Source organism: Barbus barbus, assembly GCF_936440315.1.
Source record: "Barbus barbus genome assembly, chromosome: 35".
Lineage (NCBI taxonomy): Eukaryota > Metazoa > Chordata > Actinopteri > Cypriniformes > Cyprinidae > Barbus > Barbus barbus.
Window position 1 is genome coordinate 26,692,292 of NC_136763.1, and position 144,179 is coordinate 26,836,470.

The window sequence follows — 144,179 nt, forward strand, 5'->3', positions numbered from 1 at the left end:
AAAACTGCATATTGTGTTTACTTGTTATCTTTGATTCATATTTAAATTAGTTTGATGATCTGAAACATTAAAGTGTGACAAACATGCAAAAAAATAAAAAATCAGGAAGGGGGCCAACACTTTTTCACACCACTGTATAGATATATTGATTTTTCAAAACCTGCTCAGTTCAAAATCCACCAAACTGTAGAAGTGACTCATTGACATACAGGCTCTATAATAATTAGGCACAGGGGGTGTCAATAAAGTTAGATGCGGTGGTACTGCTGAAACGCACATGTGCTCAGTGAAATCACTGTTGCAGTGCAGAGATCCTGAGAATTGGCTTTGATTCCTGCACTGACGCAGCGTAAACACAAGCTTAGACAAACGTCAGGAGCGCGGGTCTCAAACACTGCTAGGAAGGCTATTCCAAAGGTTAATGCGAAAAAGTCCTTCTGTGGATTTTGATACTCTCGGTTCAGCCAGCTGGGCTTTTTGTGACCTTAATGGACAGAATCTAGTGTGACAAAAGACTGATCAAGAGTGTTCATATTATATTATATGCATGCAAATGTGAATTTAAATGCAAAAGGAAGAATAAAAACCCTAGTGAACCCAGACAGTTCCAAACATAACATCTGTCTTCCCTTCCTTCCACAGCAGGAGGTGAGCTTTCATCATTGCTGACACTATAGACTAGGCTTTGCCTTCAGGAATGTGCTATATCCACACAGCTGAGCTGCTAAAGGCTTGCATACAGTGATACAAGAGCAAAAGACGCAATAAAGATCAGACTGATGTCACTCCTGTGCCACAGAACACCATGAAAACACTTGAACAGGTCAAACTAGAGCCTTTGCTTTCTATGTATAGGAATGAGGTGACAGGTGAAGTTATTTTGAGGGAAGGGCAAAGGTTGAACCAAGAAAACAGCATTCTGAATATCCGGTGAACCCCCCTGAAGAACACGGGTTCGATTTGTTTCTTCTTTCTCAGGTTGCGCAGCCACTGTCTGCAGAGTTTTTGATTCTGATTAATTTAACAGTAGAGAAGGGAAATAAAATACCTTCAAAGGCAACATGCAATTAATGTAATGAACTTTCTAGCTACAAAAGCAGACAATGCATGTGCAAAAGTTTAATGGCATCAATATTTCTTCAATTAAAAAATAACTAGAAAGTGCATTCAAAAATATCTATGGTAACAATATACTGTATCCGAAAGATGTCAAGAATGAATCTACGGTGACGCATTGCTGCCACCCACATGATTTTTTCCACTCAACTATGTCATAATAATACGGAAGCGTATTGCATTCACTTGAGGAAAAAAAATCTACTCTGTTTTTCTGAATTAACGAGTTAATTATCTCAGAATTACGAGATAATTTTTCATGAAAAAAAATCTACTCTGTTTTTCTGAATTAATGAGTTAATTATCTCAGAATTATGAGATACTTTTTCATGAAAAAAAGTTTTTGCTCTGCTTTTCTGAATTAACGAGTTAATTATCTCAGAATTACGAGATAATTTTTCATGAAAAAAAAGTTTTTGCTCTGTTTTTCTGAATTAACGAGTTAATTATCTCAGAATTACGAGATAATTTTTCATGAAAAAAAAGTTTTTGCTCTGTTTTTCTGAATTAACGAGTTAATTATCTCAGAATTACGAGATAATTTTTAATGAAAAAAAGTTTTTGCTCTGTTTTTCTGAATTAACGAGTTAATTATCTCAGAATTACGAGATAATTTTTCATGAAAAAAAAGTTTTTGCTCTGTTTTTCTGAATTAACGAGTTAATTATCTCAGAATTACGAGATAATTTTTCATGAAAAAAAAGTTTTTGCTCTGTTTTTCTGAATTAACGAGTTAATTATCTCAGAATTACGAGATAATTTTTCATGAAAAAAAAGTGTTTGCTCTGTTTTTCTGAATTAACGAGTTAATTATCTCAGAATTACGAGATAATTTTTCATGAAAAAAAAGTTTTTGCTCTTTTTCTGAATTAACGAGTTAATTATCTCAGAATTACGAGATAATTTTTCATGAAAAAAAAGTTTTTGCTCTTTTTCTGAATTAACGAGTTAATTATCTCAGAATTACGAGATAATTTTTCATGAAAAAAACGTTTTTGCTCTGTTTTTCTGAATTAACGAGTTAATTATCTCAGAATTACGAGATAATTTTTCATGAAAAAAAAGTGTTTGCTCTGTTTTTCTGAATTAACGAGTTAATTATCTCAGAATTACGAGATAATTTTTCTTGAAAAAAAGTTTTTGCTCTGTTTTTCTGAATTAACGAGTTAATTATCTCAGAATTACGAGATAATTTTTCCTGAAAAAAAAGTTTTTGCTCTGTTTTTCTGAATTAATGAGTTAATTATCTCAGAATTATGAGATACTTTTTCATGAAAAAAAGTTTTTGCTCTGCTTTTCTGAATTAACGAGTTAATTATCTCAGAATTACGAGATCATTTTTCATGATAAAAAGTTTTTGCTCTGTTTTTCTGAATTAACGAGTTAATTATCTCAGAATTACGAGATAATTTTTCATGAAAAAAAAGTTTTTGCTCTGTTTTTCTGAATTAACGAGTTAATTATCTCAGAATTACGAGATAATTTTTCATGAAAAAAAAGTGTTTGCTCTGTTTTTCTGAATTAACGAGTTAATTATCTCAGAATTACGAGATAATTTTTCATGAAAAAAAAGATTTTGCTCTGTTTTTCTGAATTAACGAGTTAATTATCTCAGAATTACGATGGTTTCATATGAGGTGTGCATATAGTATGGGACTTCCTCTATAAGAACTGACCATTCATTTCTTGTAATTATTAGAAATTGGGTCTTTATCCCCCTCAAAATGTAATAATGTCCCATATCTCGAAAACGCTGCAGTAAAATGGTTTCATGAGGTGTACATATAGTGTAGGACGTCCTGTTTAAGAACTGGCCATTAATTTCTTGTACTTATTAGAAACGGGGTCGTAATACCCCTCTAAATCGATTAATGTCACATATCTCCTTTTCTACGAATCTTGCAATGAAATGCAGGTAGAAGAATATAGTAGGCCTAATACAGATACAAAGACAGCAATAAATAACACGAATATTAAGCAGATGTACATAAAACAAACAGAAAAAATAACGGAAAAAGTCATTATATCTCAATTCTGGGCGTCTAGAATGAAAAGCGCTTTGAATGCGTGTTCCCTCTTTGTTGGACCTGCAATTACCGTAAGTATAGTAATACGCGCACACCATAATGTCAATCACGGCTGGCTTGACCGTGTTTTTCTGAACTGCGGCTGAATCTTGGAGAAACACAGCAATGTCAAGCAGATCAGAATGTTCTTTTCGTCTGAACAGGCGCAAAGTCTTGAGGTGTCTGCGCAAAGTTGACGCACTAATAACAATATCATTTATATTACTTAAAGACAGCAGTATCTCCCAATGCCTCAAACCCAAAGTAAAATAAAACCGGATTAAACTTGAAAGGCGGGACATGTTTACTTCCATGCAATCCAGCTAAAATAGAGCTCCTGGCAGGATTTTGAGGGATCTCATTAATTCAGAAAAACAGAACAAAATATTTTTTTTTATGAAAAATTATTTCATAATTCTGAGATAATTAACTCAATAATTCAGAAAAACAGAGCAAATACATTTTATTTCAAGAAAAATTATCTCATAATTTTGAGATAATTAAGTCATTAATTCAGAAAAACAGCAAAAACGTTTTTTCATGAAAAATTATCTTGTAATTCTGAGATAATTAACTCGTTAATTCAGAAAAACAGAGTAGATTTTTTTTCCTCAAGTGAATGCAATACGCTTCCGTATAATAAAGAGGTCATGTCATTTTAATGAAATTTTTTCTCGTAATAACGAGATGTTATGTTGTTAAAATGACAACTTTTTCTCGTTAAAATTACATCTTTTCTCATAATAACGACATTACGTTGTTAAAATTACATCTTTTTCTTATTAAATCAACATCTTTTCTTGTAATAAAACGAGATATGTCGTTAAAATGAAATCTTTTTCTTGTTTAAACGACATCTTTTCTCGTAATAACGAGATGTTACGTCATTAAAACAACATCTTTTCTCGTAATAACGACATCTTGTCTTGTAATAACGAGATGTTACGATGTTAAAATGACATCTTTTCTTGTAATAACGAGATGTTACGATGTTAAAATGACATCTTTTCTTGTAATAACGAGATGTTACGATGTTAAAATGACATCTTTTTCTTGTAATAACGAGATGTTACGATGTTAAAATGACATCTTTTCTTGTAATAACGAGATGTTACGATGTTAAAATGACATCTTTTCTTGTAATAACGAGATGTTACGATGTTAAAATGACATCTTTTTCTTGTAATAACGAGATGTTACGATGTTAAAATGACATCTTTTCTTGTAATAACGTGATGTTACGATGTTAAAATGACATCTTTTCTTGTAATAACGAGATGTTACGATGTTAAAATGACATCTTTTCTTGTAATAACGAGATGTTACGATGTTAAAATGACATCTTTTCTTGTAATAACGAGATGTTACGATGTTAAAATGACATCTTTTTCTTGTAATAACGAGATGTTACGATGTTAAAATGACATTTTTTCTCGTAATAACGAGATGTTACGATGTTAAAATGACATCTTTTTCTTGTTAAAACGGCATCTTTTCTCATATTAAAACGAGATGTTATGTCATTAAAATTACATATTTTACTTAAAACGTCATCTTTTCTCGTAATAATGAGACGTTATGTCATTAAAACAATATATTTTTTTCTCTCTTTTAAAAAACAACATATTGTTCTCGTAGTAAAAAATGTTTAGCGATTGTCTGCACTGCTGTCAGCACAGTCCTGAGATAAACAAGGATCTGCACGCTGCTGAAGTTTCTGCAGGAAGGATAATAGCAATACACTGTTTTAAATGTATTTTAATGTCACTGTTTTTATTGTAGCAGCATGTTTATTAGGATTGATCTACAATTTAATGCTATCCAGTAATTGCATTTAGACCCAGAGGATATAACTCATTTAAGATGATCAGAACAAACCAGTAATTGATCCTGGGCTTGGAATATTTCTTGATTTGAATTACTTATGTTTGATTTAACCCCAAATAGAAATAAGAGCAAAAAGAAATAAAGAGAAATGACAAACGGTTTATTATCCTTATTATTAGCCTATTACTATTATTCTTTCATTCTGTTTGAGAAACGGAAAAATGAAAATGAAGCTGGATTTTTCATATTTTTTGTTTGTAGGTGAAAGAAAGAGCTTTAATATTTGTTTCACATGTATTAAAAATGTTTTAACGAGAATTGTTTTTGTTTTTTTAGGAGATCATTATGTAGTTTTAACGGCATATCTCGTTATGACCAGAAAAGAAAAGGATGCTGTTTTAACAATATAACATCTCGTTATTATGAGAAAAGATGCTGTTTTAATGAGAAAAGGGTCATTAAAATGTCAATATCTTATTACGATTATCCAGAACATTTAAACGTTCACTCATGAGGCTGTCACTTTGGTAGAATGATTTTGGAACATACATTTTTCTGGAGTGAAACTTGCTTTGCATTTGGTTATATAACATTTTTCAGATTTACTTTTTTCATAATCTAACTTGTTTTGTGCTGCTGCACTGTAAAAACTAAACGTTCCTGGAGGCACCTTTTGGGTTTCTTCACATTGCCACACCAGCGGAACCCTGTGGAACCTCTAAGCACCCTTTCAAAAGGGGCGGTTCTCTGAGGAACCTTAAAGGTTCCTGGAGGATCCCTTTTATTAAGAATGGTGGTGATATGAAAATTCTATTTTTTTTTATTCAAGACACAGGCTTCCATAGGAAATTGCTCAAGACATCCCAGATCATGCCAATAAGTCAAGGATTTGTGATGTTGCTCATTTATTCGACATACAAAATGCAAATGACTCTCTTGAATTATTATGTGTATGTAGGAGTCACTCCTGAACATGCAATGCAGCTCAAAGCAAGAAACAAGACACATGACAGATTACACTACTTTTCAGTTGTAGAATGCAGTTATCACTCCTGTAAATAACTGCAATCTGTGCACAAATGAAATTGAGTGCCAGGCTGATTGAGCTGTCTGATGTGATTCATGATCTGCTGCAGTATTTCAGTGCCTGCAGTCAGCCTGAGAGATGATTGACCGTCAAACATGTCAAGGATCCTGCGGTCTGAACGCATGTGTGTTTGATCTCAAGAGCAGTCGCATGTGCAAACATTTACTCTGTAAATTGTACTCAGGTGCATGTGATCATACAAACATGCGTGTGCTGCAGCACGTGTCTGGAAACAACAATCTCAGTCACTTTGGATTTGGATTTTGCCAATGCTCTTTAAAGAATAGTTCGCCCAAAAATGAAAATTAGCTGAAAATGTGCTCACCCTCAGGCCATCAAGATCAGGAGGAGTTTGTTTCTTCATCAGGTTTGTAGAAACGTGTCTCTGCATCAGTGTCTCATCAATGGATGTGAATGGGTGCCGTCAGAATGAGAGTCCAAACAGCTGATAAAAACATCACAATAATCCACACCACTCCAGTCCATCAGTTAACATTCACTGCTTATGTAGGTTTGTTTATGTTTAAACTCACTTGTAGGACAACACCACAGAAGCTTCCTAATGAAGCTCTCAGTACTGACTTGATGTGTTCAGCAATCGCAAAACGATCAAAGTATGTGTTTATGTGCATCCATATGAAAACAAACAGTTCAGACACAAGAAACAGAGAGAGGCACTTAATATAAAAAACATTTAATACAAAGAAAATGCCAAGAACAGTGTTTATTCACATTCATAAATAACATTTTGCTTGCTGATGATCAAATCGTCTGAAATGGAAACAATTATAGTGCGGAGGCTTCATTCGAGGAGCGTCGCGTTTGAGGATCTTCCACTCTGAGGAAAACTGCTAAGAAATTCTTGCCTCCGTTTCTCTGAACCTTCTTTCCCTCCTCCGTACATGTTCCCAGATGGCTAATGATGATGTCATCAGCCTGCGACGCAATCAGCCCAAACATCACGTTAACCAACCCGACACAGATAAAATCACAGCCATAATCTGGTGCTTTAATATGATTACCGTGTTCAGGAATTCAGGCCAAATAAACAAGGTCTTGGGTCTTAAGTTGTTAAAAGACAAACGTTCAGAGGTAAACGTACCAGTTGTTCATCAGACACTCTGCAGAAGAGAGGATGATCGCTGAAATGCTTGACGATCCAGTCGTGAACCTCCTCAACATCTGTGTTTGTGTACACTAAACCCTGCACAGAAACACCAAGATGAACAGAAAACACATTGAATGACTCACCACACGTTCATTCACTGAATGTTTAAATGAGAAGTGATTTGCGTGCAGTGCAACAGAGCCGGTTCAGGACGTGCACACACGACACACACCTCCGCATCGCTTCATCTCAACTATTGATTCGACTCTTGCCCAACACATTTTACGTGAAAATCAATGGGCTTGCCTTAAATACTTTGAACCGTAACAGATTTCCCTGACAGAGGGGGTCAAAATAGCAACACAGCAAACATGGGATCTTATCGGCCATGCCATTGGCATTTACTCTGTAGACAGCGCAGACAGAATAATTGCAAGATAAGATTCTGGGAAGTGACACAGGTTTTCAGCAGCCCATTCGTTCTAACCAGCAGTGGAAAACTTTCTAATCTCTTTATTTGACGTTAATTGAGCCTCCATTCACTCAGCATACCTCATTTTACCTTTGTCCTCACTGCGGCCAAATCTCCATATACATTGCTAAAGCGGCTCGTCTGTCTTTCACTGGCCTCTCCAGACGTCTGCTCACCCCCAGCGGGGCACAGCACTCAGACTGCTGAATGTGCAGTCAAGTCTGTATTAATAACCCACCTTCACAAACACAAGCCTGGCATTGTTCTGTTCTCATCGACCTCCCCCAGCGCCGTCTCTCTCTCTCACACACACACACACCCTCAGACAGATGTGCACACACTAGAGGCCATATAGAGATAATATGACAAGACTGACATGTTTCCTCTCATTCCATATGAATAACACTAAGGTAAACCAAATAAATAAAAATGGATGCTCTGCACGGCCTCACAAAGAGCATTTACACATTAAAGGACTGAAAGCTATACAGCATGATATAAAGCGCTGCTCTGACTGCAGGAGGGAGGTGCTTTCAGGCCAATGCTGCGGGTTAATTAAGGATCTAAACCGATGCAAAATGTGCTGGCAATTAAAGCCTTGCGCTCAACATCATGCATTCATTTGTTTTAAATGGCTCATTAAAGAGGAAAGTGTTCTTACCCCGACTCTGAGCGTGTACGCATACTCCGCCAGTAACGTAGGGCTGATAATGCGCCACTTGTGCTTGGTTTTCTTAAAGTGTGGATCCGGAAAGAGAAAGAACATCTTGCTGAGCTGCAAACGACAGAAGATTTATTGGTGGTTTGTGGAACTGTATAGCTCTTTGTGTCACAGCATAAACCATTGTTAGGGAAGACAGTTGCTCAATTCAGAACTGCTTACTATTCTAACCATATCTTGGTAGCACTTTATTTTACAATCCTGTTCATATGTACTAAATAATTATTATAGACATTACAATAACTACTAAACCTGAACCTACACCCAAACCTAACCTAACCTGTTATCTTATGTTACCCGGTACTTTCTTAGATAAGCACACTGTTACAAGTAAGTGCACATACTATAAAATAGAGCACAACCCATTACTTTCTAATGGCAGGAATAGTAAGAGTACACAAAAAAAAAAAAACTTTGAAAGTTTACTACCAATTTCAGAGTGAAAGTTTTACAAATACTTACAGAGGAGTCACATTGACTGATTGATTTATTGATTGATTTTTTTTTAATACAGTCACTTATTGCTTTGGCACAAAATGCATTCAATAAAAACATCTTTCAAAACACATGAACTGTTTTCTCACTTAGACACATAGGCGTAATTTACGGGTGGGATGGGTGGGACATGTCCCCACCACTTTTTACCAGGCTCGATATTGTCCCCACCACTTTTAAAAAGTAACTGAAAAATAGATTGCGTAAGGTATGTATTAAAGGAAAAGCACCATCTACAAATCGTCACTCTTCATAATCTAATTCATTCATTTAACACATTTTTCCGCCGGTCAGACGCTTTTCAATGTCCTCAAAGATTAATATTAAGTCTCGTTGTGAAACTATCGCGAGATATGCGTCATGGGATATGTAGTTTCCTTTCCCTATAATTAGTCTACAGATCCTGTACCTTTCTTTTTACGATGTTCGTATTGTTTGGATACTGTTTCAAGGTTGAAATATTTTATTTGAGATTTTTGAGAAGATTAATTGGACAATATCTCTGGTCCACAAGTCAAATCATCACTCACTGTAGTCATCATTGAAGGCTGAATAATAGTTAAAGCACTTTTAGGCAACAGGACAATTTTATGTTATAAACAATGTTATGACTTTAGTTCATAGTCCTTTAATTCAGTTTTGTATTAAATCACAGCGCGCTCCAGTGGCCGCTAAAAAACATGATTAGCGACAGTATGTCTATATTCACGTAAGTTAAATATAATATGTTTTCGTGTTAAGCAAAGTAACTTACTGTGCGTGGCTGCTTCACTAAAAAGCTTCTTATATCACTTACACACTTTCTTTTGGACATTTTGTTGATGTTTTAACATTTATGCTATAGGTAGCAACATTTACCGTTAACTAGCCTTTACATGTGGGGTGGGGGAGGAAAAAATAGAGCTTTTATAAAAACGTCATAAAAAAAAGATTCGTCAAAAAATTTCATTTATTTAATTATTTAATTAATAAAGGTAGTTTAACCATTTTAAACACAAATTAACTCTCATTCATGTTTTACACAAGGTTTTGCGTAGTTCAGGATTGGTTAAATTATTTGATTGGATGAGGAGAATTTTGTGGGCTTGTCTTGACTCTTGACGTAATGTTGATTAGAAAATATGCAAGTAATTCAAAGTAGAATGAATCGTAATACACACATACACACAATTGTGCAATTAATGAATACGCTGCAGCTGAGCTGACCATGAAATGGTAAGTTCACCATATTTATCTTGCGTATTTTGATTGATATTAGCTACCCTGGATGTGTTGTGATAAGCAAAACGTAACATTCACATTGTGAATGTTACGTTTTGCTTATTCGGATGTTTATGGACATATTTGTGAATGTGATGCATGTGTACATCAAAGTGAAAATTAAGTGCATTTCCAACTCTGAACTCAGTCCCCAAGTAAATTCGGTTATTAAATAAACAAATAGCAAAACGAGTTGTGCGGTGTCCCCACCACTTTTCAAAGCAAAGTTACGCCACTGCTTAGACATAACGCCAAATCTCAATGTACCAACAGGCCTTTTCAAAACTGTTCAACTGAAGTTCAAATCTAAAATAAATGAAATACTATCAAAACAACTGCATGTAACTTAACACCTACACTCGTGTGGTTACTTCGAACAAAATCAGGCTAAAACAAAAGTTTGTTTGATGCTTGTTTCAGGAGTTCGAAAACAGCTTGCCAAAGTAAACTTTCCGGAAAAGTTTGCTTCAGTTGGTAAACACCTTCAAACTATCATAGGTCCGTAGTGATTACATAAATGGAGGGTGTGGCTCTGGGGCTCCGCCCGCTTTGACTTGGAAACCTAATATTGTTTTTCATATTTAATACTGTTCAGTTATTTAATTTAAAGCCATCTATCGTATGAAGTGTTGTATAAATAAACATGACGTTAATTTACTGGAGTGCTGGATTGCTATAGTGCTATGCACTATGATCAGATGCTTTCTCTGAATCATATGGTCACTGTCATTTTTGTTGTGTTTATTTTGTTATTGTGAGGAAAGCGTATTTACATATTCATCTAAATGCCACTCTCAGAAGCACAGACAGCATCTGGATGTTCATTAACAGTATATCCCTGCACAAGTATTTCCAGCTTCTTTTTACTTCTATAACCAAAGAATGAAAAGCTTTATATTGGGGACTATAATGTAAACATGGATCATGTAACATTTGGTGGCAAAGTGTTGATTAGTTGTACCTCTTGAAATCCTTCAGTGGCCAGTTTTGAGCACCTTGGTTTGAAACAACTGCTCATATGGTGGCCATGATTGTTCCCACTAGTGTTGTCAAAAGTACCAACTTCAGTACTAGGTACCGCTGTTCACTAAACAGTGCTCAAATGTTAGCGGGAAATGGACATTTTTAAAATTGCAGTACTGACTGGTACTTTTGACAACACTAGTTCCCACCCTTCTGAGGTGCATGTATCCTGTCTGGAACGCATCAAGTCTGCACAAACGCAGGCACGCTAGAAAGATTCATCCTTAGCTTCTTCTTTCCAAACATTAAGAGCGATAAAAATGTCTTTGTACTCGTATAAACTAGAGTTGCAGTTATTTCCCCACACAAGTACTCGTCAATGCGGGTGTCTACTGTTTTGCTGTCTTCAGTAGTTTGTTGTGCTTGTTTTGTGATATTCCAACTGTAAAACAACCCAGGTTAGTGTTGCCACCTTATGGAAAAACTTAGTAGTGGAAGAAAGTTCAAAGCACATGTGTAAGTTGACCAAGATGGCGGCGCGAACACGTCGCGAGGCTCAGCGTCTCACCAGTTTTTGCAATTTTGCAGTATTTTTCCTGCTCATCTCGGGTCTGTTCTCACTGAACAGCTTTGCCTTAACATCATACATCCGACAGGAGCTTTTGGATATCGGTCTGCTCTTTTCCAACAATCTTATAACCAATCATCGACTCATCCCGGAGATCTCCAGAACACCCGAGGCAACGCACTCTGCTCGGCCGGGCGGAAGTGCTCACAGGCGGCGCCGAGATCGTAAACAAAGGCGGGGGAAGCGCGGAGGACTAAGAGCTAAGCTAAAGCTAACACCGCACCGGCTCTCTTTACCCAGCATTTTCCTCGCTAATGTGCGGTCATTGGTGAACAAAATGGATGAGATACGACTTCACATCACCCATAGTAAGAAACTTTTGGACTGCAATGTCATGGTTTTCACTGAAACATGGCTACATAGCGACATACCCAATAATGCTATTGATCTAACCGGACGCTACACGCTCCGAGCAGATAGAACGGCAGATGACTCCGGCAAGACCAGAGGCGGAGGATTGTGCATTTATGTGAACAAAGCTTGGTGTACGAACTCTGACATTGTTGGAAAACACTGCTCACCTAACCTAGAGTTTCTCATGGTTAAGTGTAGACCTTTCTATCTGCCGCGGGAGTTCACTTCCACCATCATAACTGCAGCCTATATTCCCCCGGATGCTAATGCCAAGCTTGCTATGAACGAACTGCATGCGGCCATTAGTAAACAACAGACTGTACACCCGGAAGCTGCATTTATTGTTGCGGGTGATTTTAATCACTCCAACTTAAAGACAGTGCTCCCCAAATTCCATCAGCATGTCTCCTGCCACACTAGAGGAGAAAAAATTTTGGATCATGTTTACACAAACATCGCAGGAGCTTACATCGCGACTCCCCTCCCCCACCTCGGACAGTCTGATCACCTTTCTTTGTTTCTCACCCCCAAGTATTCACCCCTCATCAACCGTGTGAAGCCATCAGTGAAGACCATCAAAGTGTGGCCAATGGGAGCAGAGTCTGTACTTCAGGACAAGTTTCAACACACGGATTGGAGTATGTTTGCTTCTCAGGCTGCCAGTGGCTCTCACACGGACATTGACATCTATACCACCTCTGTACTGGACTACATCAATACCTCCATTGACAGTGTCACAACAGAGAAACAGATCACAACGTACCCTAATCAGAAGCCATGGATGAACAAGGAAGTGCGGCTCTTGCTGAAAGCCCGCAACACTGCTTTCAGATCAGATGACGCTCAGGCCTACAGCATATCCAGGGCTAACCTGAAGAGGGGCATCAAGAAGGCCAAGCACTGCTACAAGCTAAAGGTAGAGGAGCATTTTTCCAACTCTGACCCCCGGCGCATGTGGCAGGGCATCCAGGTCATCAGTGACTACAAGCCATGCAACTCCACTCCAATGGTCACAGACGTCTCCTTCCTTAACGAGCTAAATGACTTTTATGCTCGCTTTGACAACAACAACAAGGAGACAGCCACCAAGATCACACTCTCAGGAGACCATCAGACCCTCAAACTCACCTCCACAGATGTCTGCACAGCATTGAGCCGGATCAACGCATACAAGGCTGCTGGCCCCGACGGCATTCCTGGACGTGTGCTCAGGACATGTGCAGAGCAGCTCGCAGGGGTCTTCACAGACATTTTCAACCTGTCACTCACCCAAGCAATGGTGCCAACATGCTTTAAGTCGACATCCATTGTGCCAGTGCCGAAACACTCCTCCCCAACGTGCCTGAATGACTACCGCCCCGTAGCACTCACACCCATTGTTATGAAGTGCTTTGAGCGACTGGTCCTGGCACACCTCAAGAACTGCCTCCCACCCACACTGGGCCCACACCAATTTGCCTATAGAAGCAATAGAAGCACTGAGGATGCAGTAGGCACAGTACTGCACTCGGTACTCACACACCTGGAAAACAACAACACATATGCACGGATATTATTTGTTGATTTCAACTCAGCATTCAACACCGTCATTCCCTCCAAGCTGACCACTAAACTTGGAGACTTGGGTGTTAACACCTCCCTTTGCAGCTGGATTATGGACTTTCTGACCAACACACCTCAGCATGTTAGGTCAGGCCTCACCTGCTCTACCACCATCACACTCAACACCAGCGTACCACAGGGCTGTGTGCTGAGCCCATTTCTCTACTCCCTCTACACCCATGACTGCAGGCCTGTGCATGGATCCAACTCCATCATCAAGTTTGCTGATGACACCACAGTGATTGGCCTCATCAGAGACAACGATGAGACTGCCTACAGGGAGGAGGTACAGCACCTGGCTGCATGGTGTGCTGACAATAGCCTGCTCCTCAACACCAGCAAGACAAAGGAACTTATTGTGGACTTCAGGAAGAAGAAAAGTGGAACGCATGACCCCATCCACATTAACGGGATGGTTGTTGAACGTGTCTCCAGCTTCAAGTTCCTGGGAACCCACATCTCGGAGGACCTGACCTGGACCACCAACACATCCAGCCTAGTCAAGAAGGCTCACCAACGCCTCTTCTTCCTTAGGACACTGAAGAAGAACCACCTGTCTCCAATCATCCAGCGGAACTTCTACCGGTGTGCAATTGAAAGCATCCTGACCAACTGCATCACAGTCTGGTATGGGAACTGCTCAGCTGCTGACCGCAAGGCACTACAGAGGGTGGTGAAAACCGCCCAACGCATCACAGGGACACCACTCCCTGCCATTGAGGACGTCCAGAGAAAACGCTGTTTACGTCGAGCTCGCGGCATTCTTAAGGACTCCTCTCACCCTGACCATAGACTGTTTAACTTACTGCCCTCTGGGAGGCGCTTCAGGAGCCTCCGAACAAGGACAAGCAGACTCAGGAACAGCTTTTTCCCTACAGCTGTTTCCCTACTAAACTCTGCCCAATGATACCCCCCTCACACACCACTACAAACTCTTCACCCCTCCCCATCATTAAATCGATTAAAAAAACAAAAAAAACAACCAATCTACACTGAGTACTATGTACTGTAAATTTTTATTTCTATGCACTTTCAATGTTCATTGCACTAGTGTTTATATATCTTAATTTATAGCTTATTCATATCCATTTGTAATTATTTTCATAGTTTTTGCTCATAGTGTACATACATTTACTGCACAACCCATCTGTATAGTATGTTCATATCACCCATCTGTATATCATACTGATAGTATTTAAAAACTTGTAAATTATGTCCATAGTACTACTGCCTTATCTGTATATTTCTGTATATATGTAACATATTGTAGGCACTGTATATCCTGTACCTCTGCTTATTGCACTTCTGGTTAGATGCTAACTGCATTTTGTTGCCCTGTACCTTACATGTGCAATGACAATAAAGTTGAATCTAATCTAATCTAATCTAATCTGCGTGTATACTGCATGCATGGTTAGAAAAATCAGGCTACGCACATACCTAGCATACGTGTAAAAGCCAAAGTATATTTTGTGATGGAACAGCCATCTCTCCATATTATCATCACCACCCCGTCCCTTAGATTGCCCGCCACCCTTCAGCAGGTTCCTGGTGGGAGCAGGTGTGAAAGACAAGGGGCTTGATTAGAAACAGGACTGGCGCCATGTGATGAGGTGCACCTGAAGTGAATGAAGCCTCGTCACCACGTTAAAGAACGCGACACACACATCTCCCAGAAATCCTGAATAATTCAACCAATCCGATGATAAAATTCTTGAAGTCGAAACTCCTGAAATGTTTCCAATTTTGTGTACAATATGCATCAGATGTTCAGCCAACGGTCTGTGGGTGTGATGTCTGAGGCGGAGACTATCCTGCCACTGAAGTGGCGTGGTTCCTGGGAAGGAGAGCTGCCATAAAGAATCTGCTGTCCCTCGCTACCCGGACTGAATAGGAGAATCCGAATCCCATCGGAAAGCCTTCACAACTCCTAATCACAGTAGGGACACCAGATACCCTTGTCTATTTAGACACTTGTGTTCCCCATGGACACTTCATTCTTCTTATTGGACATTTTATGTTTTGTTATATAAAGGTCTCTAAAAGGCCTGATGCCTTACCCACTGTCTTGCATTGCTCCATTTCACAGCGCAGCTGCCCACCAGCTGATAACATCGTCCTTTCTTGTTTGAAAATGTTTGTGAAAGCCCAGACTTGGACGGAGAATCAATAAAGATGTTTCTCCGACATGAGCTGGAGAGGTATCCCTGGTCTGCCCACTCCACATGGAGCCTGGTTGAGGAGGTAGCACTCCCAGGTGGGCGGTACAAGGAAAAGTCTGAGGCCTTATGATGGGGATGATGCTTGGGGGGTGAGGGGGGTTGTATGTGACTAAACAGCCACCTCCCCATGTCATCATCCCCACCCCTGTCCCTTAGATCGCCTCCTTTACCAGGTTCCCAAAGGGAATAAGTGGGAGAGAGGAGGGGCACAGTTGCAAACAGGACTGGTGGCATGTGATAAGGTGCACCTGAAGTGAATGAAGTCTATTCTCTAAAGCTGTTAAATTCCGGATTTACCTCTCCTCTTCCCCAGTGCATGCATGCTGGTGTCCTCATAGGCCCAGGAGAAGGCAGAACTTAGACCTGTAGCCCTGTGCAGAAGGCATGCACTGCCGCCATGGTTGTGCTGAAATTGTCAAGCTACTCTGCCCCTCAACTGCCCCTCTACTTCTATGTGCTTCCATAGAAGTAGAGCAGCTATAAAGAAGCTGCTGTCCCTCGTGACCCAGACTAAAGAGTGGAGCAGACATTTTTGATGTTTCATTTATGTTAATTAAAAGCCATTGCTCCTCCTGTCATGCCACTTGTAGTGACAGCTTGTGCACTGGAATAGGAAATGGTCAAACTTTGAAATATTTTGCCCATTGATCACCAAATGAGTCCTAGCTGTCTGTCATTATGTGAAGACTGCCAAGTGTGAATCACTGATCAAAATCAATGGATGCCACATGCAGCACGATTACCCAATCCACTGCGTGATCTGCACACTACCGTCAGCATTTCTGCTCACTGAAGCCCATGCAGACGTGAGGGGGTTGTCGACTAACCTGCTGCTCGCCTGGAATTCCCCCCTTTGTGAGCTTTTATTACACTCAAGACCACCTTGCGCTCCTGCCGTGGCCCGCAGTGGGGGAATACAGCCGTTCCCCTTCACATCAGCTGCTAATATTAGAATAAAGCTGCACACTAGGTTTTATTAGGCAAATAAATAAAGACAGACAAACTGTAGGATAATTACTGGGAGCAGCAGGGCCTCTGGCTGTCTTTTTAGGCCCCATTTCACAAGGTGGAAAACACACTGTGTTTTAATTAAGGCTTTACTAAAAGAAAGCAGTAAGAAGGGTGCTGTAAATAGAACTGTGTGTTTACTTTGGGGTTGTGCATGTACTATTCATGCCAAAAGCCCTCCGGCTCTGAAGGATCATTTCAGTCTCATTCATTTCATCCTCTTGTCATGTTCAGGTGTGGTGATGGTATTATTTACATCCCTGAGACACTGACATGTTTTGGTTTCGGTGGTGTTACTGATGCTATGAAAGACTTTAACTTTGTGCATCTCATCACACAGTTATTGCAATTTAATGATGCATGATTGAAGTCAAGTGATGCTATAGACTCGCTAGTGAAAAAGTTAACTATACAACGCTGTGAAATGTAAAAAAAAAAAGGCCTTTTTAACTACTGTTATTAATCTTATTCAGGATATAAGCCTGGCATTTTCTACAAAATAAATATGGCACAAAGCATTTTAAAGGGGTGGTTGATTGTGATTTCACTTTTTAAAGTTTAGTGTGTAATGTTGCTGTTTGAGCATAAACACTATCTGTTACGACGCTGAAAGTTCAATGCAAACTTGTCTTTTAAAGTTATGTCAGTTTAATATCTACAGTTACGGCTCGTAGGGACTACACCGAGCTTCTTCCCAGGCTGGTGACATCACAAACCCTCAAATTTACATAAACCCCACCCCTGGGAACATGAAATAAAGGGGGCGGAGCCATGCTGCGCTACTATAAGGCCGGGACACACCAAGCCGACTTCAAAGAACTAGCGGCGACGAAAGCTGACGGTGTTGTCGCCTCGCGTCGGCAGCTTCGGACCAAAAAGCTGCACTCGAACACACCACATAGACTACAGCCGAGGGCAAACAAACATGTGCGTTCTGCGCATGCGTGAGAGGAATTAACTATCTATTTCAGCAGCTATCAATAGTATATATTCGTCATTCAAAAGGAGAAACCGAAACAAAGATATACAAGATAAACGTAGATATAAAACGTAAACAAAGCAGCGCTTGCTTACCATTTTAGGTACAACAGTCGAGTCAAATGTGTATGTTGGAAGAAGGTTTGATTGGCATGGTCAAATAAGAGCGTGGCAACCTGCACCAGATGCTAGACAGGGTCAAAAAGCACTGGACTGTCTAAAAAGAAGAGATGCTTTCTTAAAGTCGCTGATTTAATCACTACTGGGTGTAAGGGTACACAAACATGAAGGTTCAGTATGTACCGTACGTCTCAGTTTTGATGTCACGGTTCGGTGTTATTTCAGTACAGCAGGGGGAAAAAACTAAACATTGTTGTTGCTGTTTAATTAAACAGTGGTTTACTGAATAAATTGCTCTTTCTTTACATAAACTCAATTGTAATTTACATTTTCCTAGGAATAAAAATCTAGCTCAGCTTATGCTCTAAACTATTATGGCAAGCCGTTTTGACTTTTATTCATTCTCATAATCAACAATTCAATTTTTACTAGTTAAAATATTAATTCTTGGTATCAGGAATTAGATTTCCACTAGTAAAAATTGCTATTTTTGATATCAACAATAACATTTCAACTAGTAAAAACTCTAATTATTGATATCTGTAATTATATTTTCACTAGTTAAATGTCACCATAGGCTGCCATTCAAAATGTAATTGTTGATATCAAGAATTAATTTCTTACTAGTAACCCCTTTATTTTTGATATCAGTAATCACGTGGTTACTAGTACAGACGTCTATTCTTGATATCAACAATTTAATTGTCACTAGTGACAATGTTCATTTCTGATATCTGAAAATATATTTCTGATGTCAACAATTGGGAGGGTAATCTAAAATGACTTTTGTTACTGGTAACAATCACATTCATTATATCAGAAATTAACATTGTCACTAGCGACAATTAAACTGTTGATCTCAAGAATTCATATCCTGAGAATGAATAAAAGTCAAAACGGCTTGCCATAAAACTATAGCCCTTTTACATTACTGTAAGCATACAATTAACAACAGAGCCCAAACTTAATATCAATTATTTATTTTTTAAATAATATTTTTTAACTTAAAAAAAATGCAAACATGTACATTTTTAAATTAATTATAAATGATAAAATTTATATTTGTTGTTGAAATGCATTCATTTACACAGTGGCTGTCATAACCTGTTTCATAACAGATTTATTTAAACATACATTAAATAATTAAGACATCACTAACAGGTGAAATGAGTCTAATATTTCACAAAATGCTCTTCTGTAGACTTCATTTCTCTCGTGAACTAACGAGCTGTGGACATTGACGACTTGCCTGATGTAAATGAAATGCTACATGACATTTTGTTTACAAGCTTATTTATTCAGGTCTATCCGAGGTTGAAACGCTGATTGAGCGATTACATGAGGTAAGATGTTCATTCATGTTTATTTCACGTTAAAACTAGCAGTAAAGAGGAAGCGATGATCATGCTGTTTGAACGGAGGCGTTTATACAGCAATCTGTCTCGCCACATCAAAGAGTGCCAAAACAGCATATACTGCTTATATTTCCTGAATAAATGAACGGATATCATTTGAAAGATGAGACTTTGTTTCTTATCAAGTAACAATATATAAAACTGGACGTTTCCAGTGAAGTTCCACTCGTGCAGTAGTTAAAACAATGCTGTATTAGTGCACATGCATACCGAAACCAAAAGACTCATTCCGAACATTTTTGGTACGAATGTGTACCATTACACCCCTATTACTGACACCACCTATGCTTTTTGTGTTCATGGTTAAGTGCTGGTCTAATTTCAACATGCAGTTTCTAGGAGATGTTTACTAGCCTAGGTCTTTAATTAACATTAACATTAATTTGTGTGCACCCCACATTCCAAATTGTCCTGGTTGAAGTGTAGCCTAAATGCAGTTGGTCAAATCGGTGTTGTTTTGAGCAAATAAATTGCATTCCCGCTGAAAAACAAGCAGTCTAGAGTGAAAATGCTTGGGAACTAATGTGGTCGGAACCAAAGTTTACAGGACTGCGTTCTCTGGAATCCTCTCAAGCGGAGGACTTCTACATTCCGATTGGTCATAGCTCATTACCATAAAGTTGACCTGACTTCAACTCTCCTCGACGCCCACACCGTCCAAGACTACTCGCCGGAGCTCGCCGCCGGCTCACATGAATGACTTCCGGCCACTTTGACGCTCTCGCCGGCAGCAGTGTGAACGCACGGTTACAGTTTATAAAGTTTTAAGAATCTACAATTTTCTTAAACTAACGCATTGTTTCGCTTCAGAAGGCTTTTATTAACACCCCGGAGACGTGTGGAGTAATTTTATGATGGATGGATACTTTTTTTGCGGATTCAGAAACAGGGGCACCATTCACTGCAATTATACAGATTGGAACAGACAGGACAATGTGGAATATAACTCCAAATGTGTTCGTCTGTGTCAGACATGCCTAGGATGCCCTGAGGGTGAGTAAATCTTGGAATACTTGTCATTTTTGGGTGAACTCTTCGTTTAAACTGGATTTGCCCAGATCTGCTGCACACCTACAGATGTGCTATCAGGCTTTTGAGAATCTGATCCATCAATGACACCAGGACAGAAAGAGCTTATGGCTAAATAAGAACACCATTCAAAATAAACGAAAGAATCGTCATAAAAGGTCAAATTATCTGATAATTGAAGAGACGCACTGATCTTGATGGTCTTCAGAGGTCTATGGAAGCTTGTTTCCATCATGGGACAAAAAGGGAATTGCAACTCACAATTATGACTTTTTTTTCTCAGAATTACACGAAAAAGTCTGAATTGTGAGATATAAACTCAGAACTATGGGATACAAAGGTTGCAAATGCCTTAATTTTATTCCCTCATGGAAACAGGCTTCCATAGAGGCCTTCCCTATGACATAATTGCTGTTTCAGTTTTGTGCACGTTTCTACATGTTGATGATGACTTTGATTTGCTAAACTTCAGTTTCTTTTCTTCCAGGAATAATGATTCCGAGGGGATCAGTTGATGGGTTAGTGATGTGAGGACTGAACCCTCTCTAGGGGTCTGTCAGTGGCTGTTGTTGACTCTTCGGAGTCTCTTTTGACTGATCCTAGACGTTATACGCAGCTGTCCTCTGACCCTGGTTTTTTAAGCTGCAGGTACATGATGGATCTTCCCCACAAGGCACAACCTTCTCTGCTGGGCCATGAATTTATACAGGGCTTGTTTTATTTCCCTCATCTGCAAGTCTAGACAATCTTCTTTGCACTAGACATTATACATAAAACATTTCTTTGCTTCAGTATTGCGTCCTTGAAGTGTACGAGTCTATGGCTTAGAGAGTGTGCTGCTGGATTGGACAAATCCCAGGTTTATTAGTGTTCAGTAGATCAGTGGGTTGCTACTGATAAAACAGACCACCATATACAGCTGCTAGAGAGAAGACCTGAAGACAAGTCGAGGCAGAGTTGTAGTGAAATGTTTAGGCATTTATTCTGGTGTGGAAATTAAAGCATGTGGATTCTGGTGTTGGTGTGTCCTGAGGCTTGATGATATTTGCTACAACAAGACAAAGAATTGGTGAAATACATGCCAGCGTTTCAGTGGATTCAGCACAGTACGCTAGTGATAACAAGCACTTGATAAGATTGGCTACATTACTTCAGGATCTTTTTATTATGTGTTTGAATTGTGCTGCTAGATTAACTCAACTTTACATCTTGGTGTGTGTTTTTTTTTCTGACAGTTGTCTACCAAGGAATGGTAATCTGACAAAAATCACTCATATTTATGATGCATATATTTCAGGTGGTCACGCAGAAACCCCAAGGTAACATTTGCGAAACTGAATGCATTTTGAACCAAAGCAATGGATACTTTAGTCAACAAAAAAACAAGAGCACTGGACTGAATGTGTGAAGGTTTTGAAAATGTGTATTACAGTGTATTAAAATGTATGTAACCAACTGTGTAGAGTTCAGATAATTTTGTAGGTCTAGTCATCAGTGTGATTTCTGCAGGTCGACAGAATTATAAATCGCACTAGTCTGCAGTTACTCTTGTGGCTATAAATATTTTACTCAAGGTAACTGCAATAATTTGTACATTAATTTCAATCTGATGATGAGCACGAGCAGAGTGACAGATTTTTGATTTCAATGATACTTGGGAAATCTCTCATGCGTGGTCATTGAAACACTATGGAGCAGGGATCTTACAAACATCACACAGTAGCTAATAAATATGGGATGAATTAAGACTCAAAAGGATTAATAGATGCACGCACAATTATCCATGTACTGAATATATTTTATGCATGTATATTACTAACCACAAACATATGCCTTTCAATTTGAAGTGTGTGGAATTCGGGATTAAATGACTGTGCAACGATTTGTAGAAATACAGACATGTTTGCAAATAAAAATGTTCTGTTCTGCATTAATATATCATAAATTTCTCATGCCAAAAGGAATCGGTCTTGTTTGAGCTGATCTTGTCCGGACATTGTTGAAAAGCATTTGTTTCAGTGCACATTCGCAAATTTTTTAAATCGTGCACACGTTAATGAATTGCACTGGGCCTTGTTCAAACGAACAAGATCGACTCAAACAAGACGTTAATAAATGCACGGATTCCCTTTTGCATGAGAAATTAATCAGGGTTCGAACAGAAACTGCAAGATGAAATTCAAGGACTTTTCAAGAGCTACTTTTTTTTTTTTTTACGGATTAAAATCAGAGATCACAATATTGTAATTATCTTTCAAATTCTAATAAATAAGCGAATAAAACAAAATGGTACAAATAAAGTGCAGCACATGCAAAGCATGCAATGGCTGTGGCAACCTGAAAGGATACTATGGCAAAGTTATCGCTTTCCTTTTTCAAAGTGATTTCTTTTTTTTTTTGAATATGTGATTGACCTGAAGTTAAAGCTTCATCATGCACTTGGAAGGTTATGAGCTATATCATGCTCGTAGACACTAGGGGTGTGACAATAAACTTAGATGAGACAAAATACAGATATTTGCTTTACTAGAACGAGACAATATTTTTTACATTTATTTGTGCAACACAAAATGCTTCAGACTTTATATGCGTTCCCAAATGAAACAGCACATGCAATAAAAGAGCGAACAATATAATGCAAGCACTATCAAAGGTTTAACCACAAAGTCAACGTTTTACTTATATGGTGAGACCACTTTTCACCTCGAGGAGTAACGTCACGAGATCTCATGCGCTGCTAAAAGCCAGGCAAAACGGCTCTGTATTTATATCAGACGCGCTGCATCGTTAATTTTGCAAGAAAAGATCATTTTTATTTTCTATAAAAACAAACACTAATTTCATATACACTGCCTTTTAAACATTCAAGTACCTTTTCATAAATATGTCTGTTTTCAAGGGTTTTCCAGGACTTCAATTTCAAAAAGTACACTTCAAGCACCTTGTACGAACCCTGATTAATGCAGAATATAACTTTTTTATTTGCAAACATGTAAGTCATTTAATCCTGAATTCCACACTCTCAAATTGAAAGGCATATGTTTGTGGTTAGTAATATACATGCATAAAATATATACAGTACATGGATAATTGTGCATGCATCTATTAATCCTTTTGAGTCTAAAATCATCCCATAAATAAACACTAAAGCCAATGAAACGCCATCACCGACCTGTCCCTTGGTGAAGAAGTTGGGCAGGTACTTCATGGCGTTGCTGCGCAGGCAGGCGATGTTCTGGTAGCTGCTGGGCTCAGCCGCTCGCAGAGAGCGAATGCGGTCCTGGACATAGTCTGAGACCTTCACCCGGATCTCCAGACCCAGAATCAGCTGCTCGGGGAACAGCTTCGATAACTCAACTATGAGACGGAGAGAGAGATTCAGTAGCACTTTACTTTAGGGAGCACTATTCACTATTAGCTCATCAGAATGCGTATTACTAGCGTATCGGCTGTGTATTAGTTCTTACAAAACACATATCAATGCCTTATTCTGCATGAGCATATTTTAATCTAAACTGAACAACTACAACTACCTACTTTCAATAAGCATATTAGGAGTTTATTGAGGGAAAACTCTTCTCTGATCTAATCTAAAGTGTTACCAAATATTCACTTAAAATCAAACCTTTAATACAACCACAACTTTACAATTAGGCTAGCGCTGTCTCACAAGCAGTTTTTTCTCTTCCATCTTTATTTGACCCTCTTACTAACTAACTCTAGCACTCTCTATCACACAAAACCGCTTGTTTCAACATCAGTAGCAGAAGGACACAACTGTCCCGGCACTGGAGAGAAAAGCTGAGAGAGGCAGCAGCTGTGGACATGAAGGAGCCCATGATAACTCAGCTCTCTGATATGGGTAATAACGTCATGTGATCAGACCATGTGACGCACTCCTCCAATGCATTATTAAGCACAGTGACCGATCACAGACATGCCTGTTAAGATCATGACTGCATCAAAGGTGTGTAAATGTGTTTTGTGCTTCACTGTTTGTATGAAAGGCTTTGATGAGTGAGGGCCTGATACCGGCACAGATCGATGAAGCACTCGTCTCAACACGAGGAGGATGTGTTTGTTCTGCAGCGGTGCTTAAAACATATCGTGTCCTCGTCTCCAGCTACATTAACACATGTGATACATGTTGAGATACAGCTGTGGGTCATTCCTTGCAAACTGAAAACAAATTTTAATAAATCTGTTTTGTAGAGGAGCATCAAGATTCAGAGCCAGATTACAGGAGGGTAAAACTTCAGAAAGATTTATGTTATTTTCACATTGAACAAAATCTGTTGCTTTTAGCAATCTTTGTTGCATTGCGTGCCAGTGGTGACCCTTCAAAAAAAGTGAAAATGCCTCTCAGACAGGTATTTTGTATGCCACTCTTTGATAGAGGGAAACAAGATACATTTCTAGTTTCTACATTATTCTTTCTTCAGATTTTCCTCTTTAAATACAGTACAATAAGCATCAGCTGTATGCAAAGTGACCAACATTTGGTTTTTGACCACTGAAAACGAGTACAATTTAACAGTTTAGTCCTGAAGCCATATTGATATCTCAAAAATTAACCATATAGGGCCTTAAAAATGAAGATGCCAAAAGATGCAAAAAAAAAAAACGTTAAAGTGCTTTTTCCCTTAATTCAAGTCAATCCAGTGCTTGTTGGAGGGAGTATGGAGAACAAGTAGCACCGCATACACACATCTTTTGGGAATGCCCCTTTTTATTTCCTTACTGGACAAATGTATTTGGTTTCATTAAGAAAACTGTACAAGTTAATTTACCCAGAGACCCTTTAATAGCTATCTTGGGAGTCAAGACAGATTTAATAAAAAGTGAATATTAAAATGAAATGGCTTCAGAAAAGGCCACTGACTTTTGAGGAATGCTTACAGAGAGTGAGAGAAATCTATGTGATGGAAAAAATAACGCACAGTTTAATACTATATGTGTTGAGCAATGGAAACCCTTAATGAAAGAGCTGGGTGAGATAGGGTCGTTTTTAAACTTGATTTTTTAATTGTAAAAGCTGGTGATTTGGCTGGTTAACTCTGTGTCGTTCTTGAAGATTTTGATCCCATCCAAGGCTGACGTTCTGTGTTCATTGGTTTTGTGGGTTTCATTACAGTGGTGTATTTTTATTATTATTAATATTATTATTTTTATTTTTCCCCCCACCTTTCGTGTCTCTTCTCTTTATTTTTCTGATCATGCTGTAAAATGTAGATATGCTACAAACACTTTTTTTATGTACAAATCAAGACACTGTATCTTGCATGTTTTGAAAGAAGAAATTGTTTAATAATAAAAAAAAGTGCTTTTTCCCATTTTTGAACGTTCACCACTGGCACATAATGCAACAGAGATTGCTAGTCAACAGATTTTACTATAGACCAACCAGTCTCTGTGTAAACAGCCTATATCATAATGATGCTGCACTCTGAAATCATTGTATCCTCCTATAATCTGGCTCTGAATCTCATCGGAAAATTCTCATTTTGACAAAATCAAACATTTGAGCCAGGAGCGTTTCTGAAATGTGGTTGATTTGACACAGAATGACTCTTACATCCCTTCAGAACGTCGCCAGGATTGAAGGTTTTACAGTTTGATTTGACACGACCAGCCTTAGAGACTTTCCACAAACATCCACTTCTAGTTTACTATACAAAACTATGAGTTAACATTTGAAGACTGAGGTTTAGGCAAGCTTTCCTTTTAAATAAAATATCAGGTGTGAAACTCGTTGATCCTGACTGGAACTCTATGGGGTCAGCTGTGGGGCTGTATGTAAGGGCAGTGCTGGTAAATGTCGCCCTCTTGCAGCTCTGGGATGTAACTGACCAATAACATTCAGTCATTACCACAAACATAACACAAGACTAAAATGATCATGCGCTTCATAAAACATAACGTATTATAACAGCGGATATGTAAATACAGGCACAGATCATGTTCATACTCCTGAACTATCTCCCTTTACTCAGAAAACTGTCTACTCTGAACACATTTGTAAAGATTAGACAACAAAACTACGCATGTAGAATGCATATTAAATGCAAGTATCTACATTAATGTTTCATATAGCTTTTGTAAAGATTCAAATGTAAAGAAATATATATATATATATATATATATATGGGTGAAATATCAGTGTTACAGATATGTTTATGAAACAACACAGTTATTCTGACCTGTACTTATTCAAATATAAAAAGTGAATTATAATTCTGAAAACCTTTTTGCTGATAAATGGGTAAAACCTAGTGGTTTGAAAGACAGTGTCAAAGATTAGTAAAGACTTATAATTACAATTAATTAGTATTTTACTGCTGCAGAGGTTTTTAATGTCAGCTAATGATTCTTGTTCTAAATATGCCTGACAAGATTTAACCTATTATAAACCTATTATAAACCTATTATAAACCTATTATAAACCTATTATAAACCTATTATAATGCTGAATGACATTGTTCTCCTGTAAATCACAGTAACAATGTCTTCTTTTTCCTCTACTAATTGTTGGTTACTGTTGTCCGTATTATTAATATTTCTCGTGTCATTATGAATATACAGTAGTCAACATTTGAAGTGGATTAAAGCAGTTGTCCCAAGACAAGAACGCATTTTAGGTTTTTGGACAACTTTAATGAAAGGTTTTGATCCACTTCAGATGTTGACTACAGGTGCATCTCAATAAATTTGAATATCATGAAAAAGTTCATTTTTTTCTTGTAACTTTTTATATTTGAGTTTCAATTAATGACCGTCTCTACAGTATAAATTCAGGGTATCTCTTGTTCTTTGAAACCACAATAATGGAGAAGACTGCTGACTTGGTAATGATCCAGAAGATGAACATTGACGTCCTCCACAAAGAGGGTAAGTCACAGAGGGTCATTACTGAAAGCTGTGGCTGTTCACAGAGTGCTGTATCAAAGCATATTAAATGCAAAGTTGACCGGAAGGAAGAATTTGGGTAGGAAAAGGTGCACAAGCAACAGGGATGACCGCAAGCTTGAGAATACTGTCAAGCAAAGCTGATTCAAACACTTGTGAGAGCTTCACAAGGAGTGGACTGAAGCTGGAGTCAGTGCATCAAGAGTCTCCACGCTCAGACGTCTTCAGGAAAAGAGCTACCAAGCCACTTCTGAACCAGAGACAACGTCAGAAGCATCTTACCTGGGCTGTGGAGAAAAAGAACTGGACTGTTGCTCAGTGGTCCAAAGTCCTCTTTTCAGATGAAAGTAAATTTTGCATTTCATTTGGAAATCAAGGTCCCAGAGTCTGGAGGAAGAGTGGAGAGACACAGAATGCATGTTGCTTGAAGTCCAGTGTGAAGTTTCCACAGTCAGTGATGATTTGGGCTGCCATGTCATCTGCTGGTGTTGGTCCACTGTGTTTTCTGAAGTCCACAGTCAACGCAGCCATCTACCAGGAGATTTTAGAGCACTTCATGCTTCCTTCTGCTGACAAGCTTTATGGAGATGCTGATTTCATTTTCCAGCAGGACTTGGCACCTGCCCACACTGCCAAAGCTACCAAAAGCTTGAATGACCATGGTGTTACTGTGCTTGATTGGCCAGCAAACTCGCCTGACCTGAACCCCATAGAGAATCTATGGGTTATTGTCAAGAGAGACACCAGATGCAGATGACCTGAAGGCCGCTATCAAAGCAACCTGGGCTTCCATAACACCTCAGCAGTGCCACAAACTGATCACCTCCATGCCACGCCGCATTGATGCAGTAATTAAAGCAAAAGTGTCTCCGAGTAAGAGCGGTGTTTCGTCAATGATTCAGTAACCCATTCATAAATACAGCCGTCACTTGCCTCGTTTCTGAATGAATCATCTGTTAGAATGAATCCATTGAATGAATCATCTGTTTGAATGAATCATCTGTTAGAATGAATCTGTTGAATGAATCATCTGTTTGAATGAATCATCTGTTAGAATGAATCATCTGTTAGAATTAATCTGTTGAATGAATCATCTGTTTGAATGAATCATCTGTTAGAATTAATCTGTTGAATGAATCATCTGTTTGAATGAATCATCTGTTAGAATTAATCTGTTGAATGAATCATCTGTTTGAATGAATCATCTGTTAGAATTAATCTGTTGAATGAATCATCTGTTTGAATGAATCATCTGTTAGAATTAATCTGTTGAATGAATCATCTGTTTGAATGAATCATCTGTTAGAATGAATGTTGAATGAATCATCTGTTAGAATGAATCATCTGTTAGAATGAATCATCTGTTTGAATGAATCATCTGTTTGAATGAATCATCTGTTTGAATGAATCTGTTGAATGAATCATCTGTTGAATGAATCATCTGTTTAAATGAATCATCTGTTAGAATGAATCTGTTGAATGAATCTGTTGAATGAATCATCTGTTTGAATGAATCATCTGTTAGAATGAATCTGTTGAATGAATCATCTGTTTGAATGAATCATCTGTTAGAATGAATCATCTGTTAGAATTAATCATCTGTTAGAATTAATCTGTTGAATGAATCATCTGTTTGAATGAATCATCTGTTAGAATTAATCTGTTGAATGAATCATCTGTTTGAATGAATCATCTGTTAGAATGAATCTGTTGAATGAATCATCTGTTTGAATGAATCATCTGTTTGAATGAATCATCTGTTTGAATGAATCATCTGTTTGAATGAATCATCTGTTTGAATGAATCATCTGTTTGAATGAATCATCTGTTAGAATGAATCTGTTGAATGAATCATCTGTTAGAATGAATCTGTTGAATGAATCATCTGTTAGAATGAATCTGTTGAATGAATCATCTGTTAGAATGAATCTGTTGAATGAATCATCTGTTAGAATGAATCATCTGTTAGAATGAATCATCTGTTTGAATGAATCATCTGTTTGAATGAATCATCTGTTTGAATGAATCATCTGTTTGAATGAATCATCTGTTTGAATGAATCATCTGTTTGAATGAATCATCATTTTTATTATGTAAATATTTTTTTTTGCATTGAAAGAAGTATAGATTTTTGTTTGCATATGCTGTCAATTACAGTTTTTAGAAAGAAATCAGAATCTGCATAAATCGGTATTGGCAGGTCACACTTTAAAATTTTTGTTTTTAAAAATCGGCCAAAAAATGGCAATCGGTGTATCTCTGGTTTTATACAAGACAAATATTTAGATATTTTCTCCAATAAGTTAAATAAGCACATATTACCCAGAAGTCCTCCGTATCCGCAGCCGATGTCAGCGAACTCCACCTGCGCCTTGTGTTTGTCCGGTTTCCCGCTTCCGCCCAGCGACCGGAAATACTCCGGGTACAGCTGAGACCAGTCCATCTGCTCAGGGCACACCGGGCTACCGACACACACACATCATCATCATCATCACACACACACACACAGAGAGAGAGAGCACATGTGAGAGACGCTTACTACTGGAAGCTGTGGTCGGCCATGGGGTTGGAGTGCGCTCTCTGCCGGTAATAGCGCTTCTGCGGCATGGACACACTCATCCTGCTGCTCCGCGGGGAGATACTCACTGTGTGCCGGGTTCACTCTAAATAAAGCCTGCTGTCTTCACTCTAAACTTCACATGCGATGTTTCTTCTTCGTCTGACAGACAAAGCTGGAGCACGAGCGCGTTCTCCCTCTGCTGGACATGCGCAGAACGTCATGAGCATATGACCCTGGACTCGAATTAGATTTATACATCTTCTGAATAAATAATCTTTCCATTGATGTATGGTTTGTTATGATCGGACAACATTTGTCTGAGATACAACTATTTGAAAATCTGGAATCTGAGGGTGCAAAAAAATCTAAATATTGAGAAAATCTCCTTTAAAGTTGTTCAAATGAAGTTCTTAGCAATGCATATTACTAATCAAAAATGAAGTTTTGATATATTTACAGTAGGAAATTTACTAAATATCTTCATGGAACATGATCTTAATATCCTAATGATTTTTGTCATGAAAGAGAAATGTATAATTTTGATCCATACAATGTATTGTTGGCTATTGTTACAGATATACCTGTGCTACTGATGACTGCTTCTGTGCTGCAGGGTCACATAAAAGGTTAAGGAGTCAGTGTATATTTAGTGTATAACTTTGTAAAAGATCTGTAAAATCTCAATTCTTTTGACAATTTGTTGTCATGTGGGATGTGAGAGTTTCAAGCCAAATGGCATATGAGGAGTTCAGAAAAGTAGTTGGTGAAAGAGGACTCCAGAGGGTCCCAAATTAGATTCAACTTTATTGTCATTTATGCAGAGTACAAGTACAGAGCTAATGAAATGCAGTTAGCATCTAACCAGAAGTGCAAGAATATAGTGTTTTATATACATATAAGTGCAGAGTAAATGAAGATATGATTTACAGAATATACAGTGGAATTGCTATATACAGTATTGAGCAGAGTATATACAGAATATAAAATAGGAATGCAATGTAGGGATTGTATGTACATTATGAACAGAGCAATGTAGATTATATAGATTACAGATTATATATACACATTATGAACAGCAGAAACGTGAGAACAGTGGTAATAAATAAATACAGCTGGATGAGTGTGCAAAGTATTGATAGAACAATGTATTCTATGCAAAATAGCAGTAGTGCAATATTTTATAGAAATAGTTTACTGTGCTTGTACAGTAACAACTTTAAACAGTTTATAGTGTAATAACTTTAACAATGTGCAGTCTGTGCAAAATATGAGTAGTGCAAATGCATGTGTGTAAAGTACTGTGACCAGTGCAGTAATAAGCAGGTGCAGGTTAGATTGGTGGTGTGGCGTTCAGAAGTGTCACAGCCTCGGGGAAGAAGCTCTTCCTGAGCCTACTAGTGCGAGAGCGTAGGCACCTGTAACGCCTGCCGGATGGAAGGAGGGTGAAAAGTCCATGGTTAGGGTGAGAGGCATCCTTGATGATGTTTCTTGCCCTGCCCAGACAGCGCTTATAATAAATGTTCTCAATGGAAGTTAACTGGGTGCCGGTGATCCGTTGAGCAGTTTTCACCACCCGCTGGAGTGCTTTGCGGTCAGATGCGGAGCAATTGCTGTACCATACTGAGATGCAGTTCGTGAGTATGCTCTCAATGGTACAGCGGTAGAATTCCACAAGGATCCTGGGATTCAGGTGAACTTTCTTAAGGCTCCTTAAGAAGTAAAGGCGCTGCTGTGCCTTTTTGACCAGAGTGGAGGTGTTATGGGACCAGGTGAGGTCATCAGAGATGTGGATGCCAAGGAACTTGAAACTCGACACACGCTCCACTACAGCTCCGTTGATGTAGATGGGTGTGTGTGCATGACTCCTAGTCCGCCTGAAGTCCACAATGATCTCCTTTGTCTTCTGGGTGTTTAGCTGTAGATTATTGGTGGCACACCACACAGCCAGGTGCTGCACCTCATCCCTGTAGGCTGATTCATCGTCATCCTTGATCAGACCTACCACCGTGGTGTCATCTGCAAATTTGATGATGGTGTTGGAGCCATAAACAGGAACACAGTCATGGGTGAAGAGGGAGTACAGGAGAGGGCTCAGTACGCAGCCCTGTGGCACGCCGGTGTTCAGGGTGATGATGGAGGAGGAGAGGTTATCTAACTTGACGGACTGAGGTCTGTTAGTCAGAAAATCTAGAATCCAATTGCAGATGGGTGTGCTGATTCCAAGCTGGCTGAGCTTGGCGATCAGCTTGGAGGGGATTACTGTGTTAAATGCAGAACTGAAGTCTATGAACAGCATTCTCACATGTGTGTTTTGACTGTCCAGGTGGGTGAGGGCAGAGTGAAGCGCTGTTGAGATGGCGTCCTCTGTTGACCTATTGTGGCGATAGGCAAATTGGAATGGGTCTAGTGTAGCAGGGAGACAGGATTTTAAGTGGGATGCAACCAGTTTCTCAAAACACTTGGCAATGATGGGGGTGAGTGCAACAGGACGGAAGTCGTTAGGGACCGAGGCAGTGGAGTGTTTCGGTACTGGTACGATGGTGGAGGTTTTGAAGATAGTGGGGACAGATGTTTGGGCCAGGGACAGATTGAAAATGTCCGTGAAGACCTCAGCTAGCTGCTCCGCACAGGCTTTAAGCACACGACCAGGTATTCCGTCAGGGCCAGCTGCCTTCCGTGCATTCACCTTACGCAGAGTGGAGTAGACATCTGATGTGGAGAGTGTGAGAGGCAGTTCACTGGGTTGATGCTCAGCTTTGAGTGAGATCTCCTTATTATTTTGATCAAAACGAGCATAAAAGTGGTTGAGCTCGTCTGGGAGGGAGGCAGAGCTGGAGGGGGGCACAGAGTTAGGTGGTTTGTAATCTGGCACACACTTCATGTCCACTTATGCACTGTGTTCTCAAGTATGTGGTGTATATGAATTATGTGGTTATCTTTTATAACCAGAGTCTGATACATAATTAAAGCTGCGACAGTTGAGTGCATGAAGTGTCCAACATTACACACTTCGTTTTTCGGTTATTTAAGTGCATCATCCGGGTAAAGTGCACTTTTTTTGGTATTTTCAGTGTGAACACGCTAATTGCATTATTTCTAATTCCTATTAGTGTTGGGAAGGTTACTTTGGAAATCTGACATGTTACAGATTACAAGTTATCCTATCTAAAATGTCAATTTTCAATTACTTTATTGAATTAATGTAACTTGATTACATTTGATTATACTTTTTGATTGCTTTTGTAAATTTCTAATGAATGTTTTGAACTGTTAATCATTTTGAAACATTTAAAGCAGGTCAAGTTAATATGTGCTCTCAGACTTTCAAAATCAATAGCACAACCATTACACTTATGGAGAGTCCCCATAAACCACAAAAACCAACGTGTTTGTGTGAAAAAAAAAAAAAAAAAAAAAATTCCGATGCGACCATCTTTGTAATCTTTAAACTTTTCATAAATGATTCTAGCTGTCATCGTTCCAGAGTTATGAACTAAAAAGCAAATAATTTCTGCAAATGTATTTCTGACACATGATCTAAAACTCAAATGCACTGATTATAGTGTCTGACAGGTTAGTGTGGGGGTCTGTGAGTAGTGCTTTGAGTTTGAGATCTCTACGATTAACAGTCTCTGACACTGAAACGCTCTTAGGGCAGAAGAAGAACTGAAAAGCGCTCGGACCCCCAGTTATTGATTCATATAAAACAGAGACAAAATGCACTTGAAGAGCTTGATTGAGTAGAAATTCCTGCTACTCACTACTTTATTCCCATATACTATACTCTGAGCATCATCTTCACATCAGTGACTCTCTGTCATCAGATCTTCCTTTAACTTGGGCGACTGTGCTTGTCCTGGAGTAACGATAGTCTCCTACACTCCTCTCTCGCTGTCAGATCAGCTAATGTCTTGACTATCTCTTGCTCTCTTAACGTTAGTTCACCCAAAAATGAGCATTTGCTGTAAATGTCCTAACCCTCAGGCAGTGTCAAGTCCAAGCTTTTCCTGCGGTTTTCCTTTTTAAATCAAAGCCCCCGCCCCCCCCAGAATGTGGAGACTTTTAATAAACATTTTCCCCCAGATTGGCCCAAATTGGCTATTTGGTTTTGGCCGTGATTGGGTTAGTTTTGAATACCAGTTGAGCTAGTTTTGTTATGCAGGCCTGGCAACCCTGTCCTCCATCCATCCAAGATGTAGATGAGCTTATTTCTTCATGGGAACAGATTTGGATAATTACAAGGAGAGGAAAATATCAGACACTGGAGAGTCCACAAGCATTTGACCATTGCAATTATGTTGATTTTACATTTTTTATGATTTAATTAATTATTAGCTTTTCATCAATTTACAAACTCGCTGCACTAATGAGTTAGGTCAAAAATAATATGAACATATAACCAAAGTAGTCTGAATAACCTGAGTCTAACATAACAGATTGTCATGTAATGTGTAATAAGTAACCGACTACAATTCCTGCTGTCAGGACTCTTATTATGAAACGCGTCGCAGCTGATTGAGCGTCAGACTGACTCGTGACTCTCCTGCTGTCAGGACTCTTATTATGAAACACACCGCTGCTGATTGAGCGTCAGACTGACTCGTGACTCTCCTGCTGTCAGGACTCTTATTATGAAACGCGTCGCTGCTGATTGAGCGTCAGACTGACTCGTGACTCTCCTGCTGTCAGGACTCTTATTATGAAACGCGTCGCAGCTGATTGAGCGTCAGACTGACTCGTGACTCTCCTGCTGTCAGGACTCTTATTATGAAACACACCGCTGCTGATTGAGCGTCAGACTGACTCGTGACTCTCCTGCTGTCAGGACTCTTATTATGAAACGCGTCGCTGCTGATTGAGCGTCAGACTGACTCGTGACTCTCCTGCTGTCAGGACTCTTATTATGAAACGCGTCGCTGCTGATTGAGCGTCAGACTGACTCGTGACTCCCCAGCTCTCAGGACTCTTATTATGAAACGCGTCGCTGCTGATTGAGCGTCAGACTGACTCGTGACTCTCCTGCTGTCAGGACTCTTATTATGAAACGCGTCGCTGCTGATTGAGCGTCAGACTGACTCGTGACTCTCCTGCTGTCAGGACTCTTATTATGAAACGCGTCGCTGCTGATTGAGCGTCAGACTGACTCGTGACTCTCCAGCTCTCAGGACTCTTATTATGAAACGCGTCGCTGCTGATTGAGCGTCAGACTGACTCGTGACTCTCCAGCTCTCAGGACTCTTATTATGAAACGCGTCGCAGCTGATTGAGCGTCAGACTGACTCGTGACTCTCCTGCTGTCAGGACTCTTATTATGAAACGCGTCGCTGCTGATTGAGCGTCAGACTGACTCGTGACTCTCCTGCTCTCAGGACTCTTATTATGAAACGCGTCGCAGCTGATTGAGCGTCAGACTGACTCGTGACTCTCCTGCTGTCAGGACTCTTATTATGAAACGCGTCGCTGCTGATTGATCGTCAGACTGACTCGTGACTCTCCTGCTCTCAGGACTCTTATTATGAAACGCGTCGCAGCTGATTGAGCGTCAGACTGACTCGTGACTCTCCAGCTCTCAGGACTCTTATTATGAAACGCTGTCACCTTCGCTGTCCTCATGGCTGGAGATTACAGCAGATCTTCGGTTCTCTGACAGAAGACACTCATCATCCTCCGAGGATCTTCATCATCCTCCGGTGACTGTGAGTGAATGTTTATTCAGTGCTCGGCAGCGGTGTTTATTGGTCAGGGTCGAGAGTGAGGTATAAAGCGCTGAAGTGGTTTGATCTGGAGGACAGGTTAAATCTGTGAGAAACTCGAGATAAAGACAGAAACAGCGCGGCTTCTGCTGACTCTGGGAAGATATGATCTCGCAGAAATAGAAATAAACAAACGTCTATGAAGCAAGAAAAACGGGTTATGTTGAGATTCAGTATATGACCTTCTGGACAGAGTTTAGCCTGATATACTGTCGGAAGAGTCTGGTGTTGCTCAATACTCAGATCTTCCTCATCTTCCTCTTCAGGAGCACTATAACAGATTCAAGTCAAGTCTCTTACTCTGCTTTAAAAGTGTCTAGTTTATCAGTGTTTTCCTTTAACTTTACTACATTTAACTGCACTTTTTCATATTAAATATCATTTAATACTTAATTACATTAGAAATCTAGTACTTTCTTAAGATTTACTTCAGAACAAGAAAGTACTACATTTTTAATGTTCTTACATATTAAAGGAAAAACACACAACAACTTTTATTTATGAAATGTAGTGCAGTAAAAATATGAAATTAAGCTTTGTGGAGTTTTCCAAAGAAAAACACTGATGAAGTATTACATTTCCTGGAGTATAGTCAAAATACTTCTCTTCTGTGTTCAGAAATGCTCTGATTTTAGTTCTGGTTCTGGTTCTGTGGAGGAAGCATCATGTGTGCACGTTTAAAGTCAAGCATTTCTTCCTATCTTAATAACAAATGAGAACTATGGAAGCCCGTAAACTAAATTAAAAAGCTAATTGCCACTTTTTATCTCAGAATTGCGTGATATAGCCTAAACTCGCCATTTCAATTTAAAAAGTCATAATTGCAAGACATAAAGTCACAATTCTGAGAAAAAAAGTCATAATTGCGAGATATAAACTCGAGAACATATCAGCCCCCCCCCACCCAAAAAAAAAACCTACACTTTAACACACAACTAAAGTAGCAGTTCATAATAATACTTCTTTAGGAGATGGTCTTTTTCACTGGAGGAAGCGTTATTATGGATTCATATTTGAGTTAGAGACATCTTAATGCTGGATGTGTTTCATCTTTTGTCCAGATGTTGACTGATGGACTGGAGTGGTGTGGATTATTGTGATGTTTTTATTACTACACACTCCCTGACTCTTTCCTGAGATGTTCATTTATAGGATCATGTGGAAGAATAATGTTCCTGTTCTTGTAAAACTGAATGATAAAGTCATAGTTTATTAGATCAAGTTGTTCTCAGACTGAAGGCCGTATGAAGCGGGGGGTGTGTGTGTGTGTGTGTGTGTGTGAATCTGGGTGTGTGTTGTGCCGTTGGATTTATCAGAGATGTTTCTTGCTGCTTTCCACAGATTAAAGCGGCAAGGTCACAAGCACTTCCTCCGTTTCCCACAATCCTTTGCTGCAGATCAGTTGAATGAAAGCGCACGCTGTGAAGTGCAGTGCTGGTCTTCATCTCACTTTGGATTACTGATCTTCTCTTGAGTCTGTCTGTAAGTAGACATGGCTTGCTCACACACACACACACACACACTCACACTCACACACACTCACACACTCTCACACACACACACACACACACATGCATGTATATATTTATGAAAAATATGTTAAGTTTATGCGTTTAAAATATTTATATATATAATATAAATTATATGAATATAAATATATACATGGAAATATGTTCTAAATATATACTGTATGTGTGTGTATTTATATGTACATAAGTATACACACATATTGTAAACACAAACTTTTATTTTGAATGCAATTGATTAATCGTTTGACAGCACTAATTAAAATCAGGGAATATGAGGGGCAGCTGTCACTCTAAAGGACCCCCTCGTCTCATTCCTCCTCTGCAGAGTACATCAGTGTCAGACAGGCTCTGGTCAGTTTATAGTTTTACAATATTTTAAATCCTAATGTTAATATTTCCTGGTCACAACCATGATATGACAACACCATCTTCCAATTTCTGAGGAAATTATTTTGTTTATATTCATGTGTTCTGATCATTTTTGGATAATTTAAGATGTTTAAATCTGAATATTAAGATCCTGGTGAATGGATAGAGGTAACAGCTAATTGTTTTATTTGTTCATATAACTGTTTTTAAACGTTACCTTGTTACCATAGAAGCACAGTTCTGAGATCAGAGAAAACAGATCATTACAGTACAGTAACTGATTGATTTACTGTATTTGATAGTTAAAATGACTACAAATTCAGGTTTTCGTCGCCACCGTCAGATACAAATAAGAGAAAATAGAGAAAAGTTGGGAGGTTGCATCAAAGCATAGCTCAGTAGCTTAGAACATATAAGACACATAAATGTAGTTTCATTTGTCTGAGTACAAGGTTTAGTTTTTTCAGTATTGCACTAGGGCTGCTCCGATCAGGATTTTTGAGGCCGATCACAGACAGCAGTATCTGCCGATACCGATCACCGATACCGATCTTTTTAAAGCCTTCTTTTTATTATGTAGAATTATTTATAGTCATACTCCAATCAGGACTTGTAGACATTCATTCAGGGCCTGAATTTAATTTTTGAGAATGAATTCCCCTCTTAGGTGACTCTTGTGAGAGGGGATTGTTTAATTTGAGGGGTGGAGGTGGTCTGTCCATGAAACCAGGCCTTGAACTACTTTTCTTAAATTATCACAAACTTACCATTGACAGAAACAGTCAGCTCTACTGCCTTTCCTTTTGCATTTAAATCTTTATTACAAGCAATCCTGCGGTTCATAAAGAACTTAGTTTTTCTACCTCCACAAGTACCATTTGTACCAAGTGCCTTGTTTATCTAAAAGTGCTCTTTCCCTTTAAAACTAGCCAAAAAGCCGAATGTGTTGACTGTGAAACACAGTAGACTTTAATTATATGCATTTATGGTGTTATTACTACAATCCGTATTTACTGCTAACAACGTGCTGTTACTTTAATTCAGCGCGTGCAGTGGAAACTATCTCTGCACTGCTGGACCGCAGACGTGTGCAGTGTGCACGCTCTGATCCGTTATGATGAACGCGGGAAAAAATACGCACCGCATACGGATGTGAACCTGGCGTTATGTGTGTGTGTGTGTGTGTGTGCGCTCGCTGAATGGTTTAAACACTGGCAAGAATTAAAAAGAAATGCAATATTTAAATGACCCTGCCTTGATTGTGCAAGTGACCATTCCTGTTAACTGTTCAGCGTGCAGCTCGCTTATAGTAACTTTTTTTGGAGACCGCTGATCAAACATCCCCAAGCGATTATCGGCCGATAACGATCGGTAGCCGATCAATCGGAGCACCCCTATATTGCACCCACTTCTCAAGAATCGGTGAGCAGTGTGTGTGGTCTGATCGTGTGGGGTTTGCTCTGAACAGCCGTATTTGTCAAATGTCTTTCAGTTAATACTCTAATTAGGGGAAAACCCCGAGGTGCACCTAAAACACACGTCTGCATGTTTGCCATTGAGGTCTCATTAGTTTACAAGGGGACAAATAGTATAGAATGAAAGATTAAACTCTCTTTTTATTTAGTTTTATGTGTACATTTTACTGTACTTGTTAGTTAACATGAAGTACAGTGGAAATATTTCTACAGACTTTATTCATCTTAATGCTAATTTCAACATCTACTAATACAGTGTGAACTAATATAAACATTGAACAGTTGTTTATATGAACTAAGAACGCTTCATAAATTGTTAAAACATATATTGATCATTGTTAGTGCATTAACAAATGAGACTTTTATCATAAAATATATTGTGCAGTGAAGTGTATATCTGACTGTGCATTAATTCATAAAGGATCAACATGGAAATAATAATGGAAGCACAAGTAAATCTGCAGCAGTGCAAATACTGTATGTCTGTATACAGTAAACCCAAGGCAGCAATAAGTATTCACATGCACAGAGAATCTGCAGACATATGTACTGTAAGTACATTTGTTAGTGGACTAAATTGGTGCATATTTATGGCGTGTCTGGTTTATTTGTGTAGAGAATGAGTGTGGTCCAGTTCTGTAGCGTGTTCTCCATCAGTCACCTCTGCCGTCTCTGTGTTTTCTGTCTCTCAGACTCTCCGAGGCACTCGTGGAGCTCATGAAGACTGAACGGGATGGGGACGACGCGCTGGAAGGTGAGACGAGCGTCACGTCATGCGAGTCTCTAGGGTTCCCGTCCAGAATGACTGGAGGTTCAGTGCTTTATACCAACATCAGGAAAACTCGATGATTCTCAATAATTGCTGCCTCAGTACTTCATTAAAGAAACTTCAAGGAAATGCAGTTATTGAAGTTGTTTTAACATTTAACTTGGACACTGGCTCTTCAGTAATACTGGTAACAGACCAGACATTTAGAGAAGTTGATGAGTAGTGAGTTTAGTATGTTAGCAGTGGTGCATCTAAAAGTCAGAGGCATCTGTTGAATGTCAAGAATCCACCCGTGACTCTTTACTACAGATTAGCCCATATGGCTTTTTAATGGCTGGTATTTTTGAGAGCAGGTGGCCAATGGTTGATATAAAGCCAAAATGTGACCCTGCAGCACAGAAGCAGTCATCAGTAACACAGGTACATTTGTAGCAATAGCCAATACATTGTATGGCTCAAAATTATACATTTCTCTTTTATGACAAAAATCATTAGGATATTAAGTAAAGATCATGTTCCGTGAAGATTTTTTGTACATTTCCTACCGTAAATATATCAACTTAATTTTTGATTAGTAATATGCATAGCTAAGAACTTCATTTGAACAACTTTAAAGACTTTAAATGAGTGAAAGCGCGTGTGTAAAAGTGTTTCGTAATTAGCTGTCATAAGACTCAGAGGAAGTGATCTGGTAGTTTACTGGCGTCGTTTCCTCGTGTTTTCCCATGTTCATGATGTGCTATCCGTGTTTATGATGTGTCATATTCTCTGCTGAACTCACTGACTCGCTCTGGCTCTGAAGGAAACGAGCAGATCCTGGGCGCTCTGGGGTTTGATGGATGTCAATGTTGGCTGTTGTTATATTACAGGAGACAATAAAGGAGTGTGACGGATTGTTAATGATGTTTCAGTCATAGTTCGGTGGCTCATGTGACTGAAGCGTGTTTCTCCATCACATGCTCTGTCGCTCTGAACACTCTTGTGAAACTCTCCAGCTCCCGTCTCTGTCTGATGTGTGTCGTAACGCTGTGTTTCAGAGAGCAGCTCGCAGGAGCCTGACCTCTACAGCCCTGCGTCTCCAGGCCTGCAGCAGGAGCCCATCTCCACATACTTCGAGGAGAAGGTTCCCATCCCTGAGGATGAAGTAACTAAGGTAGCTTCAACTGAAAAATCATTCTGTTCAACAATACAACCAGCATTTGCTCCGTTTATATTTTTGACTTCTTTCATCATTTGTTTCTCATCAAATACACTAGTAAACCAAACTAATGTTATTATAATAAGCCAAGAGTACATCAGTCCAGATGTTTCCATGTTGGAGTAGTTCGCCCAAAAATAGGGAGCTATAAATGTCCTCACCCTCAGGTCATCAGAGATCAGGATGAGTGTGTTTCTTCATCAGGTTTGTATAAATGTGTCTCTGCATCAGTGTCTCAGCAATGGATGCTCTGCAGTGAATGGGTGCCGTCAGAATGAGTCCAAACAGCTGATAAAAACATCACAATAATCCACAGCACTCCAGTCCATCAGTTAACATCTGGAGAAGACTAAAGATGAATCCAGCATTAAATCTGAGTCCATAACACTTCCTCCAGTGAAAAAGTGCATCTCCTGTTGTCTCTCACATCAAAATCCCACCACATATTTGTTAAGGACTGTTTTGTTTGGATCTGTGCAGATTTCTCCCCTGATTCAGACCAGACCACTTCACTGGAGGAAGCGTTATTATGAATTATGGACTCAGATTTAATGCTGGATTAGTTTCAGCTGTAGTCTTCTCCAGATGTTAACTGATGGACTGGAGTGGTGTGGATTATTGTGATGTTTTTATCAGCTGTTTGGACTCTCATTCTGACGGCACCCATTCACTGCAGAGCATCCATTGCTGAGCAAGTGATACAATGCTACATTTCTCCAAACCTGATTGTGAGGACCGGGCTGAAGTAAAACGAAAGGCATAAAAAAAGAATAAGTTTCCCAAAAATTAGATCACTTTAATAAGTCCAAAACCAGTTCACATTTGGAAAGAAAACACAAAAAAACTCTAAATTCACAAATAATCAAATCAAATAACTAAGCCTATTAACAGAATGGTCAAAACAAAACTAAACTTAAATAACCAAACATGTGCTAACCAAACGAACTGACTCCAAATAACACAACAGATCCACATTTATACAATTGGACTAGTCCATATTACACACAGAAGGGGGAAACAAAACCAACAATTTACAGAATACAACATTCAAACCATCCAACTACTTAAAAGCTTTACCGACAGATCAAATATACATTTTAACTAGATCCAAAATCAAATACCATTAAAGTAGTAAAGAATTAAACCCAATCTTAAACTAAACCATATCAGTTCTCCCTCTGCCCATTGGTGCCTACAAGCAGAATTAAAAAGAGCGGCGGAACCAATGCAATGGTCCTTTAGATTCCCGGAACACCCAATGGAAGCTTGAGGACCTCCGCAGAGCCCACTGTCCGGTAACCTCAACTCAAGGAAAACAGTATTAACAAAAATACACAGAACAGCGAACTAAATGGTGTGCACTCCCAATTAGACGCGAAGCACTGTGATTATAATAAAGTGTGAAAATGACATCAAAATTTGTGTCCTATTTGAAGAACAAAATTAAAGTGATATAAAAGAAACATGTGTATAGGTCCATGTATGTGCATGAGAGAGAGACATTACCGCTTACTGATGTGTGGCCACACCATGGGCCATCACACTGATGAACAAACACACTCATACTAATCTCGGATGGACTGAGGGTGAGCACATTTTCAGCTAATTTAAATTTTTGGGTGAACTATTTCAGACTGTAACAGTAATGAGAGTGTGTTTGGGCATCAACCAGATTCACTGTGAGACAAGTCCCTGATTTAATTATCAGACGCATTCTTTAGGCATATGTTGCCATATTAAATTACCTTTCATAATCAGGATATGTGACAAACGTGATAGGCTGTAAGGTGCAGCAGGTTATGGCACTGCAGTATTATGAGCGTGACGGAGCCGTTATCAGGCGTGTGTGTGTGTGTGTGTGAGAGAAAGCTGATGGGTAAGAAAAGTGTTTTATCAGATAGTGATGTTTATAATCATTAACTCATGAATTAGTCCAACAAGAAGACAAATCTTGATTTCCTCAAACAAGAGGAAGAAAAACAAGTGGAAAAATAAACGAATGCAAAGTGTTACGAAAACGGCTCTGGCATCCCGCTCTGTGGACACTCATCATGTGATCTTCAGAGGACACAAGCGCAGGGATCTGACAGAGATAAGCATGTTCTCAAGCAATAACCACCCTGAACTCTCTGGTTAACATGTGGACGCTTCCTCTCTCCAGCTGTTTAGCTTTCGTAAACTATGGGCCTTCACTGGACCGGGCTTCCTGATGAGCATCGCCTATCTGGACCCGGGGAACATAGAGTCTGATCTCCAGTCTGGGGCTAGAGCGGGCTTCAAGGTGAGTCATGTCCAGTATCTGCTCTCAGCTGGACAACGCTGTGGTCAGTCCTAATGCTGCTGACTGCATGTACACAGTTTCTTCACTGGATGGAAATCATAAAGAATCGAATGATTCTGCCGCCAGCTCTGATTCCCTTTAATGAATCTGCTCCTGAATGACTCCATTAACAATGCTTTTAGCACTTTATATTGTGAAATATTAAAAAGGCAGTCTGTTGCCAAATTATGAAATTCCCCTTCTTCCTCTGTCAACACCAAGGTCACGGCTTCAATTCAGGAAAATGTCAAACTTATGAATAAGTTTTGTAAACATGACTCACTTCACATTTCAACTGAACAGACATAAATCAGAAATGCAGATACACTATATTGCCAAAAGTATCGGCACCCCCTTCTAATGAACATGTTTGACTACTTTAGTAATTTCCATGAGAACAAATCTTAATGTTTAAGCATATAATGATATTCTAGGGAATTGTGTGCTTCTAATTTTATAGCAACAGTTTGGACAGGACCCTTTTCTATTCTAACAACAATGCCTCTGTGTATAAGACACGGTTCAAAAAGACATGATTGATTGAGTCGGTGTGGAAGAACTTGACTGGTCTGCAGAAAGACAAGTCCTGATCCCAGCTGAACTCCTCTGGTGTGACTTTAAATGCAAAGCTTGAGCCGAAAACTCATCACCAAACACCAATGACTTGTACAGACACTATATGGACTAAAGTATTGGGACACCCCCTTCTTTAGAATAGGCACTTCCAAAACTGTGGCATTAAAGATGGAAACATAATTAATGTATTTAAAATTGTATTTCCACCTCTGTTGCAACAGTTTTGGAAGTGTCCAAAATGACTGAACCCATATGTTCAAGACAAATCGTTGGTGTTTGAGTTTTTGGCTCAAGGTCTGCATTTAAAGTTTCTGCAGACCAGTCAAGTTCTTCCACACCGACTCAATCAATCATGTCTTTTTGAACCGTGTCTTATACACAGAGGCACTGTCATGTTAGAATAGAAAAGGGTTCTGTCCAAACTGTTGCTATAAAATCAGAAGCACACAATTCCCTAGAATATCATTATATGCTTAAACATTAAGATTTATACTCATGGAAATTACTAAAGTAGTCAAACATGTTCATTAGAAGGGGGGTGCCGATACTTTTGGTAATATAGTGTATCTGCATTTCTGATTTATGTCTGTTCAGTTGAAATGTGAAGTGATTCATGTTTACAAAACGTATTCATAAGTTTGACATTTTCCTGAATTGAAGCTGTGACCTTGGTGTTGACAGAGGAAGAAGGGGAATTTCATCATTTGGCAACAGACTGCCTTTTAAATATTTCACAATATAAAGTGCTAAAAGCATTGTTAATGGAGTCATTCAGGAGCAGATTCATTAAAGGGAATCAGAGCTGGCGGCAGAATCATTCGATTCTTTATGATTTCCATCCAAACTGTACATGCAGGCAGCAGCATTAATTTTGGCAATATAGTGTAGTTTTTCAGAATGAGTTTATACTGACTTTTGCTGACACATGCAGTCAAATAATTGCTTCTAAATATGAGCACCTATAATTCAATAATGTGCATGTCTTATTAATGGCTTTGTTAATTTTCCGAATGACTCTGACTCTGTGTGTGTGTCCTGCAGCTGCTGTGGGTTCTGCTGGGTGCCACCATCATCGGGCTGCTGCTGCAGCGTCTGGCCGCTCGTCTCGGCGTCGTGACCGGGATGCATCTGGCCGAGGTCTGCAACCGCCATTACCCTACGGTGAGCTCCGGAGCCACACGACACGCCGGAGGAATACTGCACCTTCTGCTGCTTGGCCACTGGACTGTTTAATAACCAGTTCAGCAACCTTTATTTATATAACACTAATAACGTTTCCATTCGTTTTACACTCATTACTATTTAAAAGTTTGAAATCAAGATTTTTCAAATGTTTTCCTTTAGTCTTGGTTAGCAGAAGTCTCTTCTACTCATCTAGACTGCATTTATTTGAACACAAATCCAGTAAAATAGTAATATTGTGAAATATTTCAATTTAAAACAGCTGTGAATATGTGTTAAAGTGTAATGTATTTCTGTGATCTGCAGCTGTATTTTCAGCATCATTACTGCAGTCTTCAGTGTCACACGATCTTGAATGAATGAATGAATGATGCATTTATATAGCGCTTTATCTTTTATCTTCAGAAATCATTCTAATATACTGATTTACTGATCAACAAACATTTCTGATTATTATCAATGTTGAACACAGTTGTGCTGCACAATATTTCTGTGGAAACCATTAAATTTTATTTTCAGGATTCACATATAATAGAGTTTAAAAGAACAGCATTTATTTAAAATAGAAATCTTTTGTAACATTATAAATGTCTTTACTGTCACTTTTGATCATTTTAACACATCCTTGCTTAATAAAAGTATGAAAGAATGATTTCTGAAGGATCATGTGACACTGAAGACTGGAGTAATGATGCTGAAAATATAGCTGCGCATCACAGAAATAAATTACAGTTTAACACATATTCACATAGAAAACATCTGTTTTACATTGTAATAGCATTTCACTATTTTACTGTATTTTTGATCAAATAAATGCAGTCTTGGTGAGAAGAAAAAAACGACAAAAAAACGTAATTACTCCAAACGTTTGACTGGTAGTGCACGAACACAAATGAACGCAACTGTAAAGAACAGTAATAAATAATCAGAACATTTTCAGAAATCTTATCTGGCATGTTTTAGTGCAGCTTAAAATGCAAAAGTGTATACAAATGTTTGAAAACAAATATTAAGTCTAAATAAGTGCTGTCTAATAAACACCAACATTGATGCAAAGTTCTATAAGGCTGTTTGAAAACATGTAAATGCTGCACTCTGAGCAGAAACAGAAAGCAGTGTTTGCAGGTGTAATCGGAGTCTTTCTCGAAGCATCATTTCCTGTCAGAGAGTGAATTTGTGTTTTCATTCAGCCGAAGTCTCGTGATGTTTAGGTTGTTTACATCAGTGTGTGCCTCCTGTACACAGCACTCATGCAGCGCTGGTCAGTCAAAAAAATCATAAGATTTAAGATCTATTTATAAGATCATGAGATCATATAATTTAAGTTCCCACAGCAATTTTGTGCAAGTTCATTACCAGAGTACATCATATGTGTCCCTGCAGCACAAGCAGTCATGAGTAACACAGGTATATTTGTAGCAATAGACAACAATACATTGTATGGTTCAAAATTATACATTTCTCTTTTATGACAAAAATTATTAGGATATTAAGATCATGTTCCATGAAGATATTTTGTACATTTCCTACCATAAATACAGTGGTGTGAAAAAGTGTTGGCCCCCTTCCTGATTTTTAATTTTTTTTGCATGTTTGTCTCACTTTAATGCTTCAGATCATCAAACTAATTTAAATATGAATCAAAGATAACACAAGTAAACACAACATGCAGTTTTTGAATGAAGGTTTTTATTATGAAGGGAAAACAAAATCCAAACGCACATGGCCCTGTGTGAAAAAGTGCTTGCCCCTAAACCTAATAACTGGTTGGGCCACCCTTAGCAGCAACAACTGCAATCAAGCGTTTGTGATAACTTACAATGAGTCTGTTACAGCGCTGTGGAGGAATGGTCCACTCATCTTGGCAGAATTGTTGCAATTCAGCCACATTGGAGGGTTTTCGAGCATGAACCGCCTTTTTAAGGTCATGCCACAGCATCTCAATAGGATTCAGGTCAGGACTTTGACTAGGCCACTCCAAAGTCTTCATTTTTTTTTCTTCAGCCATTCAGAGGTGGATTTGCTGGTGTGTTTTGGATCATTTTCCTGCTGCAGAACCCAAGTTCTCTTCAGCTTGAGGTCATGAACAGATGGCCGGACATTGTCCTTCAGGATTGTTTGGTAGACAGCTGAATTCATGGTTCATTTATCACAGCAAGTCTTCCAGGTCCTGAAGCAGCAAAACAGTCCCAGACCATCACACTACCACCACCATATTTTACTGTTGCTATGATGTTCTTTTTCTGAAATGCTGTGTTACTTTTACGCCAGATGTAATGGGACACACACCTTCCAAAAAGTTCAACTTTTGTCTCGTCAGTCCACAGAGTATTTTCCCAAAAGTCTTTGGGATCATCAAGATGTTTTCTGGCAAAACTGAGACGAGCCTTTATGTTCTTTTGCTCAGCAGCAGTTTTCGTCACACTTTTTCACACGGGGCCATGTGGGTTTGGATTTAGTTTTCCCTTCATAATAAAAAACTTCAAAAACTGCATGTTGTGTTTACTTGTGTTATCTTTGATTAATATTTAAATTTGTTTGATGATCTGAAACATTAAAGTGTGACAAACATGCAAAAAAAAAAAAAAATCAGGAAGGGGGCCAACACTTCACACCACTGTATATCAAAACTTCATTTTTGATTAGTAATATGCATTGCTAAGAACTTCATTTGGATAACTTTATAGGAGATTTTCTCAATATTTAGATTTTTTTGCTCCCTCAGATTCCAGATTTTCAAATAGTTGTATCTCAGCCAAATATTGTCCTATCATAACAAACCATACATCAATGGAAAGATTATTTATTCAGATTTCAGATGATGTATTTCAATAAATTGACCCTTATGACTGGTTTTGCGGTCCAGGGTCACATATTACCAAGTACCATCACGTCTACTGTTTTTTGGAGACTGAGATCAGCGTTGGAGAGGTTGGTGTGTGTGTTTGTAACTGTGTTACTGTGGCGTGTCTACAGGTGCCGCGGATCATCCTGTGGCTGATGGTGGAGCTGGCCATCATCGGCTCTGACATGCAGGAGGTCATCGGCTGTGCCATCGCCCTCAATCTGCTGTCGGTCGGCAGGTACGTCATCATCATCATCAGTGTGTTTCTTCGTCAGGTTTGGAGAAATGTGTCTCTGCATCAGTGTCTCAGCAATGGATGCTCTGCAGTGAATGGGTGCCGTCAGAATGAGTCCAAACAGCTGATAAGAACATCACAATAATCCACACCACTCCAGTCCATCCTTGTGAGGAGAGAAGCTGCATGGCCAAAATAATCAATAATAACGCTTCCTCCAGTGAAAAGTCCATCTCCGGTTGTGTCCCACATCAAAATCCAGCCACATATTTGTTTAGAGCTGTTTTGTCTTGTAAACGGTGCTTGATCTGTGCAGATTTCTCTCCTGATTCAGACCAGAACACCTTTCACTGGAGGAAGAGTTATTATGGATTATGGACTCTATGTATTTGAGTTAAAAGCTGGATTTGTTTGAGCTTTTGTGTTCTCCAGATGTTAACTGATGGACTGGAGTGCTGTGGATTGTGATGTTTTTATCAGCTGTTTGGACTCTCATTCTGACGGCACCCATTCACTGCAGAGCATCCATTGCTGAGACATTCCTCCAAACCTGATGAAGAAACACACTCATCCTGATCCTGGATGGCCTGATGGGGGAGCACATTTACAGCTGCTTTTTAGTTTTGAACTATTCTTTTAACAAACTGACATGTTAGTTTAACCTGTTATTTGTTCAGAGTGATTTAAGGACATGTTGTTCCTCTGAAAACAGCTGTTACTGTCTGTTTGAAAAGTAATAATGAGCTCTTTCAGTATGTTTGCTGCTGTCAGTGATTGAGGGGTTGAATGTTTGAATTGACTGAGCATGTGTAGAAATGGAGCTCATTCATCTTGTTGATGGTCGATGTTCTTCTGCAGGATTCCTCTTTGGGCTGGAGTGTTGATAACCATCGTTGACACTTTCGTCTTCCTGTTTTTGGACAAGTACGGTATGTCTGCACTGAAGTAGCGTGAGAGATCGCACCGGCTCGTGTCGTGGCTCTAATGTGAGTGTCTGGTCTGTCTTCAGGTCTGAGGAAGCTGGAGGCGTTCTTTGGGTTCCTCATCACCATCATGGCTGTCAGCTTTGGTTACGAGGTTCAGTGCAGCTGCAGCATGTTGTCAGCAGGTGGTTGTGTAAGCGCTCTGTGTGTGACGTCTCTCTCTGCTCTCTGGTTGTTTGCAGTATGTGCGTGTGGCTCCAGACCAAGGCGAGGTGCTGAAGGGCATGTTTGTGCCGTACTGCAGCGGCTGTGGACCCACGCAGATGGAGCAGGCCGTCGGGATCGTGGGAGCCGTCATAATGCCTCATAACATCTACCTACATTCTGCTCTTGTGAAGGTCAGTGAATGGTTCACATCGCAAACATTTGTGACCCTGCAGCACAGAAGCAGTCATCAGTAACACAGGTATATCTGTAGCAATAGACAACAATACATTGTATGGATCAAAATTATACATTTCTCTTTTATGACAAAAATCATTAGGATATTAAGATCATGTTCCATGAAGATATTTAGTACATTTCCTACCGTAAATATATCAAAACTTCATTTTTGATTAGTAATATGCATTGCTAAGAACTTCATTTGAACAACTTTAAAGGAGATTTTCTCAATATTTAGATTTTTTTGCTCCCTCAGATTCCAGATTTTCAAATAGTTGTATCTCAGACAAATATTGTCCTATCATAACAAACCATACATCAATGGAAATGAATGTACCATACATCAATTTTTGAATGTTTATGACTGGTTTTGTGGTCCAGGGTCACTTATGTGTTTGAAGCCGTAGTTCAATGTAAATAAATCATTGTAGGATCACTGAGATGCACTAGATCTCCAGCACATGTGTGAACCAGTTAAACAAATGAATAGGGCGGTCAAGAGATTAATATTTTAAATCTAGTTAGGCTAATTAACTATTCAACTGCAAGATGTGCTGATACATTCATTTAATTAATTGCACATCAGTTTGGCTGAGAAATTACCCCCAAAATATCATTTAAAGTCATTATTGTTTTAAATGAGAAAAGCATTGAATAGACATTACAAAAAATAGCTTTAGAAAGAAATATTTTGATTCAGCATATAATTTATTATACACAAACTTTTAAGACTACAATGTGGTCAAAACATTGTTTTCAGAAGCTGCATCATTAATGATCATTAGGTTAATTAATGCATTTACCCTGCAATTAGAATTGCACAAGTTATGCTATCAGATTAATGGGTTTAAAACATGTATATTGAAATATTAAATGATTTAAACCATTATTATTAAAAATGAAATTAAACTCTAAATATGAAATTAAAATTGGCAGTAGGTGATGGCAAGTGTTAATGAGTGAGTCACTGAATTATTAATTGAACTGATTCCTTCAGTGAATTGATTCACTGAATCACTGACGAACTCGATCTAGAACTGTTTTAGCTAGCGAACACATTATTACTTTCTTGTTAATTGAAACGTTTTCTAAATCATTATCACTTTTGTCCTCGTATTTTGAGTTTGAGGCTCATATAACTGCATTCTAACAGACTCCTGCATCATATTATCAGAAACTGAACCATCAATGTAAGAGACAGCTGCGTTAGATGCCTTAATCATAGGAACACGTTATTTTCCTCATAATTAATCGCACCCACTTAATGCATCAAACCGACAGCCCTACAAGAATGCGATGGATGGAAAGTGTTTCATACTTCATCATTTTGGTAAAATAAGTAATTGAATGAGTGAACTGTATTATATTTTCTTTTCTTTTTTTGTCTGATTGCCATGAAGTCCATCTGATGTGTTTAATCAGTTTTTTCTTCGCTTCAGTCACGAGACATAAATCGAGAAAACAAGAAGGAGGTGAAGGAGGCCAACAAGTACTACTTCATCGAGTCCACCATCGCTCTCTTCATCTCGTTCCTCATCAATGTGTTTGTGGTGGCCGTCTTTGCCCAGGCCTTTTATGGCAAGACCAACATGGAAGTGGTGAGCACTTTCATTTCTACTTCCTGTTAGAGATGTTTGCAGTGAGTGTTTCACATTTGAGCTCATGGATAAACTGCGCTCCATTGGTGTTTCCTCTTCAGGGTCAGCAGTGTAATGACACAGGAAGTGCACACAGTGAGCTTTTCCCAGCCAACAATGAAACACTGGAGGTGGACATCTACAAAGGGGTATGTCGCAAACTAATGCCTCATGAATATATAATTACTAAATATGATAACCACACTGACATTCACAAATATAAATGTATACCTTGAACACGGTGCAAGTTGTTTTGGTTAAAAGCATCTGCCAAATGCATAAATGTAAAGGCTGTATGTATCCCATGACCGGAGGAGTTTGAAACCTGTGATTTCCAGAATCGCCGAATCCAGTCATAAAAACTGAATTTACTGTTAAACACGAAATGTGACGGAATTTGCCAAATTTTGGATGAATAAATCAAAAGTAGGTCAGTACAGTGAAATCAAACAAACATAATCTGTAGAACTGGTCACTTCATGAGCATTTTACCGTTTCTTTTCAAACTAATCCTCATACCACATACAAACAGCATCCGGTCGAAATGAAAGTTCGGTTTAACTTGAAGAAATCCTGGCAGAAATATTACTTAAAGGGATACTCCACCCCAAAATGAAAATTATCAATATTCACTTACTCCCATGTCGTTCTAAACCCGTAAAAGCTTCGTTCGTCCTCGGAACAAATTTAAGATATTTTGGATGAAAACCGGGAGGCTTGTGACCGTCCCATTGACTGCATAGTAAATTGCACTGTCAAGGTCCAGAAAAGTATAAAAAACATTGTCAGAATAGTCCCATGTGCCATCAGTGGTTCAATCTGAGTTTTATGAAGCGACGAGAATAGTTTTTTTGTACGCAAAGCAAATAAAAATAACGGGTTTGGAACGATTAATGTCATTTTCTTTTTGGGGTGGAGTATCCCTTTAATGTAATGATAGTACTACTACTAATAAAATTATTATTAAAACATTATTTGTTTACCAGAAAATATATATATCACAATTTATTTAGCTGAAAAACTACACAACACAGTATTTCTTAAAAAAAAGAAAAATCAATAAAAATATTTTTTTATAAAATCGATTAATTAGAGATGCTTTTATCACAATTTAATGAAATCATTAAAATGGAATTCAAGTATTTGGTAAAAAATTTCAACTAAATTTGAGAAAATAAAATAAAACATTTCAAAGGGCATTAAAATTTGAATAAATTGGTGTTTAAAACTTTAATGATTTAGTGAATCAATTAATTAGATATGCTTTTTGATTAATAACAATTTTACTTAACCATTAAAACGGAGTCAATCAAAAAAAACAGAATCAATCAATAAAATTAAAGAGTAAAGAGTAAAGAGTAAAATCTAACGTATTTCATAGGTCTCCAAGCGCCACTTGTTGGTTAAAGTGTCATATTTAATGATTCTATTGTTAGATGCTATATTGAGTGAAATATTCATGCATTATATGATCTTTGTGTGCTTGTGAATGATGTGTTTGAAGGGTGTGGTTCTGGGCTGTTTTTTCGGCCCGGCTGCGCTGTATATTTGGGCCATCGGGATCCTCGCCGCTGGACAGAGTTCAACCATGACCGGAACCTACTCGGGTCAGTTTGTGATGGAGGTATGTGGGTCTCCAGAGCGTTCGGTTCATTGAATGGCATGATGTTTGGGCACGTGTGTGACATCTGTCTGGCGTCCGCTCCTGCAGGGCTTCCTGAACCTGCACTGGTCCCGCTTCGCTCGCGTGCTGCTGACGCGCTCCATCGCCATCTTCCCCACGCTCCTGGTGGCCGTCTTCGAGGACGTGCAGCATCTCACCGGCATGAACGACTTCCTGAACGTGCTGCAGAGCATGCAGGTACACACATGACACTGAGCTCCAGCAGCTCTCCAGGGGGCGGAGAAATACTGTAGCAACTTATAGTAAATACTATAGTGTTTTTGAACCATAGTAGTAAAGTGTATTATACTGTATACAGTGCTGCTGGAAAGTTTGTGAACCCTTTAGAATTTTCTATATGTCTGCATAAATATGACCCAAAACATCAACAGATTTACGCACAAGTCCTGAAAGTAGACACAGAGAACCCAATCAAACAAATGAGACAAATATTTTATTTGTCATTTATTTATTCAGGAAAATGATCCAGTGTTACATATCTGTGAGTGGTAAAAGCATGTGAATCTCCTGGATTAGCAGTTAATTTAAAAGGGAGATTAGAGTCCATCTGTGCAGAGGTGTTTTCAGTCAGTGCAATGACTATCAAATATCAGTACATGACCCGTTTTATTGACCCAAAGAACAGGGATCTATCAAAGTCTGATCATGTTTGTGGAAGTGAATCATGTCACGAACAAAGGAGATTACTGAGGATCTCAGAAAAAGAGTTGCTGTTGCTCATCAGGCTTGAAAAGGTTATAAAACCATCTCTAAAGAGTTTAGACTCCACAAATCCACAGTCAGACAGATTGTGTACAAATGAAGGAAATTCAAGACCACTGTTACCTTCCCGAGAAGTGGTCGACCAACAAAGATCACTCCAAAGCTGAACGTGTAATAGTCTGCGAGGTTACAAAAGTTCCCAGGGCAACTTCTAAGCACCTAAAGGCCTTTCTCACATTGGCTAATGATAATGTTCATGATTTATAATCTAACTAGAGATAAGATACGATTTTGTAAGACAGGATAAGAATCCCGAATCAAGTGCTTCTGTAATATGAATTTGCGGAAAATCCTACTTTAACGTCAGTGGTGTGCGGTACACTTCATGTTGTCACATTTTCCTGGGTAAATAAATATTACATAAGAACAAATATAATTATATTGTATTTTATTAATATAATATTTTATTTTATTTAATAATTTTAATACTAATTATACATTTCATAGTGTTTTTATGGATTTTCATATTTATTTCAAAATAATAACTAAAGGCAGTAACAATTTGAACAATATTCTGGAAACAATAAGGTTTCATTAGTTAACATGAACTAAGATTAAACAATAGCCTACTTCTACAGCATTTATTAATCTTAGTTGATATGAATTTCAGCATTTACTAGTGCATTATTAAAATCAAAACATTGTTAACATTAGTTTATGCACTCAACTAACAATGAACTGTATTTATATTAATTAATGTAAACAAAGATTAATAGACTAAATACTGCAATAAATGTTCATGTTAGATTAAATGACACCTTATTGTAAAATGTTACCAACATTATTTATGAACTGATGTTCAGCTGTTCTTTTTAATAGTCAATCTCATCATGGTCATAAAAGCAATGTAAACACTGCCACAGACACGAAGATGTATCTTTCATTTCATCACACTGGATGCTCACTCAGTCATCACCTTTTCAGACCATTTCAAGTTTCATTTTGACGTGACACAAAGCAGTTGTTTACTTACTTTATAATTAGTCAATAACTAAAATAACGACTTTATTCATCAATTCGTCTCCGCGTCACACTATACTCTCCAAAATGGCGCTATAGTGTGACACGGAGGAGACGAATTGTTGAATAAAGTCGTTATTTTTTTTCTTTGAGCACAAAATTATTCTCATAGCTTCGTACAATTATGGTTGTACCACTGATGTCATATGGATTATTGTAACGATGTCCTTGCTATGTTTCTGAGCCTTGATCGTGTTAGGATCCTTGCTGTCTGTGGAGGGTCAGAGAGCTCTCAGAATTCATCTAAAATATCTTAATTTGTGTTCTGAAGATGAACAAAGGTCTTACAGGTTTGGAAAGACATGCAGGTGAGTAATTAAAGGTGGGGTAAGTGATTTCTGGTAGCCAATGTTGATGTCTCGCCCCTATTTTGATATCTCCGCCCCACACATACGCAATCCAGGCAACGATTAGTTCTGTGAAACAAAGCAAAACCAATGTGACTCACCTATCGAGAAGAAACAAAGCAACCTCGGCGTCCTATTGAGTTCTCTCCAGCGCTGGAAAGCTGATCCGATATTTACATGGGATCTACTTCTTGCCTTATCGTAACACCATGTCTACACCGGACGCGAGCGGCGCACCCAACAAAATACTAAAGAGCTCATTATAACTACTAATAATGCTGTCTGAACTGGATCCCAACAGTAAACTGCTGCCACGTTCTATTTATGTCGTATTGACACAAATTTCAAATGATTTTCAACAGCCGCTTTGTTGCGTCCGGTGTAGACGGACTTTAGCTGTTGCGGCGCGGCGTCCGGTGTAGACGGACTTTAGCTGTTGCGGCGCGGCGTCCGGTGTAGACGGACTTTAGCTGTTGCGGCGCGGCGTCCGGTGTAGACGGACTTTAGCTGTTGCGGCGTCCGGTGTAGACGGACTTTAGCTGTTGCGGCGTCCGGTGTAGACGGACTTTTGCTGTTGCGGCGTCCGGTGTAGACGGACTTTAGCTGTTGCGGCGTCCGGTGTAGACGGACTTTTGCTGTTGCGGCGCGGCGTCTGGTGTAGACGGACTTTAGCTGTTGCGGCGTCCGGTGTAGACGGACTTTAGCTGTTGCGGCGTGGCGTCCGGTGTAGACGGACTTTTGCTGTTGCGGCGCGGCGTCCGGTGTAGACTGACTTTAGCTGTTGCGGCGCGGCGTCCGGTGTAGACGGACTTTAGCTGTTGCGGCGCGGCGTCCGGTGTAGACGGACTTTAGCTGTTGCGGCGCGGCGTCTGGTGTAGACGGACTTTAGCTGTTGCGGCGTCCGGTGTAGACGGACTTTAGCTGTTGCGGCGTGGCGTCCGGTGTAGACGGACTTTTGCTGTTGCGGCGCGGCGTCCGGTGTAGACGGACTTTAGCTGTTGCGGCGCGGCGTCCGGTGTAGACGGACTTTAGCTGTTGCGGCGCGGCGTCCGGTGTAGACGGACTTTAGCTGTTGCGGCGCGGCGTCTGGTGTAGACGGACTTTAGCTGTTGCGGCGTCCGGTGTAGACGGACTTTAGCTGTTGCGGCGTGGCGTCCGGTGTAGACGGACTTTTGCTGTTGCGGCGCGGCGTCCGGTGTAGACGGACTTTTGCTGTTGCGGCGCGGCGTCCGGTGTAGACGGACTTTAGCTGTTGCGGCGCGGCGTCCGGTGTAGACGGACTTTAGCTGTTGCGGCGCGGCGTCCGGTGTAGACGGACTTTAGCTGTTGCGGCGTCCGGTGTAGACGGACTTTAGCTGTTGCGGCGTCCGGTGTAGACGGACTTTTGCTGTTGCGGCGTCCGGTGTAGACGGACTTTAGCTGTTGCGGCGTCCGGTGTAGACGGACTTTTGCTGTTGCGGCGCGGCGTCCGGTGTAGACGGACTTTAGCTGTTGCGGCGTCCGGTGTAGACGGACTTTAGCTGTTGCGGCGTCCGGTGTAGACGGACTTTAGCTGTTGCGGCGTGGCGTCCGGTGTAGACTGACTTTAGCTGTTGCGGCGCGGCGTCCGGTGTAGACGGACTTTAGCTGTTGCGGCGCGGCGTCCGGTGTAGACGGACTTTAGCTGTTGCGGCGCGGCGTCTGGTGTAGACGGACTTTAGCTGTTGCGGCGTCCGGTGTAGACGGACTTTAGCTGTTGCGGCGTGGCGTCCGGTGTAGACGGACTTTTGCTGTTGCGGCGCGGCGTCCGGTGTAGACGGACTTTAGCTGTTGCGGCGCGGCGTCCGGTGTAGACGGACTTTAGCTGTTGCGGCGCGGCGTCCGGTGTAGACGGACTTTAGCTGTTGCGGCGCGGCGTCTGGTGTAGACGGACTTTAGCTGTTGCGGCGTCCGGTGTAGACGGACTTTAGCTGTTGCGGCGTGGCGTCCGGTGTAGACGGACTTTTGCTGTTGCGGCGCGGCGTCCGGTGTAGACGGACTTTAGCTGTTGCGGCGCGGCGTCCGGTGTAGACGGACTTTAGCTGTTGCGGCGTGGCGTCCGGTGTAGACGGACTTTAGCTGTTGCGGCGCAGCGTCCGGTGTAGACGGACTTTAGCTGTTGCGGCGTGGCGTCCGGTGTAGACGGACTTTAGCTGTTGCGGCGCGGCGTCCGGTGTAGACGGACTTTAGCTGTTGCGGCGCGGCGTCCGGTGTAGACGGACTTTAGCTGTTGCGGCGCGGCGTCCGGTGTAGACGGACTTTAGCTGTTGCGGCGCGGCGTCTGGTGTAGACGGACTTTAGCTGTTGCGGCGTCCGGTGTAGACGGACTTTAGCTGTTGCGGCGTGGCGTCCGGTGTAGACGGACTTTTGCTGTTGCGGCGCGGCGTCCGGTGTAGACGGACTTTAGCTGTTGCGGCGTGGCGTCCGGTGTAGACGGACTTTAGCTGTTGCGGCGCAGCGTCCGGTGTAGACGGACTTTAGCTGTTGCGGCGTGGCGTCCGGTGTAGACGGACTTTAGCTGTTGCGGCGCGGCGTCCGGTGTAGACGGACTTTAGCTGTTGCGGCGCGGCGTCCGGTGTAGACGGACTTTAGCTGTTGCGGCATGGCGTCCGGTGTAGACGGACTTTAGCTGTTGCGGCGCGGCGTCCGGTGTAGACGGACTTTAGCTGTTGCGGCGCGGCGTCCGGTGTAGACGGACTTTAGCTGTTGCGGCGCGGCGTCCGGTGTAGACACGGTGTAAGCCTTCTTTTGTTCCACAGATGTTTTCCTCTTTTGTTTTTTATCCACCATCTCCATCTTTCTGTCGTCGCTCGGCTCATGTCCGTCCTGTGCACTGATGAGCGCTCTCTCCTCGCATCATGAGTAGACACGCCCCTTACTGCTGATTGGCTACAAGTTTGTTTTGGTACTCAGCCCCGACTCAGTTTCTAAAGCGTTTTTGAAAAAATACACCCCACCTTTAATGACAGAATTTTATTTTTTGGGTGAACTATCCCTTTAAGTTAAGGCCTAAGATAAGAAACATTCTGTGATGCGCCCCTGATCTGGTGCTCTTTGTGTTGAACAGCTGCCGTTCGCTCTGATCCCCATCCTGACCTTCACCAGCCTGACCTCACTGATGAATGACTTCGCCAACGGACTGTGAGTATCTGAGCTGTGCTTCACTCCGCAGGTAAACAGAGAACATGTCGTGAAGCTCAGCTTTGGTAGGAAAGGGAAGCAGATGAGGGACAGGGTTTTTCATGTGCGAGATGTTCTGATGAACTTCTTTTCCCTCTCATGAACACTACTGTATCAGCTCAACCAGAGGCCATGGCTCAAGTTTTTTGTTAATATAATTTTTTTCTGGTGAAAGAAATATATAAATTAAGAAGAAAGCCAAAATATTAAAAGTCATGGATGCATGTACTAATCCACTGGTTTGTAGAGATCAAAATGAACATTTTCACAAATTTAGAGTCAAACTACAGGAGGGTAAAAATGCCCTCAGAAAGATGGAAGCATCATGTTAATTTTCATCCGAGCATGTGGATATTATTGTTTTTCTAAATATTAACCTGTGAAACAATATAAACACGATACACACAGGCCGACTCGAGTGTATGTACGTTCTGTACGGTAATTGGTAGGGTCTGCTTTATTTTTGACAGCTTGATTATTAAAAAGTCTTTTTTTAGTTAAATGTCATTTAAATAAACAAATTAGTTTTTTTATGAGCCCAAATATTCGAATACAGTATTTTTGAACATCCCTAATTATTATAAATTAATATTATACTTTTGTTATTTGTGAACTAAATTCAAGTCTAAGTAAAGCCAAGTCAAGTGTATTTGTATTTATTTTCTCTTGTGATTCTGCCACTGTTTGCAGTGCTCTGGATACTTTACTTAAGGCCATATGATTTCTGTGATGCAGACCGAATCATGGAATCCTGTTGCAGAAATGGTACTGTTACTGAATAACGCAGAACATTTTGGAATTTAGCTCATTTTGAAGGAGTAAGTCAGTAATGGAGAAAACTTATCGTCTACACATAAAAACCTCAAGGTCTTTACAGAAACCCGCCATAATAAACCCTCGCTCCCGCTAAATGATTTGACTGAGAGTGCCATTGGACGGCAACATGCCCAGTGCATTATGGATTTATTATAAATATCTTCATGTCTTATAGTCATATTTAACAGATTAGTTGCTCGATAATATAATTTTTTTTTAATGTTTTGATGATGTAAATAATCAATTGGGATTTTGTATATCATTATGTGAGTGTACTGTATGTAAGCGGTAAAGTAGGACATCTATCCAATGTTAAATATATTTCTGTTGCATTTTGCATCAAAGTCTGAAATGAGGAACTGTCTGTTTGGTGTAGGCTGCTTTTAATAAAATCTAAATTAATGTTAAAATAACCCAAATAAATGCTCATGCGTTTCTCATGAAGTGAGATAATGATGAAAAACCCGAATTCTGTTTGCATCCTAATGCATCATACCGGACCAGAGAGGAAAGCGATGAATGTGAGCCTGCAATGATCTTCTTCTGCACATTATGGACTTATCAGAAATCTTTGTGGTATTACTCAGCACTGCTGACAGTGGGCAGTCTTCATAAATCACTGCGCTTTGCTTGATTAGGTCAGTGTGTTAAACATAATGAATCTCACTAGCTTCCATGACATCAGACAGTCTGAGCTTATAAGGTGAAATCAGTCTGGGGTTTTTTTTTATACTATATTTTTTGACAAATATTCTGTGTTATTAGACACCAACAGAGAATGTAAACCAAAATATCTACAAGACATTCACAGAGAAAAAAAAGATTGCAGTAATAAAACTTGACAATAATTTGCTTGAGGTCTTAATATGATCAATCAGGAACCACTTTGGAAGTCTAGCCATTGCTTGTTTGAAGTATATAACAATCCCATTTCCTCCAATCATTTTCCCGTGTTCTTCTGTAACCGGAGGGAGAAGATCATTTTTTTCCATAGAGCATATTTGACTGACAGAAGGGCTTCTCTTGAGCCAACATTTAGTAACTGCTTTCTTACATGCAACTAAAAAATAAGTCTGTAGTTGAAGGATAGGCGTCCAGTAGCTGGTGCTGCGGTGTGGATCTGTGACTGCGGTCAGTCTGTGCCGTACTCACTGATTCTGTTGAGCACTCCTGAGCTGTGATCACAGGTGGATGACGGTTGGTGTTGTGTTTGCAGTGTGTGGAAGATCGGCGGAGGTCTGGTCATCCTCGTGGTGTGCGCCATCAACATGTACTTTGTGGTGGTGTATGTGACGGCCCTCAACAGCACCGTCCTCTACGTCTTCTCTGCCCTACTCTCCATCGCCTATCTCAGCTTCGTCTGCTACCTGGTGAGCCATCTCTCCATTTCAGACAAAGATGACTGTTCAAGTCCAGTCATAGTGTGTGTGTGTGTGTGTGTGTGTCTGTCTGTCTGTCTGTCTGTCTGTGTCTCTGTCTGTCTGTGTCTCTGTCTGTCTGTGTGCATGTTTATGTGGTTTATGAGGACACAAATGTGTATAATGACATGGGTATGACAGAGGTATTACAATATGAAGGTGGTTTATGAGGACACTGCCTATGTCCCCGTAATTCAAAAGGCTTAAAAAACATACTAAATGGTGTTTTTTGAAAATCTAAAAATGCACAAAGTCTCCTGTGAGGGCTAAGTTTAGGTGTAGGGTTGGTGTAGGGCAATAGCACACACAGTTTGTTCAGTATAAAAACCCTTACGCCTATGGAGAGTCCCCATAAACCACAAAAACCAACGTGTGTGTGTGTGTGAGTGCGCGTGTGTGAGAGTGAGTCAGAGCGAGTGTGTGCGTGCATGCGAGTGAAAATGTCCCCTCAAGGATAGTAAAACCTGAATTCTTTGACATTATGGGTACTGGCCTGCGGTCCCCACGAGGGCAAAAATGATTACAAATAATAAATGATGTTTATCTGAAAGTGTAAGAATGCAAACAGGTTTTCTGTAAGGGGTAGGTTTAGGGGCAGGGGTGTCAAACTCAGTTCCTGGAGGGCCACAGCCCTGCAGAGTTTAGCTCCAACCCTAATTAAACACCTGATCCAGCTAATCAAGTCCTTCAGGCTCCGTTGAAAACTACATGGTTTGAGTGTTGGAGTAGGGATGGAACTAAACTCTGCAGGGCTGCGGCCCTCCAGGAACTGAGTTTGACACCCCTGGATTAGGGGATAGAAATTATAGTTTGGTCCGTATAAAACTAATAGTCTATGGAATGTCCCCACAATTCACAAATGTGTGTGTGTGTGTGTCCCCTCAGGTGTGGCACTGTCTGATCGCTCTGGGCGTCTCTCGTCTGGATTTCAGAGGTTCAGTTCAGTATCCGCCAGCCGTTCTCGTGGATGAACAGCCAGAGTTTGATTCCTGAAGCAGTATGAACATTTGTTTGTTCTTCCAGTGTGAGGAATGTCCTTACTGTAACCAACAGTACAATCCAAATATTAGTCTTTTCCTTGGTTTTCCTGCATCAGTTCCTGGCTCTGCCACTTTGTATAGATCTACTATTGTAGGTCTAGCAGAACTGATAGATGTACTGTGCTCCTCAGATAACTTATTTACTACAACAGCTGCAGCAATATGGGCTTAAAATGATTCCTTACAGAAAGTACACAGTCTGTGTAAGGTCAAGATAATTTAACAGTGCAAATTAAACATAGTTAATAACTCGCTAACTAATGACTCATTTGCTGATGAACAGCAGACTAGATGGTTTGAACCGTTATTTAAAGGTTCTGCTTTTCTTAACATGAATAAGCCGATGAAGTGATTTTATGACCCGCAGGAATATTAGCCTGCCTTCACCATAAAACACGTGTTTTTTAAAAGAGAAATGAGTATTTATTTTATTGAAGGAACAGTACAGACGGCTCACACTCACGCACAGAAGACTGACACACAAACCTTCTGGTCAAAAACTGAAAATAAATTACCTCATTTGTCAATAATTCATCTATCGTCATTTTCATTAATCTTTTTTTTTTTTCATTTCAAAGATTCTGTTATTATTGGCTGTTTATTTAGTTTAGATGCATCACTACTTGAAACTTGTTTCCTGAACATATTTGCCATCCTTTGACTTCTAACAAGAGTTTCTGAACAAAATAAAAAGCATTAGTTTATGCAGCTTTCCTTACCAAAAGAAAAGAAAACAGAAACAACAAAAGTGCCTTTAAATTCTTCATTTTGTCATATTGTACGTTCTGATGTGTCTTCATTAGATGTGACTGTCATCGAACGTTTCCCTTCATGCCAGATCATTTCATTCATGTTTTGAAATGCCATTGAAATGATTTTGATGTACTGTTTCTCTGTTTTTATGTAAGTGTAAATGTGAGTTGTGTTGGCGTATGAGGCAGATACTTATGATCTATGTTTGAAACACATTCCATGCTGTCAGTAATTCAGCTGAGAGAGAGAACGGCTGACATATATTTTGAATCTTATGTACTCTGATGAACCAGAGTCTGTACACACTGTACATGTGCAGCTGACAAATTAATAAAAGCCCAAAATGTCATCTTCATGAAGTATGCTGTGAAATGTGTTCGTGCCGCAGAAACAAACCGCATTTAAGGATTGAGTGCAAACAAACCAGAGTGAGCCGTCTGTCAAAGATGAATAAAATGAGTGCCTATACATCTGAAATACAGAGCAAGTGCACTTTAAGTCAACTATTTGTCTCTTGGGTGTCAGTTTAATTTCAGGTCCGATCTACCTTAAGCAGGTGAGTATGCAGATTTGAATGAGATGTTAATGCACAGATGATATATTGTATTTTGTGTGCTACGCTACCTTATTTGTATACGTCACAGATCTTAAACAAGGCGAAAGACTGAATTTTGCGGTTTGACTGATTCACTTATAAGGGAAGAATCATACGTGGCGTTAAAAAGACAAAGTTCACGCCAGACTGTTGCATGAGGCAGAGCTCACATTGGAAAAAGCGATCGACACCTGCAGGGCCAATGAGATAACGTCAAATCAAATAAAAATGCTAGTTGAATTACTTGATGTGAACAAGATAAGCAGTGTCAAATACACAAAGAAAAGAGGAGGCTGGATGGATGGCCTGAAGAAAGAAGTGAGGTTCCGAAACAGATTCAGGCATACTGGACTTTCAAAGAAGAAATAAGCAAATTGAGACATGGACTGTTGATGAAAATGCATGATTCACATCGTGGAGGTGTGAAATGTAAAGAAAGAGCCAGGGATGTTCTGTATTGGCCGAATAGAAGAATTTGTCTCCCAATGTCTTGTGTGTAATACAGTCAAGAATAGCAATACAAGGATACCACATCCAATACCAGGAAGACCTTGGTCAAAAATTGGCTCAGATCTGTTCCATTTCAATGGTTCAGATTACTTACTGTCTGTTGATTATTACTCCAAATTCCCAGAAATCAGCAAACTGTCTGACACAACTGCTAGAGTGTAATTGGTCATGAAGTCCATGTTCACGAGGCATGCAATACCAGATAATGGTCCACAGTACACCGGCACAGAGTTCACGGACTTTGCATAAGCATGGGAATTTGAACATATGACGCACAGTCGAACAGACAAGCTGAACGAGCAGTCCAAACCATTAAAAACCTGTTAAAGAAAGCTCAGAGTGGCAAAAGTGACCCTTACATGCTTTACTGGGATACTGAAACAGACATTGGAAAGTATCAGGGTTCGTACACATTTCTGTTAATACATTTCCATGACTTTTGAGACCATATTTATGATCTAATGTTCCATTATTTTACAAAAATCTATTCAGATTTTTAAAGCGTATATGTTAGCTTGTGTTAAACTTACAATAAACACGTCTTTTCACAGGCGTACACGTAAGTGATGGGACTATATAGCCTTTGTCTCTTTGAGATCAGCTGTAGAGATTTCTGAGTCAATAAACGTTCAGCAGCTAAGTGATCATTTCTGGTGAGCTATTAAGGGTCCAGTCTAGTGTAAAGCTTCATCAGCCGGCAGTAAATCTGTTCTAAAACACAAGCACTCTCCTGAGAGACTCCGCTTCAGTGTGATGATGTGTGCAGTGGCTTCAGAGACCAACATGTTCCAGCTCACAGGAAGATGCATTCATCTAGAGTCTCTCGCTTACAGCACATTTGACTTGCACTGAAAAACATTTGAAATCTTAGAAATATGAAGCAGAACAACTGAAATAGTATTGTCTGGTAAAACTTTATTTTAAAGACCAATTATTAACTACAATTGTTGTTAATTAGCATGCATATTAGTACTTATCAAGCAGATATTAATGCTTTATTCTGCACGATCATATTCTAGATAGATACCTTAATCCACCCTATACCTAAACTTAACAACTACCTTACTAACTATTAATAAACAGCACATTAAGAGTTTACTGAGCCAAAAGTCAAAGTTATTAGTGAGTCCCCAAACTAAAGTGTGACCCTGTTTTCTTGTAAAACACTCCAACAATCCCAATTTACATCATTAATTTTCTACAGTGTGTATATGTGTTCTGTGGAATCGAACCCATGACCTTGTGTTGCTATGCTAGTATATTTTAGACCCCACTGTGTAGTTAACGCTTTTTTTCCTGTTTTATTTACATAGTTTTAGTCATTTTGTTGTTATGAACAAATTCATCTTTGCAAATGAGGCTTTATTAAGACAGAAACTTCATCTGATACACCTCAAACACACATCAGCTCTTCAGTCTGTAATCCGATTAGTAGTCATGGTGGTTAATGGAAGTGTTGCGTAGATTCGTCCCTGATGACATGAGCAGTACTTTAATGGCTGATCCCAGTGTGTGTGTGTGTCAGGCTTTAGTTAGCAAACACTGTAACAACCTCATCATGAGGGCAAAAGGATATTTTTTCCATTGATGACCATTCAAGAGTTGTTGTTTATTCTACCATTGCTGTAAACTCCTGCGGACCAAGCATCAGTCGCCAAGATGAACGTTAACGGATACATCTCCAGGACTTCAGTCACATCAGATATCCTCTGTTTCTGACCATGTCATCAGAGTATCATTTTTCCTGACTGATACAAGGAAAGCAGGAGCTGGCCAGTGTATTGGGAGTGTATTTGCTGAGCTGTTAATGAGATTGAATGAGCATGTTGATCTCCTGTGGGATCCATCATACAGACCATCACCAATCCCAGCATCACAGATGGACCCTCTTCTGTCTCTGGGGTCAAACGCTCTCTGTATTTAAGGCCAGTCTCCAGTTCTGCTCCACACACACCCCACTAAACCTGTAGTAGTGCTGTAGTGATGGAAGCGGGCGTGTGGTTCATGCTGCTGGGTGTGCTGCTGGTCATGACCGATATGGGCCAGTCCATCCCCAAAGATGATATGCTGGAGCAGAGCAAACTCCTGCTGGAGTCACGCGAGGACGCAGACAGCGACAACATGCTGGAGAGTCGAGGGGTGAGACGCACACTTTCTATTCTATGTTTGACGATATAAGTTCAGAAGTGCATGGCGGCAGGTAGATGCCTTTGGCTATGAAATTTCTCATACATTTAAAGAAAGTTCACTACAGCTTCCTTACTCAGTCGTAGCATATCAGACTAGAGACTTTCAAGTAAAAGAGCAGCTTGAATGTTTGTGAAGGAAGGAGATTCTGACTGTCCCTGATGTGTAACAGGCCACTGAAGAGCAGATGGATCATCTTCTGGAGGATCGTCTTCTGGTGGAAATGTTGCGCTCTTTACTCCATGGCTCTCAGAGATATGAACGCAACCCTTCAGTGCTGCACCAGCCACAGCGGTGTGTATAGTTTTAAGAAACATCATAAAAGTAATGAACGTGTCTCTCTTTAAGTCACTTAAGTGTCCTTTCATATCATTAATATTATATTATCTGCAACTACATTTTTTTTTTTTTTTCTAAGATTCACTACAATTAAGCACACTTTTTACTAGGGCATAATGAGCATGACATCATAACCACATCTTTAAAGTTATCATCTTAAACAATACTGTCAACAAGGTAAGAACTCTGCATACAACTGTACATACACTTGACTAGTGTAGATTCAGCTGCTGTTCTGCATGCAAGCACAAGTCCTTGCACTGAAAACCTATATTTGTGAGTTTTGATTGCACATCGAAGAAGGGTCTCAGGAGGAGCATTGTAATAGTCCAGTGGAGATCATGAGACTGGTGTGACAGGTAGAGATGTGTGTAGCAGTGGTGGGAAATATTTCAGTAATGTTAGAAGTGGAAGGGGCCCAAGACCGAACCCTGAGGTTCCCCAGTGGTTAGTTGATGTGGCATATGTAAACATAGTACATATGCATATGTGGCATAGTATGGAAGATTGTGGGTGGTCTGTAAGATATTCTCTACCATAAAGATGACAGAAATGTCCACAGGATTTACTTTGGTGTTATTCTTTTGCACTCCAGGTTTGGTCGGGGGACTCGGAGCAGCTTGTCCACAGAGGAAAGGATACAGTCTCGCGACTGGGAGACTGTTCCCGGACAGATATGGAGCATGGCTGTGCCACAAAGATTCGGCAAAAAATAACACCACCCAGTGAGTGAGGTCTTTAGAGTTTTGTAATTAGTAAATCTGAAACATCTATAAGAATCTCATTCTCCCAACCAATCCAAGGCAATCAGTAACTCTTCTGTGCATTTCATCAAACCCTGTGATAGTAACTATAACACACCAAATCAATAATATTTAAATGTAGTAAATATATTTCATAAGTTGTGAATTAGTGGAAGGAAATAGTCATGTGAGGGCATGTTGCGATTACTCATCCACTGTAAATCATATGTGTTGTGTATTGTATTTTCTGTGTATAAATAAAAGATAAGCTGCTTGTTCAGAGACATTTCTGGTCGTTCTTATTCTTGACATTTTGTCAACATTGTTGGCTGAGCCTTCTTTCTTTCTTGCTTATTTTTAGCAAACTTACTAAACATGTTTTGCAAGAGAAATGTCATGGGTTATTCAAGCTTTTTTTTTTTAAGTGATAAAATTAGATTTTTAATGTATATTTTTTCATTTCTGTGATAATTTCTATGCAGCATTTAAAAGTTACTTAGTAGTGATAACTACTAGTAAATACATATTTACTTGCAATGTCTATGGCAATTACAGTCCTGCTTTGTTTGGCACACTGAATTAATTTGTTCTTTGAGCCAAAGAAAAATGTTTTTATTAATATTCCAAAGCACTGAGAGTGATACGTTTTTTTTGTTTGTTTTTTTATACATATAGCTATTATTTTGGGGCCCCATACCTTACAATTTCTTAAAGGTGCTGTATGTAAGTTTTTGGCTCTTCTAAAGCCAAAAAATAACATAATATGTTTGTAGATATTTAAGAAACATGTTATGTTTACATAGCCGTTTCTCTGAAAAATAATGCTATAGCCAGTAATTCTACTATCAGAGTGAGACATCATCCACCACAGAATCAGAGTGAGACATCATCCCCAAAGAATAAGAGGGTGAGACATCATCCACCAAAGAATCAGAGTGAGACATCATCCCCCACAGAATAAGAGGGTGAGACATCATCCACCACAGAATCAGAGTGAGACATCATCCACCACAAAATAAGAGGCTGAGACATCATCCACCACAGAATCAGAGTGAGACATCATCCCCCACAGAATAAGAGGGTGAGACATCATCCACCACAAAATCAGAGGCTGAGACATCATCCACCACAGAATCAGAGTGAGACATCATCCCCCACAGAATAAGAGGGTGAGAAATCATCCACCACAGAATCAGAATGAGACATCATCCACCACAAAATCAGAGGCTGAGACATCATCCACCACAAAATCAGAGGCTGAGACATCATCCACCACAGAATCAGAGGGTGAGAAATCATCCACCACAGAATCAGAATGAGACATCATCCACCACAGAATCAGAATGAGACATCATCCACCACAAAATCAGAGGCTGAGACATCATCCACCACTAAATCAGAGGCTGAGACATCATCCCCCACAGAATAAGAGGGTGAGAAATCATCCACCACAGAATCAGAATGAGACATCATCCACCACAAAATCAGAGGCTGAGACATCATCCACCACAAAATCAGAGGCTGAGACATCATCCACCACAAAATCAGAGGCTGAGACATCATCCACCACAGAATCAGAGTGAGACATCATCCCCCACAGAATACGAGGGTGAGACATCATCCACCAAAGAATCAGAGTGAGACAACATCCACCACAAAATCAGAGTGAGACATCATCCACCACAAAATCAGTGAATGAGACATAATCTACCACAGAATCGGAGAGTGAGACATCATCCACCACAGAATCAGAGCGAGATATCATCCCCCACAGAATAAGAGGGTGAGACATCATCCATCAAAGAATCAGAGTGAGACATCATCTACCACAAAATCAGAGGCTGAGACATCATCCCCCACAGAATAAGAGGGTGAGACATCATCCACCACAGAATCAGAGTGAGACATCATCCCCCACAGAATAAGAGGGTGAGACATCATCCACCACAAAATCAGTGAGTGAGACATAATCTACCGCAGAATCGGAGAGTGAGACATCATTCATCAAAAAATCAGAGGGTGAGACAGCATCTACCACAAAATCAGAGGGTGACAGCATGTACCACAGAATCAGAATCAGAGAGTGAGACATCATCCACCACAGAATCGGAGAGTAAGACATCATCCACCACAAAATCAGAGAGTGAGACATAATCTACCACAGAATCGGAGAGTGAGACATCATCCACCACAAAATCAGAGGGTGACAGCATCTACCACAGAATCAGAGAGTGAGACATCATCCACCACAGAATCAGAGAGTGAGACAACATCTACATCAGAATCAGAGAGAGAGACATCATGCACCACAGAATCAGAATGAGACATCATCCACCACAGAATCAGAATGAGACATCATCCACCACAAAATCAGAGGCTGAGACATCATCCACCACAAAATCAGAGGCTGAGACATCATCCACCACAGAATCAGAGTGAGACATCAGCCCCCACAGAATAAGAGGGTGAGACATCATCCTCCACAGAATCAGAGTGAGACAACATCCACCACAAAATCAGAGTGAGACATCATCCACCACAAAATCAGTGAATGAGACATAATCTACCACAGAATCGGAGAGTGAGACATCATCCACCACAGAATCAGAGGGTGACAGCATCTACCACAGAATCAGAGAGTGAGACATCATCCACCACAGAATCAGAGAGTGAGACAACATCTACATCAGAATCAGAGAGAGAGACATCATGCACCACAGAATCAGAATGAGACATCATCCACCACAGAATCAGAATGAGACATCATCCACCACAAAATCAGAGGCTGAGACATCATCCACCACAAAATCAGAGGCTGAGACATCATCCACCACAGAATCAGAGTGAGACATCAGCCCCCACAGAATAAGAGGGTGAGACATCATCCTCCACAGAATCAGAGTGAGACAACATCCACCACAAAATCAGAGTGAGACATCATCCACCACAAAATCAGTGAATGAGACATAATCTACCACAGAATCGGAGAGTGAGACATCATCCACCACAGAATCAGAGCGAGATATCATCCCCCACAGAATAAGAGGGTGAGACATCATCCATCAAAGAATCAGAGTGAGACATCATCTACCACAAAATCAGAGGCTGAGACATCATCCCCCACAGAATAAGAGGGTGAGACATCATCCACCACAGAATCAGAGTGAGACATCATCCCCCACAGAATAAGAGGGTGAGACATCATCCACCACAAAATCAGTGAGTGAGACATAATCTACCACAGAATCGGAGAGTGAGACATCATTCACCAAAAAATCAGAGGGTGAGACAGCATCTACCACAAAATCAGAGGGTGACAGCATGTACCACAGAATCAGAATCAGAGAGTGAGACATCATCCACCACAGAATCGGAGAGTAAGACATCATCCACCACAAAATCAGAGAGTGAGACATAATCTACCACAGAATCGGAGAGTGAGACATCATCCACCACAAAATCAGAGGGTGACAGCATCTACCACAGAATCAGAGAGTGAGACATCATCCACCACAGAATCAGAGAGTGAGACAACATCTACATCAGAATCAGAGAGGGAGACATCATGCACCACAGAATCAGAATGAGACATCATCCACCACAGAATCAGAATGAGACATCATCCACCACAAAATCAGAGGCTGAGACATCATCCACCACAGAATAAGAGGGTGAGACATCATCCACCACAGAATCAGAGTGAGACATCATCCCCCACAGAATAAGAGGGTGAGACATCATCGACCACAGAATCAGAATGAGACATCATCCACCACAAAATCAGAGTGAGACATCATCCACCACAAAATCAGTGAATGAGACATAATCTACCACAGAATCGGAGAGTGAGACATCATCCACCACAGAATCAGAGCGAGACATCATCCCCCACAGAATAAGAGGCTGAGACATCATCCACCACAAAATCAGTGAGTGAGACATCATCCACCACAAAATTAGAGTGAGACATCATCCACCACAAAATCAGTGAGTGAGACATAATCTACTACAGAATCGGAGAGTGAGACATCATCCACCACAAAATCAGAGGGTGAGACAGCATCTACCACAAAATCAGAGGGTGACAGCATCTACCACATAATCAGAATCAGAGAGTGAGACATCATCCACCACAGAATCAGAATCAGAGAGTGAGACATCATCCACCACAGAATCAGAGAATGAGACATCATCCACCACAGAATCGGAGAGTGAGACATCATCCACCACAAAATCAGAGAGTGAGACATAATCTACCACAGAATCAGAGAGTGATCATCCACCACAGAATCAGAGAGTGAGACATCATCCACCACAGAATAAGAGGGTGAGATAGCATCTACCACAGAATCAGAGGGTGAGACATCATCCACCACAGAATCAGAGTGAGACATCATCCACCACAAAATCAGAGGGTGAGACAGCATCTACCACAAAATCAGAGAGGTGACAGCATCTACCACAGAATCAGAGAGTGAGACATCATCCCCCACAGAATAAGAGGGTGAGATAGCATCTACCACAGAATCAGAGGCTGAGACATCATCCACCACAGAATCGGAGAGTCAGATAGAGGGTGAGATAGCGGAGAGTCAATGAGAGTGAGACATCATCCACCACAAAATCAGAGTGTGAGACAGCATCTACCACAAAATCAGAGGGTGACAGCATCTACCACAGAATCAGAGAGTGAGACATCATCCCCCACAGAATAAGAGGGTGAGATAGCATCTACCACAGAATCAGAGGGTGAGACATCATCCACCACAGAATCAGAGTGAGACATCATCCACCACAAAATCAGAGGGTGAGACAGCATCTACCACAAAATCAGAGGGTGACAGCATCTACCACAGAATCAGAGAGTGAGACATCATCCCCCACAGAATAAGAGGGTGAGATAGCATCTACCACAGAATCAGAGGGTGAGACAGCATCTACCACAGAATCAAAGGGTGAGACATCATTCACCACAGAATAAGAGGGTGAGATAGCATCTACCACAGAATCAGAGGGTGAGACAGCATCTACCACAGAATCAGAGGGTGAGACAGCATCTACCACAGAATCAAAGGGTGAGACATCATCCACCACAGAATAAGAGGGTGAGACATCATCCACCACAGAAACAAAGGGCAAGACAGCATTGAAATGGCAACTAGCAAACAACAACAATCTCAGAATCGCAGAATTTCATAGAATTGGTCATTTATCAATGAACACGTCACACTACTATCATAGACCACCAATTTTGGCCAGAAAAAGCAACAAAATTGTGGCCCAAATGTGGGTGTGTTTCTCATCCCTTGTCCTGGACCACTTGTTTTGAACACGTCCCGTTTCAGCTACTGGAGTCTCCAACAAAGAACGTCTGAGACCTGTGACATCTGGTTTGCTCCTCAGCAAACACTGAGAACCTCTGATCTAGGGTGTCAGATGGAGTACGGCAATCACTGTAAATGACACGATCACTCGACTGTTTATAACCATGTAACCATGATCTTCAGCTGTGTCTTCGTACCTGTTGGTTGTAGTACTCGAGACCACAGAATCTACCACAGAATCGGAGAGTGAGACATCATCCACCACAGAATCAGAGCGAGACATCATCCCCACAGAATAAGAGGGTGAGACATCATCCACCAAAGAATCAGAGTGAGACATCATCCACCACAAAATCAGAGGCTGAGACATCATCCACCACAAAATCAGTGAGTGAGACATAACCTACCACAGAATCAGAGAGTGAGACATCATCCACCACAAAATCAGAGGGTGAGACAGCATCTACCACAAAATCAGAGGGTGACAGCATCTACCACATAATCAGAATCAGAGAGTGAGACATCATCCACCACAGAATCGGAGAGTGAGACATCATCCACCACAGAATCAGAATCAGAGAATGAGACATCATCCACCACAGAATCGGAGAGTGAGACATCATCCACCACAAAATCAGAGAGTGAGACATAATCTACCACAGAATCGGAGAGTGAGACATCATCCACCACAAAATCAGAGGGTGAGACAGCATCTACCACAAAATCAGAGGGTGACAGCATCTAACCACAGAATCAGAGAGTGAGACATCATCCACCACAGAATAAGAGTGAGACATCATCCCCCACAGAATAAGAGGGTGAGATAGCATCTACCACAGAATCAGAGGGTGAGACAGCATCTACCACAGAATCAAAGGGTGAGACATCATTCACCACAGAATAAGAGGGTGAGATAGCATCTACCACAGAATCAGAGGGTGAGACATCATCCACCACAGAATAAGAGGGTGAGATAGCATCTACCACAGAATCAGAGTGAGACATCATCCACCACAGAATAAGAGGGTGAGACAGCATCTACCACAGAATCAAAGGGTGAGACATCATCCACCACAGAATAAGAGGGTGAGACATCATCCACCACAGAAACAAAGGGCAAGACAGCATTGAAATGGCAACTAGCAAACAACAACAATCTCAGAATTGCAGAATTTCATCGAATTGGTCATTTATCAATGAACACATCACACTACTATCATAGACCACCAATTTTGGCCAGAAAAAGCAACAAAATCGTGGCCCAAATGTGGGTGTGTTTCTCATCCCTTGTCCTGGACCACTTGTTTTGAACACGCCCCGTTTCAGCTACTGGAGTCTCCACCAAAGAACGTCTGAGACCTGTGACATCTGGTTTGCTCCTCAGCAAACACTGAGAACCTCTGATCTAGGGTGTCAGATGGAGTACGGCAATCACTGTAAATGACACGATCACTCGACTGTTTATAACCATGTAACCATTATCTTCAGCTGTGTCTTCGTACCTGTTGGTTGTAGTACTCGAGACCAGTCTTGGTCTTGAGGCTGGTCTTAAGACCATTTTTTGAAGGTCTCGGTCTTGTCTCGGTCTCAACCTCATTTGAACTCGCTTGGTCTCAGACTAAAAGGGTTCGGGATTTTATTTCAAGACCAGTCAAGACCACAACTGCAGGATATCACTAAATTGTCAGTGCATTGTCTGATTTATTTGTTAACATCATGAATGTGGTGATAAATCTTCCTGCTTCAAATGTCATCAATATTACATAATATACATTAATATTAATAATATTTCTAATATGATTTTATTTGATAGTGCTGAGCTGGTCAGAATTCACTGTAAAAAAAAAAAATCACCAAAATTATTACAAATGCTCAAAAGATTCAAGGTATGATTTCAGAAAAGTACTTACTGTATATTAGATCTTGTTTTTATATTTTAAACAATAAGAGCAAGAGAGCTGTTTTCATGAATATGAGCACGATTGCAAAACGTGATATTGATTTTATACAAATGTTCAACAAAAAAGAAGTTAATATTAAGTGAATTACATTTTAGACACAATTTGATTATATATATATATATATATATATACATTTATTTATTTGTTTGCCTATTTCTGCAAGGAAAGTAGTTCCAAGCAAATCCATAGCAGAACTGTTGTGTATCTCAACAATATTTCTGCAGGTGTGATTGTACAAATTCAGATACCTCTGCAGCGCAAAGATGAATTCTGTTGTTAGTGATTTCATTGAATTGGTCCCAGCTCTATATAGTGTCTTATTATTCTAATGTACAGTATTTATTAATTAAATAATGGATTTTTTTACTACTTTAAGAGATTATTCTACTCTGTTAATTAAAAGGCTGTTTATATGCATATTCACTAATTGATTATGAAAAGCACACATGTAAGAGGCTGACAATAAGCTGAACATATACTTGCTTAATTAGTGACTCTTATCCTGCATTTTAAAATCTTTGCTTGAATGTGGCAATTAACATTTTTATTTTTAAACCTTTATTTGATCATGGCAACATGATATTGCGCTCTACAATATTTTCATGAATAAATCTCTGACAGAGACTATCAGCCAATCACTGTGTGCTCCCGGCTTCACAAAGGAGGCATAAGTCTAGTCCTAGACTAAATCTGAGCTGTTTCAACTGAAATAAACTTGCACTGATTGATCTTAAAATATATCAGTGCCTTTGTTTTGTCTCAAGATGCACCCCAGTGATGTTTTGTTCTTAGCATGTTTATAAAAATTACTTAAATGTCCTAATTGAACTATGGCCTAATCCTGGTTTAGTCTAAACCCTGTCTGTGAAACCGAGCCATACTGTCTTGTGATTACAGGCCCAGGTTTCCAGTCCAGCAGATGGGAGTGTGTCACACACTAACACAAGCTGCTCTGTGTCAGTAGAGGACGCTCTCACTCCACTGAACCAGACTGAGTGGATATCTGGATAAATGAGCTCGGGTCGGCGTCTCATCCCTGCAGCAAACATCAAGAAAATGCTACACACAATTATTGCATTAAAGATCATTAACTCAAATCATCAGGCGTGCCATTAACATTGTATTCTCTCCTGCTCAGGAGGTACATCTACATTTACACTTCATTACATTCAAGCATTTTGTGCATTTTTGGTTTATGCATTTCCTAGGAATCAAACCCAGGATCTTGGTGTTGCGAGTGCTGTGAACAAATGGGCATAATTTGTGACATTTTGCCATTTAAAAAAGGTTTGCTACTCAATATTTACAAGTGTCAAAGTAGACAGCATGCCAGATGAGGTCAGGCTCATTTTCCTATTATATCTGCTCAGCTTACAGATCTACAGGCTCATAGTAGTCTAATAATAATGCATAATACAGACATGCATACATTCATTTTACTATATGAAAAGGGTAATAAAAAAGTGCTTTGTTCAGTGGAGTTTTGATATTGACTTTTGTTTCTTCATTCTGATGTACAATTACTATTTTATTCATTAATTCATTTTATTAATTAATTTATTTTACTTTGTTCTCTTGTAGCTCTTCAGTATTTATGAACAATAATTATAGTGATGTTTGCCTAAGTAAAGGTTAAGATAATACAAAAATAGTAGTCCAAGGCACTCAAAGTATAGATTCAATTTAACGTCAGTGGAGTTTTAGCCCACAGACAGGGTTTAATAGGGCTAGTTATATAACATCTGTCTTTCAGTGGCAGTATTTTTGCATTAAATATAATATTCCTCATCCAAATAGCACCAATATTGCTTCCTTCCAGTCTCTGTTTATATGAGATATCACTCTCTGCGGTTTCTCTGAAGATCAAACCACTTTTATAATGATTAAGTGTCACACTTTTCTGTATATTTTCTAAGCGTGTCCTTAATTCAATTAAGCCTTATTTATATATATATATATTATTATTTTTTTTTCTTCAAAAATGAACATAACTCTGTACTGAGCTTTATATCATTCCAAACACGACAAGAAAACAAGATTTAGGCAGATTTATGTTCAGGAAGATTAACATTCACATGTGTTGCTTCTTTTATTTACTTTATGATATATAGTCATCTATATAGCAAATCTCAGACGCACGAGTTTTTTAAATGATTAATGTCGTGTTTTTTTATGCTAACTGTTCCGGTAAGAGAGCGCAACGCCAAACTTCCTTAAATCTCTGGTATCGTTTATTAATAACATAAACAGATAAGAAGAAATAATAAAGTAGTGAGTTTCCCACCACAAACAATCAGAATGTTTTTAGTCAGTAAAGGGTTTATGAGCTGAAGGTTTCCAGGAAGGAAATGGGCGTGTCTGCGGCGCTGGAGCACAGTTACGCAAGTCTCGCGATATTTGGTGGCGCTGGCGCACAGTTACGCAAGTCTCGCGATAGCTGGGCTTTGATATAATCCCGGCGCGTCCGTGTGTCCTCTCGTTCGTCCTCAGTGCAGGATAACGATAAAACTCGCTCACCGCGACACAGAACCAGGCCAAAGACCGCAAATACTGCTCACTGACAGCCCAAGTGTGAGACAACAAGCATCCCAGACACACATTCGTGAGGTGAGTAACGTTAGTTTGTTCATGAAGAAACGGCGCGGCACGTTTAGTTAGGGACGCGTCTCGGGTCGCGTCGCGTCGCCATCCTCATACGATTTCTGTAACCTGTCTTCACTTTACTGATAAATTATCTTTAAATCCAGATCCTGAGTGAGAAAATATCCATTCAATAGTTATATTCCGTACCCTTGCGAAAATTAACCACGATTTTACCACAAATTAACCATGATTTTACTACACCAACCATAGTTTAAACATGTTATTTGTTGTAAAACTGTGTTTATACAAATGGTAAATTAATCAATACGTCAAAAAAACCATGGTTACTACAGTAAAAGGTTTATTTTGGTAAAGTTAGTGCCAGTTTTAGCTGTTGTACTGTGAGCCTGTAGTGAAGATGAACGTGTTTGTTCACAGATACAGTAAGTTAATCATCACGAGTCATGGTCTGAAGGAGGACAGCAGGGTTGTAGTGATGCTGTAGGAGGATGTTGATGTTCACCTCTGCTTTAGTGTTGTCTGAAAGGGGCTTAATGGTGTTTGGAGGCTCATATTGCTGTAAGGGGTTGAGCATTGCTGTCACACATACTGTAACTTTACTCAGTGTAGTGTGCTTTGATCCCTGTAAGACCGAACCATGTGTCTGCGTTTATCCCTGAGCCATTGTCCCTGTAATACAGTCACGGCTCGGTGCCAAGTATGAGAGTTACAGAAGCAGACCGCTCCAGCCAGTGCTGCTGACCTTTAGAGCCATTCCTGTATGGAATGCTGTGTAAAAAAAGTATTGGGACACACCCTTCTTTGGAACAGAAAACTTCCAAAACTGTTGCAACAGAGGTGGAAATAAAATTTTTAAATACATAATTATGTTTCCATCTTTGTTGCCACAGTTTTGGGAGTGTCTAAAATGACTGAACCCATACGTACAAGCCATTAGTGTATGGTGATGAGTTTTTGGCTCAAGTTCTTCCACACCGACTCGTTTTGAACCGTGTCTTATACACAGAGGCACTGTTGTTAGAATAGAAAAGGGTTCTGTCCAAACTGTTGCTATAAAATTAGAAGCACACAATTCCCTAGAATATCATTATATGCTTAAACATTAAGATTTGTTCTCATGGAAATTACTAAAGTAGTCAAACCTGTTCATTAGAAGCGGGTGCCAATACTTTTGGCAATATAGTGTAGGCGACTGTTTGAAATACCCTCTGCTGTGTTTCTTTCCAGACTCTCTGGACAATCAGTCATGGACGCCATCATCCGCTGCCCATTCCTGTCTCGCGTCCCCCAGACCTTCCTGCAGCAGGCTAGAAAGTCCTTGGTGGCGTATGCCGTGAAGTGTCCCGTCATGATGGACCTTGCATCGAGGCCGCTGGTGCGCTCGCTCTGCTCCTCGTCCTCCAGCTTCCAGAAGAGTGAGAGCACTCCTCCAGCCGGCGAGGGTCAGTCTCTGCTGCCGTTTGTGCTTGAGTTCAGTGCGTTTGTGTGCCTTGCTGAAGGATGTCCCCTCTTCTCTTTGCATTAGAAGCCAAAGAGGCATCCAAAGTGCCTGCGGGTCACCCCGTGCCGCCCACCGGTCAAGCGTCCGCCTCCAGATGCCCGTTCCTGGCAGCCGAGATGGGGCAGGGGAACAGTGGCGTGGTGCGGCAGGCCAGCATGGCGCTTCAGGAGGACGTCTCTGAAGTCCGCACCATGTGCAAAGGTTTGTGGGGAAGTGGGGAAGTGTGTTTGGCTCTGCTGTGGTTTACTGTATGTTCGGGGTGGTGAAGTAACACGTTTACAAAACTGTTTGGTCAGAGGCCTGATGATATGATGATTAAATTGAAAAATTGCAATTTAAAAAAATCCATTCTTCTATTATTATTATTGTTATTATGAAAAGCGGAAAAAAATGCCATTGTAATATTTCACTGTAAAAAAAAATTAAGAAAAATAATAAAATGTTAATTTAATAATAATTATAATACCTGCAAAATTCCAATACACATAATTATGGCTGTCCGAATTTCTTAATTTTTATGCATTGAACCGTTAAACCATGACCGATCCGCAGGGAGCCCCTAAAGCTTCTCTTTTGTTGATAAATGCTTCTCATCACGAGTTTGGAGAGATGTTTGGCGTATGGTTTCCCAAATGCACAGATGGTTTTGAGATGCAGTTTGTTTTTGTTTAATCACGCAGCCCTTCCAGATGTGTTTTATTTGACTTCCTTCAGTAATTGTTGTTAAATTGGTTAACAACTGCAACTTTTCCACCTCTTTTGTTAAGATGCTTTGAAAACTACTCGATCTCTCTAATCCAACCACTGAACTGTCCGTCTCTGTTTTCCAGACGTCTCTCCATCTGAGCTGAATCCTTTGGTGAAGGACACCATGACTGGAGGAAACCTGATGAAGAAGCTGATGAAGCAGCGGCCCACCAGGGTCTCTCACTTGCTGCAGGAGAACATGCCCAAAAGTATGTGTTCTGTTAAAGTGAAGAAACTCCTACAGCAAACCACTTCCTATTTTGAAACGCAGTTTCACACTCGTTGTTCTCTTCCAGCTGTGTCCAACTTTCGCTATGATGAGTTCTTCGAGAAGAAGATCGAAGAGAAGAAGGATGATCACACGTACCGCGTGTTTAAAACCGTGAACCGCAGGGCGACGGAGTTCCCGATGGCGGACGATTACACCGAGTCGCTGTCCTTCAAGAGAAACGTTTCTGTGTGGTGCAGCAACGACTATCTCGGCATGAGCCGCCACCCGCGGGTGGTGCAGACCATAATGTGAGTGACCTAATGACCATGGTTTGGGTCTTGATCTTTGCGCTGACATCTTCAGTAAATGGCTCATGAAAAAGTCCTAAAATAGACCCTTTTTTAATCCTAATATAATGCTTTTGGGCTGAAATGAACGTCTCTGTGATGTCTTTTGACAGGGACACTTTAGAGAAACACGGTTCAGGAGCCGGAGGGACTCGAAATATATCGGGGACGAGTAAGTTTCACGTGGCTCTGGAGCACGAGCTGGCTGATCTTCACGGGAAGGACGCGGCCTTGCTCTTCACCTCGTGTTTCGTGGCCAATGACTCCACGCTCTTCATGCTGGCTAAGATGCTGCCTGGTGATTATTCCCCTTTCATGTTTTGCATGAAGAATGCGAAGCACATTCTGCCAAAATTAGGGCTCTGTTTTCCGTGATGCGGAAAATGCGGAATCCAGTCGTAATAAAAACTAAATTTACTGTGTAGTGCAGAATGTCACGGAAACTTTGGATGAATAAATCAAAAGTAAGTCATTACACTTATATCAAATCGCGATATGGACTAGTATCATGTAAATATTAAGCTGCAAAGACCATTTAAATAGGAATCCTGCGTGTCTCTGTGTGAATGAATGTTTTTTTTTTTTAAGGAATAATCAAACTATATTTCTTCTATGTTTTGAGTTTAATAGTAAATCCCTTTTGGTTGCCAAAAATAGTTTGTTTAATTTTCAATAATTAAAGGATAAATTAAAGTGATGTTTTATGCATTCATTGATAACCAGATTTAAATACACAACACAGAGAAAATTCATAAGGCTAATGAAAGAATAAATTTGAATAAATTAAATAGTTTTTATGCATTCAAATAATCAGACAAATAATTCAAATAATTTTGTGAAAATAAAACATTAGGTGAGAAAAAAATTAAACTCTTCATAGGGCCCTAAACGTGTCATTTTTGTTAAACATTTAAGAAATGTAAAATTGTATAAGGTTTGTCATTTTAAATTAATTAGACATGTTTTTTTTTGATTAATACAATTATTTAACCACTAAAAATGAATCTGAAAAAACGTAATTTGGGAAAAAATAAAACTGATTTCATAGGGCCTACAAAACCTCACTGCTGTGATGCAGAGAAATAAATAAAAACATAAAAAACCTCACAGTGAGATTGATTTATTTATTCTCATGAAGAAAATGACCATGTAAATCTGAAAACAGGTTTTATTTCCATTTCTGTTCCTTTTGTGTTTGTTTGTGCTGCTTTGTAAGATTTCTGAGAGCGGCGCTTCTGTGGCTTCTCCTCAGGTTGCGAGATCTATTCAGATGCGGGCAATCACGCCTCAATGATTCAGGGCATCAGGAACAGCGGCGCCAAGAAGTTTATCTTCCGTCACAATGACGCCAAGCACTTGCGCGAGCTGCTGGAGAAATCAGATCCCTCCACTCCCAAGATCGTGGCCTTCGAGACGGTGCACTCAATGGACGGTGAGTCACAGGCCCTCTGTAAGCTGAGCTGAGCTGAGGTTGTGCTCCGGTGCTCACGCAGACTCTGGTTTGTGCCGCAGGTGCCGTGTGTCCGCTGGAGCAGATGTGTGACGTGGCTCACGAGTTCGGCGCCATCACCTTCGTGGATGAGGTGCATGCGGTGGGGCTCTACGGCCCTCGAGGAGGCGGCATCGGAGACCGGGACGGAGTCATGCACAAGATGGATATCATCTCCGGCACTCTGGGTGAGTCAGCCTTATCTGCTGTTGCTTAGAGACCGGAGACCTCGTTTGGCTCTCATTGAATTACACTGATGGCCACTGAATGGCTGTCTGTCAGCTGGGTGTAGACGAGCCACTACACGTACAGCTACATAACACCCACCAAACCAACCAATCCTGTTTGTCATGTCGTCCGTTGGGCGATCACTCCACACCAGGGCTGCAAGGGTGTGGGGGATGGAGTGTGATTTTACTGATAAAAATCATGATTGCTTTTTTTTTTTTTTTTTTTTCTGAATCCAGGTTTGTTGGGTGCCGCAATTTAGCCAAAATTTTGTTTTGTTTATAAAATACAGCTATAAAAAGAACAATATTATTAATACTATTATTATTATTATTATTATTATTATTATTATTATTAAATATAGAAAATTAGTAAAAGCAAAAAAAGATATTGCCTTTTGTAATTTACTACAAAATAAAAAAATGAGTGACTATCATTTTACAGTGAAATTATAGTAATTTATATTTTGCCTATTATTGCTCAAATAAGAAATACTGTTATGATTTCACTGTAAGAATGAAGAATTGAAGAATGTATTTTGTATTTTAAACACTTATACAGTGAAATAATCTTGTCTTTTTAGTAGTTTACACATTTTTAATACTAACATTAATAGCTTTACCGCTTCACTCTAAAGCATGTGGTGAACAGGATTATTTAATGAAATCCTGGTCTTTGTGATTTGATCACCTCACTAAGCCATATAGTGATTTTGACTGTATTTGGATGAATTGTGTGTCCGTATTTTGTTATTCACGATACTGTGATTCGTGTGTTTTAGCTTGTGCTCTGTGATGATGACCCGAGTGACCGTCAGTTCTCAGTGTTATTTCTCTGCTGTAGTGTGTATCTGCATCTGACCTCTGCCCTCTGGTGTGTGTTTGTGCAGGGAAGGCGTTCGGCTGCGTCGGAGGCTACATCGCCAGCACTAACGCTCTGGTGGACACGGTGCGCTCGTACGCTGCCGGCTTCATCTTCACCACGTCTCTGCCGCCCATGCTGCTGTCCGGCGCACGCCAGTCCGTCCAGATCCTGAAGAGCGAGGAGGGCCGCGCGCTGCGCCGCAAACACCAGCGCAACGTCAAGCTGCTGCGGCAGATGCTGCTGGACACAGGCCTGCCGGTGGTGCACTGCCCCAGCCACATCATCCCCGTCAGGGTGCGTACACTACCCCTGCTCATTCACACTCACTGTTTCCGTACACCTCTTATCAGCATTTTGGAACAGCACATAAAAAAACGCATTAATGCTTTATTTTAAGGTGTCCTTGTTCCACATGTTACATGCACTTACTATTATAATAACAAGAAATTATGCACAATTACATGCACATAACCCTAAACCAAACCCTAATCCTGACCCTCACCATATAGTGAGTACAAAGAGGCACAAAATCACTTTCACTAAATGAAATGTTGATTGATTGCTTCTATCCCCATTTGTAAGTCGCTTTGGTTAAAAGCGTCTACTAAATGTAATGTAATATTACTCAGTACTTAAATGTATAGTTGCACTGTAACAAGACACCTTAAAATAAAGTGTAACCAAAAACACAGGATGGAAATGTCAAGATATGACGATGGGGGTGGTGATGGCGCAGTGGATAAGACACATGCCTTTGGTGTGAGAGACCCGGGTTCGAATCCACTGTGAGACACCAATGTGTCCCTGAGCAAGACACTTAACCCCTAGTTGCTCCAGAGGCGTGCGACCTCTGACATATATAGCAATTGTAAGTCGCTTTGGATAAAAGCGTCAGCTAAATGAATAAATGTAAATGACGAAAAATCTAAAAATGCTCATTACAACAACTTATGCACACAATTGAGTAGTATAAACTTTTTATCTGATATGAGAAAATGTGCATAAACTACGATGGAAACGCATTTAACGAATAAATTCCACCATGTGCATCAAGAGTCATGTGACTTTGCGCAAAGGGACGTGATAACTTGACTAACCAGCAGAACGATCTCATTGAAGCTTCTCCTTAGTCTCTCAGTTTTGTTTGTGATTTTGTTCTCTTTGACTCGTTGGATGGAAACGGTGCTTTATTCACAGATGTTTTATGTGCTATTCTAGTTTTGTGCATGCGTTAAGTTTGAATCTCCTGACTGACACTGACGTGTGTCCTCAGGTGTCAGATGCTGAGAAGAACACGCAGGTGTGCGACATCATGATGAGCCGCTATAACATCTATGTCCAGGCCATTAACTACCCCACGGTGGCTCGTGGAGATGAGCTGCTGCGTATCGCTCCCACGCCGCACCACACGCCGCAGATGATGAGCTACTTCGTCGGTGAGTCTGTCTGCAAACTAAACTCAGATCACGACAGCCACGTTTCAGGAGTGACAACCCCATTTAAATGCGGGAGTGAGTCCAGTAAATTATAATTCCCTGTGTGTATAGAACAGCAGTCACTCCTGCATTTGTAACCATAGCAACATTTTGGCGTCTTGAGGGAGTGAAGAAGAATTTATCCATTTGGTATCTGCCATTGTTTTTGGCTAAAGACTCTTTTGTCCATCAATTTGAACTAAAACTACCGCTGATAGACGTGCTGTGTTTTGTTTCTGCTCGGGAGGCTGCTTTAGAGAGCACTGTCTTGCAGTGTTGCCATGTCCTCATATTTACAAGCGCTTTTAGGCACACATAGGCACATCACATAGGCACTTTATGGAGTTAATAAAGTGGTCTGTTGCAGATATGAGAGAATTTTTTTTATTTTTTTGTTCTAAAACATTTGGGTGTTTTAGTGTTTTTTTTTTTTTTTTTTTTTTTGTGCTTGTTCTTGTTTGGGGTTTTTTCTATGAAGATCTGGCAACACTAGCACAGGGCTCGTGAGCACAACTAGCCCCGTGTCAAAACCTGCTAAATTAAGACTTCTTTCACTGTTATTTTCTTGCATCTCACATACAGATGAAGACATTTCTGATGCACGTTTAAATACATAATTAACAACTAGTAGTTCAGTTCTGTACACACTGCGTAGAATGTCTCTAAATACGGTTGTCACTCCTGTATTTTAGTGAATGGTGTGTGTACAGAACGCAATTGAGTAAAAGGCGAACTGACGACAGGCTGTGATTTCCTTGAGTTAATATATGCAGTGAAGTGCAGGACTGTGCTCATCATCAGAATCAGAAAGAGCTTTTATTGCCAAGTGTGTTTGCACATACAAGGAATTTGGTTTAGTGTCATAAGCTTCCAGTTCACAGAGACAACAACGGCACACAGTAGAACTCCGAATAAATTGTAATTATCATTGTTATATCAGTAAGTCTCGAGTGATATGTCAGTAAATATAATAATAGATTTGAACTACTTGGTATGAAATAAATAATTTTTAAATGTGTGACTTTATTAGGGTTGCTATATAATCGCACCGGTTTGGCCAGATTGTGCCTCTCTCCACAAGCATGACAAACCTGCATTGAGTCTCAGTTTGTAGCGTGTGCTGAGTGTTGTGTGTGTTTGTGCCTCACAGAGAAGCTGACGCAGGCCTGGAAGGAGGTGGGTCTGGAGCTGAAGCCGCACTCCTCCGCCGAGTGTAACTTCTGCCACCAGCCGCTGCACTTCGAGCTGATGAGCGAGAGAGAGAAATCCTACTTCAGCGGCCTGAGCCAGCCCATATCCGCCTGCGGCTGACCCCCCGCAGCTCCATGTGCATCACATCCAGAGAATAAATATTTAGACCTTTTGATCGGTGTATGTATTTTGTTAAGAGTAAATCTGAAGTATTTTATATTTAAAGATGTTTGGCAGATGTAGGCCGGTCGTATTTGATCAATCAAGCATTATGGATGGATTTTAATAAACTGATGACACACACACACTGGCTGTGTTTATTGTTTGTGCCTGAGAAGCGTCTGTTAAATCAGCGCTGGATGATTGTGACGGTTGACCTGTTTCTCACTGCTGTTTGGGTTCATGAGAGTGACCGCTGTGAATTGCCTCCGTAACTGGCACACTAACCTGGATCTGCGCTGGTCAGATAACGAACGGGTCGTGTGTAAAACAACACTGCGCTGGAAACAGGTGTGTGTGACTGCTGTGATCGTCACATGAGTCTGGAGAGACTGAGCACTGCTTCTCAGAAAGAGGAACAATCTGTGGCCACCATCACAACACAATGATTACCGCCCCTCAGACGTCAGCCGGCTTTACAAAAGTCACTTCCTAATTTGGTGAAGTGTGTCACATAGTACACAATTTTCTGAGAAAGTCAGTGTGGGAATCCATTAAATAAAATGACTTTGAGTCTAGCTAGGAAACGGCCTGCGCAAAATAACTTGCTCATTTCCTCAAATAATATTTGGAGTTAAACAAGTTAAAATCCTCTATAAATCCTGCATTAAAAATGTCGGTACTAAATGGTTCAGCCACTGAAGATCATGTAATTGACGGGTTGTTTCTGTCAGATCAGGCTGGTTTTGTTGTGTTTGTAGAGCAGAAGCTCTTGGGAGCACTAGTGTCTCATACAAACCTGTCTGAGAATAGCATTTATTTGCTCAAATAAGGCAAACACACACTGCCATTCAAAAGTTCAGGGTCAGTAAGATTGTTTTTTTTTTTTTTTTTTATATATAAATAATGAATACTATTATTCAGTAAGGACATTTATAATGTTGCAAAAGATTTCTATTTCAAATAAATGCTGTTCTTTTAAGCTTTCTATTCATCTGTGAATCCTGAAAAACAAAATATATCACAGTTTTCACAAAAATATTGTGCAGCAGAACTGTGTTCAACATTGATAATAATCAGAAATGTTTCTTGAGCAGTAAATCAGTATATTATTATGATTTCTGAAGATCATGTGACACTGAAGACTGCAGTAATGATGCTGAAAATACAGCTGCAGATCACAGAAATAAATTAGTTTAACACAAATGTTTTAAATTGAAATATCTCACAAAATTAGTATTCCTGACTTTCTCATCAAATAAATGCAGCTTTGGTGAGCAGAAGAGACTTCTTTTAAAAACATGAACAAATCTTACAGACCCCAGAGTATGCTATACTTCCATAATTTAAATAGTAAACCAGTTCAATTTTTTGCATTACAATAAAATATATTTTCATTATTTATTTGGGCCCACTTTATATTAGGTGGATTTTCCTACTATTTACTTACATTTAAATTAATAATTACAATGCACTTATTGTATACATACGCATTTTTAGACTGCAACTTATGTTTTAAAAAAATACCTGCATGCAATTACATCTGTAATTACATTATAGTTACACTGTTGACACATCCCTTACACCTTAAACATTTACATTTAGTCATTTAGCAGACACTTTTATCCAAAGTATCTAACAAATAAGGGCAATGGAAGCAATCAAAATCAAGAAACAATTTGATAAAAAGGCTAGCATGAATAGCCTTTTCCCCACATTCTCTTTGCTCCACGTGAAGTGTGTTGTGCACATGTTTTGGACAGGTTCTCTGCCAAACACTTATTAAAGCTTCATCTCATGCTGACGCCTGCATTCATCACACACCGAATGAATCTCTCTGCCTCCTTCAGCAGCCCTCAATGAGCAGCATGACAGGAAACACTTGCCGCTTCACTTCCTCCTTCATCTACAGGTGTCAAATACACATGATGTGCAGACCTCTGGCGCTCAGAGCTCGGGCTCGTTTACATCAAAGTCAGTCGGTCCTCTAATCCTCCGCTGGCAAACACACACCTGAGGCAGGGAACAATGCTGCTTTCACTGAGGAAATTCCCACATACTTCCACACAGATTCATATGAGCGCTGGAATTTGTGCATTATATCTGTGTGAAAGCAGGCAGAGCTCATTAAGGCGTGTTTGTCAGGGGTCCAGCCCCATCTGTTATGTGGTCATGTGACTCAGCACACTCCACTTGTCACGTAGGTTTCCCTCCAAACCCCTCCAGCAGAAAGAGTGACCTGCAAACACACACATACTGTATTTACAAAGCCATTATAGTTTGCGTTTTATGTAACATGAAAGTAATTCATCGTCACAGTGAAACTAATGTCATTATCTGTCACAACTGCAGAAAATCCAAGTGTGGTCAGACACGTCTACGGTTCGTTTGAGATGATTATGAAGGGAAATGTCAAGCACATGATAATCAGTCAAGTGATTCTTCATGGAGCTGCTCTTTAGAGGCCTCGACACTCAAGAGAGCTGTCATGATGAACCGTCAGAAAACACAGCTAGGTCAGACTGTGAGAACACAGGCCTGCATTAATGAAGAAATTAAACTGATATCAGCAGATTAACTTTTATAACTGAATAAATCTCTGGGTTTATCACATAGCTGCTGCCATGAGTTTAAGCAGTAAGCCACTCAAGTTGTTAGCAGTGTTTATAGGCGAACAATGTGAGCAAACTCTGGTAAAATCACCTTGAGTCACTTAGTGCGTCACTTTAAACATTTCCTTTATTCCAAGATGAAATGTGTTTTTTTAAGCTCTTAAGCATGTTACAACATACTACAAAAATGAAGACTCACTCATCTTAAACCAGACAGGCTGCAAAAGGGCACGTCACAGGTGAATAGTGCAAACATTTTAACTAACAGATGTCACCATAATATTAATTAATTACTGAACTTTAACGGTGTAGTGGGCAGGAGAGGGTAGACAGAGTAACTTGCAGCAGCATTTTATTTACAAACACAAATAACACTCATTCAAACACAGACGGGAAAACTAACCGTAGAAACAAACTACAACATAATAAAAATCCAAGGCAATTAAGGAAACAAAAACTAAACACAGGAAAGTAGAACTCAAAAACAACTGGATGAAATAAACAAAACAAGAGTCCTTGAATGTCACAGTAGCTCCTTGCCTCATTCTGCACCTCCCTGCACCACAAACAGAAACAACGAGAAAGAGGAGGGAGGTGATGGACCTCTCGGAAGGAGTACTACAGAGGAGCAAGCAAGAGAAGAGACCATGATAAGCTGGTGTAAGATAAGACCACGGAGGAATATGTATGTCTGTCCCAGTGCTCCATTCGGAAGGGCTCATCCCAATGCCTTATTAAAAGAGTTTACCCTCCGGAGAGAGAGCTTTGAAGGGTTGAGGGGTGTAGGGGACCAAACAACTGTTCCTTGAAGTGCCCTTCTGCGTCATCATCCCGTGCCCATATGGAGTCGCCGTTATCATGGAAAGAGTCAGCGCAAAGAATCATGGGGGGCCGAAGTGTCCATTAGTTGTACCCTTCGAAATCCTTCATTCCAAAGGGCCCTCTGAAGTGGCCAGTTTTGAGCACTTCGGTTTGGAACGACCCTTCAGTATGGCGGCCATGATTGTTTTCACTCCGATGTGCCCTTCGGAGGGTGATATATCCCATTTTGAATGCACCGCAAAAGTTTGTATGTCTTTCTTATTTAACGTACCTGATTCAGATCATCAGCTTGTTAGGAGGGAGATCCATGAACTGAACCGAGGGCGTCCAATAAAAGAGACATACAAAATGTGCAGAGCAGTGGATCCCCAGGAATAGGATTGAGAACCACCGGAGGAGATCCTTGAATGGATGTAGCCAAATGGCGGAGCAGTCCAGGGCAGAGCCGGGGAGACAGAAGGCCGAGGTGGAGTCAGGGCATCTGGAGACCAAGGTAGAGATGGAGGCCTGGAGAACCGGGTTGACACTGCTGGAACAGTGACCGATGCGAAGCCGAGGGATCAGAGGGCCAAGGTGGAACTGGTGGCTAGGAAGACTGAAGACTGAGCCATGGGAATGAAGATAACAGTGGAGCTGAAGGGATGGAGGAGCCTGGTGGAAATGAAGGAGTGGAGGGACCAGATGTAGCAACAAGTCTGGAAGTCTGAAGGAAGCCAGGAGAAAGATGGACCAAGGTGGAGATGGTAGGGTAGGATAAGGGACCCCAGCGAAGCTGGAGGAACCATGGTTGAAACAATGGGTTGATGGACCTAGGTGGAGTCCTGGGCTCGGAGGGTCGAAGTGAAGCTGAGGGAAAGAGAACGGAAACAGTGGAGGTGGAGGAGCCTGGGAATCGAATGGAGCCAGCAGAGAGGATAGAACTAGGAGAATGGGTAGGAGGAGGAATGGTCAAGCAACTGGTCAGGACCAGAGATTCCATTAAGCTGGATGGGTCCTGGCAAAGCAGGAAGCAGGAGTGCAAGGGACAAGGGTGCAGACTGGTTCTGTAGAAAACAGGTCAATCAGTGATTTGTCCATTGCCAGTTCTGGGATGTACACAGTGGCAGGCTGGGAAGGGATGGAGAATTCAGCAGGCTCTGGCTTCAGCTCATGGTCCGCAGCGGTTTCATGGCAGCTGGTGTTTGACACAGGGGCTGGGGTGTCCTCTGAATGATACAGGGCTGGAATAGGCATGGAAGGGGTGAAGCAGGCATCCTCCTGAATCTCTGCAAGGGAGGAACCAGTCAGCCACAATGCACAATGAGCACTGGTATCTCCCGCTGGCATCGACTGCAGGAGATGGCCATCTAACACGCTCCAGAAGCACATCTTCAGTGTATACCCTCATTGTAGGGAACCTGATGGCACAGTTCTAAAAACTCCACAAAATCCTCTGGAGAATGACCCCCTTGATACAGAGACAAGAGTTGGTCCTTCGGGTGGTCCTCTGTTGTTATTCTGTAACGATGCAGCAGGTAGGGAAAGTGTAGAGCCTTGGATCAACTTCCATCAGAATTTTCTTTTTGTTTTTTACAACAAGAAACCGCAAGATATGCAGAACACCATAAACAATGACAATAACCAAACAATTTATAATACAATACAGGGGAAAACTAAAGACAAAACAAGACACAGGTGAAGAGCATAGGCAATAACCAGAGAAACTAAACAAGACATGATCAAAAATCAAGGCAAATTAGCAAAAACAGGAACTAAACAGGAAAATAGAACTCAGAAACAACTGCATGAAATAAACAAAATAAGAAAATGACAAGTACATTAAGACAAATGTTTTGTATTAAAAGTTTTCTGAAATGTTATATTTAGATATGCAAAATGAGAATCTTATTAACTATGCATTATGAACGCAACATAAAGTCAGAATTCTTGTTTGATTTTGTTGACATTAGAATGAAAGGTTTTACAGATGGGATTTTGGATTTCTCTTTTTATCACTCTGTAAATCAGAAAATACTGTCAACAGACATCATAAATTCACCATGTTTTTATGAATAGAATGTTCTATAAATCATGGTGAATGATAAACAAACCTCTCTTTTATACCCTACAGAATATAAGTAAGGCTACCTTGCTCATCTGAGTTTGAGAAAGCACCCATTAATTTACCTCTTACTCGCTAATAGTCATTATAAGTCTGATTCATTTCCATGAAAATGTTCTCTCGGTGAAATCATTTTAATGAACCAAGGCAAGGCAAGGCAAGGCGAGTTTATTTATATAGCACATTTCATACACAGTGGTAATTCAAAGTGCTTTTACATAAAAGAAAGTGAAATAGACATTAAAATCAATAAAAACATGGAAATAAAAATAATAAAAACAAGGAATTTTAAAATGATATAGAAAATGATTTAAAATAAATTTAAAGAAAATGATTAAACCTAAAATTTATTGCAGTCAGTTCGGACATATAGCACAGTGCTCATTCAACAAATGCACAGTTAAACAGATGAGTTTTGAGTCTTGATTTAAATGTGGCTAATGTTTTAGCACATCTGATCTCTTCTGGAAGCTGGTTCCAGCTGCGGGCCGCATAATAGCTAAAAGCAGACTCCCCTTTTGTGTGAACCCTTGGTATTTCTAACTGACTCGATCCTAATGATCTGATTGGTCTGTTCGGTTTATATTCAGTGAGCATATCAGCAATATATTTAGGTCCTAGGCCATTGAGTGACTTATAAACGAGTAAAAGTACTTTAAAATCAATCCTAAATGTAACTGGAAGCCAGTGTATGGACCTGAGGACTGGTGTGATATGCTCAGATTTTCTGGTTCTAGTCAGAATCCTGGCAGCAGCGTTCTGGATGAGCTGCAGCTGTCTAATGGTCTTCTTGGGAAGGCCGGTGAGGAGACCATTACAGTAATCCACCCTGCTGGTGATAAAGGCATGAACAAGTTTCTCCAAGTCTTGACTGGAAACAAAACATCTAATTCTTGCAATATTTTTGAGATGATAGTATGCTGATTTAGTTACTGCTTTGACATGACTACTGAAACTAAGGTCTGTCTCCAGAATCACCCCAAGATTTCTGACTTGATTTTTAGTTGTTTGACCCCTAGAGTCAAGGTATGCATTCACCTTGAGAACTTCATCTTTGTTTCCAAATGCAATGACTTCAGTTTTCTCCTTGTTTAACTGAAGAAAGTTCTGGCACATCCAACTGTTAATTTCATCAATGCATTGGCAGAGGGAGTCAATGGGGCTGTAGTCATTTGGAGATAAGGCTAGGTAAATCTGGCTATCATCAGCATAGCTAAACCAGTTAAATTTTTTTTTTCTTATGGTGAACTAGCTTATGTTGTCCACAATTTTGAGCGCTGCACAACAGAATAGATCATGATTCAATCGATGGTCTTGATCTTACTTCCATCTTAAATAAAATGCTATTGTTTACATCAGCCATTGATAATTCTTAAAGAAAACGTCGAGAGCACAGATCAGTGGCCGAGTCGAGAGTGCATCTGACTGACAGAAATACCATGAATTTTGTTAATGTTCTGGTTATTTTTGTTTCAGTGTACAGTTTGTTAATTTTGTGCAAAGCATACATTTAAAATACATGTGCGCATGTATTTTAGACGCTTGATGCCTTGTTTCATGCAATATATACACGTATCCACTGCTGAGCTGTGGGCTATGTTTAATTTCATGCAGCCAAAATTACTATTTATTATTAGAGCTATAGAAACATCTAGTCATTTTTACACATACAGCTGCATATCATGAGAAGGCTAGTGTCTATGACCTTTATATATCCTGGAGTCATGGCGAGATTGGTTCCTCCAATCTAAAAAACAAGAATCAAAAAAGAATCGAAAACAACAGTGTTTTCAGGAAACCGGACTGAGGGTGTTTTCTTCTCTTCCCTCTCTTGCCTCTGTCTCTCCTCTTCTTTCTCTCACCTCATCTATCCTTTACACCAGGTATACGCTGTCACGCCTGCCTCAGCGTACCTGGAGTAAAAGATAGATAAGGACAAATTGTTAAGGGTGTATGCTACAGGAGCGCACGATGAAGGCAGGTTTACAAATAATAGTCTTTTAATAGTATCTCACAGGAGGAACAGGAAATCCAGGAACATCAAGTAGCAAAACACAGACGTAAACGCATAATAGCGGACAAGGGAACAGGGGAGAACACAGGCTTTAAAGGCTGAACAAAATCAAGGAAGAACAGAAACAGGTGTGGTTATTAATTAACTAATAACCAAGGAAACAAACTAGGAAGGCTGAACAAAGACATAACTAAATAAAAACAGATCATGACTGTGACACAGATGAGCACAGTCTCAAGGGTCGCCCCGGCCTGCGAAGGGGGTAAATGTGATGATTGGGATGGGGCCGAGAGCCGTGGGAGCTGAGTGTTAATGAGAAATACCTGCACCACATCGGTCTCAAGCCCCACAGAGGATACAAGGAGGAGTAACGATCAGGACATTTTAGTTGTTGTTTCATGTATGTTTGTGCTGCAGTCATCCGTGAGGGGCTGCTGCTTACTTTCTTTCTGGTTGTTTGTTTATTTTGTTGCTAAAGTTTTAGGTTTACTGTCTGCCGGTTCATGCCTCCTTCTTACCTGAACTATTACAAACTCAAACCTTTAAATATATGCGTTGGAATTATAATATACAGAAGCAAGTAGATATAAAATGAAATAAACACTTAAATGTGTCTTTTGGGTGTTTTTAGTGCTATCAAACGATTAATCGCATCCAAAATAAAAGTTTTTGTTTACATAATATATGTGTGTGTGCTGTATATATTTATTTTGTACGTATATATACACACACATACAGTATATATTTTGAAAATATTTACGTGCACATTTATATTCATATAGTTTTTATTACACACACACACATATAAATATATTAGGGCTGTCAAGCGATTTAAATATTTAATCGCGATTAATCGCATAATTGTCATGAGTTGACTCTTGGTTAATCAAGCACATTTTTATTTACTTTTACTTACTTTACTTTTGTCATTTAGCAGACGCTTTTGTCTAAAGCGACTTACAAATAAGAAAAAGTTACAACTCTATAAATACTATATACCCACATATTTAAGAAAATAAAGAAATTAAATAAAATTGACACATGCATATAACAACATTTCAATAATAAACATATAAATGAAAAAACTCAAATAAAAAGCGATACTTCTATCCCTTGGTGGAGTCGCACGGTAGAGTTGATGGTCTTCACACTAAGAGGGCTTCACACGATGACTGCCGCGACCGCTGCCGCGGTATAATAACCTATATAATATATAATATATTTGTTCTAAATGTTCCTTAAATTAACACTTTTCAAGTTTTTAATACTCTAATCAACACGGGCATGGACAAATATGGATGCTTTATGCAAATATATGTTTATTATTAGTGAAACCATAGTTAACAGAGCATGAAGACTAGACATGTTTCAAAGGTCATAGATGTTTTTCAAAGAACTTGTTCATGTCTATTAGACACATGAGAAAAGAAATACCAGATTCCCATTACTTCTCTAGCACTTTACTTACACAAACCTGTCTACATTTTTGCAGGACAGAGCAGCTCTTCTTCTGAACATGCAAAATGTACATTTATTATTTATAATTACATTTGTCTCTCTGACATTGTATTTTGATGCAGCTAAATTCTCAATAAAACTGTTTTCATTGGTATATTTGACTGTTTCTGTAGTCAGACAACGGAATGAATATGAAATAGTGACTGAAACGCGACCCATTAAGACTACATAACCAGCTCTCCTTTCCAAGATGTTAATCTGCACAAAAATCCTGATAATCGAGCCGTCGTCTGATGAACTCAAATACACATAAGATAAAGACAATAGCTGCTGTGATTTCTGCTATACTTGCATGTAAAACTAGACTGCTGGGACAGCAAGACCTCACGCGGCAGTACCAGCGAGTCTCAGAAACTAAATAAGGTTTGGGCTGCTGGGAAAACCCTAAAGATTTGTTGCTAAGCGCTTTTCTGAAGAGGGGGAAAAAAGTCGCTAAAGGGTCTGCAAAGTCGCTAAGTTGGCAACACTGTGTATCTCCATTTCTCCAACTACGGGCACTGATCCAGCTCTGCTCTCAGAGGTCAGAGTGGGCGGCACTGATCTCCTCACTCGGGACTTTGTAAACAGCGTTTTGTCACGCGAACATAGGAAACCCTTTTCCTTTCTTGAAGAAGCAAACAAAAGAAAGCAGTGTTCACAGACAGGAGCGAGCTCATTCTGTGATGCTTATATAAAGGCTGCAACGTTTAAGATGAACAGACCTTGCTCTCATGATCACACAAGTTTTTAATATAAAATGAAGATGCACTGCTATAATCATCATGAGTCCAGTAGTCAGTGCTGTCAGAATGAGAGTCCAAACAGCTGATAAAAACATCACAATAATCCACACCACTCCAGTCCATCAGTTAACATCTGGAGAAGACAAAAGATCAAACTTTTAAAGTTTTGGATATTCTAATTATTTGAGATGCACCACCTGTATATATATATATATATAGCTTTCGGCTAACATACTTGTTAATGATGGATTTACTATTTCAACTTGCTAGTCATTATGAAATTAGCCAAGGAAGCTGGAATGGCATTAACAAGCAAAGCAAGCAAGTTTTCATGAAGTAAAGAAAGAGGCTGAAGTGACCAGATTACCATGAATCCCATCATCATCAGTTGATTTAGCTGCATTATGAGAGATGTTAAAGCGTGATCAGATTTTGACCGGTATGTTTAGTGAATTATTTGTAGGATTAACACTTTATTATGTCCTTCATTTCCACACACTGCTTTATTTTGACTTCAGCTTCAGTGCTTGTTTTGCACAAAAGTCCAATGCCACATGCAAGATTCACTAATTAGTGATGTTTGTGTAGGTATATGTCACATGTCACAAGATGCACCATTGATTTTGACCAGACTGTCTCATTTTGGGGTGGAGGGTATTTTGGCACTGATGCAGGAGAAGATGTGAAACAATGGACAGAGATAACACTCTCCTGTCACGCTAACGAGAGTGAGACGATCCCGAGCGGAAGCCGTTCTCTCACTGATGGCTCATGCAGACTCATCTTTTTACACGCTGCTAAAGCACTCAGAACAGTGCTTTGATTATTCTGTATGCTACTTTTCACATTTTTACTGTTTCATGATTTTTTGTTTCATTAATGATCATTTTACCATAACATTTTCTTGTAAAAGCTGTGATAGGGCATTTAATGGTGTGCTCCCTGTGTGACAATTTACCCCATATCATCTGCGAGTGGGAAGCTCATAATGACACTATAGGCTTCTTGCAAGGGTTTTCATAATTTCTTCAGTGTGTTTAGCTACTGAGTGTATATTGCAAAGCAATAGGGTTTCTAAGATTATATAAATAATACAATAAAGACGTATAATTTCTCGAATATTCTCAAGGCAATGTCTAACCTTTCCCCTTATGAGGTTTATCGCTGAGATATCAGTCAACTAAACAACATGAAATGCCAAACAGGTGAAAAGTTAAACAGGTGTAATATTAACCCTGTCAAAATGCCCTTTTCAGAGAGAATTCAAGACCAGAAGGAGTCGAAGTCCATCTGAATCTACAGCAATGTTGAGAGTTCAGTGTTCACACAGAAGCTCATTTGTGACTGTATGCAAAGCTAAATAAAACACACCGATGTTTCCTGATTGAATCTCTCGCTGTCGGTAACAGGAACTTAAGTTACAGCCCAAAATCAATCACTAGAAACTTCCTGCTCATAAAGACAATAAAATGACTCGGCTTTCTCAGGAAAGATAGAAAAGACATTCATTAAGTATGAGTCATTTATGAACACTAAAAAGAAACAGAAACAAAATAAAAACATTTTCCATGCATTTCCTTATTTGATCTGGCTTTATTTTTCTGCGAACAAGGAAATACACTCCTCATCATGAGCAGTTCTAGTACATCGATTGATTTCCTCATATTCATTTTCTTTTACTAAACTGAATATTTTAAATGTGTAACACATGAGACTAGCTGTGTATACTTTGGATGAGGTTATGTATTGTCCACACTATATACAGACTCTCACAGCCTACGTTCAGGTTTAGTAAAAAAGGTCCCTCCTGCCACCCAGCGGCTGTGTTATTAAAACCACAATATATGCTTAAATGATGACGGTTATCATGCTAACCATGTCGAATTAGTATTAAGTTCGACAGTCAGTACAATAAATAGCTGTTTTATAAAGTCTTAAGTCACACTGTTAGAGATATTCACTGATATTACTGGTTAGTGGAACTGGCTAGGAGAGGTCAGAGGTCAAGTCAGGCCATAGAGTATAATGTATAAAAGACCATTAAGGCCTACCTGTGGGCCGCTTGGCACTCTTCTTTATAACATATTTTAGTAATCATCATACATTATATATCATTTGAAAGCTTAAATGGAAATGGTGCTTTAATATCTTTTAGCAGTGTGATCATATCTTAGCAGGCGGTGTCATATTACAAAATGTATTACGGTCTTTTAGAATCAAAACTTTTTATTATCTTGACAAAATGCATATCGTCTGAGTCTCAAGATTCCATATTTGGTGGTTATTTTGTGATAGAAGTAATATTGACAGAGAAATTTAGACATTTGTGACAGAATGCATGAAATGATTCAATGGAGTTTAGATGGCACCTGGTGGCTGTTTGTGGTATGAAGCCCTTAATAAAATCTCACAGGAAACTCAATTTGTTTTTGTTTTTATTATTTTGTTTTTATATAAACTCCAAATTTGGAACATAACTTATGTAGACATAAGGCATTAATTTTATAGCAATTTTGGATTCAAGAATATTTTGTAAAATATGTATTATATATATATATATATATATATATAAATGGTACAGTGCATTTTTTACAGTAAATTAAAATGTCTATAACTTTTTGATACTTTCAGATTTTGAGATGATTCTTTTTTAAAAAAAGAGTCCAAATTTAGGTGTTCATGAATTATAACCAGGGGTGCACATAAAAAATAAAAAATAAAAAATGCGCTGTGTAAATAAGTTCTGATGACAGCTGTTAATACACAATTACCATTTTAGATCAAACTGTACTGAATATGATTTCTATTCCAACTGAAAGCATAATCTAGGCCAGCCGCTGCAGTTTTCAAAGCAAAACTGTGACATTTCATTCACTGACATATACTGTAAGCACTAAATAAAAACACGCTGATTTAACGTTTGAAAATGAAGAAATTCAAATAATAATAATATATGCTAAAATATTAGCATTTTATTTTTAAGTTTAATATAAAATAATTGTATTTGTATGTAATACTCCCTTTTTATTTTAAAATAAAATATTATTATTACACTTGATTATTTAGTTTATTATTTTATATATATATATATATATAAAAATCAAGTGCAATAATATTATTATCACTATTATTATAATTTTTTTAATAGTTATATTTTATGGGTCACACTTCATGCCGTTGTCCGTGTGAGGACCAAACCAAATCTCCAGGTATTCATATGAGAACCAGGCTGAAACACCCTGTTTATAACACCCTGTTTATAACAACTTGTTTATAACACCCTGTTTATTACACCCTGTGTCTGTCTGTGTGTGTGTGTGTGTGTGTGTCTGTCTGTCTGTGCGTGTGTGTGTCTGTCTGTCTGTGTGTGTCTGTCTGTATGTCTGTGTGTGTGTGTGTGTGTGTCTGTCTGTCTGTGTGTGTGTGTCTGTGTGTGTCTGTCTGTATGTCTGTGTGTGTCTGTCTGTCTGTGTGTGTCTGTCTGTATGTCTGTGTGTGTGTGTGTGTCTGTCTGTCTGTGTGTGTGTGTGTGTGTGTTTCAGCCAGCGGCTCCGTGGATGCGTGTGTCATGATCTGGAACACCAGGCCTCAGATGAGGGCCTACAGGTTTGTGGGACACAAGGATGCGGTGACGTGTGTCCAGTTCTCTCCCTCCGGTCATCTGGTGGTCCGGCTCTGGGTGCCCAGCGTGTAAGTCACAATCAGTCCAGTCAGATACTGTAACCTCACTGCCATCTGCATTCAGCCTCTGTTCACGCTAAAACTACATTGTTGAGCAACAGAGACAGAGATCTGAAAACCATGCTCACACGGGGTGGGGGGTGGGGGGGCAATCCAACGCTCTCAGTTGACTTTGTATTGCGGGAAGCTGCCTCCTTGTCATTTCTGACTAAAAACAAAAACAGAACAATGTCTAAAAACCTGCTGTGTGACGAGGTGTCCAGCAAACAAGCTAAAAAACGCAGCATTATGTTTTTATAAGCCGTCGACCCAAAAAATGAGCATCTAAGACACAAAAGTACAGCGCAATGTGTCTATTACTCTGAGAACTACATCCACTGCAGGAAAACATAATCGGCGACAGCAAACATTCATCATTTTTAACCATGTCAAAGTATTATTTCACCACTCTCGTGAACCTGAGAGGAGGAGATATATTGAGAAACTCAATTTTATTGGTTTATGTGCCCATTTTCCTTACCTTCCTTTTGTTGGAGAAACAATCCAACTGAATGGCCCAATGTGAAATACCCCAACATATACAATTATTTGATTAATTTTTTTTTTAAAACTAAAACGATGGTGGGACAAGCTGTTTGCTATATTATCTACTATAGCTAAGGCACGGGCAAACGTAATGTTTCTGCATAGCTTTCTGCTTCATACACATTCTAAAATTGCATATACTGTCAAAATGCTACAGCTTAGCTTAAAGAAATACATAAACCTGATATTTGGATATTTGACTCCCTTCTAGCTTGTTTGCTGGACACCTCGTCACACAGCAGCTTTTAGACTGACTAGACTCTTTTTTTTGTTATAAGTCAGAAAGGACAAAGAAGCATCTTCCCACAATACAAAGTCAATGGAGAGTTGGATTGATGGATTGCCCCCCCCCCCCCCCCCCCCGGTGTGGGCGTGGCCTAAATGCGCTCTATTGTTAAAATGAACCGAAATCTAATTGTGTCATTCTGTATCAACTCAACAATCGGTCCAAGTCCAAGTTTTTTTGATCATTTCTGTTTGTGTTGAAAGTAATGCACAGATATGTCAAAATGTTAAATGTCATGGATGAATATTTACTGAGTAATCCACTGTTTTGTAGAGGAGCGTCAAAATGACAATTTTTAACTGAGATCCAGAGCCAGATTACAGGGGGTAAAAATGACTTCAGAAAGATTGCAACAGTGTTATGTTATTTTCATACAGAGATTAATTGGTAGTTCTGTTGACTTATTTTCTGATATATTGAGATCTCAATATGGCTCCATGTCCAAATTGATAAATTGTACACTTTTTCACGGGTCAAAAACCAAATGTGGGTCACTTTACATACAGATGATATTTTTTTTCTTTAAAAGAGCAATATCCGAAGAACAAATAATGTTGAAACTAAAATGTGTTTTGTTTTCCAAGACAATTGAACTATAAATATAATTTTTCTGATGTTTGCCTGTAACTCAAGTAGTATTAAACATACCTCAATATGCTTTTAGATTTAGGCTCTTAATGAACCTTCCTGTTCGTATCTTTATTTTAAAGCCCTATTTGGTTCATTCCCATATTCTCAGCTTGACTGCATATCCAAATTGTTGAATTTGACCAATTTTTAATGTTTGAAAAACAAATGTGGGTCACTTTTCATACAGCTTATATTTCTCAGTATATATTCATTAATAATATGTAATATTTTGGCTTTGGAGTTTAATTTATATTTGTTGTATTTTAGCCAAATTGATGTGACACAGAATGACCCAAATACGTTTATCACATCCTACCCATGATTCAGTGTGTTAGTTGGTGCCGAAGAGACTGTTAGTAACGCCAGATCTGTCTGGACAGTTATTTGAAGCTGAAGTAAGTTTCCTGACGGTGATCTGTTGTCCACTGGATGGTCAAACGGTGGAAACTAATGTCACAGACGCCGTGTTTGACTCCTCAGGGAATGGTGACACTAGATGGCAGCAAAACCTATGAACTGACAGTCACTTTGAGCAATGTCTCTGACTACTGCAGGCACAGGATTGAATCGGATGCTTCATGAGAGCGTGTGGCTCAAACACACTCAGAGATGAGCACAGCTCTCCTTCAGATGCGTGTGCATTCATGTTCTGCTTTCATGCCGTTTCCACAAGCGTTTCTGTGGTGTTTCTATGCATGCTAAGAGCCTCGTACGCTCTTCATACTCAAATAAAGATAGCAACCCTTCTGTTCTGACAGTGACTAATGCTCCCATAAGCCTTTTCTCTCAATCAGAGAGATGCTGGATGTGGGTGTTGGTACAGAAATAACTGCTTCACAAGCTGATAATCATGTTGTCTGAAAGCCTGAGCGTGTCTCATCACGATTGCATTGAGACACTGGCTCGTCCATCCGATCCTCCTTTACACGTTACAGAGACGTGAGAAATAGAGGATGCTTCTCCGAGACACTGGAGACGTGGAGAGCTGGACTGCATCTGTAGCCCAGAGCTTCATCTCATTTAAAAACACTGCTGCTGTCACATCTGAGACACACGAGCTATGCCATTTACTTACATGGGGCTGGGCGATATGGCCAAAAAAAAGTATTATCATTTTTTCATATCAGTCGATATCAATAATAAATGTCAAATCTTTATTTCTTTCAAGTTTAAAGGCAGATTTTTGCTTCAAAGTGTAAGTTAAAGAAACCAGGCCATTAATTGTGGTTTTAAACTTTTCAACAATTTTCCTGTCATTTTTTCAAACAAAATAAAAATCAAAAATTTATTTCTTTAATTAATTTCTCAGTTAATTTCTTAGCTTCTGAATTAGCTTCTAATTTCTTAGCTTCTGCATGTTCTAATGACTGATATTGGTTTAAATCAAGAAACATGTTTGTGCTGCCTGATAATATTAATAATAATATTACGTTTTGTCTCTTAGAAATGCACACTTGATAGTAGTAATAACTTGAGTTAAGATGCAGATGTACATTTTTGTTCATTACAAAAATCAGTTACATCTGTAAAAATTGTAGCAACCTCATTTTTATATGGTGAAATGTGGTTATTCTAACTGTTTGAGTTTTTTTATTGACCATTGGTCTTCCATAGTAGCATACATTTAGATCATGATAAACACAGTTAAAACCATACATATAGCATCTTAATACAATGGAAAAAATATGTGACCCTGGACCACAAAACCAGTCATAAGGATTTTTTTTTCAGCTTTCCATTGATGTATGGTTTGTTATGATAGGACAATATTTGGCCGAGATACAACTATTAGAAAATCTGGAATCTGAGGGAGCAAAAAAATCTAAATATTGAGAAAATCTCCTTTAAAGTTGTTCAAATGAAGTTCTTAGCAATGCATATTACTAATCAAAAATTAAGTAAATAAATTTTAGATTTATTGTTTGCTTTTGTGCTTTAAGTAAACGTGGACGAACAATTTGAATAGTTGTTCTCATGAAGAGCCGCAGGAGGTACAAGTATATACCTTTCAAAAGACCACACAGCCGGTGAGTGAAGGACCGCGATACAGAGCTGAGCCACAGAGATGGAGCACAGTCACTGCAGCGTCTGCGCTCTCGTTTCAGATATGACTTCCACCCCAGCGGCATCTGCATCGCAGCGGCCAGCACACACAACACCGTGAAGGTGTGGGACATTCGCACACACAAGCTCCTGCAGCACTACCCAGGTGAGGGTCACTGCACAACACACATCAGCAGCAGATGCTAACACACAACGCTGGCCAAAATGATTAGAGCACTAGTATATCAGCAGCTAAACATGGTTTCAAGTCAGTTATTTCTATCTTTTGCTGTAGTGTGTCAGGAGGAAATATCAGTTTACATTTACAAACATTCATTTAGCCATTAATAGCAATAATCCAGTGAGATTTTAGTGCTCCACAGAGATCTGATCTGATCATCATCAGTCTGTCTGAAATGACATGAAGAAACAGAACAAACTGAGACTAAATCCAGAAGAACTGTGTCTCTGCTTCAAGAAACCTCCTGCAAAGCTCCTGAGAAACTGCTCAAGTGCACCGAGGACAAAAGCTGCTTTAAACACAAAGGATGCTCACAACAGTTCTTCTGGATTGAGTCTGTGTGGAGCACTAACATCTCACTGGATTATGTCTTTAGCTAAACGTAACTAACCACCCTTTACACAAACAATGTTACAGCGGCTAAAAGTCAGTGCCCATATAGTTACTAAATGATTAGTAAACATTTAGAAATAGTGAATACAGATGTTAAATATTCTCAACTTCAGATTGTGTACTGCGAAAACATGAATAAATGATGAATAAATGATTTGTAGTGCTGTGTAAATAGCGTGAATTCAGGTCATTCGGGACACGTTTTGCCATCGAGATGATTGCTCATAAAGGTAAAAATGATTATTAAATGTTAATAAGCATTTACAAATGATGACAAGTCTCAACTTTAGATTGAGTTAGGCAAAAACATGAACAAATAATTAATAAATGTTCATTTTGTCTAGATGTGAAAATAGTAGACGTCAACACACAAAAATAAAGACCAAATGTAAAAAAGAGCATTAGGTAATTATGAACTGAAGTTTAATGTCATTTGTTAGCATTCAAAAGTATATTAACAGATAAGCTTTTAATCACGTTATAACATCTGTTAAAATCATTTGAAGATTTTTTCAAGTTTCAAGTTCAAGTTTATCTATATAGCGCTTTTTACGATACAAATCGTTGCAAAGATTATATGAATTGAAAGTTTAATGACATGACAGAGTTTAATAAGTTTATTTGTAAACATTAACAAGCACATTATCTCATAATTCTAGCTATGTGAATATAAATGAACTAAGTTATGCCTTATATAATGTTTATTAATGAACGTTATTATTATTAAGTGTTACCACCATTGTTAATAACTGTGTAGATGAAGACTTTTTTCAGAGGTGCAGGCCCTGTTTTGTCCCCTATTCATGAAAGCGGCTGTTACAGGGTTCCTACAGGGTTTGGAAAAGTGTGAAATTTGATTTTAAATATTTTCCAGGTCTGGAAAAGTATGGAAAAACAAAAGCAAAGTATGGAAAAGTATTTGTGTTTCCATACTTTTGCCCATATTTAGTTTTTTTATAATAGAACATTAAGAATTTATTGAAAATTTATTTATTGTAGAAGAAGTCAAAGTCAAAATACGACAATGAATTCAAGGTGCACTTTTTCATTATGCAAATCTGCAGGTTATAAACATTTTGGGTTTCTTCTCACAATATTCTTAGCACCTTATTACATAGCCTTAAGGACCTTTGCAAAAATAAAAAAATATACAGACTAGGGATGGGCAATATGTCAAAAATATCTTATCGATAATCGCCGTAAAAAATATCACGATATCCGATAATATCGTCAATCCAATCCCCACCTCCACCACGCCACGCCCCGCCCCGCCCCGCACCGCCCCGCCCCGCCACTATATGCGCTGTATGAATAGGCTGTGAAGGAATTTGTGTATTTTAATTATAACCATCATGTTTGTGGTTATTTATCATTATACATTCGGTTTAAATAAATATTCAGAAACACATGAAGTGCTACTATTTCTCTTTTTTCTGTTTAACTTTTATTAAACTGCAGATCAAAATAGAATAGGCCTATACCCTAAATAAGGATAAATAGGATTGGAACGCATCTCCAAAATCGCATACACAGATGCACGTTGCCATTATTGTAGTCAGCGCCGAAAAACAGGCAAATAAAGTATAAACCGAGGTTACAAAAGTGATTCAGTCAAGATCAGTGAGGGATTTTCTTTTCTTTTGTTCTTTGATTAACATTAGTGACCGGCGGCAGCGGCTGCTGTCAATGCATATACCCTTGTATTCTTTCTCAACTCTTTACGTTCACTTAAGACATAACCGATTGTATTTATGGGATATTTTGATATAATTCTGTGTGTATATGTCCAATTGAATGTGTCGGAATGCGAGAAAGAGAGCTGAGTCCAGTGTCCGCGTATATAAGAGGCGGCTTTTGTGCGTGGACTTTGTGTGTGTGCGCAGCACGGAAAACAGCGCGCGAGTGCAGAAGCCAGTTCTCTTTCGTCGTCTTGCAGTTGAATCTTTTGAAATCACAATAAATGCACATACAGCAATCGAGAAGAATAAACAAAATTAAATTTTATAAAAAGTAATTCGGTTGCTGACCTTCCATCTGATCTGATTTAAAAAATTGGAACATCTTTTCGATTCCCAACCCTCCTACTAAATTATTTCATTCTTGAATGCAAAAAGACCTGTATGGTGAATATGGGGTCATGTAAAAATGTATTTATTTATTTTTTTGCAATTTACTGTTTATCATTAGTTTTTTTTTTTTCTCTCGATAAAATCGATAATCGTCTTTTACCTGACTGTTGACTTTGACATCGTGATACTTACAAGACATCGTCAATATATGATAATATTGTCATATCGCCCAGCCCTAATACAGACTTTTATGTGTGCACAAGAAACTTGGCATATAGGACAATGCACACTGAGCCACCTTTGCCATCAGCCCATTTTACGGTGTGGTTTCTCCTCCTAAGGCCTTGTAATGTGGCATACTGCCCTAACAAAAGCCGAATTTTAAACACATTTTTTTTTTACAGTACCTGTCTTTTTTATAAACCCTTGAACTTGGCAAATTTTATGCTATCAGCCTATCTCGTGTCATGGTTTGTGTGCCACCACAGAGGATGTGTTAAATAGGTCATTAGGCCTTGATATTAGTGGTACTACCATAAGAAAAGCCTAATTGTAAGCAAATAGCTATGTTAATTCATGTGCATCCATGCTCTTGTTTTATTCATAGTAAGATGGCAGTGATGCACAAGAGGTTATATTAAACTGGAAATTTTAATGCGTAAGCATGCAAAAAATTCCCATACACATGTGAATAGTTTCTAAAAGGCACAAAAAAATTTCTTCTGTACATGTACAATTTTTTAGGGGCTCTGTATGTTGTCTCTTAAAGAAAATCAATAAAATAAAATAAAAACCCTGAAAAAATAAACAATATTTACAGATGACTGTACTATATAGCAAATATAAAGCTGAAAATAATGATTCATGAACCAGTTATGTTAAATATGGTCTGAAAATCTACTGAGGGGTTTGGAAATTTGAGTCTGGAAAAACATGGAAGTTTGAAATGGAAAGTGTGTAAGAACCCTGCTGTTAATTTGTGACCACATGTTTTATGCAACACTTTTCAAGTTGCATAGCTTTAAAAAATGAATATGCTTCTGCATATAATAATGTATAATAAAAGGAATCATTCACGTCTGGAGCACAAATGCTGCAGGGCAACACACGCAATAAGCAGTGTGTACATTTACAAAAGTAATGCATGTGTCATGATTCAACATGATCAAGTAATGCATAATGCATGAGCACATAAGTGTAGACAGGTTTTTGTTTTTAAATGTGTGCATGCTAGCAGACTCAAAACAGTGCATTGACTCTCACAGTGAGTCTGCACCAGCTGATACAGTGTGGAGCTGTAGATCAGCGTGAAGAGTATCTGTGAAGCATGTCTGAGGTGTTTCAGCAGTAGTTTCTGCAGTAGTCTGCTGGGGGTGTGTTGCTCTCGCTCAGATCTAGGGATGCACTATATTGGATTTTGCCGATATCCGATATGCCGATATTTTCCAACTTATTTTGGCCAATACCGATACTGATATATGTGACCCCTGCTGACAAAATGAGTCGGAATGCGCAAATTTAAAACAATAAGTTCTTTATATTTTCACATTCGCCATTAAAATACCTTCAAAATGATATATGACTTGTTGGAATCGGACACAAAATGACTGAGCCGTTTGAAGGCAATGGAGGCAACAGATCTGATTTCGAGAAAAAATCGAGTTAAAGATTCCAAAGCAGAATCACCAAGCAACGTTGCATATTTTCCTCCAATTCTTTTCTTAATAATAATTACTATATTATTAATCACAATATAGCTATTTTTATTTTACTTTGTTATTAAAAATAAGAACAAAGATGCAATAAACAGCAGCCTAGTTTAATCAAGAGCAGCGAGTGATTCCGTCTTTTCTTTTAATGTGTAAAGGATTAGCCCTTATTTTAATTTAGCTTTTTAGGGAATCTATTCTTCGATAGATTCGATATTGATATTTACATGATTAATCGATATTAATCAAAACGTCCAACTTATACCTTGTTAACGATACCTCATTAACGACTTGTCCAGCAAGCGTTAAAATCAGTACGTTATCTCTTAACAATTCAGTTTTATTCCCGTGGCCACGATAATAACACAGAATTGATTAGGTAATTTTTGAGCATAGGTAACACAATCTTTGGCAAATAGTTTAAGACTTGAAAATCACATAGCACCAGACAAAGATTTCTTAATAAATCAAAGTTTATTTGCTACTCTACGACACTACTAAGCTAAAATAACACAAAACAGAATACGTAACACAAACATTGCAATGAATTTGAAGAAAGCTTAAACCAGCACTCTTTTGCAAATTACTGAAAACTTTGCCCTGAGGGAATTTCAAACAGAAAACTTGTCTGTCTTCGCTCTTAAGTTACTTCAACTAGTTTCCAGCAGAATTAACGAGATTTGTTTGATATTACTTGCTTTAAGTTGAGTTTCCGTTCCTTTCCTTGTCGAGGGCACCCCGGGTGCGGATTGGCTGCTGAAATCGCTGTTGCGTGATGTCACTGGGGATGCCCTCTTGCGATTGGTAGGTTTCTCTGTGACGTGATGACGCTCTTAGGAAGTCTGTTTCAGTTCTTACGGCTTCAGATGTTAAAGTTTCTTTAGAAGTCTGACTAAGTCTTGATAGTTGTTCAATGCTCGGCCAGATGTTAATGGCTGGGAGTGCTTTGGCGCGACTCGACGAGGAGCCGAAGTTTCACCAGGTCAGCGCGCAAACAAGCAAAGAGAGACACGCACCAAAGTTGGGTGTCTGTCTTTAACGGGCTGATTTCAGTCTGCCCCTTTTGCTGTTTGATCCAATCACAAGTGTTTCTGTAGGGCGGAGCCCCACCCCACCCGGCTCAGTTTTCCGTGCATAAATCCTTTGCTGCATTATTTAATAAAATAAAGAGCATATCCTAGCAGATTCCTATAAGTGTTTTAATCATACATTATGATGAGAGGTCAATTTTCATCTACACCAAATTATTGCTGACACAACTAGCTTTCATTCGAAATCAAACACCAGTATTTTGCATACCCAAAATACATATCAATTCTATCACGTGGTTAAGGCATAGATTAAACGATCCTAAATTCTAAATAATCACACCAAGCATGTGAAACTAAACAGTAGTGATCGGGAAAAATTAGACATCAAAAGATTACAACAATAGCATATAGATTCCAGTAACACAGCAAGCTTAATTTCATGAAATACAACCAGAATATATATTGTAAATATATTGTACATATTGCTTCCGAGTATATTGCTTTAATAGCTGCAACAATTATAATTTGTCCTTTTTGGAATCCTTAAGCAAGATTTGAGTCTCTTTGTCTGTTAATAAGAAGAAAAGGCGCGTTTCCTTTAGAATGTGAGGAGGAGAGAGGAGAGTTGTCTGAAACATGAGAATATCACGTTTGTGAAGATCTGGAGATTTCCTTAGCTCGGACGTCGGTTGTAAAACCGTCTCTCCTGGTTGATAACATCATTGAATTTATGCATTAATGGTCAGGAGATATCAGGGAGGGTCTGTGTTGGAGCCTTTCCAGATGCCAGGGTCTTCGTCATGTTTCTGGTTGAATTATGCTTAAGTGATAAGAAACAACCGTGAAGTCCTGTTTTAAATATATTCCAGATTTTTCCACACATATATCCTTTGTTTTAGGGGTCTCGTGAGACGTTAAGGAGAGCAAAGCAGGATGCTTGGGCGCGATGCTGGTCGTTAATTAATTTTACGGCCACAGATAGTGAAAAGAGCAAATTTCTCCGGAATGTGCTGTCCTGTTAATAGGTGTGTGTGTGTGTTCTTGTTTCGACAAAGTTCTATAAATGTATGAATAACATTGAGACAGATCTATATTAAGACCTACTGTAATGCATGGATGAAATATAATGTTACACATCAGAATTTCCTCCAACTATTAACTAAGCGTTCATGTCAGTCATAACAGATTATGATTGTGTGAATCTCGCTAAGACATATTTCGCAATAATGTACTTCACTGTATTTCACTGGTTTGGACTCATGTCATCGAGAATTCGATATGAATATTCACAAAGCTGGAATGCTGTGCTTTGCAACAATAGACCTACAGCTTGTGGTGAGAAGCAGCAGCAGTCGTCCAGAAGCGAGCAGAGAAAAAGGTACTCCTCTCAGAAAACGTACAAATAAAGATCATTTTAGATGTTTCATTACTATTTGGAGCATTGGGATCGCTAGAAGAGGGCTTAATGAACTTATTTTTGTGAAAACCTCAAATTCGACCAAAACTGACATTTTTCACTTCTTTTGACTGTATAGCTCAAAATTAGTCTGTGCACATTCACACTCATTTTGCCAGCACGGGTCACATATTTCCTTTTGTTTGGAAACAACACCAAGTCTCTCCTGTGTTGAAATTATAAGCAAAATGGTTTTAATTTTGGTTAGTTTTTAACAAGAACTTATTTGTTACAATTAAATAAACAACAATGAAGGTTTTTTGACAGTACATTGAATCTTTGAAAATAACTATATAGAAACTATATATCAATCACTGCATTTTTCCCCCCCAGAAAAATGCCTTTTTAACCCTAACTTTTGTTTTAAGGTTTGTTGATGGTCTAAAGTAAAATAGTTGTAAAAGTTCTGAAAATCTTTTAGAGCTTATGATTTATTTAAAAATAAAACATATTACACAATAATGAATAACTCAGTATATATAAAATTATTTAATTTACAAGTGTCATGTTTGTATTTTTTTTTTTCATGTTGTCAGTCCTCTGTCGTGTGTGTCATGTGTTCCCACCTCTTGCGTCCATATTAGGCTTGTTTCCTGTCCTTGGTTAATGTGATCATTAGTTAATTCTTGTCCAGCTGTGTTTGTCTCATTATCTATGATTATCCTGTGTATTTATAGTCCTGTCTGTTCAGTTTGATTTCGTCTGGCCTACTCGTTACTCCCCGGTGTTCCTGTCTGTGTCAGCCTTGCCTAGTCTTGCCCTGCCGTGATGTCTTCACTAAAGACTATATTTTGAGTTACATCCTCGTCTGCGTGTTCCTGTGTCCTCCTCGTGTGTGCACCGTGACACATGTAAGCTAGCTTCAGACCTTTAAATCAAAACATACACATTATTTTATGTAGGGATGCACGATATTTATCGGACAGATAAATTATCGAACGATATGAGAGAAAATGACGTCATTTTTATTGCTCCGATAAATAAATCAAATCCGATAACTAGATCCGATAAAGTATGCTTGCTGGTAAATCAATCAATCAGTCTGATTTATCTGAAATTCATCTTCTTTCCGAGTGCAAGTGATTGCAGCTTTAAACTGCAGTGACTCTCAGCATGTGTTGTGCTCATTACGTCATCATTTGTGAATGTCTTCGCCGGTCTGGAAGTTTTTCTCGGTGGCAGAGGAAGACAATGCCATTGCTATTTCCAACGCGTGTTCAGCAAGGATACCGAAAGGAAGAAAAAAGGCATCAAGTAGGGTTGTGACAGTGAGGACATTTTCCCACTGGTTAATCGACGTGTCAACACCTTACACCGAATCCCCCATCCACCGAAGATCACCTCGGTGGATGGGGGGTGGACGTCGTTTGGGTCTTCTCTCTTTTCCTCATTTTCCCTCGGTTTTAAATAGCTTGTAAGCTCTGTGCGCGTTTTCTTTTCACTTTCAAATTAGTGGCAATTCGGCGTCAAGCAGTTGTTGGTTTTTAGTTTGCTTGAGTTTTCTCACTTTCCTTTGCTTAAATAGCTTGTAAAAGTCTGTGCATATTTTATTTTCACTTTTAAATTAACGGCAATTCTGCATCAATTGCTTGAATTCAATTCAAGCAACAACAAAATACAACATATAGCCTAGCTAACTTTTATTAACAAAACGAATAAAAATACACCATGCTATATGCCTAATATAAAATAACAGATAACTTACAAATTTTAAATATGCATGGTAGGCCTATGCAAAACTGAAAATCAGTAAAGACTGAGGAACAAATAATTATAAAACGTAGAGCGTTTATTAGTGAGATGGAAAGTTTTGAGGCACGGACTGCATACACCTTGATGTAAAATAATGGGAAAAATATCACAGTTTAAATAATAAAAAAAAAATCAGCAAATACTGTGGAACCAAATAGGCTAAATGAGAAACTGTTTAAAAAATTGTCTTTTTCATCTCACTCTTGTCAGTCAGCTCGACTCTCTCCTCAGGTGATAAATGAAATCTGATCTCTGATGCGCGACTGTCATTCGTTCACAAAAATGAACTGAAATACATGCCTCACAGACATGATACGTAAATATATCTAAAGAAAGCTTTAAATTGCTACTTAACAAAATAAATAAAAACAAAAACAAAAACTATTTAATACAATCGTTATCCATGAAGATGCACTTCTCTCTAAAGGCGCGTCTAATGAGGAGATGGCGAATCCTTACTATTTCCCCCGGACACATTCATGGTAATTACTTTTGCTGGGGCTTTTGCTTTATTGCGTGTATTTGAAGGCAGAACTCTTCAGCTGTGCTGACGGCTCGCTGCTGCTGCGGGACACTAAACACCGTTGAGTCGCTCTTGACAGTCTCGGCACAGATAGATGTTGTTTCCACCAGCGCGGCAATTTTTTTTCATCAATAATTGATGGATGTCTAAAATATAAAGATAAGGAGAAGCCTAAAACAGGCCTGAGGACCGGCCCGCGTCTGAAGTATGACGTTAATATTGGCCCGAAGCCTGGCCCTAGGGACATAAAAAAGTAGGAGCCTGACTTTAAATAAAAAAAAATAAATAAATAATAATAATAATTTGGGGCTAAAAGTGTGTTGTAATGCAAGCATTACTGAACATGTGCCGAGTAAAATATTACTGAAAATGTATTAGTAATGCCTTACACTACTGCGTTACAGCAGAAAGTAATCCGTTACTATAATGCATTACTTTTGTAATGCCATACTCCCAACACTGCTTAAAGACTATATAACTTACATCCTCGTGCACTAAAAACATTGAACAGATGCATTTCTTTATGCATGAAATATTTTAATATAAATTTGTTGCTAATGAGTTGTTAATTGCAGATAAACCATAGTTCTGTCATAATTCTGTTAAACCATTTCTGGCTAAAAAACATTTATCGGTTATCGGTATCGGTTAAAATGTTTCATATCGTGCATTCCTAATTTTAAGACATAAATTACTGCTTTATTTAATCAGAAACAGTTTAAATGTTATTTGTGTAGGCCAACAACGCCCCCTACAGATTAAAACTCCTTATCGAACGGGCTTTAGGACCCAGGGGAGGCTGACACTGATGCCGCTGCACCTGCTATTACTGTTACACCTAACATTCTGTATGTGCTTTCACAGATTAAATGCAGCGATCCAAAACAGTGAATCTAATCATCATTCAGACAAAACTTTGCTTCAAGAATGAGCCACACTGCTGACGAGATCTAATCACCAGCACACCCTGAGCACATGTGAGGTAATGTATTCCACTTATCAGCAAGACATATCGGCATAATATTTCATATCGATGCCGATACTTACATTTAAAGCCATTATCGGCCGATTCCGATATCAGTCCGATAATATCGTGCATCTCTACTCAGATCCTGTGCCCATTCGTGAGGCTGACGTCACGAGGAGCAAAGGCTGTCTGTCCTCAGAGAGAGGCCTGCTCAGCTCCGAGTGTTTGAGAGGATTGTGAGACTTCAGCTCACAGCGCTCATGTTTCTTCTGCGGTTTCTGCATTTGCTCACTTCAAGTTCACGAGAATGTCTGCACACATTCATAGGATCTATCGTGTGGATCTCTTCATTTATTCAAAAACACATAATTACAGTTCACACGTACAATCAGTACACCTCTTCTGTAATTAACATGTTTTTAATTAAAACGTATGCCGCATGCTGTGTGAACACGGCGGACTTCATTGCACAGAATATGCGCTGTAAGACGCGTGCACATTGCTTGGCAGTGCTTCCACTCGCTGTCATTTTTTTTTTACTTTAGATAATGCTTTCATTTCTGCTGTTTGGAATTCAGTACATAATAGATGCATGAAACTGATGTACTACTAATAGACTTTCACGTGTGCTTTGTGTTAGTTTGTCCTGAAGTTTGCGGCTGCGGTTAAATGCACTTGTATCTACTTTTATGATACTAAATTGATGTAAACAGTTATTTTTTTCAGAACAGGACAACACATCTGATAGGCTATGTGGAAATAGATCTGTGCATTAGTGTCAATGCAGTCTATTAAAGCTGCCAGTGTCTATGATCTCATCAGTAATAATCAAATAAGTAAAAGTAAAAAAAGTCGTGACGTATTGTCAAGTATGGTGACCCATACTCGAAATTGGTGCTCTGCGTTTAACCCATCCAAGTGCACACACACAGCAGTGAGTAGTGAACACACACACACACACACACACACACCGTGAACACACACCCGGAGCAGTGGGCAGCCATGCTGCGGCGCCCGGGGAGCAATTGGGGGTTCGGTGCCTTGCTCAAGGGCACCTAAGTCGTGGTATTGAGGGTGGAGAGAGCGCTGGACATTCACTCCCCCCACCTACAATTCCTGCCGGCCGGGGACTCGAACCCGCAACCTTTCGATTACGAGTCCGACTCTCTAACCATTAGGCCACGACTTCCCACAGCAAATGGCAATAATGCTGTAAACTTTCAATTCTTAAAGCACTCCCAGATACTGAAAGTGCTTTTTCTTTATTGCTTGTAATTGTCTTTCCCCCCTTTATTACTTTATATTTGCTTGTATGTTTTGAAGCTATATTTATTTTGAATTCTTAGCAATAATTAATTATATATTAATTATATAATTTAGTAATAATGCACAAAATAATTTGAAATAATCATGATGCATTGTGATGCATCGTGAGATCGAATTGAATCGAATCGTTGACATGATAATCGTAATCGAATTGAATCGCGAAACCAGTGCCGAATCACACCCCTAGTGGACGGGTGGGGTGAGGCGCAGGGCTGCTCGATTATGGCAGAAATCGTAATCACGATTATTTTGGTCAATATTTTAATAACTATAATTTAACACGATTATGAGTGGGCCATATGACTAAAACTTTATATGAGTGATTTATTTAAAGATAGATATATATGTCACTTATATGTGACTGGACCACAAAACCAGTCTTAAGTGTCAATTTTTTGAAATTGAGATTTATACATCATCTGAAAGCTGAATAAATAATATTTCCATTGATGTATGGTTTGTTATGATAGGACAATATTTGGCTGAGATACAACTATTTGAATTAAGTCTTTTTAATCTTAGCAATGCATATTACTAATCAAAATGACGTTTTTATATATTTACGGTAGTAAATTTACTAAATATCTTCATGGAACATGATCTTTAGCATAAAAGAAAAATCGATAATTTTGACCCATACAATGTATTTTTGGCCATTGTTACAAGTTACCTGAGCGTGGTTTTGTGGTCCAGGGACACATTTTCTGTAAATAATGTTGCTATGAAATCTACATTTTAGAGAAAATGTAGTGAAATTTCATAATTCTCAATACCACAGCAGAATACTAGGGTAACTAATATTAGTAAAACAAACAAACACAAGCCTTCAAAATGATTGAAAATGCTTAAGCTGTCAGTGAAAAGTAAAGTACAAATACAATAGAATAAAAAGATACAAATGGAACAAACTGTAATTTAAGGTTTTTTTTAATGCAAGTCTAAATTATTCATTTAACAGCCTACAACAGATATGAATAATCAGATGTAAAATAAAACAGCATAGTCTTCGCTGTAAGAATGAAACTTTCTTTGTTTCTTATTAAAGCTACAAAAGTCCTTCAGTCAAGAGCAGTGAGTGATTTTCTTGTTTGATTAATATTAAGCACACAGTCGACAGCAAGAATATTATTATTATTAGGAATATTATATTTTAAGAGCTGCACGGATCCAATTTACTGTCACACACATATTTTCAAGTTAATTTATTACATAACTGACAAGGGTGTACGTGAATAATCACTAAGCGCCACATTTTGATAAAATCTTGCATGGATTTGACGTGTATTTAGGTGCACACTTTGAGCTTGACTTTACATGTCCGTGTTGTGTTCAGTCTCTGAGCGCATCACAGAAATCCTCCCGAGTTCTCTTTCACGCTTTTAAAAACATGAATAAATCTATTACACTATAAGAAAACAAGCATGTGCCATTTTGCAAAAGTCACGTTACATGATTATTATTTTGCACGTGAAATTGGGCTTTTATGGAGGAGGGAAAGCGCAGCGCTGGAAAGAGGGCGGAATGGGGCACAATAATAATTTTATCTCGACTACTGTATTTTCATATTCGTTGGAGGCAGAAATGGAAGTTAAAACCTTATTTTGATGAATTGCATGGCCCTAGTTAGTAATAGTTGTGCTCCTTCAGTTCACAGTGCGACGGTGAACAGCCTGTCCTTCCATCCGTCTGGGAACTACCTGATCACGGCCTCCAGTGACTCCACGCTGAAGATCCTGGACCTGCTGGAGGGACCGCTCCACGGCCATCAGGTGACACGCCACACACTGAGCTTTCACCTCTGACACGAGCCCACTCTCTCTTTCTGTACTGTCCTCAGACTGCGTCCCAGCGATGCATCATCTCCTCACACAAAGCAGAAACATGCTGTATGCGCAAGACAGAGCCGTTTATGTAAGGAGAACATTGACCTCACCACTACTTTTCTTGCATGATTAGTAAAATTATAGGGCTTCCATGATACAGAACACAGAAGGAATCATGGGATCATAAAAATGAAATTTGCTGTATAACATGGAATGCCACAGAAATTGTCAAATTTTGGATGAATAAATAGCGATATGGACTAGTATCATGTAAATATTAAGCTGCAAAAAGACCATTTAAATAGGAATCCTGCATGTTCTGCGTGTCTCTGTGTGAATGAATGACTCAGACGCATGGTTTAGTTTACTACACACACACTGAAGTGCGTGACGTCTCACTAAATGAGGACTTAAATACATGAACAACATCTCTAGAACTGCTCCGAGAGTCACTTCATGAGCATTTTACCCTTTCATCTGAGAAAAACTACCATCATATCAAATACAAACAGAAAACCCGTCAAAATAAAAATTCAATTTAACTTTCAGAAATTGAGACAGAAATATATTATTATTGTGCTGTAGAATGTACGTATTACTACTAGTACTCATAATAAATTATTAAAACTTAATTTTTTAAGGAATAATAACACTATATTTCTTCCAAGTTTGAATTTTAATATGAAACCCTCTTTGTTTGACAAAAACAAAGTTTAATGTTTATTTGATTAAAAGATAAATTAAATTAATGTCTTATGCCTTCATTTAATAAGCAGAATTTTTTTAAAATACACAACACAGTATTTCTGGAAAAATAACCTAAAAAACATTTCATAGGACTATTGTAAAAATAGATTTGAATAAAGTAAGTTGTGTTTATGCATTCAAACAATTAAACATACAGGGTAACAATTTAATATAGAGACTAATTCTCACTATTAACTAGTTGCTTATTAGCGTGACAATTATTAACATATTGGCTGTTTATTAGTGCTTATAAAGCACATATTCTATGAGCATATTCTACATTCCTCATCCTGCCCAGTACCTAAACTTAACAACTACCTTACTAACTATTAATAAGCAGCGAATTAGACGTTTATTGAGGCAAAATTCGTAGTTAATGGTTTGTTAATAACGAGAACTGAACCTTAAAATAAAGTGTGACACATGCTTAAACACAGAATTTGGCAACAATAAAACAGAACATAAGAAAAATAAAACATTGCATAGGGCTCTAAAAATGTAATTATTATTAAACTTTTAATAAATTTATGTTAAATTTTATAAGTTTCACGATTTGCATTAATTAGACATGCTTTTTGATTAATAAAATGTAATTTAACCATTAAAAAGGAGTCCAGAAAAATTAAAATGAAGAAAAAAAAAGAATCCAGAAAAAGGATTCTAATAAATAAATAAATAAATAAATAAATAAATATATATATATATATATATATATATATATATATATATATATATATATATATATATATATATATATATATATATATATATAATTTGTATTTATTTTTTAGAATTTGGGATTTTTTTTTTACTGAATTCACAGGGCCCTCAAATGAGTAGGTTTAGACGCCCTTCTTGCTACACTAAATCAACAGGCATGTTGCTCCAAAAGACACATTATTACATGATGCACATAGAGATTTGGCGCTAGCAATGACAAGGTCATGGCTTGATTTCTTTAATGCAGTGTATGTCGCTTTGGATAGAAGTGATTGTCAAATGAAAACATGTAAATAAATGCGTACAATGTAAGTTTAATCTTCAAGGCACTTCACATAGCCAGGTTAATAAAGCATTTGTGAAACATGCCTTTATTTAATGGGTCAAAGTGTATGTTGTCCTGCTCTCGTTCTGCAAATGAATGAATTAATCACATCGCAGAAGTGATGATGATCTGTTCATACCAGCACTGTTGTATTTTCCCTTCAGTGGAGCGTTGGCTAAATCAGTCCTGTCCTAAGAGTATTAAAAACTGACCGCCTACCCATTGACGGTGAGTCATATACAGTACAAGCCTGAATGCTCCTGGTTAGCCTTACAGTGTAGCGAATGCCTGCTAGCATGAGTGGGAGTGAGATGAGTGAATAACTTCAGCCTTCACCACAAACACACTGAGAGTTAAAAGAAGCTGGAAATAAATGCAGTTGTTGAGGAATGGAGCGCTGTGATTGGACTCAAGACTACTAGAAAAGGTGGTTTGGGGTGGTTTGGCATACAATTCCACATTGCTGTGAACTGCTATTGTTATGTTTGCATGCTCCCGCTCGCTTATTATTGCGTAAAACATTTCTTATTGCTGCTAGTCTCCAAATAAATGATCTTCAGAGAGCAGCTGGCATTCTTCTCATCAGCAGCGATGTGTCTGCGTAGGTGTTTACAGCTGCTGCTAGTGCTCACACCGATGACAGTTCAGACTCAAAGAGGAAAAGAGACCTGTGGGATTGGAGCTGAACTCACGTTTGGACCTTCGAGATGCTTGCTGACCATCAGTGGCCTATTTGTGGATTGGTCTCTGACACAGTTATGGCATTTGGGGCTGATTCGAGAGTATCTGTCCCATCTGGTGTCCCATCTGGACTGTGAAGCGTTTGTGTTGGCCTCTCCTGACTGACCTCATCTTCCTACACGCCTGTTGCGTAACTTCCCACTGAAAGGCTCTCGTTCAGTCCACACTCACCACATTCAGAGGCACGCGCTCAAACACTGGTGTTGTTTTCCCAGCAGTCTGTTTGGCGAGGTTTGAGAGGTTCACCGGCACCTCCAGCTATTCCAACACCAGTTGCTTAGGTTTATGAGAGACCTAAGCTTGTATTCCATCTTCTTCCAGCATTTGTTTGGAAATCACATGTAAACGTGCCTTTCCTTGATCTCTGACTTTGTACTGGTCAGTTGGTTTCATTGTGGTCCAGTCTATGATGTGTCCACTGAGACTGATAAATCAATCCAGTATGTGTTTTAGTTAGGGATGCACGATATTGGATTTTTGCCAATATCCGATATGTCAGTATTTATCAACTCATTTTGGGACGATACCGATATATTTTCTTTTGTTTGGAAACAACACCAAGTTTCTCCTGTGCAGAAATTATAAGCAAAATATTTTTTAACTTTGGTTAGTTTTTAGCTAAAACTTATTTATTAGAATTAAAAAAAAACAGTAAAACTTTTAACAGTACATTGAAGCTTTGAAAATTACTATAAATAAACTATATATCATTCGCTGCACACCAGCACACCCTGAGCACATGTGAGTTAACATATTCCTCTTATCGGCAAGACATATCGGCATAATATTTCATATCAGGCCGATGCCGATATTTACATTTAAAGCCATTATCGGCCGATTCCGATATCAGTTTGATAATATCGTGCATTCCTGGTTTTAGTTCTAAAACTTGCAGGATATTGCATACCTAAACACAACATCCAAACAGCTGTGTAAGCAGTGATGATTTGCAGCTCATTAACACATTAGTTCCTCTGCAGTGGCTTCCTTGAGGGTACGAACGTCTTTGCGGGAAACCTGTTTGTAGTCACACACACGCGCTTCATCAGGAGAATGGGAAAGTGTCATTGGTGCTGAAATTATATGTTAAACAGCCATGTCAACCTTTGAATTAGACTAGCTTCTAAATCAGCTTCAGAAATACCCAGTGCATCTGATCAGTGCCGTGGCCCGTATTTTCATCTATGCCTCACGTCTTAAAGGGGTCATCGGTTGCAAAATTCAATTTTACATGTTGTTAGAACTGAAATGTGTGTTGGCAGTGTTAGTACACAACCACCCTATAACGATAAAAATCCACTGTTTTTTTTGTTTTTTTTTATCTCCATAAATGAATAACCCTTTTCTCATATCAAGCCGATCTCACACAGACCCAGGCCCCTCCCACGATCATGGACCCTATTCACAAGACTGTGACGACACATTTAATGGTCATCAGCATCGTAAATCCTAAAAAGAATTATGTACATTTATAACACTTCGTTGCATTATATTACAAAAAACCTAGTTAACGCTAATGCGAGGGTGTTTCTAATGCAGCGTCTTTGGGAGGGACCGTAAATTTGACATCTTTCTCTCTTCTGACTGCCGTTATCAGTCTCTCTTAATTTTTTTTCCTTTAATTGAAAGTCGTGAAAACACTATCGGGGAGTTTTTCTTTTGCGGTACTCTCCCATTCACTGCTCTTCAAGTTAACCCAACTCTGATGATTTCCGCTGCTGAGAAACCCAGAAATGTGGTCCAATTGATTGGCACTTTTTTTTTTATTATTATATGGGTTCTTGTAGTCATTACCAAGTGTCTGTCTTGTGAGAAACTGTCATTAGCTGTAGCAAGTCGGTCTTGGCTCTGATAAAATCAGCAGGTGCTGCTAGTGTGCTACATGCTAACACAGGACACACAGGGTGAATGTTGTGTCTGCGTGTGCTAGCCTGTTAGTCAGCAGCTGAGTCTGTCTCTCACATGTGCTCTGCAGCTCTGTTTGTGGCTTTACCCGCCAGATTCACCAGTAGATATGTTTACCAGTGTTTGGTGCACAACAAAACACACCGGCTAGCGTAAGGAACGCTGCATCGAAGATGCATGAAATCATTTTACCAATGAGCTGTTAGTCTGAAGCCCCCTGTAATCTGAAGAAAGGCCTAATGTTTACCTTTACTGTCACTGTCCCACCAGCGGGACGCCTAAATTTACTTCAATTTATTACCATTTAATCCTAATCTAATCATGGCATACTGTATATCGTTGGAAAGGTTTAAGACTCCTAAATAGATATTTTACTACTTGTTGTTAAAAGTTACGTGGGAACAGTAATAGATTAGTTTATGACAAGAGTGCACTTCAAAACATACATCATAAGAGGAGTTCTGACCTTTGTCACAAAAAAGTATTTTTTGTTTCCTTTTTCCCTATCACATGTTTTAGTAATCAACATGAATTATATATCATTTGAAAGCTTAAAACTTCAAAATTCATCCTGTGAAAACCATTTTGAAATCGGACATTGTGTTACCATGGAAATCGTACTTCTAAAATCTTTTTAGCGGGCTCCTCCCCCTTAGTGGGAGGTGTCATATTCCAAAGGTGTTACTGTCTTTTAGAATCAATTTTTTATAATCTTGACAAAATACATGTCATTGGAAAGGTCTGATTCTCAAGATTCCATATTTGGTGATAAAGTAATATTGAGAGAGAAAATGATACAGTTGTGATAGAAAAATGCGTAAAAGTTTGGATGGCACCCGGTGGCTATTTGTGGTATAACGCCTAAACAAAATTGCATAGGAACCTCAATTTTTTCATATCAACTTCAAATTTGGAACACAATTTATTTATACATATGGCTGTAATTTTATATCAATTTAGGATTAAAACCTATTTTGTAAAATATTTATTTTATATAAAATAAATAAAATACATTTTCTTTACAGTAAATTTAAACGTCTATAACTGTTTTTGTACTTTCATTTTGTACTCTCTGCCATGATGTTAGTGTGTTGTAGGTGCTTGCCAAGGTGTAGTTGCTAAAGTGTTCTTACTGGTTTTAAGTGTGTGGCTACGCTGTTGTTAGATGGTTGCTAGAATGTTCTTGGTGATTACTATGTGATTTTGTACCATCTGATTTGAAATCTTTATTGATTTTATGCAGAAGATTACAATTAAGTTATATTAAAAGAGCATTTTACCATATTTAGTGAAAGATCGGAGTTCCGTGTAAAGTATGGGAAGGCTACATTAGATGTTTGCAAGCCAGGACCATACATTGCAACTATTTCTGTCACATTTGGGAAATATTTGTGTGCACCAGTGCAAGTGACCCGTACGGGTGTGTGATATTGACAAAAAAAAATCATATCTCTGTGTTATCGGTAACGATAATTAGATGATATTTTGCTGAGTGTGTTATTGTGCTAGTATCTTAAGGACTACCGTGGACAGCTGACTTCTAAAATTTTGATATTCTTCATATTCTGTGTGGTGATCAGTTTACAGCAGTGATAGAAATCAAACTTGATCTTTAATGAGCATTTTTACTTTTATAAAGCCATTTTTACTAAAAGTGTGCATCATCTGTTGAGTCAAAATCTTTGCATTTAATCAGTCAGTTAGAATAATAAGACATTTGGGCTGTTACCAGTATCAACAAAATTCATCTTTGCAATGCAGAGGAAACACAGAAGCTGCATCTGAAGTGGTATTTAGATGCATTTACACACTGTTTAATGCAGGGTATGAATGCATTCAACCTGCAGTTATAAATGCAGAAATAAGGTTTGATATTGTAAACATAAAACATTGAATACTGCAATTTGAAATTATTAAAAAAATTAAAAGATACTCTAATAGTGAAACTAAAACCTCCAGTAGGTGGCAGCAAGTCACTGTTAATAAGTGAGTCATTGCGATTGAACCAAATTATTTTAAACGGTTGATTCATTCAGGAACAAAACACCGTCATGTTGCTCAGAGACGCAAAACAATGGTACTACCAGCTCCTGAAATTTGATCTGACAGAAAGGATAAAAACTGAACTGATTGATATATTGACACATGCTAAGACTGAGGGATGGATTTCACAGAATGAGTATGATTTTCTGCTTTGTAAACACCCCAGAATTCATATGTTGCCTAAAATACATAAAAAATTAGAAAATCCACCAGGCAGACCCATAATTAGTGGGAATGGATCTATTACAGAACCAGCTTTAAAATTTGTGGATTATTTTATGAAACCAATGGTTAGTGAACTCCCTCCTTATATTCAAGACACAACTCATGTATTGAATATTTTTAAGGAAATAACAAAACAGAACCCGTTTTTCATTTACTCAAATTTTTTTGGACTTAAAAATATTTAAGGATTATAAAGGAAAATTTCATACAACAATTTTCAGAAAAGAAACCGACAGAAACACTATCCTAAGAGCAGACAGTTTTCATCCCCCATGGTCGACAGATATCATCCCTTTTGGATAAGTTGAGAGGTTAAAAAGAATTATGATAAAGAGGAGGATTTTGATATCAAGGCCCAAGATTTGATCCAAAGATTTAAAGAACGAGGATATAAAAATAGTGTGATTTATAAAGCATACAATAAAGCTAAAAATATTAGTAGAGATGAGTTATTGGTACAAAGACAAAAAGCAAGTCATTCTGAAAATTCAGTTTATTTTGTAACACAATACAGTACAGAAGCAAATAAAATCAAGAAAATTTTACAGAATAATAAGATTCTACCTGAATCTCCTTCCATTGTGTTTAGAAGAGCTCCAACTATTAAATATAAACTGGTGAGAAGTAATCTTTCCTCTAGAAGGACAAGCACTTGGTTAGGTTCAAATGTAGGAAATTATAGATGTGGTAATTGCAATCATTGTGAGAATATAGTTAAGACAAACACATTTATTGATGTAACATCAGGCCGTGAGTTTAAGGTATATTTTCGTGCAATATTTGCGAGTGTCTTGTATTGATGAGCTTTTTAGTGCTGTGGCTATGTTATGGAATTATTTTTGTTGTCGAAATATAGCAAAAACAGGCAATACGGTGTCTAAAGCGTAAGTCTTTTAAATTAACTTCTTTTTTATTGAACTGTTGTATAAAATTAATATCACATTTGTAATCAAGCTGATTTGTGGAGGGAAAAAAGTGTCACTCTGTGTGTGTGATATTAACTAAACTAGTCAACATCTCAAGTGGATCAAAACCTTTCATCAAAGTTGTCCTAAAACCTAAATCCAAAATGCATTCTTGTCTTAGGACAACATTGAACTTTTTTTGATCCACTTCGAATGTTGACTACTGTATATGAAATTATATACATTTTCTGCCTCCATATCTTAAATTATGTGATCATTCTAAATGCATTTTAATAGGATGAATCATGCATTGAAAGAATGCACTATAACACGTGCACTAGTCTAACCTTCTAGACTTCATAATTTAATGTATGCATGCACTCTGTAAATGTGTTTTGTTTGGTTTTTGCATTATACTCAATAATGTAAAATCTCACATTGTTAAAACAACAATTACTATATTATTGCAGACGATATATATCGCACACTCCTACTGACCCATTGCAAGCTTATGAATAAAGTCAGCTGAGCTGTTGTGCAAAATTCAGCAGTGTTTTGTTCCTGAATGAATCTGTATTTTGAACAAATCGGTTGAGTGAATGTTTCAACGACTCATTAATAAAGAAAATCGCTTGCTTTGTTCTTAAATTGAATCAGCTGTTTTTTTGTAACTGATTGAATGCATGATTCAGTAATAACTGACTTACTACTATACTTTTCGTTGTATTTCGTATTTATGTATTCAGAATGTTATATTTCAATCATTAATATCATAACATAATGCAATTGTAGTTTGCAGTGTAAATGCATTCATGCCACCTCTGAGCTGCATTAAACAGTCTGTGTAAATACATCTAATGCCACTTCAGATGCAGATTATGTGCCACATCTGCAGTGCAAAGAAGGGGCAAATATCACGGCGTAATGGGAATGTTAGTTTCTGCCGTTGATCAGAATGTGCTATGCACAAGAGCTCCAAGTGTGAGCACAGATTGCTTGTCATTTTAACCCACTTTTGTACATAGTTAGCATGTTTTACTCTTGACTTACCCCACATTTGATTGCAGCAGTGGTGTTGTTGATTGCCTCTCTGTGTGAATATAGGCTACATGTTACAGACGTGTTCAGCAGAAGACCTGTCCTACGCCACACCTCCACCGGTTTACATTTCTCATTTTTATCTGCTGTCATCTGAACCTCTCCGCCTCTCTCTCTCCTCTTTTGACGTGGCTTTAGACTCTTCAGGCTGGAATGAGTTCAGTCTCGGCATGTTAAAGCATACCTGGGGACATGCAGTGACAATGGCCTGCTACTCTTAAGCAGATGGTTTTACTCTGCTTGTTGTATGTTTAATCTACTCCTATTAGTGTGAATAACGTGTTACTCAGATGACAAACTGAGGTGGTGCCAAGCATACATTTGCGTTAACTGTTCTTCTTGTTCAGATCAGCTGAATGTCAGTCATGGTGGAGCAAGTGTTTGAAGAGGGTCTTGTTAGTTCAAGTTAGTTCAACTATTGATCCTTTTTTTCATAGGCCCCCCCTACGAACACATATGGTAATCTGAGCCCCCCCAACCCCCCATATTATATTTATACATGCCCATATATATATATATATATATATATAAAAATACAATCAGAATCAGAATGAGCTTTATTGGCCAAGTATGTGTCACGGTGCACACACGAGGAGGACACAGGAACACGCAGACGAGGATGTAACTCAAGTAAAGTAAAGTAAAGTTGTGACGTATTGTCAAGTATGGTGACCCATACTCGAAATTGGTGCTCTGCGTTTAACCCATCCAAGTGCACACACACAGCAGTGAGTAGTGAACAAATGCACACACACACACACACACACACACACCGTGAACACACACCCGGAGCAGTGGGCAGCCATGCTGCGGCGCCCGGGGAGCAGTTGGGGGTTCGGTGCCTTGCTCAAGGGCACCTCAGTCGTGGTATTGAGGGTGGAGAGAGCGCTGTACATTCACTCCCCCCACCTACAATCCCTGCCGGCCGGGGACTCGAACCCGCAACCTTTCGATTACGAGTCCGACTCTCTAACCATTAGGCCACGACTTCCCAAAATCGTGTCTTTTAATATAGAATTAATATAGAATATTAATATACTCAAAATATAGTCTTTAATGAAGACATCACGGCAGGGCAAGACAAGGCAAGGCTGACACAGACAGGAACACAGGGGAGTAACGAGTAGACCAGACGAAATCAAACTAAACAGGCAGGACTATAAATACACAGATAAATCATAGATAACGAGACGAACATGGCTGGACAAGAATTAAGTAATTACATTTAACAAGGATAGGAAACAAACCAAACTTTCCCTGGGGAAGTTAGGGGGTATCAGGAGCCCTCTGGGGCTAGACACACAGAACAGTACATGACAGGACAGGAACAGGTCAACCCACAGGAACAGGAAGCCCTCCTGGGCTAGCTCGGAAGCTGAGGCTTCTCCTGGGCATGACAAGGAGTCATGGGCCCTCACAGGGTCCCTTAGCAACCGCCTCCACTTCTACGACAAGGGGGCAGGCGACTGGAAATGGCCTCCACGGCCACTACAAGTAGAGCCGCCTATCCCAGACGAGTCTCCGTGGACAAGACCGACCGACGTGACATGATTAAAACTGTTCCTGTGGACACAACATAAAACCAGCACTCCTGGCCGGAACTAGGAAACGGCGGCGATTTGACGGGCATGAGTCAGCGGCGATCCGGTGGGCATGAGTCAGCGGCGATCCGGCGGGCTTGACTCCCGCGAATGGCAGCGGAATAACAAGGCAAGGCAAGGCTGACACAGACAAGAACACCGGGGAGTAATGAGTAGACCAGACGAAATCAAACTAAACAGGCAGGACTATAAATACACAGGTAAATCATAGATAACGAGACTAACATGGCTGGACAAGAATTAACTAATTACATTTAACAAGGATAGGAAACAAACCAAATATTGGCACATGAGGCAGGAACACATGACACACACGACAGGACTGACAGTATGTTTACACATACAAGGAATTTGCTGTAGTGACAAAAGCTCTACAGTGCAACAGAAAGACAGCAACAGGACAGGAAACAGATAATAAAAGAATAATATATAAACATACAAATAGGCAATGTACCAAACAGCAAAAACACAATATATAATATAGACAATTATGTGTGTACAGGTCTGATATGTGCAAATTTGAAATATATAAATAAATCATCACAGCTGCTCAGCACAGGTTTTTAATAATATTAATAATAATATAAAATTTTTGTCTCTTAGAAATGCACATTTGACATTGATTTGACAGTAGTAGTTTGTGTTACGATGCAGATGTAAATTTATTTTCATTATCAAAATCAGTTGCAACAACCTCCTTTTTTATATGGTGAAATTTAATTTTTCTGACTGTTTGAGTTGTATTAAAATGAACCATTGTTCTTCCATAGTAGCATACATTTACATCGTGATAACCAGAGTTAAAACCATACATGTAGCACCTCAATACTGTGGTAAAAATCCAACTATATGGTTTCTACGTAGCCTATTTATATGTAAAACAGTAGTCTAAATACATTTATTATAAATGCACAAACGTTAGCCTATAGTTTAATCACAAATATAGTGTAATTACATTCCATTACTTCTTTAATACATTTAATGCACGTCTACATTAATATAATACATTTGATATAAATACCCCACATTTCTGCCACAATACCATGGTGCAGTTAATGTTACTACAGTAAATCCATGGTAAATGATGGTGATTTGTAGATTGAAAAGCCTTCTGACTGTATCGTTGCAGTGTTTTTCTGCTGTTTGTCAGCGCTGTTTTATCTGGATTTAAACTAGTTTATATCAGTTGACTGATATCGACTGACACTAGTTGATACTAGTTTATAGTAATTTGTGTTCTTCGCTGAATTCAAGCGCTTCTCAGTGGATCTCACAGCGCTGTTTAGTGGTTGCGTGATCGGTGAGTAAACACACCTGCTCTAGTCAGCTCGCTCTGCGCTGCGCTGCTGTTTGAACCGGGCGGATATGGTCCGTGTGGCGCAGTTCAAATGAGTAGCGCTGTTTTGTTTCATTTTTCCCACATTAACATAACATTGAATGTTAATCGAACTTGTTTTATCGAGGACAATTATATCACTATAATTGTAGTTATCGTTTTATCGCCCAGCCCTACCTCAAAGTATATCTGCCAAGGTTGGGAACCACTGATATATTCAGTCCGGTTCTTGTGAAACCATTGGAGGTTTGGTTTTGTGATCACCCTGTACGTAGTGTGATCTGACTAAAATTTATCTTCCTTATTATTCCTCACTGTCCGATTCATTATCCTTGTTTTGTAGAACAGAAGTACAAGAAAAATCTCCTTCCACTTGAGTTTTCATAGGTCACATTCCCTCATATTTCACCCATTTTATAACTATAATTATTATTTTTTAAATGTTATTAGTTATTGTATTATCATTTAAACAAAATAAAAATAAACATCAACAATAAATGATAAATAATAAACTGCAATAATACTATTATTTTACAAAATAAAAAGTATTTGTGAAAAATACAATTAATCTAATATTTACATTTTCATGTTTTTATTTTTCCTTTTTATTAATTTTCTTCATTTTCAAAACCATCAAGCTTTTATTTAGGTAGGTGGCTGACAAATTAGTTTATGCGCTGCCAGTTTTAGACTTAAGTATGTCACTGTGTAAATAAACTGTGTCAGATTCTCAGATGGGCTCGATTCACAGTGAATGACTTAGGGTACATTACCATGACACAGTGTAAAAAGGAAAAGTTTTTCCTTTGTGATGTTGAAAAGTTTTGCATCCAGTAGGGCTGTGACGGTGAGGACATTTTTCCAATGGTTAATCGACGTGTGATACATTTTAAAATCCCTGATAGCCCTTCGGGCAGGTACTCTTCAGATTTTGGTAGCCCGAAAATTTATTTAACTAGCCCCCCCCCCAAAAAAACAAACATTTTTTTTTAAATATAGAGAATCAGATAGGAGTCAAACCGTCAATCAAATATATTTTATACACAAATATCAACAAATATGAAGGAAGGAATTTGATTTCACTATTTACAAGTATCTGCAGATTTATGACCCATTTTAAGAGCTGCACAAGTAAAATGAACACAGTATGACGGGGTTGGACAATGTCTATGGTAACATACAGTATTAAGCCATAAAATTACATGATTTACATTCTGATACAGGTTTCACAAAAACAAAAATCTTATACAACAGCATTTCAGCCCGTTGACGTCAACATGAAACGGCTTGGGACTCGTTTCTAAAAACGACTCGTTTCAATGATTCAGAGTCGACTCTTTCTTTTGAGAGACAATAACTTTATACATGTGCACTTTCAGATTTAAAACTTTGCAGGATGTTTTTATTCAATTAGAGCTGAGTTACACACTGCATGAAAGGTAATTTTCAAAAATCCATAACAGGGGCACTTTAATAAGGAAACTCATGCATTCCTATAGCCTGAACATATAATACACATGTGTACGATGTGATCGCTTCACAAATTCACATTTTCACAGTTTACATGAAGATGATAATGGTATTATTTTCAAAAACGTTCACTTTGAAACACATTTTTTAAAAATTCAGACCTCAAAATGGCGTTGTCATGTAAATGAAGAGCCAAAACACATAAGTTTGAAGTTTTTAAATGAAAACAATGTCGTGTAAACAACCCCTTTTACAGTATTGTGATTAATATACAGTGATTATGTATTAACAGCTGCCAACTATGTCAGTACGCAAGTAAGTTGCCAGAACTTATTTACAAAGTGCAATTCAAAATGGACAAAAACATAATGAAAGCTCAAAGTCCACAGGAATACTCTGCTATATTCCTTCTGAAGCCAAACTGATACTTTTATGAGAAACAGATTCAAATTTCAGTCATTATTAACTGATCAAAACAACATGATGGAGAGTGAATAATGATAGAATTGTTATTGAACTAGTCTGAAATTCACATCTGTCCTCACTGACAAGATGCTTTGAAGCAGAGAGTTTATGAAGATGTGATGCTGCATTATGGGTGATTTAGGCCAGATTGACCTGGTTGTTTGAGTTTTGTGTGCTGGCGTGATTGGTGAGATCCCACTGACTGCGGTGCATCTGAGGACGTGATGTGAGGTAATGTGACGAATCCTCACCAATCCAGCCAGTGGATCCTCAGCGTTACACTCCAGAACCCTTCCAAATGACTGGAAATCTCTTAATTTATTACTCAAACTATTAGTCATATTAATAACACATTTATTCAATATTCTAAATGTAGTAAGACCTCCTGCAGTCCGTAATTTCATCCCTTAAACCCCCTCTCGAGCTAGTCTTAGTCTGCTCACTGCCTCTAGAGCTAAATTAAAACTAAGAGGAGAATGTGCCTTTGCTGTTACGCGCCCTAAACTCTGAAACACACATACTTTATAGATTTTTAAATCTTTACTCAAAACCTATTTTTCTATTGCTTTTAATGTCCCTTGATGACCTTTGTGTAGCCCAGGATGCTAGAGATATTAAGATGTGTGTCTGTAAAAAAAAAAAGAAAAAAAAAAGAAAACATTTTATTTTATTTTACATTTTGAGGGATTAAATATGATGATAGAGCAACAGAAAATATCACACTTAAGAGATTACAAATATATGTAAATATATAGAACTGATTAACTGAATGTAGCTCCGCCCACCGCCGATTGCATCATTGCAATCGTTCGATCAACGCAAGTGTTTTTTTCCCCTTTTCACCTGGTGAGAGAGGTTATGGCGGATATAGCGATGCTTCACCTCCTTTTGCAATTCTAGTGGGGAAACGACTAGAGAGAGAATAGTAAGAACCAGATTAAATGCAATAATTTAGTTTAAATTTGCTGTCATGAAAGAGTAAATTGTTTAATGAGTTGTATTATTCCCATAAAGTAATCGGGGAGCTGAGCAAATTCGTCTGATGAAATTCGTGTAAAACAGCCTTTCTGTGGTGCATCAGGGATTATTTCTAACTAATATCACTCTTTTCTTGGTAAGTGAGCAAATAATTATTTCATATGCTTTATGGAGTTAATATTATTCGTTTTTTGAGTTGATTGAATTCAAATGATGCTGTGATTTACATATTCTGTGAAAGTGTTCAAAAAAGTGTGTAAAGAGGTGAAATATGAGTTTATTGATAGGTTAAATGGATGATTTATTGTTTTAAAAATGTTAAAATATTTGGGTAATAAGTGTGATATTTGTAACGTAGATTATATGGGGTTTAAGATAACCATGCGGTCCTATGTCTTATTAGCTATGAGCTAAACGAGTGCACTTAGATTAATATTGAAGAATAACACTTTCAATTAATGTTATATTCTGTTAGAGAATGTGGAAAAGAAAAACAAAGGCGTGAGTATTGATATGTGTATATTGCTGTGCTTTGCAGGTTGAAAATGTTCAATTGAAATGTTAAAGTTATCAAATAGGGAATATTTGTGATTAATTGTGCTTTTGCCTTGTTTTTGCAAGGTTGGGTTTTTTTATTTTGTTATTGTTTTTTTTCCCTTTTCCCTCCATCTTATTCGAGTTCCTGTACCTGAATTCATCTCGGGTGTTGGATGAGAGGTTTCCTGGACTTCTTAATACACGTGTTGTCGCTGGCAGAGACTGGCGAGCCAGACCGTTTTCGGAACTTGGACAATTGTTGTAGAGCATCAAAGTGGTAGAATCATTTCATACGTTTCCCTTGGACATTGTTGCCGAAGACAGGATCGATTTCCTTTTCCTATGCAGATTTGCATTTCATAAAAGGACCTTGAACTGACTTAGACTTACATTCGCAAGTCAATTTACCTTACGGATATTTCATTGAAGGGTCTTGAAATTGTATTTCTTTTGGTTAATTTACCCATATTCAATTGTATTGTTGCTGTTGTTTATTCTGTTATTCAGTTTAATTGGAAGGGCTCCGAAAAGAAGCAACTCAAGGGGTTGATTCAAGTTATATTTCATAATACAGAGTGTAATTGGTTATATAACTTACAACAAAAGAATAGAAACAAGATAAATCAAAGGTTTTATAGCTGAGCTTGACCAAGCATTTCCTTTAAAGAAAAAAAGTCTCTCGTGAATTGATTATATTGTAACTTTATTTGTTCGTTGTATGAAATCAAATGCAAATAAGGAAAACCCTTAACCTTTTGGTGACTACAATCTGGTGTTGGTGGTTATTTCCCTTGTCTTGTTGCAATGCTGGCTCACGAGTAAATCTAGTCTTCTGATCTGGTCCATGATATTAAAACTGTTGCGTAGCTTCAAACTCTAGAGAAGTTTTGTGCTCATATAGCAGTGAGGGAGCTTGTTAAATTTGCATTTGACTCTTGTTGATTGAAAATTTTGATTGGAAATTTTTGTGACACTTTGTTATACCATTTAGATTTTGATGTAATTGGCTTTGTTTTCAATTGTGAATTTATTTATTTTATCTGATGCTATAAAGCACATTGGTCAGCTGTTCCTGTTTTATTGGTGCTATATAAATAAACTAAACTTGAACTTGAAACTTAAAACTTGTATTTTATATGATATATTTTAATGTTTTTCCCCTTAAAGAAAACATTATTTCTGTATGTCTTAATTTGGCCTGAATGTTCCTCTACACCAGGGTTTCCCAAAGTGGTGTTAGCGAACCCCTGGTGGTTTGTGAGGGAATTTCAGGGGGTTCGTGAGTTGGTACATGATTAGGGTGACCACCACCCGTCCCGCTTTGCGTTGTAGGCTTACCGCACAGCATTTTCACCCCTTGTCCTGCATGTTGCATATTGAGAAATAACATATGTTATTTTGCCTTTTAAGAAAGCTTTTTATTTATTCTTTTTGCAGCGTAGTTTTCACGCAAAGGACGTGCGGACCTCATCAAATGATCTAGCACCACCGATGGAAATGGTCGAAAGCACACGTGAAAACACAATATTTTCCATTCATTTTAATCAATTAAAAAATCTATACAACTTTCTTCTTATTTTAATAGTTCGTTTGAGACGGTTTCTATGGCGTTATTTTAATGACAAATGTCCAGAGCGCATTATTGTAATGCGAGGATGCATCAAAATGCACAAGCACAAATCTCGTCCCTTGCAGGTGGATTCTCTCTTCATTAGAAACATAAATAAGTACATATGACAACGGATGTAAATCAGTATTTACATAGCATAACAGTAGCAAATGTATCCGTCTCACATGTGTCCCGCAAAATCACATCTACTGTCCTGCAACAAATCTATTGCCAGGTGGTCACCCTATACATGGTATGTCTACCATTAGTGAACTAATAAAAAATTTTTTTTACAGGTTTATACAAATGTCATATAAATGTAAAATCTTAAATGTATAAAATAATTATCTTTTTGGAAAACCCTTTATTAAAATAAAATATTGTGGAAAACAATTTATACATTATAAATTACAGTGATTTTTTATAATTTGTTGAGTGTAACAATAACAATAGCTATATAAATATTACTGAAATTTTAAAACTGATAAAAATAAATGTTTTTAAAGTTAAGCATGCAAATGTGCCATTCAATTATTGAAATATTTACTTAAAATCTCAGGGGGTACTTCAAGTAAATAATTTACGTAAAAAGGGTTCGGCTGACAAAAAAGTTTGAAAACCCCTGCTCTACACCCTGATTTAGAAAATGCAGAACCATGAATATGCTAATTAGCCACGCCTCCACTCAATCCCAGCAGCTCAGACCGGCTTCACTTCCACACAATAGCAGGCGGCCATATCTGATAAACTGTTATCGGAGAGTGAATCTGTGAGTGAATATATTCAAAGTCCGAAAGGATTGTTAAGCTTAGAAATTGTGCAAAGAGCGCTCCCTTTATAATCATTAAAAAACTGCCACTCATCTTAGTTCATCGTCATCTCACAGAGTTCCTTTCTAATCAGTTAAGCTCTACACTGCACACTGAATCTCTTATTTTCATCCTGTATACACACTGTATGTTATAGTGAGAGGATTCACAAGCTTGCATAACTCAGCGCTGGTGAGTGGATTCTGACTTAAACACCTCTGATTGGCCACTGCGTTCATAAGCAGATCTGTCTTTGATTAGTGACATTGCTCAAAGCTTAAAAAACACATTGTGTATAGACACCTTTGACCAGTGGTGATAATGATATATAAAGCCCTGTCCTGCATGTTGATGAGCAAAGTTGCAGGTCTTTGTGCACGTTGCACGTTTGTGATGGTCGGAAAGGAAAGTGCATTCAAACTGCATTTTTGAGACTAGTTTCAATGAGAAAATTCTCAGCAATGCTGGTGACTGATGAATTTGCACATGGTTGGTCTTTTTGATATTTGTAATACGCATAAACAATGCTAAAAACGTAAAGTATTGGGGAGTCACGTAACGTGCTCATGAACCTAGTCGCACTCGAGTAGAGCTCCGTACGTTTGGCCTCTTTTTGCAGATTTTTTCGTTTTGTTTTAAGTTTTATTCATTGGTGGTGCTTTCCCTTATGGCATGCAGCCGTAAACAGCAGGAGTTGTCTCCATCGGCTTATCAGATTAAGAAGAAATCCAAGTCATCGAACTCAAGCGATATGATGGACAAGATGGCACTGTTACACACTTTGAGGACAGTCTAATAACCCAGTTGACGGCGATGCGGAACGAGTTCGCTTCTCACATGTCAGTGGTTCAGTCGCTATGCTCTAAACTGGATCTTCTTACAGGGTAGATGAGAGAACAAAAGAAAGTCGTTGCAGATCATGATAGACGAGTAGCTGTGCTCGAGCAACAAGTTGTGGACTTGCAGGATCACAATAGGCGCAGCAATCTGCGTCTGGTAGGATTGCCTGAAGGTTCTGAAAAGGACGACCCTATGGGCTTTTTGAAAAGATCTGGCTCCCGTCTCTGGCGGGCAAAGAGATTGAAGTGGAGTGAGAGCATCGCGTGTACACAAGGCTCTCCTCAGATCACGCTAAACCACAGATTTTCATCTTTAAACTGCTGCGGTACACGAACAGGGAGCTCATTCTGTGGGCTGCCAGACTTCATGCCCCGGTGAAAACGTCCAACGGAGCAACGCTGTCTTTTTCTCCGGTCACCACAAAAAGAAGTGCATTTGTGCCAATTAGGAAGGAGATGAGAGACACTGGCATCCAGAATTTTCTCCTTTATCCTGCAACGCTGAAGGTCATTTTCAATAAAGGTGAACCTAAAATGCTACACTCCCCAGAAGAAGCAAGAGATTTTCTCAGATCCCATTCATCCACGAACTCTCAGTGAACTCCAGCTGGACATTTGCTGTCTAATCGGAGAAGAGATGCTCTAAATGCCTTTCACTGTTCACTTTAATATTCATTTCTTAATTCATAGTTCATTGTGCATACAGTATCGCTTACTGATTATGATATTTTATTTGTCTTAGTTGTATTCTTGATCTCTCTTCTCTTGTTTTTTTTTTTAATAGAAATACTACTTAGTCAATATGTGACTATGGGGCCAAATGTTGGTGCTTCAGTAATGTGCAGGTTTTTGTTGACGCCACAGACCATATTAAGGGGTGCTGGCAGATCAAGGTTTGTTCTTGGTTTGATCTGCCATAGTGCATGGGAATGTGTTTGTTTTTTTTGAATGGTAACGGGGAGGGTGGGGGGTGGTTTAATGGTAGACTCATCTGGTTTTATTCTCAAACTTGTATTTTGTCATTTATGCATTACTTCTGTTTGATACCTATGACTGACCTTAATATTCTGAGTTGTAATATTAATGGGCTAAATGGCCCTCACAAACGTACAGGTTTTCTGGATTTTTTTGTGAAGAAGAACGACTGATATAGTGTTAGTTCAAGAATCCCATTTGAAAGAGGAGGATATACACAGGTGTAATAAGTTTTATGAAGTGGTATCTCACTCATTTTCGGATACTAAAACCAAGGGTGTCCTAATATTGTTGCGGAGGACTTTAAATATTACTATTTTGAGAAAGGTTGTGATACAAATGGTAGAATAACACGTATAAAAACAATAGTGGAGAATAGGAATATTGTATTTTTTTCAGTTTATGCCCCTTGTACTCCTGACCTTAACATGGCGGCGCGCACAGACGCAGCGGCTTCTCTCTCTCCCGACAGAACGGTGTTTTCATGTTTTTTGTCTTGTAATTCGCAATGTTTTTGTACATCTTCGTCACGTCTACCTGTCTTTAAGCGTGCATACAGTCGTGAGTTTTTGCTCGATGTCAGCAGAATCACATTTTTAGAGTTAAACTCAGCGCACACCGAAGAGCTGCGGGACCTCGGTCTGCTCCGAAAGCCTACTCCATCACCGACCCCCACTACTGCATCTCGCCCACAGCGGAGGCGCTACAAGCGGCGTGAGTGGAAGCAGAAGAGGGGTAAGCGCGGAGGTATCCGAGCTAGGCTAGTAGCCAATCGTACTGGTGAACGTACGCTCTTTGGACAATAAACTGGACTACATCCGACTACTTCGCTCTACTCAGAGGACTGTAAGAGACTGTTGTGTTTTTGTGTTTACGGAAACATGGCTTAACAACAGCGTTCCGGACTGCGCCATACAGCTCGACCAGCTAACATGCTATCGAGCTGACAGAGCTCTCATCGAGGGAGGTAAGATCCGCGGCCGCGGGCTTTGTGTTTACATCAATGATGCCACGACGCTGTTGTGGTCTGCAAACACTGCTCACCCTTGGTGGAGTTTATGATTATTAAGTGCCGGCCGTTCTATCTACCAAGGGAATACACAGCCATACTGCTCGTTGCTGTATACATCCCTCCCAGCTCCAACAACAACAACAGGAGTGAGGCCCTAAATGATCTGTACCAGCATACCAGTGAGCAGCAGACAGCCCACCCAGATGCTTTTCTCATATTGGCTGGGGATTTCAACCACACAGACTTAAAGAGTGTGTTCCCAAAAATACACCAACACATAGACTTTCCAACAAGGGGAAAAATACTCTGGACTTTGTTTACACCACCCAGAGAGGAGCTTACAAGGGCCTCCCCCTCCCCCACCTCAGAGCCTCAGACCACAATCACTATCATGCTAATGCCTGCATACTGACCGCTCGTTAAAGTCATCAAACTAATACACAAACAGATACAAGTGTGGTCGGAAGGGTCGTCAGAGGCACTTCAAGACTGTTTTGACACCACTGACTGGAATATGTTTAAACAGGCTGCCACATACAACAACACTACAGACCTCCAAGAGTACTCAGAGACTGTCACTGCCTACATCACCAAGTGCATTGATGATGTAACAGTCACAAAGTCCATCACTGTCAGGGCCAACCAGAAGCCGTGGATGAAAGGGAGGTCTACAGACTTCTGAAGGCTCGGAACGCTGCCTTTTAGAGCTGGAGATGAGGAGAGCCTGAAGACAGCTAGGGCCAACCTTTCCCGCGGCATTAGAGAGGCCAAGAGACAGTACTCCAGGAGGGTAGCTCATCGTTTCAGCGACAGCAGAGACACTCTGAGCCTGTGGCAGGGGATACAGACCATCACAGACTACAAGCCCCCACCACAGACCTATGACCGCACCATCCCCCTGCTGAACGAGCTGAATGCCTTCTTTGCTTGCTTTGAGGCACAAAACAGCACCACTGCACAGAAGGCGATCAGGTGATGACGCTGTCCCCGGACAGTGTTAGGAGATCCCTCAGCAGGATCAATGCACGCAAAGCTCCGTGTCCTGACAAAATTCCTGGGCGTGTACTGAGAGACTGTGCAGTGGAACTCACTGATGTCTTCACAGACATCTTCAACATCTCGCTAAATCAGGCCGTTGTCTCCACATGCTTCAAAGCTACCATCATCATTCCAGTCCCGAAGAAGTCATCTCCATCCTGCCTCAATGACTACCGTCCAATAGCACTCACTCCTATTCTCATGAAGTGCTTCGAACGGCTAGTCATGCACCACATCAAGTCTGTCCTCCCCCCTCCCTGGACCCCTTCCAGTTTGCATATAGGTCCAACCGCTCGACCGATGATGCCATCGCCACTGCCCTCCACCCAGCCCTCACACATCTGGACAAAAAAGACACATATGTCAGGATGCTGTTTATAGACTTCAGTTCAGCATTCAACACAATCATCCCTCACTCACAAACTGGTCCAGCTGGGACTCAACACCTCTCTGTGCAACTGGCTGTTGGACGTCCTGACCGGGAGACCTCAGGCAGTACGGGTCGGCATTAACACATCCAGCACCATCACACTGAACACTGGGGCCCCCCAAGGATGTGTGCTGAGCCCCCTCCTCTTCACTCTGCTGACCCACGACTGCACAATGTCACACAACTCCAACCTCTTCATTAAGTTTGCGGATGACACGACTGTGGTGGGTCTCATTAGCAACACAGATGAGACAAACAGGAGCGAGATGAGCCTCCTGGCCGGGTGGTGCAGTGACAACAATCTCTCTCTGAATGTGGAGAAGACGAAGGAGATTTTTGTTGACTTCAGGACAGTACACACTCAGCATGCCCCTCTGACCATCAATGGTGCGACTGTGGAGAGAGTGAGCAGCACCAAGTTCTTGGGTGTGCACATTACAGAGGACCTCTCCTGGAATAACAACACTGTAGCACTGGCCAAGAAAGCACAGCAGCGTCTCTACTTCCTCCGCAAATTGAGAAGAGCCAGAGCCCCGGCCCCCATCATGTGCACCTTCTACAGAGGCACCATCGAGAGCATCCTGACTAGCTGCGTCACTGTGTGGTATGGCGCTTGCAATGCATCCTGCCGCAAGTCACTTCAACGCATAGTGAGAGCAGCTGAGAAGATCGTTGGTGTCTCTCTCCCCTCCCTCCAGGACATTTACAGCACCCGTCTCACCCGCAAAGCCCTCCGCATTGCAGGCGATCCCACCCACCCGACACACAGCTTCTTCAGTCTGCTGCCATCAGGGAGGAGACTGCGGAGTCTCCAGGCGAGGACCAGCAGACTGAAGGACAGCTTCATACATCAAGCTGTCAGGAAGCTGAACTCCCTCCCGTCCTTGCCCCCCCCTCCCCTCTTTTACCCCATGCAACACTGAACACTGATACTGCGACCCCCCCCCCCACCACCCACTTAAAAACTGTGACCAGCACCTGTCACTTGTGCAGCATTGGACTGATCACTACCTCATCCAGCATTGACTGCAAACTACCTCTTCGGATAGCCTGATAAAAAGACTTGTTCTGAAGATAAAAGATAAAAGACAAATTTATTTTGTAACTGAGTGTTTCCTGCGCCTCTGCTGAATCTGCAGCACCACTGCTATATATAGTTTAGCTGAATTGTGAACTTGTGAATACTGTATGAGAGAGAGACTTGAAATCAACAGCAAACCACTTTCTAACACTGACTGTACTCAGATACCTTTGACATGCAACACAACATGCAGTCTAATTCAAGATGAGTCAGTGAATCAGTCAGAAGTGGACACGGAGGAGTCATTGGTATGAATCAGACAACTCAGTAAAATCATGGCGGTTAGGTCCAATTCATTACTGAGATCCAGGGCAGAATTCCTGATTGAAAGATCCAGGCAGAATTACTATTTTCAAAGGAGTAGACCAAGCCACGTTTTAGCCTTAAGATTACGCAACAATGAAGTTTGCTAAGATTTCAGCTGTGAAATCCCAATCTGGGCTCATTATGACAGACCCAAAAGACATTGTGATGAAGTAGATATCCCCGCTGGGTACAGCACGCACACACACTCACACTTAAGGCACCACATACACACACATACTCACCACGCTGATTCCCCTCCCCTCTGTTTGGTTGCCAGCCGAGCGGGTGCACACGCCATCCTGACAGCCCATGGACAGTTCACACATTACATTACCCTGTTCCAGATTCATCGCGACCATGCATACTACATGCATTGTCTCGTTTGTCATGTATTTTGTGTTTGTTGGTCATGATTGTTTGGTGTGGTCAGTCTTGCTGGTGGCGCTGGCAAAACCGAGCGATTGAGCGTCAACTGCTTATGTGAAGTGACATTCAGCCAAGTATGGTGACCCATACTCTTAATTCGTGCTCTGCATTTAACCCATCCAACGTGCACACACACAGCAGTGAACACACACACACCGTGAACACACACCCGGAGCAGTGGGCAGCCATTTATGCTACGGCGCCCGGGGAGCAGTTGGGGGTTCGGTGCCTTGCTCAAGGGCACCTCAGTCGTGGTATTGAGGGTGGAGAGAGCGCTGGACATTCACTCCCCCCACCTACAATTCCTGCCGGCCGGAGACTCGAACCCGCAACCTTTGGATTACAAGTCCGACGCTCTAACCATTAGGCCACGACATCATCATTATGACAACATCGTTGGTGCCGCGTTGGCGCACAGTGCTCAAAATCGGGCAAAACCATTTTTTAAGGTGTTAAAGACTGACGAATGTGAAAGAGGAACACAGTCATGTGTGTTATTGGTTTTATTTAGTTTATTATGGTGAAGTGAGGTTTGGGGTTTATAAAATGTCTATTGTGTATGCGTACAGAGATTGTTGGAAAATGTATTGTTTTATAAATGGTACGTCCAAAGAGGGGCGGAGTCTGGCCTATAAAAAGGGAGGCCAGACTCACATTTATCACTTGTTAACCATGTCGAATGCGAGCGTGCAATAGTAGTGCCGTGAGAAAACACCCAGCGAAGAGAGTATACCCTTTGTGTATTTTTTGTAGATATTTTTTCCATCTTTATTTTCCAGTTTGTTGTTTCTTTGCTACTTTGTATTTTTATGGGTCTTTGGTGGTTACACTTTGGTGGTTGTTATTTGTTTATCTATTAATATTAATTCATATATTTTTAGTATTATTATTTATTTTTTATTTTTTTCAAGTCTACCAAGGGGTGGGATGGGATGGGGTGGGTTCTAAATTTGTACAGCTGCTTTTTGTTTTGTACTACTGTTCCACAGAATAAAATTCAATAAACAGTTGTTAACAAAAAATAAAAACTTAAAGTATTAATGTGAATGTGTGTACTGGTATAGCATTTATATGCATGCACACACAAAGTAGTTTTCAAAGGCCATGACTTCTGATGTTCAGAAGAATGTCCAAGCTGCAGTTTTCCATGTCTTGGCATTCATCTCTGGTATTCCTCCAGAACTGAACGCTGCTGTTGTGCTTGTTTGTAGGGTCCAGCCAGCTGCGTGTCCTTCTCGAGGACCGGGGACTTCTTCGCCTCCGGAGGTGCAGATGAACAGGTGAGCTCGTGTTATCTGCTCAGACGTGAGTGTTGGGTTGGGCTGTGCTGTGCGCATAGTGTTGATGACGTGACCTGCTGCAGGTGATGCTGTGGAGGACTAACTTTGACAGCGTGGATTACAGTGAAGTGTTGGAGCAGAAAGGATCTCGAGCTGAGAAAGCTTCGGTTCACAGCAGCTATAGAGGGCCGTCCGCACAGGTAAAATGATCACATGATCACCTCTCCGCAGGTGTATGCTTCACTTATAACGCCACTATGAGTGCAGAGTCCTCAGCTTCACTCGACATTGACATTAAATCACATTCACATGACCATACAAACATAATGAACTCATGCCAAATTAAAGCTTTAAAAAAAAAATAAATCAAATGTTTGCAAGTGAAGACAAATTTATCTTGTAACTGAGTGTTTCCTGCGCCTCTGCTGAATCTGCAGCACCACTGCTATATATAGTTTAGCTGAATTGTGAACTTGTGAATACTGTATGAGAGAGAGACTTGAAATCAACAGCAAACCACTTTCTAACACTGACTGTACTCAGATACCTTTGACATGCAACACAACATGCGGTCTAATTCAAGATGAGTCAGTGAATCAGTCAGAAGTGGACACGGAGGAGTCATTGGTATGAATCAGACAGCTCACTTCCCCTCTGAATCGCCTCGTGTGACTCATGTGAACTATTACTGTGACATGGGAACTTTTGGAAAGCAGAATTCAAAGTCTAATTTGTATGTGTGCTATATCCGCAAACCATTCATCAGACTTATTTGTATGGCAACATGTGTGGATTAAGGATGTGCATCAGCGATCGAATACTCTATTACTTGGCCGTGACAGCGATGATCGGAAAAAATTCTGATTGGTTATAGCAGCACTTTGGGCGGCACCTTGAGCTCTGATTGTTTAGTTTGCAACAGCATGGGGTTCAAAGTATACACGTGAGAAGAGAGAGAAGCTTGGCTTTGAAGTCACGTAGTGATGATGTCTGGGTTAGCTACATACATCTGATTAATCTAATAGGATTGCGTTGGGATGTTAACATGTATTTACATGCATCTGAATGCACTGCATATTACCAGTAGTTTCATGCTCAAATGCAATGCCCGATATTGACTAAGTTATTTGAGATGGTCATATTGCTTTTAGATGTTTCTTTTAAAAAAAAATACAGATCCTGTAATAATGCAAAAGAGATGTTTTTACTTCGTATGGCTTCGAAAACATGCAGGCAATTTTAGGAATCACTTGATAATGGAGATGAAAATATAGCACAAATCTGCCATAAACATTAATGACATAAGTATTATAATGAGAACTTGATGTGAAATCACTAGGATGTGAAATCTTTAGTAAATCTTGCCCGTGTTTCAGCGTGCTGTTTAAAGCGCATCATGGTGGGAGCTCTCTCTCTCTCTCTCTCTCGCGCTCTGTCTCTGTGCATGCGGGGAGCGTTTGGGTGTGTGTGAGTAAGGGTGAACGCGGTGAGAGAGCGGCTTTTCCTATTTCCTTTTTTTTTATTTATTTCTTTCACTTGGAAGTTATGACGGATAAGTAAAGATATTAAGTATATTGGATAGGTGAGTTGAAAGTTTTCGTGAGTTGTTTTGAAAGGGTGACAGAGCTGAGATGGCATCCCTTCTCGAGGGGAGTGCAGCATCTCTTTCGCTCCGTCATGGCGTCAGGTGTATGGCGGAACCTGGCGTTAATGTGGAGGATGTATTGATCGCGGCTGGGGAGCAGATCGGCTACGACAATATTTGCTCGGCTTCTCGAATGAATAAGGCGGTGGTGATTTTCGTGAAAGAAGAAAATTTGGTTAATCGTCTTATAAGCAACGGCGTTGTGGTAAGTGGTACTTATATTACTGTTTCATCGCTGGTTACACCTACTACTAGAGTGACGATATCAAATGTGCCGCCATTCATTAAGAATAGTGAAATTGAACGAGTTCTTGCGAGTTACGGAAAGTTTGCTAGTCCAGTTAAAATGATTTCTCTTGGATGCAAAAATGAGGCCTTGAAGCACGTGTTATCATTCAGAAGACAAGTTTTTATGTTTCTGAATGAACTAGATTTGAATGTTTCTTTTAGACTGGGACATGAAGGAAAGTCGTATCTGGTGTATGCGAGTACTGGGAATAATAAGTGCTATGAATGTGGAGACATTGGGCATAAGAGAATTGCATGTCCACATAAGGCTCAGAATGTTGAGAATGTGCAGCAGAATGTTGATGATGGGAACCATAAAATAGATCGAGGAATACAACCTCAGGCTGTGAGTGTAGTACATGATGGCGGTGTTGCTGTGGGTGATAATACAAGGCCTAGCGAGGAGCTTACTGTTGATGTGAATCAAAGTAGTGATACTGAGAGAATGATGAGGGCTGATGAAGTTACAGTGACAGCAGAAGTAAGTGGAGTAGGTGTAGAAATGGTGATTAGTGCGGCTGGTGGAAGTGAAATTGAGCCACAACCTGAAACATCACAGGGTTTTGAAATGAGTAATAATGACAATGAGATGGTGGATGATGATGCTTGTTCGGAAATTTCTGAATTTGGTTCCCAAGTTATGGGAGAATTGTATACATTGCAGGAAATAAATTATTTCTTGGATGTAACTTTTGGTAAGATAGTTGAAGTAAATGATTTCTTCCCAGATGTGGATAAGTTTATTGCTTCGGCTATTATGCTAGGGTTGGTTCCTTAAATATAAATGGGGGTAGAGACAGGAAGAAATTGGCAATGGTTTCAGAATTTTTGAAAATGAAACAGATTAATGTTGCATTTTTACAGGAAACGCATACTGATAATAATAATGAAATAGAATGGGGTATGTGGTGGGGTGGAAAGCTCGTCTTAAGTCATAGGTCAAATAATAGTGCTGGAGTTGCTATTTTATTTTCAAAGAGCATGAATGTTAATATTTTAAATGTTGAGGAAATTGAAAAGGGGAGGATTATAATAACAAAAATAGAGTTTGAGGGTTTTTTGTTTGCTTTTGTAAATGTATATGCCCCGAATAATGGGTCAGAAAGGGTGAGGCTTTTTTTGAAACTGAATGAATTTCTTAAGAAAATTGATGATGGTGTGTGTATTATTGTAGGGGGAGACTGGAACTGTACAATAGATTTCACTGTTGATAGAAATGGTGAAGAACCCCATAATCAATCTAGTTTAGTACTAACCAAAATAATGGAAAAAAGAGGTTTGGTAGATATATGAGAGTAAGGAATGGAAGGGAAAGACAGTATACATGGGTTAAAGTGACTGACAATATTGTCTGTGGGGCTAGATTGGACCGGTTTTATCTTGGAAAAATATGGAACAACAGAATAATGAATGTTTTTCATTTACCAAATGCCTTTTCAGATCATCATATGGTTGGTTTAGATCTTAACATGAAAGAATTGTCAAGAAGTACATATTATTGGCATTTTAATGTTAAACTGTTACAAGATGTTTTGTTTTGTGAAAGATTTACAATGTTTTGGAACGAGTGGAAAATGAAAAAGAGTTTTATTGAGAATATTAGCCAGTGGTGGGAAGTGGGAAAAGCCCAAATAAGAGTTTTTTGTCAGAATTATACCTTGCATTCTTCATCTCAAATTAAAGTAACAGTACAAAGATTGGAAAGAGACATTGTGCAGTTAGAAAAATAAATTATGGATAATCCTGGAACTGTGCAGAAAGACTTTTTGGAAAAGAAGAGAATGGAACTTGGATCTTTTTTACAGGAACGGACTAAGGGAGCACTGATTAGAGCAAGGCTTTGCTCGATTAAAGATATGGAGTTCTTATTTTTTTAACTTGGAAAAGAAAAATGTTCAACAGAAACAGATGCATCATCTTCGTCGTGCAAATGGAACTATAACCTCTGATCCGGTGGAAATCAGAAAAATGGCAGTGAACTTTTATGCGTCATTATATAGTAAAGAATCATGTGACTATGAAAGTACTGAAGAATTACTGCATGACTTACCAAAGTTACCAGATGGACATAAGAAATAGCTGGATAATGAAATTACTTTTAAAGAACTCCCAGAGGCAATGCAGCAACTGTCTTCAGGTCGGTCTCCAGGAATAGACGGATTGCCGGTTGAATTTTATAAGCAATTTTGGAATGTTGTTGGAGTGGATTTGTATGAAGTATTTTTAAATTGTTTTAAAGAAAAATCACTCCCGTTAAGTTGTCGACGTGCAGTTCTCTCACTGCTACCAAAAAAAGTGGATTTATGTTTATTGAAAAATTGGAGGCCAGTGTCCTT

At 39.3% G+C, this 144,179-nt stretch overlaps 4 protein-coding genes across 7 annotated transcripts; 3 read left to right on the forward strand and 1 right to left on the reverse strand.

Moving 5' to 3' along the window:
* Window positions 1-6,776: 6,776 nt before the first annotated feature.
* On the reverse strand, window positions 6,777-30,178 carry LOC306854922 (tRNA (guanine-N(7)-)-methyltransferase-like). Of its 4 annotated transcripts, none has more exons than XM_079393236.1 (6): window positions 29,917-30,178; window positions 29,700-29,839; window positions 23,644-23,828; window positions 8,338-8,451; window positions 7,199-7,300; window positions 6,777-7,032 (listed from the first exon to the last, which is right to left on the reverse strand). In XM_079393236.1, exons 1-6 carry the CDS (start codon window positions 29,994-29,996, stop codon window positions 6,883-6,885), a joined length of 771 nt encoding a protein of 256 aa, XP_079249362.1. In that variant the 5' UTR covers window positions 29,997-30,178; the 3' UTR covers window positions 6,777-6,882. The 4 variants fall into 4 exon arrangements, with proteins under 4 accessions (XP_079249362.1, XP_079249364.1, XP_079249363.1 ...); XM_079393238.1 differs by having other exon boundaries at window positions 7,119-7,300; window positions 29,917-30,116; XM_079393237.1 differs by having other exon boundaries at window positions 30,024-30,103.
* Window positions 30,179-35,068: 4,890 nt separating this feature from the next.
* LOC306855442 (natural resistance-associated macrophage protein 2-like) lies at window positions 35,069-62,731 on the forward strand. Its single transcript, XM_079394179.1, has 17 exons — window positions 35,069-35,633; window positions 37,032-37,172; window positions 39,756-39,817; window positions 40,870-40,985; window positions 43,192-43,311; window positions 44,968-45,087; window positions 48,085-48,191; window positions 49,047-49,117; window positions 49,198-49,265; window positions 49,354-49,509; window positions 50,995-51,153; window positions 51,255-51,341; window positions 52,697-52,816; window positions 52,904-53,053; window positions 58,091-58,164; window positions 60,236-60,389; window positions 61,323-62,731. The coding sequence occupies exons 3-17, from the start codon at window positions 39,781-39,783 to the stop codon at window positions 61,428-61,430; spliced, it is 1,647 nt and encodes a 548-aa protein (XP_079250305.1). The 5' UTR covers window positions 35,069-35,633; window positions 37,032-37,172; window positions 39,756-39,780; the 3' UTR covers window positions 61,431-62,731.
* A 1,715-nt stretch (window positions 62,732-64,446) lies between these two features.
* Window positions 64,447-66,849, forward strand: LOC306854696 (uncharacterized protein). Its single transcript, XM_079392902.1, has 3 exons — window positions 64,447-65,474; window positions 65,695-65,816; window positions 66,457-66,849. The coding sequence occupies exons 1-3, from the start codon at window positions 65,319-65,321 to the stop codon at window positions 66,575-66,577; spliced, it is 399 nt and encodes a 132-aa protein (XP_079249028.1). The 5' UTR covers window positions 64,447-65,318; the 3' UTR covers window positions 66,578-66,849.
* A 9,486-nt stretch (window positions 66,850-76,335) lies between these two features.
* On the forward strand, window positions 76,336-85,685 carry LOC306854654 (5-aminolevulinate synthase, non-specific, mitochondrial-like). The gene is made up of 11 exons (XM_079392837.1): window positions 76,336-76,496; window positions 77,721-77,935; window positions 78,019-78,195; window positions 78,825-78,950; window positions 79,038-79,260; window positions 79,413-79,597; window positions 80,552-80,731; window positions 80,812-80,976; window positions 81,906-82,174; window positions 83,154-83,316; window positions 84,506-85,685. Exons 2-11 carry the CDS (start codon window positions 77,740-77,742, stop codon window positions 84,664-84,666), a joined length of 1,845 nt encoding a protein of 614 aa, XP_079248963.1. The 5' UTR covers window positions 76,336-76,496; window positions 77,721-77,739; the 3' UTR covers window positions 84,667-85,685.
* The last annotated feature ends 58,494 nt before the right edge of the window (window positions 85,686-144,179 follow it).

Bases quoted from the DNA above. Each gene is read 5' to 3' on its own strand.
- LOC306854654 (XM_079392837.1), top strand. From the start codon at position 77,740: ATGGACGCCATCATCCGCTGCCCATTCCTGTCTCGCGTCCCCCAGACC. The intron at 77,936-78,018 runs GTCAGTCTCTGC...TCTTTGCATTAG, and splicing joins CACTCCTCCAGCCGGCGAGG to AAGCCAAAGAGGCATCCAAA. The intron at 79,598-80,551 runs GTGATTATTCCC...GCTTCTCCTCAG, and splicing joins GCTGGCTAAGATGCTGCCTG to GTTGCGAGATCTATTCAGAT.
- LOC306854922 (XM_079393236.1), bottom strand. From the start codon at position 29,996: ATGAGTGTGTCCATGCCGCAGAAGCGCTATTACCGGCAGAGAGCGCAC. The intron at 29,840-29,916 runs GTAAGCGTCTCT...GTGTGTCGGTAG, and splicing joins GCCGACCACAGCTTCCAGTA to CCCGGTGTGCCCTGAGCAGA. The intron at 23,829-29,699 runs GTAATATGTGCT...TCCGTCTCATAG, and splicing joins CGGATACGGAGGACTTCTGG to TTGAGTTATCGAAGCTGTTC.
- LOC306855442 (XM_079394179.1), top strand. From the start codon at position 39,781: ATGAAGACTGAACGGGATGGGGACGACGCGCTGGAAG. The intron at 39,818-40,869 runs GTGAGACGAGCG...GCTGTGTTTCAG, and splicing joins TGGGGACGACGCGCTGGAAG to AGAGCAGCTCGCAGGAGCCT. The intron at 48,192-49,046 runs GTACGTCATCAT...GTTCTTCTGCAG, and splicing joins AATCTGCTGTCGGTCGGCAG to GATTCCTCTTTGGGCTGGAG.
- LOC306854696 (XM_079392902.1), top strand. From the start codon at position 65,319: ATGGAAGCGGGCGTGTGGTTCATGCTGCTGGGTGTGCTGCTGGTCATG. The intron at 65,475-65,694 runs GTGAGACGCACA...GATGTGTAACAG, and splicing joins ACATGCTGGAGAGTCGAGGG to GCCACTGAAGAGCAGATGGA. The intron at 65,817-66,456 runs GTGTGTATAGTT...TTTGCACTCCAG, and splicing joins GTGCTGCACCAGCCACAGCG to GTTTGGTCGGGGGACTCGGA.